Raw genomic sequence first — 109,190 nt, 5'->3', positions numbered from 1 at the left:
CTCTATTTGAGCCTGAGCTCTGATTCAGGGGGGGTCGAGGGGTCCAGCAGAAGCAGCTCTTTTCCAGCTGTCACTCCCCTCGTGCTGAAGAACTATTCCCAGTCCTCTGTTTGACTTTTTGCAAGAATGTTGGTTGCCATTTCCTCATTTACTTCAGGACAGCATTTACCTGGTGAAACTGCTGCAGAATGTTCTCAGCTTCAGGAAGAAAGGCTGAGAGGTCAAGTATTGACCTCGATGGATCAAATTCCATCCTTCATTTTCACCAATGTGACAAGAGTTGTGTTACCGTGGGGGAGGCACTGCTTGGTCCAGAGGGCACATTTACAGGAATAAAATTAGCATAGGGAAGAAAGAGTAATTATGCATAAAAAATATTGCTTGAGCATCCTGGAAACAGATTTTAATAAGGCAATAAAAAACAAACCCCACAAGGTTCACACTGCTGGGAAACATGCTCATAGAATTTATTAAAGAGCACCTCTGTCACACCATTTGGGGCTTTACATGTGCTGTGTACAAATATTTCGCTAAAGGTAATTTTCTCAAGGTGTTACAACCATTTTTGTATCCCCACCAGGACTTTGAGATGACTTTGAACCCAACCCAACCTCTTGATCAGCACTATCAAGCCCAGCCCTGGAAAAACTTGTTTATTTTGCAACAAAATCTGCAGTCAGGGGACTGAATAGTGTTGTATTCACTCTGGGGCTGTGCTGTGCTGTGAAAGGTTAATTAATTGAAGCTGTGTTTAAATCTTAAGCAGTTCCAAAGTCTGATTTACTAACAATGCATTTTCTGTTCTGCAGCAGAACCTAGCTTAGCCGTGCCTTTTCCTCACCCTGTTCCCACTGATAAAGTTGCTCGCGCCATGGCAGAGGTTGGGGCTGTCCTTGCCCATTCTGATCCTTCTATCTCAGCTGGGTAGATGGTTTCCACAAAGGCAGGGGATGCATCCCGGCAGTTCAGAGCATGAAGGCTGTATCAGCTGCACATGGAGTTTCTCCTGCCTCACAGCCAGTGCAGGGGTTTTGATTCCCATTTCCCCAATTCCTAGTCTTGCTTAGGGTGGGTTTCCGTGGGGCTGGACTGGAAGGATGGAATGAACGTATCTGTACTGTCCATGAAACACTTTAACTATGGCCCCCTACAAAAGGTTGCTTGGAAATTTTCCTCCTGTTTCCACATGCTTTCCCACTGCCTTGGAGAGCAGGACAACGTGCAGTGTGTCCAGCTGAGCCCAAGGACAGCACAGCTGTTCCATCCTGTGCTTCCAAGCCTCCCCTTCCCAGGAAACACAGAGAACCCCTGTGAGGAGGCAGGTGGCAGATGGCTGGGAGCACAGAGGCACTGGGAGGAACATGCCAGCATTTCCTCAACAGTCCAGCATCCAAACCATCCCTGACCAGACGGATTCTGCACAGCTCTCAGTCCTTCCATTCATTCCCACAAGAAAAGAGTAAAGCAGTGCCTGGCTGAGTGCCAGCCCCCAAGGAAAGATGCACTGGGTCCTGCTGGCTCCTCAGGGGAGTGGCTGCTTATTCACCTGTGCCAAGAGAGCAGCAGGGCTCTGCAGCAGAGGCAGTGGGTGACATGATGCAGGACCATGAGAAGAACCCTTGCTTCAAGCCCAGTGAGAACATGGAAGCTCAATGCTACCAATCTTCTGTGGTTTCTTAGTGAAATCAGAGTCATGAGGTGATAAAATAAAATAGGTCTTTACCCACTGTTTAGGGTGCTAGTCAGGAATTTATGGGGAATATGTTGAGGCAAATGTGGGGTTACCATGAAGTAAAACTTTCACAAAGTTTTTGCAGCATTTTTCGGGCTCTGATCTTCAGCTGTGTCAGCAGAATGAGATGTATGAGCTGCAAGACCTGGGGTGTTTAACTGTTCATGTGCCATTTCTGAGGCTGTTGCCTCAGAAACAAATACCACTTGGAGGGGACAAACTGGGAAAGCAAACCTGGAGTTCCACATGCCCTTCCCTGTCCCACTGGAGCCGTGGCAGACCCTGCAGTCAGCTTTACAGCAACATTTTCAAAAGTATTCAGAAATTTGGGTGACAGATTTAAAACTACTGAAGCATGGAAGATTTAGTATTTGATTTTTGGTAGCACTTAACAGAGACCCACCCAATGAAATGCACAGGGAAATGAGATTTCAAGTGCTTTGAGCCAAGGAATAAACTGGTCATTGGCCTTAAAATATCACTGTCTCAGTATCTCTAAAACCTTCCACAGGTATGTAAAGACCACAATTTTTCAATATCAGTAAAGGTCTTTTGAGATCTTTAGAAAGGCAAAGAAGAGAAGCATCACATTTTTTACTTAAAATCTATTTAGTCTTAAAATTAATATTCCCTGCTTTTCCTAACAGTTATTCTCTAGACTCCTTGGTGCCTTCACCTCTCTTAGCACTGCACCTGGCATCTGCTCAGCTGTGTTGTGTTTTTGAGCATCAGGAGTGGAAGCTTTTCAGCTTCCCTCTCAGAATCTCGCCTCATCAGCATGCTGCTCTTGGCAGACGGGCTTGTCTTCAGCTCCAAGACATGCATATTGATCAGTCATTTCCTTTTGTTACCTTGCATCCTGCCATTGATTTTAATTGTTCCCCACTGAAGAGGAAGCATTCAGTACACGTACAATTACCAACGACAACATTTTTGCTTTCCACACCTTTTGCCTGGCGTTGCCTGCGCTCAGCTCTCCAGAGCTGTGGATCTCTCTCCCTCTCAGCAAGCAGCAATCTGCACAAATCATGCAGCAGTCAATTTGTGTCTATTAAATAAATTTCTGATTCTCTGTGACAGCTTTCCCTGCTGCATGATTTCACACTTCAGCAGTTTGTTTCTGAGGTACCATGTGGGTTTTTTTCTTTTTCGAAGGGGTGGTGGTGATAATCCATTTTGTTTGCAGATACCTTCCTCATGTCTTCCCAGATCTTTTTTCCTGCTGCTGTCCTTAAGGGACTTGTACAACTTCAAATGACTCCCAGTGAGTCTCCTCTTGTGGCTCCTCATCAGCTCACAGGGCTGTTCCTGGGCTGTTCCCTGGAGTTTCCTGCTGCTGAAGTGGAACAGCTTCTCCAAGACAAAGCTGTAACTTGGTCCTGTACCTCCCACCTCTGTGGTGCAAAATACCAAAGCTGGGAACTGCTGTGATTCATTAATTCCTCTCCTTCTTCTTTCCAAGATGCCTTCTTAGATTATTCCCATCTTTTAAAAACATTCCTGCACTCTCAGAGGGCTTTCAGTACAAATATTTTCTGAAGGCCCTGTGTGGAAGGACCTTGGTGCCCTCCCACTGTCTCTCTGATTCTAGGTTTTCCTTTAGATACACAAAAAGGATCCTATTTTTAGCAGCTAGCAGTCAATGGCACAGGAATTCATGAGCAGGGAGGAAAGGATGTGAACTATCCAAATATATTTTTTTTCAAATGAGGTCTCTTTACATTCCTATTGCCAGAGTAATAAGCCATGAGTCACTGTTACACTGAACTATTAGACCATTATTGTAAACTCATGTCACTAGAATCTGCTAATGTGAATCATAAACCTTGTCTGCCTCTGCTTTGCTGGGTTCCAGAAGATATTGGCCATTTATAAGGATAAGAACAGTATTCCCTCACAAATTTTATTCCCAGATGGCAAGAAATGAATGAAATCTTATTCAATCCTATCTTTCTATTCCTAATGTTTCTCTTCTCATTGCCTTTTAAGAAAACTCCTCTTACTTCACTGTAACATTACAAAAGAAGTTTTATTTGATTTCTTCAAAGTTTGCCAGCTGTAAATTGGGTCCAAGCATTCCCAGCTGAGAGAATATCCATGCTGAACCACCTGGGAGCACCTCCAAAAGCTGCTTTCTGTGCTCAGTCCTGCCATGGCCCTCCCTGCCACGTGCTGTTGCAGCAGAAAAGTCCCATATGTCCCTGGGTACTTCAATCTCCTTCTGAGGGTCTGTCAGGGGTTATGAGCAGACTGAGTTTTTTCTAGAAGAGTTCTGTTGAATAATAAAATGTCAAAATGGTCTTAAATACACACAGTGTATTTGAGTCCTCGGCCACCCTTCATCAGCTAGCTGCAGAAGAGTCAGGCCAGATGTATCCACTTGTCCATCAGGGTCTGGCTGCTTCCAACAGGCTTATTTTGCACTTTCAAGAACCAGGGAAAAAGCTCTGAAACACATTCTCATCCCTGTCCTGGTCAGCTGCTTAGAAAATGCTTTATGATGGAGATTTACCCTCCACAGAAGAGGCTGGTGGGAAAACCTTTCTGTCCTCAGAAGCTGTGACTTTCCCAGGGAGAAAAGAGGTACAGGCATGTGAAGTGTCTTTCATTGGCTTCTGTAAAGACAAAGAGGTATTAAGGCAGCATTATTGTAAACCAGAGCAGAGCAAGGGCTGATTATTAAATGGTGGTTCAGGTATGTGCTAATCAAGATCTTGTTATAATTATTTCTCAAGTCCAGCACTGATTTTTATATTAGATTGGAAGGAGGCAGCAAAGCTTTGTTACAGAGAGGGTTAAATGGCTTTCAATTTGTATAGTAAAAAAATCATAAACTTAGAAGAAACATGTAAGAAGAAAAAAAACTTGTCTTGGAGATAAACTCTTGTTTCCTGGAGCTTAAAATCTGAGGGCTATTTTCAGTGAAGGAAGTTAGAGAGCAGCAGAGTTTCTGTTGAGAGGCAGGCTGCTGGGATGAGAAGTGTGTTTGCAGAGCGAAAGCTGGTTTCAGTAAACACCCTGTGAGAACCAGAATTCACCTGTTAAAACTGGGCCTACAGCTACTTGACTTCAAAGTGACCTCAGAGCTGAATTTAAAATGGCTCTGTGACGGGGTGGAGATACAGGGTAGCACACGGGATCACTTAGGAAAACCTGCTGGTGTGGTTTAGACTGGAATTTAGCTTGTGGTTTGAAAACAACTATTATTAAAAGCTTGCTCCAGTTGGAGGGTTTGAAATCACTGCTCCTTCCTCCCCTGCAGGGTCTTCACATCATTTCTCCAAAGCAAAGCTGCCAGGAGAAACCCCTGGAGATCAAGTGCAGTGCCTGCCTTTGTTTGTTGGAGAGGAAACTGCCTTGTACTTAGTTAAGTAATCAGCTGCAGTTTGATAGAGTAAGGTCCCTTCAATAAACCTGGAAGTGTTTCCATGAAGAGAGAACAGCAGGCAAATTCTGCAGTGGAACAAGGTCAAGCATTCTGCTCGAGGACATGGGCTTGCCCAGCTCTGAAGGCAATAAAACAGGCATTGATGGGCTTCTCAGCCCAGGCCTGTACCAGGCAGCTCCACAGGCACATTAAGTGCCATTGTTTGCACCAGCCCTGGGAGCCACTGCACTTACACACAGAGGTTTATGGCGCCTTAAAGAGCCTTAAACCATAAACACAGCAACAAATGCCACGGCCCCAAACACCTCTGAACTGTGACAGCAAATGTCTCTGCGTGGCTGTGCTGAAAGAGCAACTTTGGCTTCAACTCTAACAAGAAGGAAATTATATATCTGAGAGGCTACATGACCAGAAAGATGAAATCTGCAAGGCCTCAGTACACAAACTGGAGTTTAAATTAGTTTTCTGTAATCCAAGCGTAAAAAGCCAAAAGTTAGTTTATGTTCACAGTTGTGATGATGATCACAGAATCATAAAATAGTTTGGGTTGGAAAAGACCCTCAAAGGTCATCCACTCCAGCCCCTCTGCAATGACCAGGGACAGCTTCAACCAGACCAGGCTGCTCAGAGCCCCATCCAACCTGACCTTTAATATTTTCAGGAATGGTGTATCACCACTTCTCTGGGCAACCCATGCCAGTGCCTCACCACCCTTATAAAATACTTCTTTCTGATATCTCATCTAAACTGGCAGTCCTTCAGTTTAAAGTCATTGCCCCTTGTCCTACTGCAACAGGCCCTGCTAAAAAGTTTGTTCCCTTTTTTCTTACAGCAGAGGTGCTCCAGCACCTTTGTGGTCTCCTCTAGATTCACTCCAACAGCTCCATGTCCTTCCTGTGCTGGGACCCTGGAGCTGGATGCAGCTCTGCAGGTGGGGTCTCACCAGACTGGAGCAGAGGGGCAGAATCACCTCCCTTGCCCTGCTGAGAAAACCCATCAAGGACCACTTCCAGGTACTAAAGGTAGCAATGTCTGCGTGCTGAGCATCAAAAACCAACCTGGGCATTAAACATCATTTTTACAATATTACATGAATGGAAAAACCAAGCTAAGAGCTGGACAGTGCCAGTAAGTTTCACTGAAACAATAAGTAATTGGCCCAGAAAGGCAGGAAACCATGTGCCTGATGAGAAGGGGAGCATTCTGTGTGAGCATGCATTGTGTGCCTGGTGTGCCAAGGCTTTGGCAGAGCAACACCAGCCCCAGGATATCAGTGAAATGCAGGAGCTAGGAGAAAGCCTCCATTCCGCAGCAGAATTGATGGAGGAGGAGGGCCCTGCCTGCCCTGACCCATGGTGTTTTACTGGAAGTCAAAAAATGCAGGAAACCCAGCTCTGGAATTTTTTTTTTTCTCAGGGTTTTTTTTTTTTTCCTCAAGCTGCAGCCTTCCCACCTGAAAGACATCTGAAGTTTTTCCACTTCTCAGTCTCCCCTAAAGCCCGGTCCAGAGCGGAAGTGGATACACCAGGAAGCTGCTTTTCCACTTCATATTTCCACTAAAATTTCTTGTTATTATAAAAGAGCACTTGATTCAGCAGCACCACTTCACAGCTCTTTTATAAATAGAGGCATTGCCTCTGCCCTGAGGAGCTCACAGCCTACACGACACAGGCAAAATTCAGAAAATCAGGAAAAAGAGGATGAGCAGAAGTGTTGAAAGAGGAGAAGGTGCTGCTTGGAGGTCTGAAGCTGGCTAAGGAATAAAAGCATTGTGGAATCCAGCTCCATGTTTTCATCCCTCAGCAGACTCAGTTTGGAACAACCCACTAAATGAATGAGTGCAACAGCAACCCCTGACTTTTGAGAGACTCAAAATGCTGAGTTCATTAAAAAAAAAAAATGCAAAATTTATGAGACCTGGAGTCTATGACTGAATGAGAGATCTGGGTTTAAAAATATGGAAATGCATTTTTTATGGCAGAGCTGGAAAACTAAAATGTAGCACTCATCTCTCTATGCTCACGTGTCCACTAGTGGTCTTGCCAGTGAACATTTTAAATTTTAATTTTGATCAAAGCCTGGGGTTTTTCTTAAAGAACAAGGCATATTGTGGACCTAATCCTACCCCAGTGGTCTAAAGCAGTAAGAGCTTTAGCATTGCCTTCAGGGAGAGGATTTTCAGCCCAGAATAAGAGAATCCAAAAGATGGTTCTGAATTTAAAAGCATGTGGTAAAATTAAGTGTATAAGCCTCTTTTCGTAGTTGGTGCTTGGCTCAGATCCATTTTTAACATGCTGTTAGCTATCAGAAATACGACACTGGCTACCCAGGTGCCTGCTCTGGGGTAAAACCTGTTTTTAATTGCTATATAAACTCCTTTTATAACATGGTTAAAAGATCACAGAGATGGTTCCGAGCAGTAATTAAGGCATATTTAGCAAATATTAAAAATGGCTCAGCAGGGGAATGTTTAACACAGACAAGCAGAAAAACAAACAGCATTTCAGTTGAAGTTTCTGCCTTATGACAGAGCCTGTACAGCAGTGAGCGAGATGGGGCTGTGGGGCTTTTGTAGAACACAGAAGAAGAGTAAAGGAATGAGCTGGTGTCCTGCATTAGAGTGAAAGCACTGTGGTCAGACCATGCCTTCGGCAGTGGCCCTCCACAAAGCCTGGTTCACCAGAGGCATCTCAGGAATTTGTCCTAATAAACTAAAAATACATGTAACTGATGTTCTTTGACCCACAGAAGGGCCTGACTTCAAGCCACAAGAGGAACAGTGACCAGCAAAGGATGAAACCTGATACTCGGATTCCAGGTCGGTTCTCCTGATAGTTACAGTCCTGCATTGCAATAGCGAGATGCTGTTTTATCTATTTTCATTATTGGGGAAAAAAAAAAAATCCACAAACTATAAGCAATTTAAATGTATATATATTAGAGAGCGACATCAGCCTTCGTGAGTGCATGGCACCACTCAACCTGTATTCCTCACTCTTTTAATCAATTTCTTTTTCTCAATGACCACCAGATGTACTCCTGAGTGCATTCTGATAAAAAAGCTCCGGGCGTGGAGACTCAAAGCATAGGATGAGCGTACAAGACATCGTGAGGGTGTTGGACATATCCACGAACGCTGGAACTGCGGCGTGGAGCGGAGAGTTGCCCATCCTCGGGGGCTGCGAGTATACCAGGCCTCCTGATCCCTCACACCCAGACACTATTTTTAAACACGGAATGTGCATCCCTGCAGCGCCCGGGCCGGGCCGGGCCGGGCCCCGCTCCTGCCCGCAGGCTCCGGATCCCCTCACGGCAGGAGCGGGGCCCGACCCCTCAGCACAGGGACCCGGGAAACGCCAGCCCATGATTGACAGCCCTCGACCAATAGGAGCAGCAGATCCGGCAGCGCCCAGCCAATCGTTGCCCTCATTGCTCTTAAACCGGCACCCGCTCCCGCCCAATGCTCGCCGCCGCCATCTTGTGTGTGGCATCCCCCGCCCTTTCCTTACGGGCTCCTCCTCCGTCCTTCGCCTTGGAGTCCCTCCTTACCGGCCCGTTCCTTGAGGCTGGTGGGGATAACCGAGAAAACCGTGGAGTAGTCGCTTTCTGGTGGCGGGCGGGGTGTTGACACGCCACGCTCAAGATGGCGTCGGGTGGCGCCCCGCCGTGGCGGGCGGGGCGCACGCGGGTGACGTTAGCTCTCCGGGCATGGGCAGGTGCAGGAGGTGGCGGTGGCCGGAGTTGGGCCGGCGGTAGCGGCGGGAGAGGAGGAGGAGGCGGCGGAGGAGGAGGGGGCTTGGACTCGGCCGTGCTTCGGGGACAGCCGGGACACCGCGGCGCCTCCTCTCCGCTCCCTCGCCCCTCGGGGACGCTCCCCCTCGCGGCGCGGAGGGCGGCGGGCGCGGCGCGGCCATGGCCGAGGAGCCCAGCGCGCTGCCCTGGTCCATCAACAAGGATGACTACGAACTGCAGGAGGTCATCGGTGAGCGGTCATTGGGGTTCGGGGAGTGCAGGGTGCCCCTCGGATGTGGGGGTGTGAGTCCGCTGAGGGAAGGGGGGTCCGATCCCCTTCAGCTGAGGGGGATCCTGTCACACACCGCGCAAAGGAGTGGGACTGTGTGGCTTCCCCCTCCCTCAGCCGTGTGAGGGTGTGAGAGGGTCCGTTCCCCCGCACTGAGCTGTGTGAAGGTCTGGGGGGGGCCCTCATCTGTGGAGGTGTCTGTGCCCCCACTCTGAGGGATGTGAGGGTCTGGGGTGCCCCTCAGCTGGAGGGGTCCCGTGGCACACACTCGTCACGGACTGGGACTGTGTGACCGCCCCCCCTCCAGCCACGTATGTAGGGAGGATGTCAGAGGCTGTGTCCCCCCGCCTTGCGGGGGGCTCTGAGGGGCGTGAGGGTCTGTGGGATCCCTCTGCTGAGGCTGCTGCCCCTCCTCATCTGTGTGTGGGGCCCAGGGAAGGGGATGTGGGTCTGCCCCATCTCAGAAAAGGATTGTGGTGGTCGCGGGGATGCCCCCATGGCAGGGGGCTCCTCCCTGGCCTCTGCCCGCTCCTCTGGGCAGGGTCTGGATCTCCTCGTGTCGGGATGAGTGGGACAGGATCCGCTTTGGGGGGCTTTACTTCCCACCACGGTGTGGTCTGGGATGTGCTGGGTGTGAGGTGCTCAGCGGGAGTGAACTCCAGAGCTTGCGTGGACTCTCTCCTTCTAGGGCAGCCCGGTTCATTTTGGGGCGATCACACCTCTCAGCAGTTTTCGGAGCCCCGCGCTGCTTTGGTCCCTGCACGGAGGGTTTGGTAGGGCCGCCGAACGAGCCTTTTACCCTGGGATTTTGCTGCTGCCGTGCATTTTCATTCATTGTCCTCAGCTCGAGGCCCCAGTCCTTGCTCTCTCCATTAAATGATTTTTTTTTTTTTCCTTCTTCACTCTCTCTTGGAGTTAAACTGCCCGGTTACCAAAGGCCTCCCGCTGTACTGATTTATTGGCTGTCTCGACCATTTTGTTGGGGTGTGTTTGAGGGATATATTGCTCTAGGGCGAGTGTGTGACACATCAGAGGTGGTGCCACAGGTGACTCTAAGGTCGGTGCCTCCCGTCTCACCCTCCGGAGACTCGGAATGAAGCAGGAGAGTGGCAGGGCAGGCTCCCGGCCAAAGGGTTTTAGGAAGGAGGTTAATTCTTTGAGTAATCATTGTGGAGTGCTTTTATTTGAAGTTTCTGGATGACGTAGCACTGTCATGCCCAGGCTTTCCATCCCTGCCTCGTGGGGAGGCTTGTTTTCTGTAGAGGGTTGGAGAGTTTGTGAAAATGCTGTTTTAAGAGATTAAATTCTTAGCATTGTTTAAAAGTAGGAAGGAACTAAAGCTGTGGAGTGGGGGAAATCCTTTTGGAAATCCCTGTTGCTCTGTGGGATCAGGCTTTGTCCTCACCCTCTGAGCAGAGGCAGCAGCAGTGCTTTAGGAAGCAGACCAACTCCCTGTAAAGGCAGGGAAGATGTAATCCTACAGACCAACCCTTTAAATCTCCTCTGGAAAATGTGCCCTGGGGAGGAGGATGTTCAGCCTCCCTGAGGAGCAGGAGATACAGGTGTGGGAAGGAAGGGGGAGGACATGCCATTAGTTTCCTGGGGAAAGAACTGAATTTCTCAAAGGAAATACTTCCTTTTCTTTTGAGAGCCTGCAAAGGGGTGTTTTGTGGTGGCAAAAAGCAAGGATTTGGACCTGAGTAATTAAGGATAGGAGCAAATGCTTCTTTGTAGCTAGGGAGCGGGGTGGGATGGAACAAAAGGGAATGTAAATACACTTCTGCTCTTGGGAGAACTGGCTGCTGGAGATGCACATCCCACCGCCTCAGAGTAGTGGGAGACACACAGAGATGTGTTGTCTCATGCTAACTGACAGAACTCGGGGAGAAATCTGGAAAAAAGTGTTGAATTTCTTCTGTATCTTCCCTGTCCCTCTGCAAACTGAGTTTCTGGTTGTCGCCTGCTCACTGAAAGGTTGTGTTGGCATTTTGGCATGTGATGGAGCGTGCACTGAGATGTGTATATTGCAAACATATGGTTTCTCTTTTTAACTTTCCTGTCCCCTGCCCCCCCCCCTTTACTCCTTTCAAACACTGGTGTGTCTGCCAGCGGCCTGGATGGAGATGTGACGCAAGTTTCCTAGCACGTATATGATTTGTGGGACAAAATGTCACTGTGTTAACTGAGCTGGACTGCCTTGCCTCCTGCTTCATGTCTCCTGTAAACCTCAAGGGTTTTTTGGTTGTTTTTTTTTTTTTTTTTGAGCTCTCTTTATAACTGAAGAGCTGTAAAGGTTCTTCACTACAGAACAAAGAGACGTTCTGCTGTGGAAAGAGATGAACCTTGTACTGGTGCTTTTAAAGGCTTTAACTTGTTTCCTGATGAAAAAAAATACATTAGTCTTAAAATTTAGAGTAAATTTTGAGATTACCAGCTCAGCTGTTTTTTCACATGGAATAATGGAAATCCATTTGTAGTCCAGTTCTTTAATTTGTACTATTTTTGCCTGAAAATAGCCATATGTGGCTTTTATTGGACATGGATGGTTCCATATCACTCAAGTGCAGGAATAGAAAAAGCAAGTTTCCTACCTGCAACGAGAACCTCTACTGTAAAACTGCTCCCCTGATTCTGGCTAATACTATATATAAATAAAAAAGGATTACTCAGCACTGGGGATGACTCATACCATTTTAAAGGTGTGGATTAATATCTGTGTTGATTATGCTTGGTTAGTGTTAATAACTGCTGAGTAGCCTCCTTAGGCTTAAATAACTTCTGGTATACTGAATCAAGGAACTTTGATCAGAGGAGAATCTGATTTCATTTTAAAAAAGGATAAAATGCAGGTGGGGTAGAGGAAGCAATTTAAAAAGCATTTCAGTGAAATGTACCCCCAGAGTAGCGAGAGTTCTGCAGGTGAATAAGGCCTTTGGAGATGCTGCAATTTTTATCTAAAAAGCAGAATATAGTCTGTGCCGTGGTTGTGAAGGTGGTTGGTCTTCTGAGCGTGGATTGCATATAAATTACTGCAGTCTTCTTTTTGAAGCCTGAAAAAAATTCGACCTCATGCTGCTTGTGCTGATCAGATACTCACACATTCAGGTTCCCCTGGATCTCACAATTCCTCTTGGAAATGCTGGTAGCAGGAGTGAAGTTGGTTGGAACTGGGTCATTCTCGTTTTGCTACTTTTTTGGAAAGATTAGAGCTGTGCTGACTGTGGCTGTTTGATTTAGGAGCATCCCCTCTGCTGCAAACAGCCCATGCCAGAAACAGGAGATAAATTAGTGGTGGGAGTGCTCCCAGGCTCTGTTCCTGTGCCCTCTCTCCCCTGACAGATTCCTTTGCAGCGATGAGAACAGTGCAGGCTGCATGAACAGATGTGGAGGGAGTTTCTTATCCCATCAGAAATCAAGGCTAAATTGAAAATTGAAGTCACCATTTTAGGAATGATTAGTTTTTTTAATGACTGCGGTTCAAGTAGCTTTGGAGTTGGGTTTTGCATGTGATCATGTTGATCTTTTGGGGCTGAAAATTAGATTTCTATCTGTGTTTATCCCAGCCCTGTGTGAGGGAACTTTTTTTTGTGGGTAGAGAGGAACTTCTTAGAATTAAGGTGTCTGCTCTCCCAAATGTTATCAAGATGTCCATGCTCATCTGTCTGGTGCCTTGTGTAGGAGTCTTGAGCTGAGAAATCACGGCTGTTGAAAAAGAGCAGCGTGGAAGTGCTGGCCAGGAGCAATCAGGGTCTTTGGATGTAAAAATGAGACTGGAATGGGAGGCTCTTTTCCAATGATAACTTTAGGGGTTGGGTTTTTTTTGAAGTGTGGTGTTCATTGCTAGCTGTGGTGCCTGTGTGCTGGCTGCAGCCAGTTTCACACGCCTGATATTTAAAACCCATTCAAGAAAAATGTTACACTGTACAAAATAGAACTGCCTGAGCTCTAAATGGAGTGTTTAGGATTCAGTCTTGGTGCCATATGTTTTGTTTTAGCATTTCCTCATGGATTCCCACTCCTCCCCCCAGCTTTGCTGAGCAAAATTGATTCCTATACTGTATTCCCAGTACTCAGGCTGGTTAATTCATTTGAAGACTTTCTTTGTGCGCTCATTTTTTCCATGTGAAGTTGGTGGAAAAGCCTTAGTTGTTTTATATAATGTTAAAAGTTACATTAAATTAACTTTGGGCAATTATAGATAAGTTAAAAAATGAGTGGTCATTCATAGTACTTGGTCTGCTTGGGACCTGAAGTGGGAGATGCTCAGTGCCAGTTTCTCTGCTGCTTGGGCATAGTCAAATATATCTTTTGTGATCCTGAGTGCAACAGAATAGCCAAGCTACTCCTGCATCCAGGATACTTGACACATCTCATCTTTTTAAGACCTTTGATACCATTGCCCTGCTAGAATTAGAGCTGAACTAGTCACTTTTCGCCTCTGGGTAAGTGAAAGCAAAAGGTGTTTGGTTGTGCACATGCCTTTTTTTAGTGCCTCTGTTGTCTGTGTTCTGATAGGAAGGAGGATAAAATGCACAAGGCAGCAAAATGAGGGCTTACAAAGCCAAGCAGTGATGAAGGAGGCTGGCTGGGAAGAATATGTGGTTGTTAGCCTTGCCTGCTGGTTGGAGGGGAGAGCAGAGACAGATCCTGCTGCTTTCAGCTATTCCAGGGTATTAAGGAAGAAAACATGCAGGGTGTTTCATGTGGAAGAGTTCACACTTTCCTGAGCTTGGTTTCTATGTAGCAGTTGCTTCCAGTACTGTTAGGCACCTGGGCTGATTAATGTTTAACACTTCCATTTCTCAAGAATCCATTCAAATAGTTCCAGTTTAATGCAGATACTTTGGCTGGTGCTGGGGAGTGTGGCTTTGCTGTGCTCCTGAGTACACCTGGGGGTGTACATGCTGCCTGACAAATGCATGCCTAGGAGGCTTCTTGCTTCTGCAGCTGATGAAATCTTGAAGAGAATCAACTCTTCCCCAGAACATTTGTCTATTAAACTTGGCAGCATCTCTTTTCTTTCTGAGTGTTAGCAGCCTGCCCACTAAGCCAGAGTCTAGAGATGTAATCTTTTAATAAAAGATGGAGCTCTTTAAAATGATGGCAATAACACTTATTGCTAATTGTATTAGTGCGTTGCAACAAACTGTGTCTTCGTCAAATTTTCTTGGAAGATTTCCCCAAAAATGGACAATATCCATCATAAATCTCTGCAGCAATAAATTTAGCTGTGGACATGCTAATGGAGTGCTTGTAAATTTGGTGTTATTAAACTTTCTTAATAGGGAGAGACAGACTTGAGGGCTTTGTGGTGTAGAAGAATAGCTGTTGGAGCAGTGGAATTTGGCATTGCAAAATCTTTGAAATATCAGGATGCTGGGGCTTTCCAGACAAGTTCAGCCTATTATCCTGCCTTCCCTTTAGAATCAAACAACTGAGATGCAGATATGGAGGACTTGGCTCTCCAAGTTGCTGCAGTTTCCTGTGACTTCACCTAAGGGAGTTCAGCCTTGACGTTTCTAAAAAACACGTGGAGCTCTGTCTCTCTTCCTGGCAGCCACATGGGAAAGTCTTGGAGACAGGGTTAGGTCCCTGGCTGACAGGCAGTCCAGGCTCTTAATCAGAAGGTCACAGCCCCTGGTGTGTTAGAGGAGATGGGGTACCTCTGGTAGGAAAGCAATGCATATACTAATGAAGGGAGCCAGACTAAGAACAAAATCCAACTTGTCTGGCTTGAGTAAGACAAGATCACTTTAGCAAATGGTGTAACTGCAGCTGAGTGGCAGCAGGGATACAGGTACCTGACTGGGTCCGTGGTACTGAGTGAGAATTTCTCATGTCCCTTGTGTACATGAACATAAATGAAGGGACTGACCTTAGTGTGGGGTTCTGTCAGCCCTAAGTTTGATCCCTTGTCTGAGCATGTTGTTTGCCTTGAAACACTGCTCATGAGTGGGGTTTTCATGGTAATCATCACAGCCTGCATATTTCTGAGTTTTAACTATATTAGGTGGTCCTGTCACACTGTAAAAGCAGGTAGAGATTTGTGGTGATACAAATGCACAAATTAAAAATCCAGTACTTCTTTTCACAACTGCTCAACAGCTGCACCAACCAGCGAAGTTTTTTTTCCAAGTCCTTTCCCCACTCCCTGAGGTTCTTAAAGATTATCATTTCCTGGTGTGCACCACTGCACACAGAGTTCTTGTTTAATGTGAATTTTCTTGTAATTAAGAGAAATTCCATCCTGGAAAAAATATTTGGTTATGTATCAACCTCCATCAAACTGGAGTCTAATGTGCCTTGCCAGGATTTCTGAGACTTTGGTTCTACACACTGGTAAGTCTGCAGGGGATGATTCTTTTCCGCTCTTAAAGGCTTCAAGATCCCATCTGTGAATGAAGTGCAGAATAAATTCAGAGCACTGATTCACTTTCTCACCAAATTACCATATTAGGCAAATCTTCCTTTCACCTCCCATCCCTTACAGTTTTATACAGCTTGTGCTGCATGCTTGTGAAGTGACACCTTCAAAGTCTGATAACTCAGTCAAATTAAAATGCATTTGTGAGGGAATACAAAAAAGTTTTTCTGAATGAGGTTTTAATTTTTTGCCAGATTTCAATTTTCTGCTCCAACTGCCTTGTCTTGAGAATTTGGGGTGAGGGAGAGAAAAAAAAAATTAGTGTTTTCTTTCATTTCACTGTTCCATGCTAGACTGACTTTATAGCATTCTCCCAGTGGATATTTCCTTTGGGCGGGAAATGAGCCTATGTAAATTCTTTCTGGAAAGAAAAGGTACAAGCAGCTGTTAAGGAATAGTGTGAATTGAAATACTTCAGTGATCATCTCTTACTGTAGTAAACTCTCCTTGGGTTTTGCCAGAGTTTTACTGTTTTATAGTCATGAATGGTAATTTAAGGACAAACTTTACTCTTATTGCTAGCACCTTGCTATTAATAAAGCTGTGTGGGAGGATGCTGTTCCCATTTCATCCATCCACAGAGTTGAATTAAGTTAAAACTGCAGAGTAAAAATTTGACCTTGAATACCCACCTCACTTCTGGTGAGATGTGACTGAGCACGTGGCTTGTCCAGTGGCATCCTCTGCTGGCTTGTTGTGTGGAAGAATTGAAGTTGGCTTTTGCCTTAGAGCAGAGCTAATTGACAAATTTTACAGTTCATTACAGGGGAGGGTGTTGTCGGGTAGGAAAATGTCGAAAAAAAACTATTTGTGAGTGTGGAATTGTGTTGAGGTACTTGTGGCAGGGTGTGAGATTATTGCATCTTGGGGCAGTTCAACATATGTTTTGTAAAACTGATGGTTTACTAAATATTGAATGAAAGCTCTATAGTTACTGTTGGACAGGTTGTGCATTTTCAATTTTGATTCTCTCTGAGCTAGGCTCTTGTTCATTTTCAGTCTTCAGGGGATTTTAAGTCTATTTCCTTAAGTTCTGGGGTTCATTCCAGCTTTTCTGAAAAGGAAGCCTTGAAAACAGTGCAGAGGCTATTGGAAAATGATGGTATTTGAAAAGTGAGAGAGCACAATTATGGCTGTGGGATGAGAGCACTTAGAGAATATTTTTCTTAGCAAAATTATTGGCTTGGCTGTGCTCTGAGCTGATACCTGTTGAGGTAAATGGGGCACTGAAACTGCAGCTGGGAATTTCAGGCTGTCTCCAGCTTCAGGCAGGCAACACAGTATTAGGTTATCTCGATGTCTTGAAAATTTGTCAATTAAAGACCATGCTTCTTGTTGTGGAGTAAACACCTTTCCTCCAAAATCCACGGAGATGGATTTAGTGATGTCAATTTTAATGATGTCAAAAAACAGAAAGCTGCTGTCACTTTGCTGAGACACAGCTAGTGAGGACTCCCAGGGTGGTGGAGTTCAGTCCCCTGCTCTGGCTGATGCCAAACTGTATAATCCCTATACTGAATTAATGAATGCTTGTGCTGGAAATGGCACATGGGGGAATTACTGACACACGTTCTATTAAACACTCAAACCTCCCTGTGACCCTGTCACTGCTGGATGAAACAGCTGCTTAATGGATTCCCCACAACAGAGGGAAGTCACAATGCCTTGTCTTTGATTGCACGTGGCTGAGGTTTGGTGGTTTTCTTACTCTACTTGCTTTATGTTCAGGCTGTGTCTGCAAGGACAGTTCCCTCTGAAGGTTCAGGAAAGCTGAACCTTGAAGTTTGTGCTGTCTCCAAACCTTAAAGGTGTTGATGCAAATGTCTCCAGTTTGTGATCCTTCAAGATCTACCAATAGAAATAGAGTTCTTTGGAAACTTAATGTGTTATGTCTTTACTTCCTAGGCCACTTCTTTGTGACCCTTTCTGTTTCTCACCATGTGAAGTAGTCATAAATTTGTAGAGTAATGGGATCATTCAGATTGGAGAAAACTTTTCTGATCATCAAGTCCCGTCAATTACCCTGCACCACTGTGGTCACAACTAAACCCTGCCCCCAAGTGCTACATCCAGTGTTTCTTGAACACTTCCAGGCATGGTGATTCCACCACTTTCCTGGGCAGCCTGTTCCAATGCCTGACTGCCCTTTCAGTGAAGGTGGTTTTCCTAATACCCGGTATAAACCTCCTGTAGTGCAACTTCAGGCCATTTCGTCTCGTCCTGTCACTTGTTACCTGGGAGAAGAGATTGACTCCCACCTTGCAACAGCCTCCTTTCAGGGAGTTTTAGAGGACAAGAAGGTCCCCCCAGGAGCAGCAAGCAAGTTGAAAGGTGAAGCCATAAGTTCCATCTTTCACCAAAATAAAAATAGTCATTGAGGATGCCAATTGCTGTCTAATCAATAGCTTGATATTAACAGCTAATAAATACCTTGGTATTGGCTTGCAGCAAACTATACTTCACTGGAAAAAGCATCTTGAGCATGAACACGTTTCCTGTTGAACAACTCACCAATGCAAATCATATTTGAACAGCTGAGAGGCCTGATGAACTAGCAACCTCAGCTCAGTTATTTGTCCAGATCCTAAGGCTCAGGATGGTTCTCGTTACTCTTGGTTAAAGAATGTAATTTTTAACTAGTGGGCTAATCTTTTGTGCTGAATGGACTAATAGATGGAGAAAATCTTTACTAGATCAAGATATTTGCTGAAAAGAAAGGATAATAGCCTTTGAGAGAGGATATATCTGATACTTAAAAGCTTATTTACCTAAAATAACCACGGTACTATCAAACATCTGCACTGTAAGCAGACAGATTGTTCTGTTAAGTGGAAACTCGGCCAAATAAAATATCCTCTACAGCTGACAATTACATTTGAGACAGAGTTCAGAGATAAAAATTGGGAGGGAAGAAAGGAGAACACTGGCTTGGCTACTGTACCAGTGCTGTGTTTTGAGCCTTGGTAATACCTGATGACAGCCAGCATGATATTTACATTGCTGCATATACCATAAAGGCAACTGACAGTGATTAAAAGGGAAGGATGAACTTTCTCCACTGAAGTTGCTGTGTTTGGAAATGAGATGTTTGAGCCTGCTTTCCGTCGTGTAGAATTAGCACTGCATAGCTGCAGTGCCCTTTAAATTAGCCAGAGATGTTGGCACAAAATCAAATAAATATAATTGGTTTCAAACTAAAAATCTAATTTAGGCATGCTAATAGCATCTTAAGTAAATGTGGCAGGTCACGCAGGACTTGTGTAACTGGCCCTTGGAGCTTACTGTAGTTACTGCCGTGGGGAAAATGGTCTGTGAGGTGTTTCCCAAATCACCTGGGTACCTTGGACAGCTGGAGGGTGTTTTATTAAAGGCATGATGGGGATGTCTGCTAGTCTGGACTTATTTGGGATATCGTGAGGGCTGTGGGTGGTGAGGCATACAGCCAAGAGCAGCACCCTCTGCCACCCTCTCTTCCGTGCTTTGGTGTTTGTGGTGGAAATTTTGGAGGAATGTCAGATGGGCTGATGCTCCTCCCTGGCAATCCTTCTCTCTGCTGATACCTTCTGTGGCCGGTGGCTTTCCCCCTGGTCTTTGTTTTCCTTGCTTGTCTTGCTCTGGTGTGGAGTCTGATGCTGGGGAGCTGCAGCTCTCTTATAGGGAGGCAGTGGAAAGCTCGCCTTGGCTGTGTGTGTGTGGGCTGGTGACTGCAGATGAACTCAAACAGCAAAGTGACCTGGTGACAACTTTGTCACATATCTTGCTGACATGCTTTGCATGGCCAATGCTATTCCTCTCCCTGTGTTCCAGTCCTGGCCTGTTTTATATTGACAGGCTGACCATTTTCTCTCCAAGCCTATCCTGCTTAGTCTGTGAGGATTCTCAGCCTCAGTGTTTGCCAAAGGTGGAAAGCAGACAACATTTTTCTGTGTTCAGGGCCTAAGAGATACCGAAAGATTTTTGAGAGAACAATGCAGTGTGGGGTGGAGTGAAGATTTCCATAAGACTCCCCTTCCTTTCTGCAGAAACCTCGGCATTGAGTCATTTAGATTACAGTAGCTAACCTCTTTCCAGCTTAGAAATCAATGTCATTTATTTATTTATAGTTTAGAATTCAGTGGGGCCATGGGGAGATGTACCTAGCTTGGGGTATTGCCCATCAGTTGCTGATGGCTCTGAAAATAATACTGGACTTCTTACAAGTGATTGAATTTGGGTTTATATTCCTTCTGAGACGTGAATTAAAGACTTGGGCAATAAATCTGCAGCATCAAGCATTTCTGTGTTGATGAACCACTGGAGGGGAAGCATGTTTTAACAAGTGCTGGCAACACTGTATGATCTTTGCTGGCTTATCATCCTTCTCCACCGCTCTCCACATGGAGCACCAGGAATCTTGAGAAATGCATTGTCTTACATGGGCAGAAACCTCTGAGCTCTGGACATGGTGTGTGGTTTTCATTGGTATTCTCAACGGCGAGAGCTCTTGTCAAGATGGTGACTAACTCACTGTCAGCAAGTTTATGTGCTGTTCAAATGTTTTGGCTCTATTTCCAATTGGACAGCAGACTTTCAGAATATGCTTCTTCTTATTCTCTGAAATTCTTTGAGCATCCTTGATAAATGCTGGAATCTCAGTTTTCTTTTGGACACTGCAGGTGCTGACATAAATTGAGCAAAGACTCTCAGGCTTTGAGAAAGACACATAATGGTGTCTTAATAACAGAAATCCCTTTTATTGTGAGTACTATTTGAAATCTTTGGCCTCACAACTTGCACAGAATCTCAAGCTATTTGAGCTCTGGATGTCCTGGAATTAATGATCAGAGAGCATTGCAGAGCAATACACCTGCAATTTAAATGAAACAGACAGGAATTTGCGAGTGAAAACTGCTTTTTCCTATTCCTCCTTCAATTCTTCAGTGAAACTGTCGTCATCAGATGTGCTGGTGTGAAATGGAAGTCACTTGTATTTAAGTCTTAATTCTCTGCCTGGACTTGTTACCTCCCCATCCTTGCCCTTTCTCAGGGTGTTGTCCAGCACATGCCCTGTGTCTTACCGTACCTGCAGCCACCTTTGGCTTGAACCCAGCTGAGTGTTCCCAGCACTGGGCTGTGCTCAAGGTGAGCCTGAACCACAAATGAACCTGTTGCATGCAATGATGTGAGTTAGGCTGAAGGGCAGGGTGACATTTTGACATTGACCACATGGAAATGCAAAGTTTTAAAATTATTTATTTAAATCAGGGTTGAGCTGTTGTTCCTAAAGGCTTTTAATCAGAAATATGAGGGTAGCCACTGCCTTGTAAATGTGAGAGTTCAGCTCTTAAGCTGCCTGCCGGATTGTAGCATGCACGTAGTGCAGGTCTTCATATGTAGCGTGTACTTATGCTGTGATATGTGGTCTGTGGGGATGGCTGGTTTTCCTCCATCCCCCATATAGCCTTTAAATTTGGCTCCCTTACAACTTTCCAGTTAAATCTGCTTTCACTTTCTGCCTTTGCTTATGCTTCTCTGATTTATTTCTTCCCTGCACTGTATTAGCAAGTGTTTCTCTCCCTCTTCTCTACACACTATCTTTCCATCTCTGCTGTTGATTAAACACTGCATGACTCAAGTTGAGAGAAGGTGCACCAAGTTAAACCTGGCCTCTTACTACCCCTGCCAGGGTTTTAACTAGGTTCTTGTGCTGTGGATGTGTCATCCTTCAGCTTGTAAAGAAATGTGAAGCCCTGGTTCTTCTCTCAATAGGCAATACTATTCACAGTAAATTTGTATTGGGAATGAATTGTGGAAGGTGTCTGAGAGTGAGGGTGGCTGTGTTGGTGCAGCTCTGGGAGCTTTTTATGGGTAGGTGCATGTCTGCGCTCCTATGTTGCTGTGGGAGGGGAGCTGTGCTCACTCCTGTTCTTTTGTAACTTTTTTGTGTCTCGGCCATGGATTATTGCCCTGCTGCTGCTTCAGTTTACCACAGGCCTCCCAACCAGGCATAGAGCAAACCCACCTGAATTCTCCCTTACTGATTTTGCTGCTGTGCCCACTGTCTCTAGCAGCAGTACTCAGAGCCAGCTTGCTGTTTGAGCTCACTCTGAGCAGTGTTAGAAGCACCCAAGTGATCCTCCTGCTGATTAGGGGCTTTAACTCCACTTCTAGAATTGTTAACTCTCTTCCTGCAGTCCCATGCTGAGTAGATAATACTTTGCTGTGAAAGCATTTTCCTCTCCACAGGTAAGCAGACTTTTTGCCCCCTCTGTGGCAATACTAGGAGTATGTCCAAGTCCTGTTATGAATTCCCTTTGGTTTTGTTAATGCTATTTGTAACTGTGATTGTAGATGGTATCTCCCATTTTGTAGTAAGAATGTGGCATGTAGTGGGGAGATGGCTTGAAAAACATATTCAAGGACCATTAACATTGCATTACTTCACTCTTCCTGAATCGTGGGGCTTGTGCCAGCAAGACTTTGACATCCAATGGACTCTTGTTACCAAGTCCTGCTTGGGGAAAGGAGTATTCCCACCCCCTGCTGAGTTGGCTGGAAATTTGAGAGTAGGCTTTTTTAATTTTTTTTTTTTTTTTGCTAGCTTGTTTCTAGAAGCAGTTCATTCTTTGCAAGAGGACTCCTCTCACCAGAAGCCTCAAATGAGGGGCGTAAAATAGAGGCATCACTTTGCCTTCATAGGAAATGGACCAAACAATGCAAGATCAGTCTGAATTTGCAATCCAGTATTTAATGTCTGATTTAATTAGATGTGTATTTGCCCTGTGCTCTGTAAGAATGCATAAGAAGTTCTATTCCCAGTCTTGTAGCTTCTTGTTTTATTGCTGTATTGTCCTTGGAATGAGTAATCAGAGCAGGGCTCCCACAGCTCTTTGGCATGAGGCTGTCAAAGAGTTGAAGCATCCAGAGATGGAGTGAGCCTGCAGAGGCACGAATACCGAGCCTGGGTTGTAAAGCATTAAAGGTTTCCTGGGCTTTGGGGTACCTGGAACCTGAAAGTCACTTCTTGCTCCAGAGCAGCATTGCAGGGAAGTGTTTTGTGTGCATTGTTCATAAGAGGAAAACCCGGGGGCACAATTATAAACAGAGCCTGCGTCACGAGCGGCTTTCTGGCACCGCACTCCAAATAGTGGAGGATGGATTCCAGATCTCGCTTAAAAATAGAGAGGTCGTGTGTGTGCAGGGGAGGGTGGAAGCTCTGGGCAGGGTTGTGTGGAGGTGTTCGGCTGAGCATTGCCCCATGCTGAAGGAGACTTGGGAATGTGACTTATGGGGCAGGTGGAGAGCAGGATTTCCCCAGCTTTAGAAGAGTTGTTGCTGTCCTCAGCTGTCTAGTGGGAAGCTCTAGAAGAGATGAAGCTGAATGGTACAGAGGTGCATGGTGAAAGGCCAAGGTTGGGGGAAAAACTGGGAGATCTGATTAGTTAGCAAGGAAAAAAAGTTTACCTTGTGGGTGGTCAAACACAGAAACAGCCAAAAAGATTGTAGAAATATCTCTTGTTAAAGAAAATCCAAACTAGACTGAATTAAATGCTGAGGGATCTGATCTAAGCAGGATTTGATCCTGCTTTCTGCAGGAGGATGGACTAGAGGTTCCTTCAAACCTAAATGGTTTGTAATCTTCATTTGACCCTGGGAAATTTCCTCTACAGATGGGATTCGGTACTGCGGTAGGGTAAGGACTGATGCTACAAGACTCTTATGGAACAGGTCCCCTGTTGATTGTAACTGCTTTGTGAGCAACTGAGTTGCAATGAAGGGAAACTTTCATATCTCAGAGGGTGCCTGAAGTAAATTTAAAGCCGGGGCAACACTGTTTTGTGAGTCCTCCTACCATGTAACTACTTCAAGTGCTATTGCACGTGGTAGGAGAATAGTATCCTGGAGCCAGGATTTGATGCTTGTCTTGTGACTATTTGGCATGACTGTTCATTGCTTAAGCAGATATCTCTGCCAAGAGGATCTCTGGCTTCAATTGCATTTGCCTGGGAAGAGGCATCAGTGCAATTCATCCCAGTCTTACTGGGAGAGCTGCAATGCCCTTATGTGGCTGCGGAGATTCAGTTAAATTGGAGACAAATTGTGTGGGGACATGCTGTGTCCTCTGGTCAGTCCCCTGTGTTCCCACTCCTCCAATTAGCCTTGAAATAATTGGTTTCCATTAACTTCAGCTGAGATCTCAGCAGGTTCGTCTTTATTTTCAAAAATGGAAGCTTCATGTAAATTGTGGAACTGTAGAAGAGATGGTATCCAGCTCCTTTGAAAGCTGGTGCTGGACTTTCATGGGGAATTTGTCTCAACTTAAGGAGTTCAGGCTGGAGCTGTGGATGCTGAAGGTACAGGGACTATGGATCCAGGGATCCAGAGGAGAGAACCCGGAAAATCAGGCTTCAGTAACTGAGTGCTTGGGGACTTTTTTATTTGGGTTATTTTAATCCTTTCAGAGGTTGCTTTTATTTCAGAAAGAGCCATTTAATCGGAGGAACATGAAAGAAGCAGGAGTTAGAAAGGGGATGTTTTCCTCTTAAGGAGGTGTTTTCTAAAGTAGGTCGTGACCCTCTTATGCAGGAATTTTGCAGCTGCTATCCTAAGGGTTGGAACTATATCTGAGAGCCTTACAGAGGCAAAAGCAGGGGGGTATTAAGCAGATCTTAATACCTATTTGGGGTCTCCTTCCTCCCCATCATCCTTCAACAAAATGATCTCCTGCTTTTCAGGAATAAAGCAGTAAGCATTTGGCTGTGCCTGGTTTTCATTGTTTTGCTAAGCCGTTATGTTGGGAGAGATTAACCAGGGAGCAAATTTTCTCCGAAAGAGAGAGAGGCAGAGGGAAGAGCCTCAGCACTGACCTTGATCAGTGTCTGAGGTGGGGAGTGAGTGGGAACCCAGCACAGGAACATTAATTAACCCCGTGCTGCCCATGTCATCGGGACTGCAGCTGGCTCTGATTGAAGCAGATCTATGACTGCTGGGGCAGTTGGTTTGTCCAAGTTGTGCTACCCTGGCACAAACTGCCCTTGGGGTTTTTTCTGTCCATAGCAGCCCAGGAAATCTCTTCTCTTCCTGCCATTGCCCACATATTTGTTATCTGCTCCTAAACTTTACGTAACTTCCTCAACAAGCTTTTTCTTTTTCTCTCTGTTGGCGTCATCTCTCCCTATGCTTGTTTTCACTTAGCAATGTGTTCAGCATCCTTGCTGCAGCTTCTCTCCTTTCTCTTGCCACCCTGGCATTTAATAAGCAAACTGTCTGGCTGCAAAGCCTGAAGTGCCCATGTTGCCATGTTTTCTGAACTCTCTAAAGAAGCATGGAAACCTGTCTTTGTTTGGTCCCAGAAGCTGCTGCTGCCACCAAAGAGCAGCTTGCTTGTGGCACATCGTGCTGCAGCTTGGCTTAATCCTCGCTTGATACGCTTTTGAGATTTCATTGTTTCTCTATAATTAGTGCTACAGAGGAGCTGAAAGAAATGACAAATTAGCGGGAGAGGGGGGAGTGGGGAGAGCAGGTGGTGATCGAACTAAAGAGAGCTGCCAGAAAAGTAGGAGCAGCAGGGAATTAAATGGGAGGAGTCTCGAGTTCAGATGATTCCCTGCCATGTGCCCAGAAGGATTTAGTTTGGGATTTCATTACTGTTCAAATAATGCCATACACTCATAACAGATCGGGTCCCTGTAGGCTGGAGCATTGTCCAGCACTTAGTGAAAAGCAGTTTTTGCCCTGAAGTCCTAGTGAGCATTGATCCCCCAGACTCGAGGACTGGAAAGGAGCTGTAGCTTGAGTGGTCCTGCTTTTAATTAGGGTGCATCTATTGTTTCTGGTAGTAACATCCTAAAAGAATAAAACACAAAGCTATTCTGTGTGTGGTGACTTCTTCAAAGCCCTGCACTTCATCTTGTGAAGGACTTGGTTCACAGTAATGATGTTGCATCTGGATTGTAAGAAGCACCTCTGCCAGTTGTGCTTACACAAACTGAGTTTAACTGGCACAGAAATCCTGGGATGTCATGCTGTGGGGCGAAGCAGGAATATGCTGACACTATTGAGTGTCTGAGATATCCAGAAAGAGTCTTTGAACACAGATACCTGTGCTTATGAGGACAGGTAGCTTTAGAGGTATAAATACACACTGAGAATCCAACTGGGGAGTGAAAAGGGTTGTGTGGCAAGACAGTCCTCTGAGGTGCACAGTCATATATTCTTCCAGCATCTAGCTTGTGTTTTCAGCCTCTATTACTATGCACTAAGACGTCCAAAGAAAGAAATCATAATACTGGCACTTTGAATGTGTCAGCAGCAACATTTCTGCTGGGATCTAACTCTTTCCAAAGAACTGATACAGTGTTTGTTTTTTTGTTCTGACTTCCAAAAGGCTATTGCTGTAGGGAGACCAGCAATGCTAGGAAGTGCAAACTTACTTCTGCCTTATGTCACCACTTCTGTGTGTGTTGCTCTCTTTGTCTTGAGTCCTTGTGTTTTTACTTTCTGCCCCCACTGAAGAAGCAGCAGAAACAAACCAAGAGAAGCAGCTACTGGGTGGAGAGGAGTAGGTCAGGGCCACCCAGGATTCTCAGTGAGTGGGAATTAATTTATGCTGGGACTGTTGCTTTCATGCTGGATTCCTGCACCTGCTGGGCAGAGTGACTACAGGGAGTGCATATGGAGGTTTGTTTTTGGGGTGTTTGTCCTGTGCTTAATTTTGTGTATTTCAGCCCTGCTCCTGGCCGTCTAACCAAACTCTGCTGTCAAAACCTCCCCTCCTTGCTCTTTCTGAGCACTTTCTGTTAAATATCTGTATAGACCTCTCCATCATCTGTTATTTGCTCTAGAACCTGCTTACAGCACTCAAACTTTGTTTTCAAAGCCCTTTGTAAATATTCATGCTGTTATTGCTGTCCTTTTCCTAATAACTTTGTTTTGCCTTGTGCTGGGAATAGTCTCTGAAAAACAATATGCGTGCAAGTAATAAATGGCCTCACTCTTGAACTTCTTAAAAACCTATTTGCTTTGGAAAATAATAAAGCTTTAGCAACATTAGCATTCTGTGTTCTGCACCCTTCTGCCATTAAAATGTAAACTCCTGAGTACAGGGAGTCCTGGCAAGCTGATGCTGATGTCCAGGGTGCACTGGCCATGCCATATAAAGTGAAGTCAAAGTCCTGTAGCTCGCACTGTAGCAGGTGCTGGTTGAAGATTAGAGGAGCAGAGTCCCACAGTTCAGGGCTTTTCAATTTATTGCAACTTGGAATGGAGCAGTTTTCCTCTGTCTTTCAGGGCTGAGTTTCGAGCTCTTTCCCTCACCTGGAACTTGGTGTGAGAAGACTCTTGATGGTGATTTGTAGGGATCTTTAGTAGCCTTTGTTTGAAAATGAAAGTTTTTGCTCCCAGTTTATGTGAATGTACTAGAAAAAAAAAATCACAAAGCTTGCAAAAATGTGCTTTACCTGAGTTCCAGAATCTGGAAGTAGTTTTTATAGTGTTAACAATAGGAGAATCTGCTAAAATAGGTGTGTTACACCAAAATGCAGAATAGTTGTTTTCATTTCTCTTTGCTTTTATTAGCATTTTTTAGGTATTTGCAATTGGAACATTTGAGCTATTTTCCACATATCCTACCCCCATTTTATTACTGTGGATTTTCACTCCTTTCTAGGGAAGTGTGTAAATGTGGGGAACCATGATGGAGGTAGAAAGTAAAGCAACAAGATGTCCTATTGATGAGAGGTGGATGTTGCAACAGCTTCTGGAAGCCAACAAAAAGGAACTTAACATCAAATAGATTTTAAGTCTTACTAATGCAAACTCCCTTGCAGGTCAAAGGTTATGAGGGTGCTGGGTACTTTAAATCCAGAACTCCCTACTTGTAGCAGTTTGAAGGACTGTATGTTAAAATGTGGTATTTTTTCCCTATTGGAATTTAAATGTTCTGGGGCTGTGGTTTTCAACCCAGAAAGTGAGGCAGTATGAGAGCTGGAGCTGAACCTGCTTGAATGAAACCCACCTTGTGTCTTTGCATAAAATGAGGAGAGATGAGAACAGCAGTTAGTGCATAAAAATATTTGAAAAATCTCATTAGTGTTGGTAGCAAAGAGTGGCTTGTTTTGACACTTTGGGTGAACACATCAGGTTAAAAGTCTGTGTGACCTCAGTGACATGTCTTTTAAAAGTACACGAGTAGAATCACTCTTTTGTAAGGAAGCTGGAGTCTGGGGAGGGTTTTTGGTCTGCAGAGCTGTAATGATCCCTGGAAGGGATCATAAAGATCCACTTGTTTTCCTTCAGTTTGCCCAGCACTTGGATGTGGTGGCTGAGCCAACCCAGGGAGCTGCACAGTGGGGAGTGCCTGGAGCGCTTTCACTGGGTGTTTACCTGGCTCTGCTGTCTTTGCTATCTGGAGCTCAGCATTTTGTTGTCTGGCCTCCCTCTTTTCCTGCTGAAGTCCATCATGTGTTGGTAACTCTCTCTTTTCCCCCCAGGGAGTGGAGCCACTGCGGTGGTCCAGGCAGCCTTCTGCACTCCGAAGAAGGAGAAGGTGGCGATTAAACGGATCAATCTTGAGAAGTGTCAGACGAGCATGGATGAACTCCTGGTATGCAATAGAATTGTCTGGGGATTTGTATTTCAGTTATTTCTGAGATGTCTCTTTGCCAAGTGCCTTAAAACCTTTCTTGAAGTGGGGTGAAGGTGAGGGAACTCGACTGACTTCATTAGAGGCAGCTCAGTTGGTTGTGGGACGTGGTACTTAAAATGTTAAAAAGATCAACTGCTGCAAAACTTCAGACTGTTTGTTTAGAGCTCAGCACTTTGTATAATCCCTTTGTTTTGAACTGAGTTAATGTGCAAGTGTGAATCTCTGCTGTACCCACAAGAGCTCTGAAGTTTGAGGGGGATCCAGAGTACATGCTTTCAGAACATTTAAAATTGAAGGAAATGGCTTTGCTTTCTTTTCCTTTCCTGCAGTTCTTTACATTTTTTCCCATTCACCTGTAAAGAGAAAAACGGAATGAATTAGCTGTTGTTCCTAATCTCTTTCTGGTACTGATGCCAGCTAAAGGGATCACTGACATATTGCAGGCTGCCATATGGAAACCCCCATAATTCTGAGTTCAGGACAGGAGACAGAGTCCTTTGGAACTGCAGTGCTGTAATTTTCTGCTGCTCCGTGCCTCTTTTCTCAAGGTTGTCTCAATGAAAAACTGAATTTTGCAGTAGCTGTGGTAAATGAAATTTCCCTTTTCTCATCTGGCTCCTGTGTTGATGGGTTTGGTTTTCTTCTCTTTGTATGTGAGCTGGTGTCTCTGTAGTGCAGTGATTGTCTCATTCACCTCACATCTGGAAGGTCCCTGAATTTAAGCAAGGCAGACACAGACATTCCTGTGAATGTTGAGGTGTCTCCAATACAATGAGAAAGCTCTCTGGGGCAAAATTTTCCACAGTAAATACTGGCATTATGGAGATGAGGCCTGGTACCATCTTTTCTTCTGAAGCAGCTCTCTAGGATTTTTATAATCCTGCCTTGTCTTTCTGTCCCCCCATAACAGCTGCTGTAGTTTACCTCGGGCACTTGTTTTGGTGCTTGCAATTAAAAGGTAGAACAGAATTTGGGAGACCTGCTACCTCTGCACTTGTACAATCTTTAGTAAATCGCCTGAACCCCAGTTCCAGTTTCCATCTAGTATCTAATGGTATTTTTGTTGTTATGGGTATGTGCAAATCTGCCCTGGTTAAGAGGAAAGGCCCCATTCAGGCTGCCAGTGCTCCTGAGGAGGGTTGTGTGTGGGACTCAAGATGGCCTGTGTTCAAATCCTCTTATGGCTCATGCTAGTGTAGGAGTCAAGATCTCTTCTCACAGTTGGTCTTTTTGTCCTTGTACCAACCCTTGGTATCCTTTTCAAGCCTTTTGTGTGTCTTGCCCATACTACCCTGCCTCAGTGGTATTCCTGACTGCATTGTCAGGATGTAGTAATTGAGACTGAGATTCTTTGAGCAATTGCCAATTCTGACTAAAAACATTAGGTTCAGAAAGAGACACTGCAGAGACTTGATGTGTAATTTTAGGTAAGTACTTCTAATTGCACATTTTAAGTCTCTGGCTGACCCATTCCTCACAATGATTTTTCCTGTTATGGGTGGGTCTGCAATGTATTGCTGTTGTAAGCTCTCCAGAGCTTCCAGTTTTGTGACTGGATCTGGTATGGGTCCTTCTCTGGATTAAGTATGCAGCTGTAAGTGTTCTTGAATTTAAAAGTCATGGAGGGGTGGAGGGGCATGAAGATGGTTCTGAGCTGTAGCAGTTTCCAGGAGCAGGGGTTGCTGAGGTAGTTGTGTTGTGTGAAAAAGTGTTTTCCCTGGGTTTGTTCTGAATTTGTCAGTCTATTGGATCACCAGTGTTGTTTCTCAGTGCAAGACCCAAAAGAATGGAACTTCCTGATTTCTCATCTCTGTGTGCTTCACTTCTTTTTATCTTGTTTCCCTATCTGCTTCTACACTAAAATAAATATTCTCAAGTTTTGCAGTCTTGTAGTCTCCCTTCATGGTAGTTTTCTAAATTAGTTTAATTAACTTTTCTGAGCAACGACTTTGTATTGCAGGATTGTGCCTTCCTCACCAAAAAAACCCCAAAGTTAACTGTAGGTGGTTGCAGGTTACAGTTGTTTTAAGAAGCAAATACAAAGACAAATATGATGAGTTCACACTGGGATATGTTATGTCCCAACCTTGCTTTCTCCTCTCCCCTAATGCAGTTAAAATCACAAACTGGGGCTTTCATGGGGCTTCTGTTGCTCTGAAGGTATTTGGGCACAGCAGTCAGCTTATGGTGAACTCTGCTTTCCTGCCTGGGGTCAGGTGAGTCCTCTTGGGTTACAGCACTGCCCACTCATTGGGCAGTGTGATAGCAAAGGTAAAATTGTACTTAAATTATTTTAGAATTATTTTTCTGCAGTGCCTCACACTCTTAGAATTCTCGGTTGAAGCAAGCTTCCTTATTCCCAGAAGCTGCATAGCCAAGAGGGTAGAACAGTCTCACATTGCTTGGGAGCAGGTAGGGAGATCAGCAAACCATACTGCCATCCTCAAAAAGATGATTTGGTTCTTGTACACCTCCTTCAATGTCTGTGCTGCTTAGTGGTTTGCACTTGTAGTTCTTGGGATGGAGGAGAAGAGAAAGGTTAATTTGGAGTGGGAAATGCAGAGTAAGTGGCTCTGTCACCAGCTGGATGGATGAGTGGCCTTGAGCTTCCTTTAAGCCTAGCAGGTGTCCCGAGGCCAGGAAATCTGGGATCACATCCTTGCTTTGGAGATGCTGTGCTTAGAGTAAGTGCTATGACTTGGCTCATTAAAGGTATTGATCTTGAACCTTTTATCTCAATATGCATTTGAGCTGTGTGGGTGGTCAGGAATAAACTGCACACTTTGCATATACTGTATGACATTCCAGGTTAATGCACTAAATTTATTTATTGCTGCTATGGGGTATGGAAAATGCAGGAAGGGCCAGCTTTGTTGAATCATGAGCAGGCCAAGTCAAGGGCATTCAGCTCTTCAGCTGAAGTGCTAATTGCTGTAAGAATGTAGACAGCAGGAGTAATGCTGTGCAGAGATGTGCCTCCTCCTAACCCAGCTACTGAATTAGGTGATGTTTGTCAGAAATTTATTTCCATGCTTCATTTTCATCTTTTTTCCTGTACATTTTTGAGTGCTCACAGATCTTTCCTAGCCTGCCTGTGGGATTCAGCTGACAGAGAAGTACAGTGTAGCTTATAGGGATTCTTGCTCAGGGGTGTGACTGGGAGTGGAGCGCAGGGAGAGGTGGTCAAATACAGTGTTGTCTAAAAATGGTCTTGGACTTTTTGATTTATTGCTGAAGTTCCACTTTTTATTTGTCTTGCAACCCAGAGTAGTTAACAACCACACTGGTGTGGGTTTGCAAACAATCTGCTTGTTCATGTGTTGTATTTCACAGCTGCACACCATTCAGAGCTGTGTTTTGCGCTCTTTTCCATTGTGGGATGCTGGTTGCTCTGTTGCTGCGGCCAGTCCTTGAAACAGTGGTGTGACATCTGCCTCAAAATAACCATGCTTCCAACCTTTTTTCTTGTATAAGTGTTTTCTTGTTTTAAAGAATTACTCATTTAAAAGGCCTTAAATCCCCCCTCTGTCCTACAAATTCTACTTCATTTTCATGTAATTAAAGCTGAGTTTTCTTTTATCCAGATGGAGACTTTTTTCTCCATGAGTAGCAGATGACGTGGGTTGTCAGCTTAGCAGTTACCAGGAATGTTGAACAGCAGAGAGGGAAACATAAGCTATGGGATATTTCACATTGTGCTTTCCCAGCTAGGAAGAAATGCTGCCTGTTTGTTCCCTAAGATGATTCAACAGGAGACAGGCTCAGGAAAGAGCATGGGAGATGTGGTGTTGCTGTTCCTAGAAAGATTCCAAAATCTTCTTGCTCCAGAGACTGATTGCCCTGGGCCTGACAGGTTGTACACAAGAGGTGAAGGTACTGCTCTTTCAGTGCTATTGCCAGAGGGCAGTTAAGGAGGCTCAAGGAACAAATTGAACTGCAGTTAAACAGAAATGTCCTTTAGAATTTCATGGAAATAACCCAGGGAACTTGCTGCTAAGAGCATGGAGATCAAACATTGTGTGAGATTAAATAAATCAACCTATAGTTGAGAAGGTTAAATTAGATAGGATTTAAAAAAGGGATTATGAACTTTCCTGGTTTAAATCATAAGCCAACTGTTAACTGCCCAGGCTTAGTCAGAAGTCTACCCTCTGGGCAGATAATTGTGTAACTGCTTTTTATAGGGTTTTTACACCTTCTTTTGAAGACTTGGGCAGGATATTGAACTGCCTTTGATCTGATGGAGCACTTCCTACAAGTGGTTTAACCAGACTATAAGGTTGTTAGGGACAAAGCAGCAGATTGCTGTGGAAGTAGTACAGATGTTTTATCCATGCCTGTCATCTGAAGGGAATTGCCATTATAATTCCATTTCCAGGCCTGAGACCTTCACGCTTGCTCCAGGGAAAAGAAGTCCCCAAGTGTCAGTGCCAGGGAATCTGATAAATGACATGTGGTTTCTGCATGGTTATTTGATCTGCTGAGTTACACGTTCCTTGCATGTTGGGATTGCAGCTTAAGACTTAAACCTGTGCTGGTTACAGCTTGGTTGTATTGTTTATCAACGCAGCAACAACAGCAGTCTTAATTACTGGACTGGTTTAGGTTTTTGTTTTGTTTTGGTTTTTTTTTTGTGCAAAGTTCACTATGAATATCAGAATTAATGGTAGGTGAAATCCTGAACATCCAATGTCTTCTTTTTCTTGGACTGAATGAGCAGGAGATGGTGCATGTAAAGAATTTCAGAGAGTTTGCAGCTGTCTGTGGGCACTAATCACATTGAAAGCGTTGTTGAGCTGTAAGCACTGGGTTTTGATCTGAGCAACTGTAAGGATCAGTGATAGGTTAGCTGGGGATGAGGGTAAAACTGGCTTGCTTGTGTCTGTGAGAGGAGGCAGTCACTCACCCATTTGCTTTTTGGATGAAACCAATAAAAAATGGCCATGTAGGAATTGCTGCACCACAACGGTTCAGAAAGACCTGCTTCTTCAGTACATTTTCACCAGTGATGAAGACTCTGAGAGAGGGAATGACCACTGAATGAGGCTGAAGAGTAGCCATTAAAATGGACAACTGCTGAATGACTTGCCATGGCACTGTTTTGTTCCCAGCACTGAAGATTACTTAATGGATGAACTGTGTTTATCCCTTTCAGAATTGTTTCTTTTCCACTGTTGTTCTAGGGCTAATCTAACTCCTCTTTACTCATGCCAGTTGAGCTCCTGTAGCCACTTAAGGCAAGGAATTGAACTGGATAATCCAAGAGGTGGGAGTTGAATCAGAATCTCTGATTTTGTGCTTTTCCCCCACCTTCTTAAAAATGTCTCTCGAGTTAATTTTGATAGAAGAACATGTTTGGGTTATTTTTAGCTATGTTGCCACCTCAAAAGGCAAATAAATTATTATTATTGTCAATTTTACAACCTTTTAGCTAAACTGTTAAAATTTTACTTGGAGCAGAATGTGAATGGTTATGGCTGCCTATAGGACTGGAGCTCTAAATCCTGCTTTAAAAGGATGAAGAGCAGCTTTAATGCCTTATCTCCCAGATGAAATCTCATGGTATAAGATCTTTGCCAGCCATTGATGAAGCGTTGGTGTTTTCAAGGGTTGATCACATCTGACCTGCTTTGATTTCTGCTCCAGCCATGCTTTCCCTCCCCATTTCTCCTATGGCTGTGATTTCCTTCAAAGAGGGTAGCCACTCTGGCAGCTCTCTGGATCCTCTGAAGTTGCAGGTAGCCAGATGAAAGCACTCTGCTGCTGTGCTATCTCTCTGGAGTTCATGTCAACTTGTAGGAAGTAAAACTAAATAAAGCATAATTTTTATCCTGGTATTTGAGAGCAAGTGCCTCTGAAGCAAGCCTCAGGGGCAGATAAACACAGAGTAAAAGGTGGTGATGTGAAAAGAAAATACCATTAAGAAACTTGAGCTGGTAGCTTAAACATAGCCTTACCTGCTCCTATTAATTCAAACTTCAATTGTGTGTCACTGGGCAAATAAACCCTCATCCAAAATGGCTGATCTCCAGAAGTATGTCTGACTTACAGGAGACTAATAGGTTGGTTATGATTCTAGATTATACTTCACTGCACTTTAATGACTGTTTTGTAAGCCTTGAAATGTTTCTTTTATTGCCTGTAGAAGTACTGAAAACATTTGTCAGAACCCTTAATGGAAGCCATGGAGGCATTTAGAGCTAATCCCAGTCTATTTGCTTTTGGTATTTGACAATACAGATATTTTTAATATCTCACCCAGGGTGAGCATGTAACCATTTCCAAACCATTGCCTGTGTCTAGACTTGTTTTTGTCGGGAATTCATTCTCCATAGCTGAGCAGAAAGCAGAGGAATTTATGGGAATTGGCAGGAAGGCTGTCTCTCATCACTGAAGCCATGGAGTGTGAGGGGTGTTGGGTGGAAGAGCTGCTTATCACCCACTGCATCTGTGGATGGCTTGGGGGTCTGTATCAAGTGACCCGTGGCTGTTGGCAGAGAGGGAATAGAACAGCCCAAATAAATTATTACAGAGGTGTGGAAATCACTGAGATTTTTATTAGCAGTCTTCCATTATAGTTTTAATGCTGGGCAAAATATAGGAAGCACAGTTGTAACTCTGTTATCTGGGGATAGCAATCTTATTAGGGAGGTGGGAAGAGGAAACCTTTACCTGCTGTGACTTTGTTGTGTTTGAAAAGCAAACTCTCCCAAAAGCTTTGGGAATAGTAGTAAAGCTAAGCTTACTACACACAAAATGGCTGTTTTGCTGCATTTTATCCCTTCCTACTCTAGGTATGCTTACCTGCCCAGTGATCCTTGAGTGGGGTGTCTGCTTTAGCTACAGCCCTTCAGCCCCTGCATTTGTACTGCTGCAGCAGGCTCTGGATGTATGATAGAATTGGCTTGGTTTCAGTTATGCCAGGAAGCATTTTTACCACAAAGCCCCTGTGATTTGCCACTATCACTTTAAACAGTTGTATGGGTTGAGCTCTCAGGATGTTGGTACCTTCTTTGGGGGAGAGCAGGAACCAAGCTTTGATGTAGCTAGTGTGAGATTAGCCTAGAAAACTGCTGAAAATGAAACAGGGGTTTGGGGGGGGGAGGGAAAGTCTGCCTGACTGCTGCTCCCTCTGATTGGTAATAATGTAAAAACACTGAAAATCGTGGGCTGTGATGCAATTAATTATTCAGAGCTGTGCTACACTGTGAGAGAAATGGATTAATCTGCCTATATTATACATCCACTGCCTGACAGAGGTGTTTAGTTGCACAGATCAAGTTTGTGATTATTTATTTTCTCTCTTTATGCTTTGGTGCACATGACAGACTTCAGCTATTTTTTTTAGCTGTGTTTCCCAGCCCAGAGAGCAGATTGTGGTAGTGAATGAGAGAGGAAGTTCTTAGAAAATAATGATAAAATGTTAACTGTCACCAAATGCCTGAAAATTTCTGTAGTATGGGGCTGCTTAAGTGGCAAAAATCTGATCTAGGTCTAGGATCTTCAGTAAACTTGGTTCAGACTTTGTCTCATTGCCTCCTGTACTTCAGTAGCATACACAAATATATATATTAAATATGCAATGTTTGTATACATTTCTCATATTACTCTCTTAATCTCCCAGGGAACTGCTTCAAAATATTTTGAGCAGTCTAGCTGAGAAAATATAAAGCCATCTCCTCTAGATACTTTCTGAGAGTGGTGGATTTGGGGCAGGTCTGGCTGATGCGATGGATTACCAGTCCTTGCTTGCTCCTTTCCACCTTGGTTTCCTCTGGTGCCAGTTGATCTTGTGTAGTACATTTTAATTGTCAGAGAGAGAACTACAGAGAACCACAGAAAACTCCAATGTTGCTGATTTATTTCCTTTTTGAAAAATGACTTGACACAAGTGAAAGTTTGCAAGGAAGGGAGCTGGAGCTGTCAGACTAAGCAAAATATATTGTTTTAGGCTGTATTTATTTTCACAGAGTGTTTTTTAGTCAGGGTATGCTACATGGAGATGAATAGCTTATTCCTCTTCAAATATCCTTTCCTGTTTAGAAGGATTCTTCTTTAATCTGCTTGTTAAGTTTCCTGGAAAGTTGGTGCCTCTCCTGGGGAAGCAGAAAGAGGAACCAATTGCTTTGGATTCCTCAAAGGCACCTACTCCCTGAAAAGCAGTGCTAAGTGGATAAATCAACATGAGCCTGTTCCTTTGGAGCTGTGATTGCCAGCTCAGGCCTTGCCAAGGGGAAGCAGTGGCTTTACTCTGAACTCAGTCACAAGCAAAGCTTTGTACAGGAGCAAGCAAGGAGGAAAATGTGCTGCATTTGTGGGGTGTCCTGGGCATGAGTGAATTCTTCTCAGAGCTCTTTCTTGTACTTCAGTCCCAGGGAACTCTTGTACTTAGAGGGAGGGAAGGATCAGGGGTGAAAGGTCTTGTTCTCTTCCTCCTGTGTGTCCTGTGGAGGGGTGCTGTAGTTGAGAGCAGAAGTTCAGGGAATGCGAGGATGAGTGTCTGGGGTGGGTACAATTTGTCAGGTTGGGGGACTTGGCTGAAGCACAAAGGCTCAGCTGGGTGCAGTGCAGGGTGCCAGGCTTGGCTCAGGGGATGGCTTTTGTCTATGCACAGCCAAGAAACTGTGAGTCTTTCTGTCCAAAGTGGTGATTTGTGCTTGCATAATGAAATCAGTCAATGTTTTCTGTGGTGTTGTTCCCTCCATAACCTGGAAAATCTCAGCTCTGAACCCATAACCAAAACTAAGACTAAGCACAGTCAAGACTCAAAACAATTTAATATCTGAACATATTTCATATTGTCCTGGACTGGTAGTAGCCACTGACTTTCTAATCTTAAAGTGATCTCTCTCTTCTTCCACTGTGACAAAGGATACAGCTGTCCTTTGTGCCTTCAACCTAATTGAGCTAAGCCATCTGCTTTCCTGCTGGGAACAAACTTTAGGAATTAGAGGCCTTTTTTCCCCAGAGGCCAATATTTCCCTTTTTCATCCAAATGATAGTCTTCAACAGATTAAGCATCTGTTGCATAGTGTTTACTGAAAGGAGAAGTCAGCGTGAACTTCCTAGGTCACAAACCAGAGTGAATTTTTGGGAATATTCTGTTGTAACTGCGTGCAGGTATTTTGATTGCCACCACTTTGATATCCTTGCCATGGGTTTTTTGGTTAACTTTTTCTTCCTCTAGACAGGCAGGAAGAACACCCTAAAATACCTTTTGGCTCTAGTATGATGCAGCCTGAGTGTTTAGAGTATTTCTGGATTTTCTAAATTTACCTTCTAGGTATCCTTTTTGTTTGCACTCTTGCTATGTCTTGAGGAAGATAACTTCTGTGCTCAAGGAGTAATTATCACTGTGTCCAACTGCTAATATTTTATTTTTCTCTACAGAAAGAAATTCAAGCCATGAGTCAGTGCCATCACCCCAACATTGTATCTTACTACACATCGTTTGTGGTGAAAGATGAGCTTTGGCTGGTGATGAAGTTGCTTAGTGGAGGTGAGTGGTCCAATTTCTTTACCCTAAAGGCAGCATAAAAACCTGTCCTCCCTCCTTCCTCTCTCCCTTCTTTACCTCTTAAGGTTCCCACCCATGAATTAAGAATTGTAGAGTTGTTTAGATTGGGAAACATCTCTAGGATCAGAAAGTCCAAGGATTGCCCCATCACTGCCAAGTGCATGACTAAAACCTTGTCCCCAAGTGTCACATCCACATGACTTTTAAACACCTGTGGGGGTGATGACTCCACCACCTCCCAGACAGCCTGTTCCAATGCTGAACAACCCTTTCCATGAAGAAATGTTTCCTAATATCCAATCCAGTCGAGGCAGCTTCCTTTTGTCCTCCTGCTTGTTCCCTGGGAGCAGAGCTTGACCTCCACCTAGCTGCCCCCTCCTGTCTGGGAGTTGTGCAAAGCCCAAAAGTCCCCCCAGAGCCTCCTTTTCTACAGACTGAGCCTCTTTCCCAGCTCCCTCCTGGGGCTCCAGACCCTTCCCCAGCACCGTTCCCTTCTCTGGACTCACTCCAGCACCTCAAAGTCTTTCTTGTCACAAGGGGCCCAAAAGTGACTCCAGAATTTGAGGTGTGGCCTCAGCAGTGCTGAGTACCAGGCACAGTCCCTGCCCTGGCCCTGCTGCCACACCATTGCTGACCCAGGCCAGGTGCCATTGGCCTTCTTGCCCATCTGGCCACACTCTGGCTCATGTTCAGCCACTGTCAACCAGCACCCCCAGCCCCTTCCCACCAGGCATCTTTCCAGCCATTCTGTATCAAAAATATTTGATGGCAACCTATTCAGCTCAGAAATAGCTTCTCATGTTATGTCCATCAGTAGTAATACCTAAGTGGCTTTTGGAAATCACTGCCTGCTTAACACAGAGCCAGGGAAACTTCCCTTTTCTGGATTGATTCTCTCAGACACTGGAGAAACAACTTTTTTTGAGAGAGTGAGTTTGAAAATTTTGTATCAGTAATGTTTTATTTGAAGTCATAATATTTTCCAGGATCCCTGTTTAATTTATAGCTGAGACAAGAAGTGGGCTCAAGTTCTGGATGTTAACACAAAGTGCTGTTGCTAAATCCTGGGCCTGTCTTTAGGAAGACTTCATTTTCCTGGCACTGCAGCAAACAGGAATTGAAAACTGAAAAAAAAAAAAAAAAAAAAAAATCCTATTTTCTTGCTTTTGAAAAAAACTCAACCTGGCTTCTCTGTTCTTGGCTTAATTTTGTGCACTGTAAAATGCCAGGAGATGATGTGGAAAAATCTGGCTAAACCTGTTTGCATTTTACACAAGAGCTCAGCAATGACCATAAAACATGTCTCTTTGAAGGTGTTCTTTAGAGAATTTTAGCAGTTCTTTTGGAAGAAATTAAATTCCATGCCAGCCTTAAGTCTGTCTTTAATGGTTTTTAATGTCTCATGTGCTCACGTGTCATTAAGCAATACCCTCTGTTTTCTTAGAGGGACATGTAACAGGTCATTAAAGATGTGATGACTGTGTGTGGAAAAGAATCTCCTGCCAGCTTAGAGCAAGCAGTGTTGCTGTGTGTACAGAAAGTGTATCTATGGGAAAGTTTCCACAACATGAGGAAATGGCATTTCAGGGGTGCTGGAGAGGCAGCAGCAATGGGTTTGGCCTTTTCCAGGAGTACACAACCTCTTGAAGAAAATGCACAGCTGCCTCCATCACTTCACAGCAGTTTTCTGTCACAATGAGGCTCATCCTTGAACCTCCAAATATTGTCTCTGTTTGTTCTCAATTTTGTGTGGAGGTGGGGTTTTTTTGGTGGTTTGTTTTTGTGTAAAGCTGGGGAAAAGTCAGACTATCATTATCAAGGCAACCCAGATGTAACGACTACACTGGAAAATTTCTGGAAAAATAATTATTGTTTCAGAACCAGCCTCTTGCTGGTGAGAATGATGACCTGCTTCTCATTTAATATTCCCTTTGAATGGGCTTTTATGTTCTTCAGCCTGATAATTGACCCTTGTGCAGCTCTGGCATTTAGTGGGGGACTTGCAGTAAAGAAGTGCTAGGAAATTTCCCTGCTTCTTATTGCGTTGCATATGTTGAAGAGTAAAGTCATTCAGTAGAAGACAGACCAGTGAGAGTGTAATTCTTCCCTCTCTCCAACATTTCTGTGTTAAATTTTCTCACTCAAAAGGAATCACTTGAAGGCTGGAGGAATTGCTAAAGTAAATAGATAGACTTTGAGAATGACCTTTCACTTTCTAAGCAGGAGGATACCTTGTGAGGTATTTTTGAGCTGTTTTCTCCTATATACTTTTTACTTCGTACTTTTTTAAATCTGTGCTTCAGGAATCTCATACTAGATCTCATAGGCAGACTCTACAGCACAGTCTTAAGGATGGGGGAAGAAACTTGTGATTGGAGCTTTCTGACTGAAGAGCTTTTTCATTTGCTTTTAATGAGCCTATTTTCAGTTGGTCTTAGGCTGAGTGATTTATGTAACAAGAGACACTTCTAAAACTGCCTCTCATTCCTTCGAGCTTAGTTCTTATCAGTAATAAAGTGGCTCGTTTTGCAGTCATCTGTCATCCAGTGGGAAAAATAATGATCTGGGTTTCTCAACAGGAAAAAACTTTGGGCTGGTTTTTAAACCAAAAAACAAAAGCAAAGAAAAAGCCCCCCAAAACTAAACCAAAGACAAACAAGCAAACAAAAAACTGCACCAAAACAGACCCAAAACAGAGTACAGCCTAACACTTTCATTTTGTTTAGCTGTTTAAAAAGATTTGTCTAATAAGTACATAAGAAATACATTCTGATGTCCATTCTGTATTTTGATCATGGCTTTTGTTCATGATAATTTATTCTGGGTAAAGTTTGGAATTTTATTGCCTCTTTTCTGTCAGTGTATGCTGGTGTGTGATTTCAGGCTGAAACTAGTTTTAATTTCAGCCTCCAAACACTGACCTTATTAATTTGACAAACAGCCCACAAGACAGCCAATCTGTAATGCAAGCCTTTTTTGTTGTTGCTGTAAGTGCAATTTATTTTATTTTCTGGCTGCAGTCTTTTTTTAAAATCCCAACCTGGTCATACATGCAAGTGTTTTAGAAATGTGTCTAAGGGAAAATACTCTTAATCCACAAATTGCAGTTGTCTAACAGTGCCTTAGTCCTCTGACATCCAGAGGGTGCATTCAAAGGTCCTTAATTACCTGATTGACATTGTCACTGAAACAGAACTATTTGTCTCCCCAAGTACTCTGTTGATGGGAGATTTCTATATTTGAAAGTTGTCAGCAGCCAGGAGGTAGCACTGGGGAGCTGATGTGCATCAGAGCCCAGCCAGGCTGGTGGGAGCCACTGCTCAGAGCCCTCTGAGCTGGCAGCACCCAGCCCAAAGCAGGTGTGGAGTTGCTGATGGCAGAAATGTGGCTATGATGAGATGCAGCTGGTAGAGACAAGGGGTGCTGGTGTGTCCAGTTACTGACAGCCTCTTTCAGGTCTGGTGATGTGTGTCTGTCAGGTTTGTGAAGTGCCTGCTGTTTCTGTTCCCTTTTCTCTAATGCTGGAAGTTCTGTAGGGTTCTAAGCTTAGCAGCATGAACTCGACACCCCAGCCTTTGAGTCCAGTGTTACTCCAAACTAAAATCCAATGGCTATTTCTAGACAGCTGCTGACCTGCTCTTTGCCTCCCTGGCATTCTCCTGTCATGAATTTTACTCGTGCCTTTTTAAAGCCTGCTGAAGCCCAGTCCTGCTCTCAAACTCCTCCTGTGGCTTTTAAGTAGGAAGAGGAGCAGCTGTGCTTTTGTTCTTGTGCTTTTACTGATTGTGACCTGCTTGCTCTTCTAAATTCTCCCTGCTTTTAACAAGAGCTCTCATTTCACAGGTGACCATGGCTGTAGATAACTCTATAAAACAGTTGCTTCTATGAAACAGCTGGCCCTGGTGACTTGCTACATCACACAACAGTTTTTTCTGTCCTAGCCTGCAGCAGATAAGACCTTCAAAATATTTTTAAACTGTGCAAATCCTTTAAATACTGAAACATTTCCAGATAGGACTTGTGGATATTCTGCCCTCTTGAAGGCTCCTGATGAAATCTGCTAAGGAGATTGCTGTATTGAAATAGTTAAACCTTTTATTTTCTGAAAGTTTTTAAGATTAGCTAATCAACTTCTTACTTCAGCCTTTGATCTGAAGTTCAGAATGCCAGACCAAAAGAGGTAGGCAAATCTTAGTTCTCTACCAAGGAGTTAGGACGTCTTGTTCTGCTTCTGCTGTGTTAATCTCTTATCTGGCTCCTCCTAATTCCAATAGAGAGTTATGATCAAAGCATAAACCACACATCCTTAGAAATCTGTGTTTATGGTGAATTATTTTCTGAGGAGAGAGATATGCTATTTTTAATTCATCTGGAGGGGTTTTGATTTTATTTGTAGAAACACAACTTCATTTCAAACAATTAAGGATGGGATAAGTCAGAAGCAGGGGATGGCAGGGATTGTTCGTGATTGCAGAATGCAATGTGTGTAGGTACATTGCCACTCCTAACTGTAATAAGAAAAGCATGAAAAATTAGTTTGTCTTCAGATTTTCTCCTATAAATGTCTTGATCACAACAGCAATAGGCTGTTTTGCTCCCTTTATTGTATTATCTTGTTTTCTGCCTTAATCTTTCCATATTTCTTCTGCATCCATGCACATGCCCTGGGGGGAAAGAGGCAAGAAGTGGATGTTTCCTTAGCTTTCCTCTGAGGAGGTTTAACCAAGGTTAATGTCTTTTCCTTTGTTTTGTATAACTTCTTTCCTTTACTTTGCTACTCTCTAGCTGTATCTGTATTCCTCAGTTCCAGAAGTACTGAATCCAAACAGTTCTTCCTTCTTATGCATTTTCTTCATCTGTTTGCCAGAGACTGACGAGGTGCAGATTTAATTCTTGGCTTTAATGACAACCAGGCTCACTGAAACCACTGGCTAATGCTGAGATATCTTGAAAGAAGCAGCAGTGAACCTGCCCCTTCTCAAAGATTCAGCCTGTTCATCAGCAGGGTTTGTCAGGTTTGGGGCAGATTTTGGTTCTGAAAAAGTTGTGTGGTAATTCCCCCGCACTGTTTCCAAGCCTATTTGTGTCAGGCCTCTAAATGGCCAATCAATGCAGTTTAGTGTTACCTTTTCCCATTCTGCTTCCTCAGAAAACTGGGGAGTTTTCTTTGCATTTAACTTAAAGTGTATCTTGGTTCTGTCACTTAAGTTATAATATACCATGCAAGATATGGTTCCCATAGCAACCAGCTCTGCTGTACATTTTTTTGTTCCTTTGGGGGCATGTAAAATTCCAGCTGGAATATTCCTGCATTTATCTATAATCTTGTTTCAAACAAGCTTTCCTTTCTGCTCAGGTTTTCATGCCCTTCTCTGCTTCAGCCCCAGTATGCTGAAGGACTAAGCAATGTCGCTGATGACCGTGGATGTTTCTTCCTCTGCTGAGGAGAAACGTCAGAAACAGGCTTCCTAAATGCCATTCCACAGGCTTGCTGGTGTAGGTGAGGTCAAGGAATCATGCTCTGGATTTGGAACAGGAAGCCTCAGTGTTTGTGGTGGTTTGCTGTTGAAAGTGAATCAGTGGAACAATTAGGACTTCTTGCCCCGAGGGTGTGATTACACAGAAGTTTTCTTCAGCAGCAAAGCTGGTTTAAGGAGTTCCGGGCTCTTTGGTCTCCACCCTGCCTGGAAAACTGGATTTCCAGTTACTGCAGTGATCCCATTTTATAGTACAGCTTTGTAAGTGATGCAGGGGCACAACAGTGAGGTGATGAACCCTGGAACTTTAATCTCATTTTGTCACCATAAGTAGCCTGGTATCTTTGTTAATTCACACAATTCATGGTGTTGAAAGAGTCAGTTTTACTGGATATGCGTGGGGTGCAAGTCAGGACTGCTTTTGCTAGGATCCAAGACTGTCCTTTGCAAGTGGTCTGCCTGGTGTCAGTATCCAAAACCTGAATATCTTTCTCTTACAAGTAGTTACAGGTTGGGCTCTCTCAGCTGAGAGTAAGTCTGTATACAGGTTCCTTCTGACTTGTGCTGTCCTTAGGAGCTACTGCATTAGCAGCTTTTGGAGCAAACTGGGAAGCTTGTGAGTTGGAGCAGAAAACCACTTCCCTCTCAACTGCTGTGCAGTTTGCATTGAGAGCTTGCTCTTTACTGAGGAGGTGCATTTCCATGGCCATTGGTGTCAGAGTGCACTGAGACACTTGGATGATGAATGACAAGTCATGCTAAATGCTTTATCAGATTGCACAGTATCTCTGTAGGCTTCCTGTTGATCTGCTGCACAGTGTATATTTGATGGGCAGGAATTTGTTTTAGCTGCATTTTTTCCATATCAATCACTAAATGTTGTCTCCTTTCCTTTGTCTTCTGTTGGGCTTTGAGATCAGTTGCTCATCACCAGCTTTCTTTAAACATCCTTGTTAATGACAGCATTATTTATATTTATAGTTAGACTCCAGTTCTGACCCTTTTCTCTGTGTCTTGTTTTGTCTTTTCTTGGTATGTGGCCCTTCTGGGCTTGGAAGAGCTTTCCAGTCAGCCTCAGCCAAACTTAATTTCTTTTTTATATCTTTCTCTGGCTTAGGATTCAACTTCCTGTACTTTGGGTCCGTACTTGCTACTTGAGAATTTTTAATGAGAAAAATAATGAGGGAATTGTTGTAATCAAACCTAATGCCATGTATAATACACACCAGAGTGCTTCATAGAATTATCTAAAACAGAGGTTTTATTTTAGGGAGAAGTCAAAGATACTTTTTTTTCTTTTCTGGAGACATTGTAGTGGATTTGTTTTCTCCTTGAAAATCTTATGACTATTAAGGCAGAGCAAGATACCTCATTTCCAGTGTGAACCTCATCCTCTGGCCACTAGGTTCTGTCTTAAAGTGAGATTGAGGAGTTTGCACATGGAGCACAAATCCATAGTGAAACTGCATTTAAGCAGAGATCCAGCTGTGTTTGGATGTGCTCTCTTGTTCCCAGTTACTCCTGAACTGGTTTGAGGCTGGCTCCCAAGCTGGCAGTCTGAGCAGTCATGCTGGTGGTGTTTCCCAGCAGTGTGGTCAGTTTGTTAAACACATCCTCTGGTGTGGTTTGGGCCCTGGTTCCAGTTCAGCTGGATTAGTTTCCAGTTAATTTTAGCAGTTATTGTATTGCAGGATTGGGCACAGGCCACTGTGCAAAACAGTCATTTCCCCCTTTAGATTCTGATTCCCTCATCTCTTGGTCCGGTATAATGGAGTTGGTGTGGGAATTTGTATCCTGAGGCAGTGGTGGTCTTACCATAGTGAGTGTGTCACACACTGAGACCTCTGGCATCAACTTTGCATGGAACTGATCAGCCTCATGCTGCACTCCAATCCCGGCCTTCTAGCAGGAGGTGTTTTCCTTGACAGTGAAATTCTCATGACTTCTCCTTTCAAAGCAACTCCTGCCTTGGCTGTGGGTTTCTCTTTGGGGATTTGGTTATTCTCTTGTTCCATGCCAGGCTTCCTGAGCCAGAATGCTGGAACAGTGCATGGAGCAGTGCTGGGAAATGCAGCTTGGCTTTCTTCTGTGTATTCCCTGGTGCTGTGCTTAATGAAGTTGTAGTTGAGTTGTGAGTCAGAACCAACTCCCAAACGTATTGATTTGTGAGTTGGAAAAATCAGTTTCATGGTGCTCTGGTGCCAGTGGCCAAACCCTGAGCAGACAAAGGGGGATGGCCCTAAGAACACTTTTTCCAGCTGAAGGGTGGTTCTTCGGTTGCTTCTCTGCTGTTTCCTGCAGTGGGCCTTTTGCTGATCCCTTTTTGCTATTCTTCTTTCTGCAGAGGACTGGCAAATTCCCCCACTTCTATGAACATCTCAATGTGAAAGTGGTTTTAAAATAAATGTGCTTAAAAAGTGTCAGGCAGGACTGGGAGCAGATATAGCCTGGGTGTGAATCAGCCTTTTCACAACCAGGGCTGGCTCTGTGCATGCCCTCTTGTCTGTCTACCCTCCACCCCCCTTTCAGGCTTAAATACAACCTCTGACTGGGCTAAATAGAGGATTTTTTGACCAAATGAATTTGAGCACCATATGATCTGCCTCCTCATGTTCCCTGAGCCCTTTGCAGGAGAAGGGAAATGTTTGTGAACCAAGTCTGCTAACGGAGTCGTGGGTGGAAAAAGGACAAAACGAGTACGTGAAGAACCACATATTTTCACTGGACTTCTAAAACAAGTGACAGTTTGTTCTCTAGATTAAGGCACATTTCAGAGGAAAAACCTGAGCAGTGGATGTGGAGAGGTTTCTTTGGTGGGATATTTTTGAAGTCACAGAAATTCTTGTCCAGAATAAGAAGCCTCAAAGTTTGTAAGCATGTACCCTAAATGTGAAAACATGATAGGGTGAAGGCCAGGTGAGTCCTTATGACACACAACAGAAGACGCTTTTCTCAGAACATAAAGGTGAGATTTCAATGGAGGGGTCCATCTCCAATATCTGAAATCTTAGCTCTCTTCAGTAAAGATATTCTTGCTTGGATGCAGGAAGTCCAACATACGTCAAAACGTCAAAACAACCTGAGTTTTGTCTGGGTGGAACCTTTGAGTAAGACCTGTGTCAAAATTCACTAAACAAGAGTGTGTTTCTCTGCTTGGGTGGGGTAAAGGAAGGCTGAACACTGAGTATTCTTGCATGAAATGTTGGGGCAATGTTATGTAACTTCATTTCTGGGGGTTTTTTTGTTTTGTTTTTTTTTTTTCATTTTCCTCTGGAGTTTTCTTCTATTTTTGTTAGTGTCTTCTGTGTTAAGATTGTATCATCTGCAAATATCTTGAAACTAAGGAAAGATTTTTTGGTAAGAGGAAGCTGAAGGTGCTGTTCAGGGCAACCAATTTATCTCACAATTTATTTCCACTGGCTTTACTAGATGTCTTGGTGACTAGGTGAAGCTGGTGCCAGTGGGCCAGAGAAGATGGAAAGTGAGAAACAGTAGCTCTGCAGCAAGCTTTTAGATGAGCTCAGCATATACTGCTTTGCATCAACCAAGGGACACTGTGCACCCGTGTAATTGTTTCCTGTGCAGTTTGAACTGTGCAAAATGAGCCTTTCCACGTGGTGTTTGTATTCAAACCTTGCAGCTTCTGCTTTCATAGGAGAGTCCAAAAAGAAAATACTCTTTTGAGTGAAAACTGATCTGCATGATTCTTTTGGCCTCGAAATTCAATTGGGATAGTTAATAAAATAAATGTTGAAGAGGAAGGGGTTTTTGTCTACCTGAACCTGAAGGGTGAGAAGAAAATCAAACTAAAACCCTGTTTTGTATTTTTCACTTGCTTCAGGAATTTACAAGGTGAAACTTCTAATTCTCCCATGGGCCAAATTTATGAGAGTTTCTGTTCTTCAGATCCAAAAATAAGTTTCTCTTACATTTTTGATTGTGAGTTAAGAAGAATTAACTTCTCTAAACTTTTCTAAAACTGAGCCCAGCTTTTCTAAACCAGCTGAGTTAGTACTGGGATGTTCTTTCCCTGTAAGTTTCCTGTTCAAAGCTGCAATTTGTGCTCTCCAGTTGTGCCTGCTTTTCTCATTCTTTAAGAACTTCCCAGTACTGCTGACATTGTTTTGTGCCCATAGCTGTAAAAACCCTACTAGTCCCTATCCAGCCGTTAAACCATAGAAACACAAGTTTGAAGGGGCTAAATGGCACAGGCTTTGGAAAAGAGGCTTAGCCATCCCATGCTGGAGCAATAAAAAGTTCTGAGAAGTATTTTCAGTCCAGATGCAAATACAAAGAGGGCAGTAGGCAGTGTCTATGAAAAGCAGGGCCTTGCACAAGGGGCCTGGTGCGAGTCACTGGTTCCGTTTATTCCTGGGTGCAGTTTGAAGAAGTGGTTTGCTCTCTAAAGCCTGGCTTGTCATGGAAGATGATGTAATTCACACCATGCTGAGGAGAGAGACTAAACATGCTTCTAGGGAAAGATCTAAGCTATTCCAGTATTGTACACAGTGAAGAAGGGACTTATTATCAGAACTCAGCCTCATTTCTTCTCTGGTTAATGATTTCCATTTTCTTTTTTTTTCCTGTTAGGGTTGTACCAGCCCTTAACAGATGAGATTTTTCCTGATATTCCTCTGCACAGAATTTGTAGGAGCTGAAAAAGAGTGCCTAGTTTTATCAAGCTCGTTGCCTTCAGCTTGAGTCCTGGCAGCCCCTTGCTTTTTCCATTTCCCCCTTCAGCTTCTCCAGTACTCAGCACTAAGCCAGCTGTAGCATCAGTATCTACTTGAAACCTTCCAAGTGTCATGTGTGTGTACATTTTAACATTTTGGCTTGTTCAAATAACTTCTCAGCTGCTTGTGTTCATGGGGGTTTTACAGTCCCCCTTGAGGCTCTCCCCCCAGGGGTGCATTGTTGCCTCTTCTTTCCTGCAGCAAAAGCTTCATCTTCTGACTCTGATCCTGACTATCATCAGTGAATTTCTTGTATATTAAATGATGATAAATTACACTTAACTGTGAATCAGTTCTTCTAGCTTAAACTAACGTGTTTAACTCTTCTCTAGGCTCTGTTTTGGATATTATCAAACACATTGTGGCCAAAGGAGAACACAAGACTGGTGTCCTGGATGAAGCTTGTATAGCCACAATCCTTAAGGAGGTGCTGGAGGGACTGGACTACCTGCATAAAAACGGGCAAATCCACAGGTATTTTATGTTTTTCTCACTTTGCCATAAAATGTTATTGAAACAGAGTAGCTGAGCACAGAGTCTCATCCCATAACTTGCTGAGGGCATAAAGAGAGGAAAGTAAAGGTGGGAGCTTTATGAAAATGCAGAATTCAAATGTTTGTATTCTATATGCTATGTCTGTATTCAATGACTAGGCCAAATTTGGGTAAATTTTGGGGTGTTGAAAGTTCTAATACAGGGAATCTCTTTATAAATGTCAACATTCAGCTGCAAAGTGTAGTTGATGGAAAGCTGGAAAACTTCTACTGGTTTTGTTTCTTGCAGAGCTACAAATTACCAAGAGCACTGTGTAGGCAGAGTTGAGCAATTTAACAAAAAGTCTTCCAGCTCTGATTTTTTTTTTTTTTGAGGTTAACTGTAAGATCAACATAATGAAATTTGAATTTGAGTAATTTTATTTTAAAAAAAAGGAAATAAAAATAATGGAAAAACTTCTTCTGTAGGCAAAACCCAGTTAACTAATGGCCTGTGATTTGACAGATCACTGAAATTCATGGGTTTGTATGCTGGTGTTTGTCTGGGATGTGTTTTTAAATCACATTTTCCTCTCTCCTGGTGTCAAGGTGTGGTGTAGTTCAGCAGAAGATGCTAAGCTGGTCTGTTCTGCATTAAAAAGACTGAGATTTGCAATCCTAAATATGTGCTGAAAATAGAATATACTGCTTGTGGGTAATATACACAATCCCAGCCACAGACTGCTACTGGAACAGCCTCTTCTTTCTTGGGAATTTTGTGAGCTTGGCTCTCCTCTGGTACAATGCCATTATAAGCATTGCTGCTGCTGTGCTGGAGTAAGTTTCTGTCCTCTTATAGCTGCACAAGAAGAGGTAATTTTTTTTGCCAAAATGTTATTTAAATTAGAAAATACAAGAAGTATTCATAGTTTCAATCAAACTGACTGACTTTTGTAGGTTATTTTGGATTAAAAGGAAAGAAACAGTTGGAAGTTATTCAGGTGGAATTCTTCTCCCTGAAAGAAGTCTCAAATTTCAGTTTCCAGTCTCAACTAAAATTCTGATTTAACAAGAATCATTATCTTCATTGGAGACAGTTTTGATTTCATAGCTGGTTGCTTGTTGCTTAACTTTGTTTTTTGAGATAAGACTTGAGGCAGCTCTGTGAATTTAGAGTAAAGTAATAAACCAACTTACTTGCCAATTATATGGCAATAGGTTTTCACTTTGCCATAAGTAATTGACAGACCTGTGTTCATCTGTGACCTGCAGGAGGTTTGCTTGGCTGATTTAGTTATCTTCTGGTCTAGTGAAATTGAAATATATATGTTAAAGCAGCAGAAACCTGTTAAATCTCAGTTTCTTGGAAGATGCTGCATAATGTTTCATGTATTGAAGAGAGGTGGTTCTCCATTTGGCTGGAATGGAAAAGCAAAACTAGTAAATGTGGTAAAGATTAGAGATGATAAATTTATGTGTGTGGTGTGGGGTTTTTTTTTACTGCACTCAGCAAAAATATTGTGTTCACAAAATTCAAACTGCTGGTCTGAAGAAAATATGATTCATATTCAATCATTTGGAAGTGAACTGGATCAGACCTGCTGTGACCATTCTCATCCTGCTCATCGAAGCATTTTTCCCAAACTTCAGCAAAGAAATCAGAGCTGTGTCATTGCTGCAGCTTAAGGTTGTGGTTATGCATCAGCCCCTTTGCATGTGTTTCATCCCTATATTTTGGGGCTGCTCCAAAAATTGTGTACTATTTTATCATAGAAAGGAATTTGGATTATCTCATTGTGCTGGGCACAGTGGTCTGGGAAATTTGGAGAAGTGGGACACAGAAGGAAAGTTGTGTGGTTTCCTACCTGTGATGCAAAGCTGTTTGGGGCTGTTGGCAGAAGACAAGCTGACATGCTTTTGAGGGATGAAACATGTTTCCTTAATGGAGTTCATCATGCTGTGTTCCATTTTATCCAGATGTGTGTGTGCTGCTGAGGAAAACACAGTTTAAAGTTGTAGTGCAGCTGGGACCTTTCCTCAGCTGTAGGAATATCTGTATGGATTTCCCATTTTGCTTAATGCTAGGGGTCATAATACTGGTCATGCCTGATGGGAAAGGCAGGTGGAAATCTTGCAGCCATGCCTGAGATGCTCTCAGAGGAAGTGTTTAAAATAACTGAACTTGGGTCCCCTGGGTCAGCTTAAAGTATCTGGTTTTAAAGGAAAGCACATCAAGTGGTGGCTGAACTGCAGATACTGTATCTGCAGTGTGGGGCAGCTGTACTTGGGGTGAACTTTAGGCCAGAGCAGGATCAGCTGTGAAGGGTCAAAATTGAAGGGCTTTAGTTAAGACCTGGAACAGCCAGCCCAAAGCAAGCAGCCATCCAGCAGAAAAAAAGTTCAGCTGGTTACATGAAATCTCCAAACTCTGCTTATATTATGCCTTGGAGAAAACAACTTGATAAAATTAGAGACACAGTATGAGAGAATGACTGTATTAGCACATCTGAAGTTGGACAGGCAGGCCAGTGGCACAGCCCAAACGATGAATATTGGGTCCCAAATGTAATTTTGTGGGCACTGTAGACCAGAAGTGGGGCTGTAAATCACCAGTGAGATCAGAGAACATATTTCTGTCAGTGGAGCTGCTCAATACTTCTAAATTATGCATAATCTTAAATGGGTAAATGAAGTTAACACGTGAAAAACTGACTTAATGAAATTTTGCTGCTGCTGAATCTTGCTTTGCCTATGCCCGCCTTGAACTTAATGCCACTTCCAATTAAGGTTTGGGGAGCTGTCTTGGTGTGGAAGTGCAAATCCCTGCTTTGGAAAGGAGAGGAGTTTGTCAGTATTCTCTAGAGGAGATTAGAAAGCCAAATATCTATTGAAGGCTTAAATTATATTTTTTTCTTGTTTACTTTCCTAATTAACAGCCAGAGCGAGTCTGAAACTTGAATAGACACCATTGTTCAGAAATAAATGCTGAAGTCTCCCACATTGCCCAAAGTGATGGTTTTTTTTGCTTTCATCTTGCAAGGGCTGATGGGAAGTGTCTGAGGCCTTATGGCAAAGACAAAGAAGAACACAAAATCAGTTTTATTTTCATGAACACTCTAGACCACAGTAACAATTGATTACAAATGGTCCCCACCTTCCTCCAAAATCATCAGTGCCAGCCTTATCTGGGAGTTGGCAGCTCCCTGCCTTCACTGCCCTGTCCCTGTCCCCCTCTCCCGTGCCAGCTGCTACTGTCCCTGTTGTGTTTCCTGCGTAGCAGGGTGATCCCAAGGAGGATTTGAAATCCCAGTGATCCGGCTCATGTTCAGTGAGTTGAGTGCCTGGGCAGCAGCCAGAGCGCTGGGGACAGAGGGCCGCACTCGGAAGCCCTGGGTGAAGCTGTCCTGCAGGAATCTGCTCGGGCACATTGCTTTATGGAAGTCAAACAAGACTGACAGTGCTGTCAGGGGTCGTTGCCAGGCTAATCTGGGCTGGGTGACACTCAGGGTATGTTGTACCTCTTCCCCATTTAGACTCTGATTCCTCTGTGTATTTGGGGATTAGCAGGAGTTTGATGAATGACTTAGAAATAAAACTAAAGCAAAGGCAACCTTTTTATTGCTTAAAAAGATTTATTGGGGGGAACTTCAAGGCTTTCTTTTTCAGGTGGTGCTGTGTATGGCAGGCTGACAAATGAATCATGCTGATTAACTGTTACAAGGTCTCTCTGTCTTTCTCCCTATTTTTATCTCTGAGCTTATCTTCTGTTCATGATTAGCTGTTGTGTAAGTGAATATTTTAGTTAGTCCAGATGAAATAATACACTGCTTAAATATAACCAGATTCTCCTATTGCAGCACAATAAATGTGATACTGTACTGCTTTTTTGTAAAAATAAAAAAAAAGCCTGGGAAGTGGTTTAGAGTTGCATGCACTTGAACTATTGGCATGGCATAATCCAGCTATTAGTTTGCTTGCTGCTCTACTTCTTACAGGGTGAGAGGAGAAGCAACAGGTTTTATATGCTGAATTAGATCAGCCTGTGCTGCCACACAAAATGTTTGGGGTGTTTTTGGTGTCTTTTCAAAATCAGAATGTGAACAGCAGGGTGCTGAGACAGCTGTTTGAATGTGGCTTTGAAGATACCCTGGAAACAATATTCGTGCTGTGCTTTTATGACAGATAGGTTCTTTTTTTATTTTTTTTTTTGGATCTTAGGATGGTTTTGACAGGGAATCAAAGTTTAGTTCTTTGCCTCTTTACACAACTAAGAGTAAATAACTTCTGAAAAATGGGCATCTATCTATCTGCACATACACATCACCAATACTTGCATGTGGGATTTTTGCAGGAGCTCACCTCCAGTTGCAAATTTTTGATTTAACATGAAGGAGCTGATGGATGTATTTTGGCAGAACTTGGCTGTCCTACAGGATTCAAGTTTAATTTTCATGTAGCTGATTAATGCATTGATAGCTGTGCTGGCAGGTACTGTGGTTAAACTGGATTCCAGTATGCCTTTGAAATAGTGTACTTTCATGTTTCTGTAGGAATACTGCGGGAGAACTACAAGCCCTCCCCTCTGCAGTGCTGTGATCTTGCTTTGGGGAGTGTGTTTTGGAAGTGAACTTTGATAGGGGAGGATTGAGGAATGGATAACAGGATGCAGAGCCTTTCCACTTCTACTTGGCAGTTTGATTTTCAGTCAGGACATCAGTAATTTGAAAGCTGGCTATTGTTTAGCTGTGGGAAGTGCAATTTTTTATTCAGAGAGGTGTACTTTGGTCTCTCCTCTCTTATAGTATGGGATGGGTAGAAATAACCTTTAGAGCTGGTAGTTAATAGAAATTCTAGAGCTTTAATTTGTAAATAACTCAGAAGCCAGAAGAACAGAAGTGTTATCTTGTGTGTCTTGGTAGGAAGGAGAAGAAGAGGCTGCTCTAGATTGGACTGGGGGATTTGTTCCCCAAATAAACACCTTGCTGTGCAGTGTCAAGGGCCCAAGGACCACTGAACCCTGTCTCTGTACAGTCAGACTGGGTGTATTGTGGTGGTTTGGCAAACCAGCATGCTTTCCTGGTGGCTGTTTCTTCCACTGCATCATCCAGAAATTCATTGTTTAAAGAAAAGAAACTTCCCTGTGGTTGCGGAGAGATAATACAAACCAGATGTAATCCCAAATCTACAGACAGCCAGAAACAATAACTCCTGTGGAGACAGTTCTCCTCAAAGTGAATAAAGACAGTCTTTGCTCTGAAGTCTAAAAACCTGGGATTTCAACCTCTGGTGGTAAAATATCATTGCTGCAGAAATCATGGGGGTGCTGGGGGCCCTGCAGCAGCAGCTCCAGATGATGCCCCAACTCTTGGGAACTCCCTGCAATGCAGGGGTGCAGGTGGGCTCCAGGGTGATGCATGGAGGTGTGGCTGCTGCAGTCAGGTGTTTGTCCGCCCTGTCATTTCCCTCACACCCAGGAGCTGCCTCTGAATTTTGTCACTGGGTGTCCTGTAGTTACTCAAAGTAACTTTGGGTTAGTCCAAAGGAAAACCCAACTGTTTGGTAGAACAACTCTGGCCTTTTATAAAAGGGAGAGGAATTTTTAGGTTTTTCTCTCTGCTTTGCTACATGGAGATGAGAAGCGGGAAAAATACAATTAAGTGTGGAAAAATAGAGGTTGGGTGATCTCCTAAAGGTTCTACAGCAGTGACAGGTTTTGTTCAGTGATCCATGACTGAGTTGTACACTTAAGTAATGGTGGTTTCTAGCAATTCTCAAATTGTCAGGAGTATTTGATTTTGATGTGTTTCCAGGGGGGATAATCATTCACTGTCTGCAGCATTAAATGTATCAAGTGAAAATGTAATGGACTCTTAGCTTTTACTCTGAAGAAACCCAGTGCCACGTGTACAACGCTGTTTGTGACGTCTTTCTCATGTCACTGCCTTTATCTGGTGTAGATTGCTGAGACTAGGTCACCCAATATAGGCTCTTGCAGCATCTATCCAGCAGCAAAGTAATTGTTTAAATTGTCTTGTTCATCTGTTCTGCTGTGATAATACATGACGTGAATAGAACTCACTTCAAAAAGATGGCTTTGGAAATTGTTCCCTGCTTTGGTGCACCAGAATTTCTGGCCTTCATAGATCCTAAAAGCTGCATATGTAGAGGTGCTTCAAATATTTATTCAGACCACTGCATTCTTTTCATTCATGTCTTATGCTAAAGCAGGAGAAAAGGGCCACTTGGTAAATTTGTGTGGTAACATATTAAACACACTAGAAAATTTTGCAAGGCTGCATCAGAATTTTTTTTAAATATTTACTAGATTGAATTGTATCTTGCCTTGTGGAGTTCTAATAAAACTTTGATATTAAAAAGTAAAGTGAATACTTTCAAAAACAAAGTCAGGAAAAATCCACTCACATTTAGGACAACAAACAAAGAACTGCCTCAGAGAAATTTATCCCTTCCTGGCAGCCTGGAAAGCATCACCAAGTGAGATTGGGAGTGCAGTGAGGACTTGTTTCTATTGTACAGATACCTGATTTTATAACTGCTTTCTCCATTTAATAGGGATAACTGGATGAAACAGAGGTCTTTCTTCCTATGCTGGTCATGTTTAAAACTGTCACCTTACAGATTTTGGAGAAGGAAGTCTTTTTGACAGGCTTCTTGTGAGCCCTGGCTGTCTTGCCTTCCTCCTATTGTGTCATGTTGCAGACATGGCTGAGCAGGAGCTGTGGGTGGCTTTGTAGATAGGGACAGCTCTTGACTGCATGGGGAATGCCTTGGATCTTGTGTGTATAGAGACAGACTCACTGCTTCTCCAGAACAGGATCCTGATTGCCTTTGAGAAATGGAGACCTTTTTCAGCTCCCCTGTGTCAATTTTTTTGTGGCCTAATTTGATCCAAATTGGTTGTGTATTTGCCAGAATGCCTTTCATCTTTCCATCATGGCAGGGAGCTGTGTGAATCACTGACATTCCTGTTCCTTCTGCTACCTGATGCAGCTTGTACTCAAACTGGGGTGATGTACACCTGGTAATTTTTTGGAAATTCCTATTTCTGAACACATTAGGAATGTATTCTGATATGCAAGAGATACTGCAGCATGGTGGTGTCACTGGTGCTGCCACGTGAGGCAAACCCATCTCCTTCCACATGAAAGAATTTGACATGAAATGCTGAAATATGACCACGTTACAACTCGACAATTTCCCTCTGTTACCAATGACTAAGGCAGAGTGTCCCAAAAATATCTGGGCCTCCAGGGGTAGGAAGAGACCTTGTGACTTGACTCCAGAGCTCATTCTGTGTGTTGCTTTTCATGTAGCAGGTGTTAAAGGATCTTTGTGCCTTGTCCCCACTGCAGTCCTTAGGAAGTAGGATCAGGAAATGGACAGGCTGAATAAATGCATTTGTGGAAGCAATCCTGTTACATTTTTAGCTGCTGTTCAACGTATGAAAGCTTGATTTAAAAGCCTGCTGGGCAGAGTCCTTTTCTTATACAAGAGAAAAAACCTGAAGTTCTGACAGAGTAGGGGAAACTTTAAAAGTGGTGCATGAAGGTGGAGATGGAGCTTCTCTCTTGCACTAACTGCTGAAGGTTGTTAGAAGCGTGGGCTGTTTGGCAAATCCTCCTTGCCATGAGCTGATGTCACAGCAGTGATGTGCTTTGGGGCAAATGTGTGAAGCAAAGGCCTCATTTGCAGGGGGAAGAAGTGGTGCTGTGAGTATTGGTGTGGTTAGATCATCTTCATGTTGGGAGGCAGGCCTAGGTCGAGTGCTTGTAGCACTGTTTTCTGGCTGAAGGAGTCGATGTGTCTGAAAACTGTTTTTTAAGGGTTTGGATTTTGCTGGGGCAACTTGCCCCACATTGATGTGCACTTGAGTACTGCTGCTGGGCTGGAGGCTTGGCCATGGATGCGAGGTGGAGTCCAAGGCAGGCAGGATCTGTTCTTGAACCACACCTCCCTTTGATCCTCTGGTAGGCTTGAACCACGTGGGAAGAGAAGGAATTAATGAGAGCACCACACCATCAGAGACAAAGCTGGCACAGGAATGAGAAGTGTGAGCTGGACATAATTTGCTGAGATAAAGGAAAATTGCAGGCGCTGCGATAACGGTGGCTGGGTGACAGACAGGGACACAGTGAGGGATGTGACACACTGCTGCCTGTCTCACTTCATAATAGAGGCTTGCACCGAGTTAGCTCAAGGTCTGCAACTCTCTCTGTACTGCCTCAGCATCTTCCCAGACCCTGGAGCTATTCAGAAAACCAAGATGACAGTGAATTTCAGTCAGATCTCCTGCAGCTTTCTCTAGTGAGTGGTCCCTTGTCTGAGCTGCCAGAGCAACTTGACCTAAAAGAAATAAAATTTGAGTCATGGTTTCTTGGGCCCCAAACCCTCTACTTAAAGCAGCAGTCCACTTCTGCAGCACTGGAGGGCAGAAAATTGAGAGGGGTTGTACCTAGTAAGTGCATTGAGGAGCCTCTGAAAGATATTTTGTGTTTTTACAATTAAGTGCAATGAGAGATGAATTTCTCACACAGCCCTTACTGGGGTTTCTGTTTGCCTGTGCCAGGCAACAGTATGGAGTTATCTCTCCCAGGAGGTCTTCAGTGCACTCAGAGTGATCCTACCCTACCCTTATAGGAAGAAAACAAGTACTTGCTGTACTCTTAAAGCTCTCTGTGATGGGAGCTGACAGTCCATTCCAGTGGGCTTTGTCTTCACATGGCTCTGTTTGCAAAGCCACAGTCTGTCAGTCACTTCTGCCTTTCAAAGCTTTGCTTCAGACTGCTTTAAAAAAAAAAAGGAAAAAAGGTTTTGAAGTTCCTGGTTACATTAAAATATTCATCTAACTTTCTCCAGCCATTAAAATTATAATTCAAAAGCCTTTAATTATTCTCACTTATGTAGCCCCCATGAAGGTGTAGCTTCAAAAATGTTTTGAGTTTCGGAGTTAATTATGAGTTGCCTTGTGTTGCTGGCTCAGCTCCTGTGTGGAGGCCGTGGTCTTTTACCACAGCCCAGCAGCTGACAGAGCAGCTCAGAGAAGAGGGAAGCAGCAGTTGCTGTGCTTGCCTGATCCTGGGCAATAAAGCATGTCACTGGGCTGGTCCCCTGGTGGAATTTATGGCAGCCTGGCTGCTGCTGCTGGGCCCGGCTGCCAGTGGCCACGAGGACCTGCTGAGAGGGCTGTGGATGAGCAGGGATGAAGCAAGCTGTGGACTTGGCCCTCTCTTCCCCTCCTCTAGTGCTGGGCTCAGCAGGGAGTATGGAAGCTGCTCTGCCAGCTCTCTGCCATTGGAAATCCTTCAAGCTCTGGGAGATGTTTCAGAGTCTGGCTCTGCAGTTCAGTACAGCGCTGTAACAGGCAGTAATTGCACCTCACCCAAGAGTTTGGGACTTTAGGTTCAGCGCTGTGGCATGAAAATGTTAGTGCACACAGCTTTTCTGAGCAGGATCAGGGACATGCTCATGTATAGCACTTCCAATACAATTCCCTTGAATGCCTTCTTCTATGCTGTATTAAATGTGCTGACATTTGAGGGGGTAAAAATACTGATCTGCTGCAAGCCTAGTTTACATTTTGCAGCTCTAAATGGTAAAGCTCTTGCCTGTCACCAGCTTTTTATATCTTGGCTTGTAATGCAAAGGGAAGAGGTGACACAGGTAACAGCATGTTATGGAAGGGAGAGGAATCTTTGATGGTGGAGGGGCAATAACACTCATTTGGTGTAAAATGTCACAGATTGCCTCATATTTAACTGTATGTAGAGATATTGTCCTGGAAGTATTTTGCAAATTACTCAGAACAATGTCAACTCCAGTAATTGGTTGCATTCAACATAAATATTTTGAGTTACTCATTACCATTAAAAGAAAATAGTAATTGTTGCATCTTGCACCTTCTCTTTTTTTAAATGAAACTTGGCAGGACCAACCACTCCTTCCTCGTGCCAAATTATGCACTATAGAGTTCAGTCCATGAAAATTTATTGTTGCAGTTGATGTAAATTGCATCTAATGGGCAAATGACTCACGGCTGTGCTTACAGCCAGCTTTGTGTTCTAAAGGCACATGCCAGCAGGTTGGAAGCAGAGGCAGAGTAAACAGGGCTTATCTGTTTCCCCTCTCCTGTGACAGTTTTCTTCTCACTGCTGGGCTGCAGAGCTCCTGGGGTGACACTCTTTGCTCAGGTCCCTTCTATTGTGGTTGCAGTGGCTGTAACAACCCCTATGGGGTTAGGCCAAGGATTGAGAAGTACAGATGAATGTGGATCTGATCATTTAGCAGGATTTTAAGGACTCTATCATGGGAACAAGCCACCAGGATACAGTTCATGTAGTTTTCCTGTGCCCCACTGAAAAATTAATTGAGGGGAGTGTGGGAACACTTAAAAGTGGGGAGCATCATTTCACTGATTTCATTGTCTTCCTGTGCTTCCAAATCTCCTGTAGCTGGAGCTTGGCTGTAATTTTATTGTTGGGACGAGATTTGTTCATACAGCACCTCATGCCTGGGGCCCAGCCCCATCCTGGAGGTATCTATGTGATGTAACTCTTGTCTGGTCAAACTGGGAAGCTAAACCAGTTTGGAATGCAGATGAAGAAGGGTTTCTGCCCTGCTGTGAAACCTTTCCAGGCTGATGTGGAGAATCCAGCTCTGCACTGGAGCGAGTCCAAGCCTCTCTTCCCACTCTGGTTGTGAAGTACAAGGTAAATAAAAACACAGCCCTTATTTTGTGGAAAGGCTCTTGAAGGCTTTAGAAGAAAGGAAGATGACAGCTGTGGAGCAGGAGTGTCCAGAAGTATTGTAGCATTTGTTAAGCTATTGACAAGAAAGTTTACTCTAACCTTCTGTAACTTCATTTAAAATGTGATATAATTATTGTTTATGCTAAAGCTGCTTCCTGTTTCCACTGTAGCAATTATGCCAGAGGCACACAATTTATTCCCAGTGTATCAGCCCAGGATATGGTCATTACCACATTAATGGGAAGTGCCTTCAAATTGTTACACTTGGCAATAACTATATCCTGGAGTAACAAACTTCTCGCCATTCAGCTCACAAGTTTATAAGCATCTCCTGATGAAAATAAACAGGAAAGCACTGATCATCTTTCCCCTGCCCCATTGCTTCAAATGCACTTAATTTTAAATATGATTTTAGAGGAGAACCTGCTTCAAAGATGCTGCTACTGCACCAGTGTGTGCTAAAAGGAAGGGGTGAGTGCTCACCCAGTGTTAAGGCTGCTCTGTGTTCACCTGGTGCTGTTACACTGGGGTAGGGATGGGCAAGCTAGAAATTGCTTCTATGAAACAGTGACTCCTCAATGGAAACAGTGACTCCCCAGACATCTTACTGCCCCATCAGTTTTGTTGCTCTGGGGTGGAGTGTGCCAGGCTGGGGTGAGTGATGGCCGTTGCAGAGAGCTGGTCACTGTGAGGAAGTGCCACATGGAGTGGTGATGTAATCTGTAGTTTGACTTGGATATTTGGCAGTGGCTGTTTTGGCCTCCTAGATTTCATATTGTGGCCATGACTTGTTTTAATTTCTTGAACCAGCTTTAAGCATCATGCTTACTGACTTTTGTTTCCAATGAGAAAATATGTAAATTTTAATTAATCCAAGCTGAAGTTAAAAAGAAAGCAAGCCTCTTGATTTGACGGGGTTAAGGGCCTGGAGTCTTTGGGCTCATTTTTCCTATGAGATTCAATCTGAGGGCTTGTTTTGCTACTTCTTGCACTCCAAGCCTGTCCAGCTTATCTGCTGTGGTGGGATGCTTTGGTGATAGGGAATGTCTGCTGGTTTCTGGCTGCTGATGCCACACCAGGGAAACCTGCCTGATGTGTTTTGGATTGTCAAGTGTGTGATAGTTGAGACATCATCCTTAGTTTTCCTTAAAATCTTCCCTGGCACTTCCTTAATGCTGAGTATGGTCTGTTGTGGGGGCTTGGTGAGCCACATGTGCAGCTCTGCCAGAGGGGAAGTTGAGGGGAAGTTTGGAAAGGCTGCACAGTTTGCTGGGGAAATGCTCCAGCATCCTGGGCTGCCTTGGAGTACAGATGGAAGAGGAAATTACTCTTACTCCAGTAAGAGAATTAATAACTTCAACAGGCAACCTCATGCATCCTATTCCTTTCCCCATGACCTGGAACTGGCAGGGCCTCGTGCATCCTGGCTGTCACAGGAGAATCAGCTGTGGGTAAACATTTCCAGTAGGATTGAAGAGTTTCCTGAACACCCTGTGTTCTCTCTGAATTAGTGCTGCTGTGCAGGGGGATTCCTGGAGGTGGCTGTGCCTGTGCCAAGCACATTTCACACCCTGTGAGCCAGCTCCTCACCTAGGACACAGCAGGCTTTGGTGCTGTGCTCTCGTGGCTCTGTGTGCTCCTGGGACTGGATCCCAAAGGCATCTTCTACCTAAATATTGGCAGGGAGCTTTTCCATTCCTCCTTTTTATGGACTGTGAGCAGTTTGTGGGAGTGCAGGGCTCAGTCAGGTTTGTATCTCTTGTGGCAATTATCTCAACAACACCAATTATATTGGATTTGGCCAATGGATGCTAAGGGGGGTAGTGTAGCCACCTGCTTAATTCTGCATTTAATCCCTTCAGGTCCTTCATGTATTTAAGAGCATCCACTGATACTGTGTTGTCTGCAATGGCTACCAGGTGCTGGCTGCAGGAAGAAAACAAAAATCATGCTTCTGGAAGGGAAAGTCAGCTTCTTGAGGCTATCAGATCTATATGAAACTCTGAAGTTGTGACACATCTTCATTATTAAAGCAAATAAGATTTTTTTCTGTACTTGTTCTCACACCTGTGCTTCAAACTGGAGTTAGGCTTCAAAATAGGCATTGCTAGCAAGAGGTGTACGTTTGGCATGACTTGAAATACCAGTTTGAAGGCTAAAGGTGCTGTCAGTTGCAGTTTGCTGTTCATCTTTAGTGGGACTGTCTTATGGACAGTTTTTTTTTTTTTCTGCTGTGTGCTGGGGAAAGGTCTTGCCATGCCACTGTCCTAGACTGGATATTGGGAAGAGTCTGACAAATGCTAGTGCTGGAGAGGATGTGTTTAAAATTATCCTGGCCTGTGACTGGCAGTGGCCCAGCCTCCTCTTCAGAATAGCAAAGCCAGGAAGGAGGAGATTTCCAGGGCCTGACTGGGGCTCTTTGGCCAGGCCATCGCACCAGTTCTGTTCTCATGATGCACTAGGGAGAAGAGAAAAAAATAGCTTTGGACTTCTTTCTGTATGTGAAAGGATTTGGAATATTTGCCAAAGGCAGTGGAGGGAAAGTCTGCTTGTTTTGGGGTTGTTTTCCTCTTTTTGCTCCCGTTCCACGTGGGTTCCTGGGCAGTGCAAGCTTAGCAGCCTGTGCTGATGAACAGGGATGTCAACTATGAAGTGCTTCTCTTGCCTTGGCATGTGGAGCAGCCTGTGAAAATAAAGTGGAAAACTTCAAAGTGTTTGCAGAGAAAGCAGTGTTCCCCTCAAGAATGGAGAAGTGTTGCTGTTAACCTGAAAGCCAGAGCTTTTGGCTAGAAAGAGGAAAGTACAGAACATTCATAGCACATGCTGGATGTTCTTGTGTGTTCATTAAATGAAAAAATAAAAAAAGATACCAGGGAGACTTTTTTTTCACTGACCAGGCTCATTAAGCCAGAAGCAAACAACATTTTTCTGCTCTCTGGATTTTCACCAGTGTATGGGGCTAAACTGATTTCCTGAGGAAGCACAAGAACTTCTGCAGGGCTGGAGAGCAGTGAGATGTGGGGCTGGGTGAGAACCAGATCAGCTCACCAGAATCTCTTGAAGTCTCTCCCTCTAAAGGGATACATGAGTATCTGACCAGTGCTAGGTTCACTTTTCAACTTTTTAGCTAACTCTAAGAACCTAGGACAAACCACTTTCCTTGTACTTTTAAGGGTACCTTCTGCAAAGTTTTGTCTTCTCTGTGTGTACTACTTAAAATATAAATCATATGAATGCTACTTAGTGCCTGCCTGCCTCCTGAAGTTACAATGAAATCCTTATTTCTGCAAATCCTTATTTCTGCATTATTTGAGGCAAGAAATTCTAATATAAGAAACAAAGTATAAGAAATAATAACCTTTTAATGTATTTTTGTTGGTTGAAGTAAAGATTTAATGACTTCCACTTATTGTTGCTTTATCTTTCTGCAGGGATGTGAAAGCAGGAAATATTCTTCTTGGAGAAGACGGCTCAGTGCAAATTGCAGGTAACTTCCCTGGTAGCTTTGAGTAAACTTTAGGCATAACTGCATATCCAAGGAAATAGTTTACTGATCAAGGAGAAACCTGCATAAAAATGTTAGCTTCAAAAAGCCACACAGTTCATAAAACAAACAAAAAAACCTAACAATAAACAAACTACTAACCAAATCAAAAAGCCAACCCAGAGTTTATTATGTCTTGTTATCTTAAAATACTATTACTTGGAATAATGACAATCAGCAGATATAAATCATTTGATTGTGAAGTCCTCAGAATCAATAGATCAGATAAAGTTCTTGGCATAAGCTAGTCAGATTTTTACATCAGCAAGTTTGTAGGCTTGGAGGTGAAGTGCACAGACTTCACTGATTTATCATTGATGTGTGAGGTGGTTTTCCCCAGGTCTCTGGTGAAGGGTGGACAGATCCATCAGAAGGAAATGGGCATATCTGATGGTAAAAGTCATTTAAGGAAAGATCAGCTGGTCAAACTGCTCCTGTGGATGCTCCCTGCTCTGCTTCAGTTGGCAGAGAGGGTGTTTAAGTGGCTGCCCTGGCCCAGCCCAAACTGGGGTGAGCTGGAAGTCTTGGGAGCAGTCATGCAAAGCAAAACTGTTCAGACAGTTGCTTTAGCTCATACAGATGTGCCTGGAGAGGTCTGCTGCAGGCACTGCTGGCATGAGCTGCAGCAACAGAGCTGTGCTGGAAACAGTCCTGGGTGGGCATAGTCTATGTGGAAGAGGGTGATATGTGGACTGTTTTGCCCCCTGATCTTCTCCTGATATTTTATTTCATGCATGTTCCTACAGACTTCACTCTTCTTTTCAGAAATCAAGAATTATGCCCCATCCCTGAAAACATTCAAAATTGAATGGGGCTCTGAGCAACCTGTTGTGATTGAAGGTGTCCCTGCCCATGGCAGGGGGTTGGACAAGATGACCATTAAAGGTCCCTTCCAACCCAAACTATTCTGTGTTTTTGATTATTATTATTATTACAGACTATTAAGTAAGCCAAGATTTTTGGAGAGTACATTTAGAACCTGTGATATTTGTTTTTCTTTCTCTTCCCAGCGTGCTGTTTTCCTATCCTGAGTACAATTTTTCTCAAATTCTCCTTTCCTCAGTGCTATGTTCTTCCCATGGATCATGTAGTGCCTTTCCAGTCCTAGTGCCACCTCTAGCTGGGGAGCAGAGCTCTGTCCTCTCCTGCCAGCTTGGAAAATATCCCTGTACATGTGTAACATTTTCAATCCCATATTTAATTGGGAAGAGCCATATCTGTGTCTGACAAGGTCTCTTCTTTAGTGCCCTGTCCTGCTGGTGGAGTCACAGCAGTGGTCAGGCCAGTGTGGTGGGAGTTTAGGAACAAGGCAGTGCCAGTTGTGAGAGGGAGAAGTGCCTGTAGCATTGTTTATTCTTTTGAAATATCTATGCTTGGCTTTGCATCTTGGAATGAAAGGTGTAGATTTTCCACCAGGAAGCAGAGCATGTTGCAATGCAGTTTTTCCTAGGTAGCTCTCCTCTCTGCAGAGGACAATAAGCCCTTTTACAGGATATAACACCGATTTCTGTTTAAAATCCTGAAGTGTCTTCGTTTTCTTTTTTAAGTCTCCTGGTGCCCTTAATGCCTGCTGTTACATTTCTAATGAGGTGTAAATAATTCAGTTATGTGGCAGCTGATGGAAGGTAGGGAGTGGCTTCCAAAACGCTCAAAGGATCAGACTTTATGCAGTGAAATCCTACATTTTTTCCATGATAGGACCAAGATATAACATGTTGGATTTGTAATTACACAAGCTTTTGATGCTGTTTTGGGAGAGGCTGCAAAAAGCTGTAACTGAATGTTTCTGCCAGCCTAGAGAGAGCTGCTTGTGTTTCTCTTCCACAAGGCTGTCAGGGCTTGCCTTTTTTGTATTAAGGCTCACTAGCAATAGGTATCTGTGTATTTTTTCTGCTGAGCAATTTTCAGTTGATAAATAGATTTCAGGTTGACTGGTCTTAGCTCTGTGCATTTCAGAGGATTTGTTTTGTCTCTGATTGTACATGTTCTGTAGACTGAGCTACTTGTGGTTTCTATGTGCAACACCTAAATGATGAAATTCATCTCTCTGCATATCCTGTGAAAGCAGCACTTGGAGATGTGCAAAGTTCTCTCTTTACAAATTCTTTCTTTGAACGTGCAGAAGGACCAACCCTGCCACCTTTCATCAGCCACAGCAGGGCCACTAAACCAAGGTCAGAGGGTTCACTGCAGTGGCAGGAAGCACTTCAGTTTCTGTGGAGGCAGCTGATGACTTGAAAGAAATGAAAATAAATGAATGAATAATAGAGAAGAGCCTGACCTGGTCATAACATGAGATTTTGTTTCTGTGGGAATTTCTGACACTTAAGCTTCCTTGCCTCCTGACCCAGGATGAAGTAGCAGAATTTCTGGGGAATTTTTGAAGATGAAAAAATGCTGGAAGCAAACCAATCCCAATAAAACGAGATTTGTTTCAGCAAGATCAAAGCACTTGCCTTTGACAATAATATTAATGCATATTATGAATAATTCTGTTGATTGTTGAGTTCTTCAATTATGGGTTGGATGACATCACTTCATTCCCATGAAACAAACGCTCTTAAGTTTCTCTGGAAAGTTACACCACGAGATAAAAAACAAAAGATTGATCAGCTGTGGAATGTAGCCTGAGGGTTGGAGTGAATAGGGCACCTTCCTGCAAGGAGCTGGTTTGGTATACACGAAAAATTTAAATCATGTAGCAAGGAAGAAAGACTTCCATTCTTTTATAATGACTCCTTCCCTTCTGCCACTCCTCTATCCAAACTGCCTGTGAACAGTTGTTAAGAAGGTCTTATTCAATCTTTGGCCTTAGTGACCTTGTGTTCCTGTGCATTTCCTCCTGCTTGACACAGTTCCTGTTCCTTGTCCCTGATGAAATGTAATTCTCAAATGTAAATGAGGAATGTACATCTCAATCTGGAAATCCTTTGAGGGGAAAAAGCAAAGTTGCATTTGAGATTGAGTGGTGGAAACCTCACTGCAGGACTGTCCCTCCACAACATGTCAGTAAATTTAACTGCTTGAAACTTTTCACTGTGTGGAATTCATGGCAGTAATTTTGCTGCAGTATTACACAGTTTTAACCAGTGAAAATGAAAGCCTATTTTGTGGATTTTGGGCTGTGCAATTCTGTTAAGGCTGAACAGAAAAAGCAACTTGATGAAGGTGTGTCAGACATTTCTCAGGTTCTGTTTGTAACCCTGAATTGGTGTTTGTGCATGTGGGGAAAGCCACTGTGGGAGCACTGTGAGTTGAGGTTGCTGCAGGTAAAGAGATGGAGAGATCTGTGAGCTTGGGGGCATCTGCTGGAAGTGGAAATTCTAAAAATTCCTCTAATGGCTTGCACAAATTCCCAGCTTGAAACTCCTCCCCAAGTCTTATTTTTACTCATGACTCTATTTTTAACTGTGTCGCTCCTTTGGCTTTCAAAAAGTGCATCCACTGACCCAAGGAGAAAATTGCCTTTAACAGATCCGGCTGACCAGCGAGACCTGAAGTGAGGCAGTTTGCTTCTATCTTAACATTTCTCTTTTTTTCCCCAAGGACACTTGGACTTGTGGCTTGGCACCAAGTTTTTGGAGCCTGTTACAATTCACAGTGTCACTTTCTCAGTTTGAAGTGTTCTCCTTCACACTGGATTAATCTGCCTTCTGGAGAGAGCAGGACTCTATCCCAGATACCATTGTTCTGGGCTCTGCTGACAGTGGTTGCAATGTAAATGGAGATAGCCACGTTCTTTTGTGTTCCAGCCTCTCCATGGCAATTACTTCATTTCTTTTAATCAGAGCATAAAACCTCTTTGCTCTGGCATTTATCAGCTCCCTGGAGTCTAAAAGTGCACGGATAAAAACACTCTGTCAACATAAAACTGCATTGGCATCAGTATTGATGCATAAACCAGGAGATGGCTTCTCACAGTAAGCAAGGCTTTGCATTTGTCAGTTTATTTAATTATGCAGGAGCTATAAATTACTGTGAAATGAAGTGAACATCTTGATAGACTGGGAAGGGATGGGAGAGGTTGAGGAGAAACTCTCCCAGGATGCATGAGACTTGCTCAGTATGAGCCACGCTACAGCCATGGCATGATGTGGGCATCCTACTGAGACTGAATTCAGACTATATCTTTATTTCCCCCTGATTTTATCCACTGGGATATTAAATAATGCTGCCACCCACCCCTTTGAGATTGAATGTGACGATACAAGTGTCTGCTGAAGGCTGAGAGGCACACATCCCTCCGTGTGTGGAATTTTTTGGTTCTGGAGACAATAACATGATCTCTTCAGGATTTAAAACCAGAGAATTCTCAGTGCGCACTCCCGAGAGGTGCCTGCAGTGTCAGCCGTGGCCTGGGCAGGCCGTGTTGCCAAGCAGTTGAAGTAGATTGAGATTTCACTAAGTTGTTCAGGACTTGCTAATTGATCCTGGGCAAATTGCCTAACCCCTCTCTCTTTATCTATTTATAAAACAGGGATAGTTAAGGCCAGGCAAAACTTGTGTAACTGAATTTGTGTAACTTTCCACAAATCCATGCCAGCTTGTCACCGGTTCGCTGTGTTCCTGACTGCTCTTAATTCATGGCACTAAAATAGCGCTCTACATAAACATAGAGCTATGATGCAGGCAGTGTCATTCCCCACTTTCCCTTAGGAAACTCTAACTTTGGGAGATTAAATTGCCTGAACAAGGGGCAAGGCACAAATCTAACTTGGGAGGGGAGTGTTGATTGCAGGGTTCGCTCGAGGAGCCTGTGTTAGATCATGAACACCTTGGAGCCTCTTCTGCCTTTCAAAAAAGGTCCAAAAGTATTTTTCTCTATGATTGGAGGAAACTTCTAGGGCCTCTTCTGCTGTAGAGAGTTGTGAAATAACTTCTTTGTGTCACTGATACTATCTGTGTTTCCTGAAGAGATGTTGCGCTGTTTGATTGTTGAAACCACTTGTGAACGTCTCCGAGGGCAGTGGGTGGCGTCACCCAGCCTGGGATTTGTCATCCTGAAGTTACTTTGTGAAGTAGGAGGACAAGTGTGCATTTGCAGACCCAATACCACTGTGCATCAATCTAGACTTTAAAAGGAAAGAAGCCTTTGATTCTCATTCTCCACTAATCTTCCTTTTATCTGGTGTCCTACCACCTGCTGCGTTCTCAGCACAAAATTGCTATTTATCACTGCCTTCCTCTTCTTGCTGCCAGGTTCATTCATCTTCAGTGCTCTAAAAGCTTTAAGGTTTGCAGGAAAGCACTAAGTAAAGCTGCAGATATTTTCTGATGGTGAGCAACTGAACAAGAAGGAAGGTGACCAGTGAAAATAACATCTAGTGCTATCTTCTGAAATGCTTTTTGTTTAAAGACAGCTCAAAGTGATTTTGAAGTCATGATTGAATTATTCTGTTTTTCTGCCCCTATTGAAGTTGAAAACTGTTTTAGGGTCTGATTCAAGCACACCAAACTCTGTAGGAGCCCCTCTGATATCAGCAGATTTTAGTCCTGGCTCTTAGTGCACATTCTTCATTTCTTTCCCTTCTATGTACCTTGTAGGTAGCAACATGTAGTAGCAGGTACTTGGGCTTTTTAGGATTAAAGTAATGTTACAATATGAGAGGCCCAAGGAGAGATTAATTTTAGCAGCTGACTTCTAGATTTGGATGAAACAATCTAGAATATGGTAGAAATATATCTTCCTGAGAGTGGTGCCTGTTGTGATGTGGTCCTGCCACAGCATTCTTATGTTGCTGAGTTTGTACTGGGTCTGCCTTTTCAACTTCTACATTTCCTGACTGGCCAGAGTAGTTTTTAAGTTTGACAATTTGGATGCCATAGTACCAGGAATTGTTGCCTCATGGTATGCTTTTTCAAACACTACTCTGCAACTTCAATGCCACTGTAGAGCGTCCTGTAGGATATGTGGTTTGCAACTCGTTTCTGCTGGAAGAGACAAAATTGGCCCTATTTTGTGCAGAGCCTGCATCAGCAGGATTGAATTCCCATCCTGGATTGGTTTTGCTGTGATATGCAAGTCTGGAAATATACATCTTTATGGGTAATTTTTTTTTTTTTTTTTGCAATTTTTGGTTTAAATGACTGAAACAGCTCCAACAGATGAATCTTTTCTACATTGCTTCAGAAAAATGGAAAAAAAATAAAAATCCCATCACTTCCATCCAGACACCCTGGAGGCTGTTATTTGCTGTCAGATTGCTGGAAGTCTGCAGCTTTTGGGCTCCTTTGGGATATCTGACAGTCGGTGGATCCCCAGCAGTGGCGGTTACTGGTATTGCAAGCCAGCTCCAAGCGTTTCCAATTCCTCCCCGTCTCTGGTGATTCAGTCCTTGCCAGTTATCACCGTAGTGAGCCAATGTAAACCACCAGCTGCCAAGGAAGAGTACAAATGTGTACACATTTTAGAGCTATCCTGAATTTCATGGATTTCCCCATTTTCTGGAGTTCAGTTCATTTGCAATAACCTAGTTCTGTTTTAACCTTTTTGGGGGCAGAGAGACTGAGGCACAGATGGTCCCAACTGCTCAGAAGAAGGAATTTAACCTGAACTTGTGGCTGGAGTTGTGTTTTATTGCTTTCCAGATATTTCCTGAGCGCAGGCACATTCTTATCTGAATAGCTGGGGCTTGGATAAAGTTAGTAAGATGACATTTGAGAAGATGGTCCCAAAGTCATTCCTTACAGGGGAGTAGCACAGGCTGTTTGAGCCTGTTTTAGCCCACTGGAAATGAGGGAAATTAATTGGGAAAACATTAAATAAATCAACCATGTAATGAAATAAAGTTTAATTCCATTTAAGCTTTCTTCAGATGGCAGATGTAAGGGCCTGATTTCCATCTGGAATTTATAAACCCGGGTTTGATGTGAGATGTGGTGAATACTGTGTGAAGGACTTGTGTTTTTACTGCTGGAATGCTTTAGCTTTGAATGGCATTTCCTTTCCCCTCAAAATGACTGCATGGAAACTTGAGGTAAGATAATATGTGCAAGTTCAAATACAGCACATCACAATAAAATGCTGATGGCACTTGGACAAGTTTCTGTTAGTATTATCTTATTTAAAAGAACTTCTGATTGCTCTTGTGTTTAGAACAATAGATCTTGGGAGACTTCCTGTAATGAGCAGTGAAAGGCAACTTTACTCTGAATCTTTTAGGGAGCTCCTGCAGTTTCTGAGAAAAGCAAAAATGGTAAATACTCACATGGAAGATCTCAAAGCAAAAATCACTTTTGCAAAAAGTTGGTTTCCAGAACATTCAGATTGCAGTACTGATGGGGACAGTGATCCATCTAAGAGTGCTAAAACTCCAAGCATAGCAGGAAGCCAAAATGCCTTTGGGAACAGGAAAAAAAACAGGTCAGCACATCTGGAAGAGCTGAATCCTAATGATAGGCTTTTGTTAGTGCTTATTTTAGCCCTGTGATTTCTATGCAACTTTATTTAATGCCACCTTGCAGTTACCCATGTCTAGTACTTCAGTGGGCACTAGGTTCCTCTCCTGGAAGTCTCTACTGAAGTGAGCTGGAAGCTTTCAGCATCTTCTGAGTGATAACTTCAGAGGTGTTTCTCAAATATTGAAATTCTAATGAGAAGTGACTCACTGCACTGCTGGTGTGATGCAGATGGAACTTGGGACAGTCCTCATATGGATACCATGACTTACACATTGTAAAGAGGGATTTTATGTTGCAGTTAATTCTCCAATTTAACATTCTTAAGCCATGGAGTAACTCTGGCTCCTCTGGCCACAGAGGCAAAGGTTTTTACATTTTGCATTGTCAACAGAGTTTCAAGACTTTTCAAAGCAGTTGTGATCAATAACGTTCTGGTTTTATGTTAAATAGCCCTGGAATTTCAGAGATTTGTCCTCCAAGTTTGTCATCATCTCAAAAATGGCTTTTGAGATTTTGATTGCTTGTACTGTGTTTAAAAATAAAAGTGTGTTTGGATAAAGTTGTGGGGAATTGAGTTATATATTGAGTTATAGGCCGATTGCAGTCCTGTAATTCAGCACTACATAAATAGTGTGGTTTGGAACAGTTCTGTGTTAACAGTTTCTCTGTCACTTGATTTTTATTTTTATTTTTTCTTCAAACAAAGTGTCATCCTCTCTTGAATGACTTAGTTGCCAGATCTCTGGTAATGCTCTCCTCTGAACAAACATATTTTATTCTATCCCTGTATGCTGCTGCTGGTAACAGATTCTGTTTTCCATGCCATTCTTAATTGCATAAAATATGAGGTTACAGCATAGTTTTCACATAAAAGAATGTTTTTTTCCAAGAAATGCAATTACCAGTGGACACAAAGGGCATCCATGAGCATCCTGGTTTGTGAAAGGTGTTTCAGGTGGAGTTATGCTGTGCAGGGTGTGAATCAGTGTCTGTGAGGCTTCCCTGGGATGCTCAGGCTGGTTTGTGGCACGTTCAGTATCATCAGGAACCAGTCTGAGGTCCTGTTAAAGCACTGAGCATTTCAGCCATGGAGGATTATAAAATAAAACACGCTCTTGTAATAAAAAATCCAGAATAAAGGGCTGATAGCTCAGTTAGAACAGTTAAATGCTTTCAAGGGACTTTTTCTGCACCCAGCTTGATTGCTGTGGATGTTACAGGATGCTGCTTGAGGGTCAGTGCAGTTATGTGTGTGTGCAAATATAAATACAGCTCTGGCTGGCAGGGCAGGTTTGTACAGCAGCAGGGCTGCTGGGGGAGTGTGGGCAGGCTCTAATGTGACCAGTGGGCTGTAATGGAAAGTGGAATTTTCCTCTGTGCCAGCCAGGGCTGAAAGCTCTGCTGTCCCCAGGAACTGAATGGTGAACTGCTGAATGGCAGTTCATGTACCAGCACTCGGAGGGAGCTAACTGTTGATCATTGCTCCTTTATTAGGAAGCCCCTCATGCATGACTGCATGGTCTGGTACTTAATAGGTGGCTGGGAATATGAGGGGAAAGAAGGGACAGCCCTTCAGTTTGCTCAGGATGTGTTCTTAATAAATTCTGCTTTTGTTTTCTTTTCAGACTTTGGTGTTAGTGCGTTCCTGGCCACTGGTGGTGACATTACTAGGAATAAAGTCAGGAAAACCTTTGTGGGCACACCTTGCTGGATGGCACCAGAAGTTATGGAACAGGTGAATTGTGTTTCCCAGTGTCCTCTGAGCTGATCTGCACCTGGAATTCCCTGTTATCAGCAATGACTCTGTTTATTTCTAACTAAGATGATAATTTGACATCCTGAAGGGTTTTCTTAAATACAGGATTTTCTTTGACTTGCCTATTGCATCCAGACTCTTGCTGGGGAATGTTAAGTGTTCAGTAGATTTTTGCCCCACTGCTTCTCTTCAGGCTCCTGCTGAAGGTGAGGATGAGACAGCTCAGTTGTTGCATAAAGAAGATAAACCTGCCCCTCCCTTTTGCATGAATGTGAGGTAGAATATAAATAGTTTCACACGTGGTAAATATGCAATACACAGCTCAGTAATGTGCTTTTCTGCAAAAATAAGATTTGGAGTTGTTAGTTGTGATGCATCAGAGTGGGGAGTTAATTCAGTATAATAACATGCATTTGACTTTATTCAGGTTTTTAACTTATTTTTAAATGCTGAGGAAGGCTGCATCTCCCCCTTCATCCTCTGCTCTTTTGGCTCCCTAAAAGATGTCATACTTCTTCCCCTTGCATGGAGAAATGCCACTTTTTGTCTTCCACTCTTCTTGACTAAACTACAGAAGCTTTGTCTGTGTGACTTCTGGTAAAGGACACCTGGAAACTTTATTTAATGTAAAATTGCTGCCCATTTCTGAGCAAGACTCACAGAGAAAATTACACCACAGCCTTCCCAAGGCATTTGCAGTAGCTGTCGATGGCATTGATGTTCACTGCCATAAACATTCTGGAAATTATCCCTCATGCCCTTAAAATCAGTTTTACAGAGGCCTGGGTTTTCTGACAGGTGTGCTAAGCAGAAATATAACTGGCTATAAACGGGTTTCCATTTTTCTTTCCAAATTTTTTAAACAAAAATATTTAAGGATTTGTTTTATTAAAGTAAATCCACCTTGATGCATTTCTCCTTGCTGTTGTTTCCCATAAAATATTTTGAAGCTTGAGAGGATCTTGAATAAGACCCCCATGTATATCTGTGTCTAAAATCAAATGCAGCTAAACACAAGTGCATTAAAGTGCATTTTTTCCAATATCTAAAACTCCCTGAGGAATGGAGATAATTTGGAGTAGCTTGAATATATTATTGATGAAAAGCTTGTTCAATGTTTGGCCTTTTCAGTGGCTCCTCATGGAGGGACTGAGGGGCCAGTGCATTCCAGCACTGCTGCAGCCTCCTCAGAGTGCAGGTCTAACAGGGCAGGATAAAGCCACACTTCCCAAGTCAGGATTGTCTTTGCAAACTTGATTCTGAACTGCTTCACTGTCATATTCTTCTGGATTTTTTTTTAAAATTCTGAGTTAAAATAAATAAAAATAGGGTATTTGGTGTTTTTGAAGGTAGATCAGAGCTGTCCCTTGCTTTTCTGTCTGTGTGTCATGCCCAGGCCTCAGCAGCCTGGCCAGGACCTAATGGTGCTGCTCCAGGCTATTTGCAGCTGCAGTCCTCAGGACAAAAGGGGAAAATGCCTTAAAGAGGGAGCTAAAAATGGGAAATGAAGGTTTCAGTGACAAAGAGAGGGTGGTTCCCCACAAATGTGTTTCCAAAGGCGGAGGTAAGTTTTGTACAGAGTGCAGTGCCTGCCCCAAGGCTGTGCACATGTAACCAGTTGCAAATATCAAATTAAAGCAGTATTTTAATGGGATGCTGATGATGCTGATGTGAAATCCTTCCACGTCCATTAGATGATCTTGCTGCCTTCCAGCAGGTGTCACTCTGAGCCACTGGATCCAGCCGGGAAGAGGGACAGAGGGCTTGCTCCAAGTTAGCCTTTCACATGTAGATATTATCGACCCAATTCCATCTGGTTTACTTCAGTACCATTAAATTCCTTATTTGATTGCTCAACGTTGTCTTTTAATGTATAGTCATACGATGGATTTATGGCAAAAAAAAGAAATTGATGAGCAAGATAAATGTTGTTGATATAAACTAACTGCAGGGTGGTGACTAATGTATTGGACAGATGTCAAGATGAACTACTGCAGACAGTTTTGAGCTTTTTAGCTTTCACTTGCAAGCAGGATTATGTGAAATAATGAAAAACAACGTCGCACTAAACTGTTAAAATCCTGTCAGGAAATTGAGAGATGCACAGTGCATTGGTGTGCTGCAAGAGTAACTGAAAGATGGAGCTAAAAAATGCCCAAAAGTTATTCTCCAAACCTAAAACTAGTGTGAGAAGACAAAAAAACCACTCTTACAGTGTATTTCTTCTTGTCCTGTGCCCTTGTAAATGTTACTAGATATCTGCTTCTTTATTTAAGTGACTTGAAATCTGTTCAAAGTCATGGCATCCATAAACTGAGGCACTTCAAGAAACATTTCAGACTTTTAGGGCTCATGAAAATTGTGCTTACAGAGTGGAAGAAATCAGTGCAAGATATAAATTCCTGTCTCTATAACAAGTTTCAGTCCAACTCTAGTATTACATGACCAATAGTACAGGAGGGGTTTTTGTTAGTTTGCCAAGATTCAAGATCATCTTTAAGGTAGCTTGGGGAATGCTTTTTGGCTGCATCACAAGGAGTGTCTTTCTGAAGCTTGTTAGGTTAGCTGAGCACAGTACCCCTGTTAGCTCTGCTCTGATTCAATTTTCATTTTTCCATAGTGTAGTGAGAAGAAACACAAACCATCCTGAGCAACCAAAATGCTTTGATTTTCAGAGCTGCTCTTGAAGTTAGTACATAATGTCTCTCCCCTGCAGCGGAGAAAGCAAGTGCCAAAATATTACCTAATGATAATGAGGAAGTAACTGCTTTGGCATATGAAATATTTTTTCCTGTGCAGGAGGGGAAGTAAATGCTATAAATTTTCCTGAACAAGCCTGTGTTTAATGTCAAGTGCAGAAGCTACTGTTAATTAGTGGAGGGAAACATTAGTCTGCAGGCAGGAATAAGGGGCTTTTACTGGGCTGGTGTGTCATGAAGTTCCAGGACGGAGCATATTTGCAGTCAGGTTGATTAAAAGTGTAGTGAGGCGGGTGTCCCAAGGGGTAGCAGTCCATCTATTAACTATGAGAGTTTTATTGCACTGTGTAATGATTCTCTGTGTCTGTGTGTAGAAGTCAGAGCCTGGGTTAGCCCAGTGCTCCTTTATGTTCTGCGGTGGAATTTATGGCAGAGCAGTCCTGGTTGTACAGTGCACAGCCATGATTTTCACCAAACTGGGACTTCTAAAACACCTCCCTGTAGGTATGAGGACCTGGGGAGAGAGAAGGGAGGAAGTGTTGTTTCCATCTCTGTAGTGCTGGTCTTTCCAAATCCTTGGGGAAATGGTGTGTGAAAGGACAGCAAGAGGCACATGATAACATTCTCTAATATTTTTCAGGTCAGAGGATATGATTTCAAGGCAGACATCTGGAGCTTTGGGATCACTGCTATTGAACTGGCAACAGGAGCAGCTCCTTACCATAAATACCCGCCGATGAAGGTGAGCAAATCTCCAGATAGTTGTGGAAGATAAGGGATCAGTGTGTTCTGTGGATGTTTTCAAGAATTTGGCTAGCATGTTGCACAGAAGAGTTTGTCCTCTCAACTTAGCACATTGCATAGAAGACTTTGTCATTCCAACCTGCACTTGTGGATCATGATGTTCTGGGATGTATTGAGTCACCTTTTAAAAATACACCCCCTTCATCAGCATTATCTGAAACTGCAGTTTTTATTTAGATCCTGAGTCTCACCATTCTTAAGGAAAGTGCTGTGTGTTTTAAACCTCTGAAGTCAGCAGATGTTTTTAGGGTTCTAAATAATGACTCAGAATGCCTTATGGACATCCAATGACACTTGGATAGCCATTCTTTCTCTTGCTCTGGTAATCCTTCTTAATGCCTGTCAGACATTCCCTTGATACCTCTCCTGTTACCAGTTATCCAAAAGGATGTTTAATTTTGTTCAACACTGACAATCCTGTCAATCACTGATCCAGTTCAAAGTACCACATCAGTATGAAACTGTGGTACTGTCAACAATAGTATTCTATCAAGGTTGAAATGAAAGAAATGTTCTTATTTAAACCCTGACACACCAAATTTTTTTTTTAAATATCTTGAACCTTAGATCACCTTAGAAGTTTGGCTAACTCTCCATTTCGTGACTCTTGAACCAGAAGCTGCTTCTAGCATGCTGCTCTTTCTGGGGAGGGTGAATCTCAAAGTTAAGAGTTGACACCCATCCGTTGAGGTCTGAAGCATCCTGTCCTTCTACTGAGCTTTGGGATCTTTTTCCTTATGTCCTTTGTGATATCTGATGAGGCTTTGTTTTGATCACAAAACTTTAAGCCCCTTTGGCCCATCCTCTTGAAGGCCACTTGGTTCTCCTTGTGGGATGTGTGGTCCTTTGGATCAAACACAAGCATGTTGGAGACGTGTTCTACCCCCAAGGCTCATGGTTAGAGCAGTGACCTGGGATATGAGGCCTGTAGGTGTCAGGTCTCTCCATTGTTGGCACTGGGAGAGTGATGTTTTACACAGACAGATAGTGATAGGACAAAGGGGAGTGGCTGTAAACTGAAAGAGGAGAGATTTAGATGTGAGTAAGGAATTCTTTACTGTGAGGGTGATTAGGCACTGGAACGAGTTACCCAGAGAAGCTGTGGATGCACCATCCCTAGAGGTGTTCAAGGCTAGGCTGGGTGGGAATTGAAGCAGCCTGGGCTAGTGGAAGGTGTCCCTGTGCATGGCAGGGGGATTGGAATGAAATGAACTTTAAGGTCCCTTCCAACCCAAACCATTCAATGGCACTGTGGGCAAACTCCCATTTTTTCAGTCTTTCCTGCTGAAGTGCTGTGGGAGTTGGGTGTCACTTCTTCAGGGCCTGGGTATATCCCCTCCCACACCACAATCACAATAGCATTTGGAAATCCAGCTACTCCTAACTCAGAAGAGGCATATCCATGCCAAATGGATAGACTTTGCACAGGTTTAACTCTTGCAGAACAGAATTACTTTTAAGAATTGTCATCTCCGTGCAGGGACTGTTGAGAGGCTGAGTAGTTCAGAAGTGTCATTAAATTTCTTACAATATCAGTGGCTGTGGCAGAGCAAAGAGCAGTTCAGGGGAAGGTGCTGCTGGTTTAGGTGCTGCTGGTTTCATTGCTATTTCCTTCTGGGCTCTGATTATTGGCAGCATTTTACAGCAGCTCCTGCAAATTTTACTTCAATTTATTGTGGTTTGAATGCACAGGATGAAGCTTTGAATACCAACATCACCTATTTAGTATCAACAGCACCAACTTAGTGCTGTCATATGCTAGATAGAATTGAGTCCCCAGTTCTGTGAGGTTTGTGTTCCAGTGATGCAGCCTGCAAGAAGACTTCTCTATTTTATTTATTGAATAAATTTTATTCTCTCTATTTTATTGCACTGCAGATTAATTTTCTTATGCAGCAAAATTACTCATGCATTAAGTGACCCTTCAAGGAGTGGGGAAGAAAGCAGGGAATTCTGTCATGGGCTGTGTAATTTCAGCTAGATTGATGGGCTTTTGCTGCCCTAAGCAATGTAGCTGTTGAAAGCTATTTAAATGTGCTGTGTGCTGTTTCCTCTTCTAAAAATAGACATTCATCTGTATGTAGGTGACAAGTGGAAATGGAAATGAGTAATTTTCTTCCTTTCCTTCAGAATATTTAAGTGATGTGAGGGAAAGAACCAGTTTGTCTTGATAGCTGCTTGTGTGAGGGATGTCTTCACCTGCTGTCACATGGGTACATGGAAGTGAACTCATGTATCTTTTTATGTTGCCCTTCTGTCTTTAATTTGATTTCTAGCTGAGAAATACCTCAGGGAGGTACATTGAATCAGAAGCTTTGCCCAACTGCTCATCTTGAATGAGGAAAACTGGTAGAAGTTCTGCTCTGCTTGCACTTTTAATCCCACAAAACAGACCTGAAAACACATTCCAGACTTGTGTTTGGCCCACAGACTGCAGTGTGGACCAAGAGATGGGATGAAAAGCAGTAACTTAAATTGTGGGTCTTTGTTTTTAACACATCCTTGTTGATTCAGATGCTTAATGAAAATGCTTGTCTAAAATACATTTTCCCCAAGATCTGTTTCTGACAAAACCCAAGAAAGATCTCATTGCCAATAGCAATAATTATTTCAGGTTTTAATGCTGACACTACAAAATGATCCTCCATCCTTGGAAACTGGTGTGCAAGATAAGGAAATGCTGAAGAAATATGGGAAATCATTTAGGAAGATGATTTCATCGTGCCTACAAAAAGACCCTGAAAAAAGGTAAGAATGGATCACACAAAAATAAATTAAAATAAACATGCAAACAAAAAAAAAAAACCCTAAATCACAAACATCATTATGTTCCCTATTTTTTGAAGTTGGTATACTCTCTGCCCCTCCAGCCTTTCAGTCACAAGGAACACAGTGATCTTGCTGTGTGGCAACAAATTCTCTGTCCTTATTTTTATGGATAAATGTCTGGCACTGTGCCTGGCCAGGGCACACATTTTCCATTTAGGTTAATGAGAGTGCATCCCAGTCCACTGCCTGGGTAGGGCCATTCTCCCTTGGCCACCTCCAGCAGGTGACTTCAGTTCATGTTTTGTTCCCAGTCAAAACTGCTTTGTGTTTACAAATCAGAAATTACAGGTTGGGCAATGTGTGTTTACTTGCAAAACTACATAAATAAACTTTTTAAAATTTAGCAGTGCAGAAAAGGCTTTCAGTGTAGTTTTGACTTGTTTAATTATATGTAATATTTGGTTTGGATGGGAAATCAGGAAAAACACTGAAAAATTTTACCAACATGTTTTCATCAATACAGATTGCTTAAGTGACCTGATGACACTTTCAGCCTTCCTTGAACAGTATCTTGACTACTCAGTGACGTAGGAAATATTACCAAGGGAATGGTGTGTCTGCTGTGCCATTTTTTTAATAACTCTTAGGTTGTTTTTTTTTTTCCTCCTCAGTTAGCAGATTTAATTTTGGAAAGGAAAAAGTGCTTTCATAAAATAATAATAATGAAGACATTTTTCAGTTCCCTCTTGTGTCAGATCCAGGAACACAGGCTTCTCACGCACAGTGCAATGAGTCTCTCTCTTCTAACAAGCATTACACTTGAAATGCATAATGAATCCAGTGGAGTGCTTGATAAAAGTTGATAGCTGGGTTTTTTTCCCCCAGCATGACATTTTTTCACCTTTCTAAAGCTTATCCTATCCTTGAAGGTTAGGATGTGTGCTGATCAGGTTATACATAGTCACTGAATTGTGGCACATCCCTTCTCTCCTCAAGCGCTTCTGACAGCCACTGGCATTGTCCTGACTGTGGGAGCAGGAGGTTGGCATATTGCATGGGAGGAGGATTCAGTGCAATTGCTTTTTCATTATTTTAGGGGCTCCCTTGCTCTGAGGTGGATGCCTTTTGTTGGAGTACTCTGTGATGAAAGAAACCCTGTGATGAATGGCCTTTGCAAGTCACTGATTAAACTCTGTTACTATTTAAGCACTGTTTGCAGTGTGGAAAATGCTGTAAGCTGCCACTTGCTCATGTAGGCTTGAGTCTAGCAAATTCCTCCTAAACTGACAAAGGGCTGTCTCTCCAGTATTTATTCTGAAGCCTGACTTAAAGGGGAAAATAGTTTATACTTGTTCATGTTCTTTTAGACCAAGATTGTTCATCCTGCCTGTGTTTAATAGAACTAATCACACACATTTAATCAGGTATCTCTGAAATAACTGTTACTTGCACAGGGTGAGTACTGCACTTCAGTGATGATTCTGTGATTTCCATTTTGAGCAATTTTTTTCTGTGATTCTGTTGTTATCTAAGAGTCTCAAGTTCAGCATCAAAATGAGAGCAAATTCTCCCCACCAGTCCCAAGCTACTAATTGCTTTTGAACAGAATAGGCCTTGTTCAGAATACACTGAGTAATTTAAAAGATTGCTGGTGTAAAATTTACTTGGAATACATTGATTTTAGGGGAATTATACAGGAGAAGCTGATGTCCTCACGAGATGCCAGCAAGCTGCAGCAGCCTGGAAGACCGTTGGGTTGAAAGGGAGCATTTATAATTGTCTTTTCTACATCTGTTTTTATTGACAGACCAACAGCAGCAGAACTCCTAAGACACAAATTTTTCACAAAAGCAAAGGTAAGAAAACACTTCCTAAACTGATTTGTGCAGAGGCTGTGGAAAGGACTTTTCAGAAGCATGATAGGTGTGGGTGACAGCTTTACTGGCAGGAGTGTGGGCTCTTTCACTTGGAGCCAGCAGAGCTGAGCAAGTCAAATGGGTCATTGTGAAGGAGCAGAATAAAATCCCCCTTCTGTATCTCCTGTGTATGCTGTTGTTAACAGAAATTATCTAGGAATTCTTGAGCATTTAAATGTCTTTCAGTGCCTTTTGGGTTTGTTCTTCCTTTGTCATGGTGCCATTCTGGCTGCCTGTCCAACCATAAAGGTCTCTGCTGCAGTGAGTGCAGCTTAGATTTTAGTAAACTCTCCAATCAGTCTGTGTGCGAGGGGCTGAATGAGGCCCACTGTGCAAGAGCTACCTAAAGATATTTCACCCTGTGTTGCCTTATGGAAAGTGAAGATCCTGTGATACAAACCAGTGGGAAACTCCCATTTCTAGCCTTGGAGTGAAGTGCCAGCAAGCATTATGTAATTACTGCCTGGAGATTAGTGCATCTGCAACGTGCAAGGTCTTACTGCGGGAGACAGACAGCAGTAGCACAGGGCAGGATTTGCATTTCCATGAGCATGGGGAATGTTTTCTGTTTGCTTATTTTTTTGTGATCAAAGTGCACAGGATTTATAGCAGAATACAGATTAAACTGTCAGAAAGAGACTGCATACTTGGCATAGCACAGCAGCATCACCAATTAATCAGAGTAGTTTTCAACTCTCGGATTAAGATGCTTAAATGGAATTGGCCACACCAGGTATCTGTACAGGAGCTGGATGCCCTATTAAAGCTGACAGGAATCTTTACAGGTGCAACCCAGGGGGAGTTGCACTTCCCCTTCATGAGGAGAAGCACAGGGGCAAGTGCTGATCTCTTTGGTGACCAGTGACAGGACCCAAGGGAATGGCCTGAAGCTGTGTCAGTGGATGTTCAGTTTGGATATTAGGGAAAGGTTCTTCCCCCAGAGGGTGGTGGGGCACTGAACAGGCTCCCCAGGAAATGGTCACAACCTCAAGGCTGCCAGAGCTCCAGGAGCATTTGGACAACACTCTCAGGTGGGATTGTTGGGGTGTCTGTGCAGGGCCAGGAGTTGGACTCTATCCTTGTTGGTCCCTTGTGACTCAGGGTATTGTGTGATTTGATAATTTATGAACCAGGATAGTCTGGAGGGTGATCCAGTTGATGAAATGCAGAAGTTTGCTTTAGGGCAGGTTTAATTGATGTCTGGGCTCTTGACAATATTAACTGGGGTTTCACTGTCTGTAGTGGGAGTTTAGGCAGCTGATTAGTCTGCATCTGTATGCTGGATGCACACTTGGTGTCCAAAGTGACAGGATGGTTTACACATTGCTGACCTTTCTCCATTTGGTTCTGCAAGTTCTGGTTCATGTTACACTTCATTGTGTGTTAAATCTCCTTTGTGCTTCCATTAAGCTGCTGGAGACATATTAGCATGGGTGGTGATGGAAAATTAACATTATTGAAAATGAGGCACTGCTTAACCACCCAGCACCTGGAGTGCAAACCTGTGCCAGTTCACACTTGGGGTTAAATTACTGTCACACATCAGCCACTGCCAAACTGACAGCTGGAGCTTGAGGGCTGAAGAGTGCAGCTTCTATACATCTATATTGAGTCATATATTTAAATACCATCTAGGTTATGTAAAAGAATGGTTTGATAATGCTGGGAGCCACTTATCAGGAATGACAGCGTGTCTTGAGACTCTCCATCCTGCCTGCAAGTGACCATCCTGGGGGAGTTCTGGGAGCTCTGCGTGGGCAGGGACAGCAGAGCTTTCCAATTGCACTGGTGTGCTGTGGAATACCCAGCCAAATGCCAGGATGCTGGCCTGGACTGCCCTGCTTCCCCTGCTGCCACAAGTTTGGCCCCACAGTTCAGCAGTGAGAAAATGTTATTCTCAGGAGCCCACATTGGCCAGTCTGGAGCAGCTTGCTGAAGAGGAAATTTGATACAATAAAGCATCATAGCAGCTCCCCAGTATTCAGTCTGTTGTGATCACTGCATTTACTTCCTCTCTAAACATAAATGCTGTACATTTTTTCAACCACTTTAAATCTTGCTGTCCCAGTTTCTATATGCTCTAGCACAGAGGGATTCCTACATCCCAACCTGTCTGAGGTTTGCCTTTTGACAGTTGGGCAGGCATAAATTTAGGACTAAGATAAAGCAAAGAGGTTGAATCCAGGTGGTGTAGTAGCTGCAAGTGGAAGAATGCCAAATGCCTCAGCAGGGTACCAGATACTGCAGTATAATATGTATATTCCAAATAAATCAGAATAATCCAGCTCCTCAGTTGTTAATTCTATGTCCCTTTGCATAAGGGGAGTGCCACTGTTAACTGAAAAGGTATTTAGGATGAAACATCACATACTGCAGCCCAAAATAGGGGAGTGGTTAATATCCCTGGGGGAGTAGGGATGAAACATGTAAACCACTTTCTGCTAGCAACAACTTAACAGTTACTTTATCAGAGACAGTGAAGGCATCAAAGGACATTTTCAGCAATGCAAATGTTTGGTATTTTTTTCTTTGCAGAATAAAGAGTTTTTACAAGAGAAGATGTTGCAGAGAGCACCAACAATCACTGAAAGATCCAAAAAGGTACTGAAAACCTCCTGGGCTTTTGCTGTTACAGTTGTACTATTTTTTGTACTTGTATTCACATTTTTAATAATAACTACTGCAGTACAGCTTTTTCTAGGTAGAGCTATTAGTTTCAATAAAATAATCAGACACCATGGTAGGTGATGGAACCTGAAGATGTTCTGGTGCTGTTTCTTCTAAAACAAATTGTTTGCTTGAGCTGTAAATTCTGTGTTCTTGTGCTGGGCAGGTCCGGAGAGTCCCAGGCTCCAGTGGGCGTCTTCATAAGACTGAAGATGGTGGCTGGGAATGGAGTGATGATGAGCTTGATGAGGAAAGTGAGGAAGGCAGAGCAGCAATTTCACAGCTCAGGGTGGGTCCTCAAACTCCACTGTCTCTGTTTTTTGTCCAGTTGTGGTAGATATCAAAATATTTGGGGAGCACATGGCCTTAAGCATGATACACTGCAAGCTGTAATCCCTTCCCTCGAGCTGGGAGCTGAAGCAAAGAAAGCAGACTGAAGGTTGAAGAAATTGTATTGATCTTTTCTGTCATTGTGGTGGGGCACAGCTGGTCTCATTCAGGAATGTTCAGCATAATTGGAAATGTTAATTCAGACAGCCTACTCCCAGCTCAGCATACTAATACACTGCAGCTAGCATATTCCCTTTAAGGGTGCTGACTGCTTGAGATGCTTTCTTCTGGAAGAGTCAGGAGAGGTTTTATCCTACTGCCCTCTCCAGGATGGAGCTGAAATCAATAGGGCCTGTTCTTATGGCTGATTCCTGAACCATGCAGGGCCTGGTTCTGCCCCCCCACCCCCCGTTACACTGAAATGCATTAATCCTGGTAGAAAACCTCACAGCATCCCTGAAGTCACAGGAGGGATTAATCTTGTGCTTGAAAATCCTCAAGAAAACGCCACTTTCCCTTCTGCCAACACATGTAAAAGCCCACCAACAACTCAGGGGAATAATGCATCATGATCAGCTGAAAGATTGCACTGAATTGTCAGGTTGTCTTCCCCCAGCAGTCACCTGTATGGGTTTTGACTGTAATGGTTTGCCTGGTCTCTTTTCACTACAGCAGGTGGCTGGAAGTGGACTGTGTTTTAATCATCCTGTAATTGAATTAGTGAGACAGTGAAGGATGTTTAGAGGAAGCTTTTCAGTATGAAAGGGAAAAAAGCAGTATTGGTTTAAAGCATTTATCCCTTTACAACTTCTCTCATTTCTGTTTCATTAGTCTGGCATCTGTTGCTGTTGTGAATAGACACTTTAATATTCAATGCAAAATTTTGCATCTTTTCAGCATCTTCTGAAATGCTTGGGTTTTTAAAAGCCATTTGATACAGTAAATGCATTTTTTTTTTGACAGCAACTCTTGTGACTTCTTAAAGAGCTTATTGTGTCCAGCTTCATATTATACGTGGTCAAGGAAAATCTCTTGGTACCAGGTAGCTACTACTGAAATTCTTTGATGAATAAGCTATAAGATACAAGCTGAATTCTTCTAAATTCCTTTTGTAGGCTAGAACACCATCAAATTTTAGGAGGCAATATTATAAAAGACCCTAATTCTGTTCCAGAGATTTTTTAGAATTTGTTGTATCTTGTCTCAAAGCTCGGGCTGCCATGACTTAACACTGTTTACTGTGTTTTGAACAGTACTTACTTGTTTCATTCCTCCTAGGCAGGAAAAAGCAGATTTACACACATGTTTACAAGCTCCTTTGCAAGACAGTTTTTTCTTGATACTTTGATATATTTTCCTTGTACTGCTGCCTGTCCTGATCACTCTCATTTGGTCAATGCTTGGCCCTTACTTGTAGGTCTCCCATTCAGCAAACCTTTAGGAAGGATGTTGGAATAGTAGGTCTTGATTCAGTTACCTCCCTGTAGATGTATATTATCATTTTGGAGGCACCCCATGTGCAACACAGCACTCTGGGACACCTGCATGTTCCAGGATGTCAGGAAGGGCACTGTAGAACCTCAGACCTCTCTACATGTCTGCCTGAGTATTGAATTTGATTCCTTTTCAAGCAGTCGTAAGACTTGTATCCAAACTGCCAATTTTTTGAATGAATACAGTGGTGTTATTGAGGATTAGTGTTTATCCTGTGTTTTTGGTTGTATTTCAAACACTTGGTATAAATTCTACCTGTCTGTAAATCCCTCTGCAATTTTAACCAAGTTGTTGGGTAGAATAACTTGTGTTAACTAGGTAGCACCTTTTTTTCCTGCCCTTTGCAGTGGGGGTGGAGTAGAGGATTTTTAAAGGTCCTTTCTTATCCAAACCAATTTGTGATTCTGTCTGTACCTGCATTTTACTGCAATAAAAGTAAAAGGAGCCCCTGCAGATTGACTTAATGTGCCAAAATACTGAAGTATTAACCTACATAAAATTATCTACTTAAATGGAAAGTGTTGGTATTTTTTACTTGTTTCCACTTCACAGAAAAAATAGGGTGAATTTAATATGTGCAAACATATGTTTTACAAGTATCTTCCTAGGACTGCACCTGAAAGCAGGCAAATATTTATTATATCCAAAGCCAAAAATATCTCCTCAATTCACTGAATATGGTGACTTGCTGGGTCACCATTACTTTTTGGATATAAAGACCTTCTGAACTTCCTCTCTGCATTTAAAACTTTGAATTAAAATTGAAGCAGTTGTGCTCTGTGGGCTTTTAAATTGTGCACTTTCTGTTACATGATAAATCTGTGCAGTGGTGATTTGTGTGGTCACATTTCACTGCTCACATCATCTTTGATTACACAAGCAAAAATTAGTTAGAACTAATCTCCAAAGTTATCCTATTTGTGCCTTAGGTAAATGTTTTTTAATGTCTGTCCTGTGTTCTTTCTGTCCATGTGTGTAATAAAATCATAGAATTGTTAAGGTTGGAAAAGACCTCCAGGATTGTTGAGTCCCATTGATAACCCAGAGCCACTGTGCTCACCACTAACCCTGTTCCCAAGGGCCAGCTCTTCATATTTTCTGAGCACCTCCAAAGGTGGTGACTCTACCACTTCCCTGGGCACCCTTTCAGTAAAGAAATCTTTCCTGATATCCAATCTAAACCTCCCCTGGTGCAACTTGAAGCCATTTCTTCTCTTCACTTGTTACCTGGAAAAAGAGCCTGGCTGCACCCTCCTGTCAGGGAGTTGTGGAGAGTGAGAAGGTCTCCCCTGAGCCTCCTTTCCTCCAGGCTGAGCCCCCCTCACCTCTCTCAGCTGCTCCTGGGGCTCCAGAGCCATTCCCATCTCTGTTGCCCTTCTCTGCACTTGCTCCAGCCCCTCAATGTCCTTCTGGTAGTGAGGGGCCCAAAACTGAGCACAGCACTCAGGGTGCCTCAGCAGTGCTGAGTACAGGGGACAATCTCTGCCCTGGTCCTGCTGGCCACACTATTCCTGATACAGGCCAGGTGCCACTGCCCTTCTTGGCCACCTGGGCACTTGCTGGCTCATACTCAACTGGCTCTCACCACTTCTGTTGGTCATTTATCTGGGTCAGTTGTCAGCTGAGGGGCAGGGCCAGTGTTTCCATACTCATCTGTACCGTGCTTAGCACACTGATCTTTCCTTTTATGTAATTCCTGAAGGCATCCAGGATATGAGCTTTATTCCTGGAAGAACACTGCAGCAGCTGTGGCCTGCAGATGTGGAGCAGGGCTGTTTCTCTGGGAGCAATGCCATGTTTTTCATCCCACCTGGTAACTTAAGTGAAGGCTGAGCACACTGAGATGGATTTCAGGCTTTACCTTTCTGGCTGTGGGACTTTTTCCCTGACACTGCCTGCACACAGTCATGCTGAGGGAGCTGTTCCTTCTCCCCCTGTCCAGAGGCCTTTCTGAAACTTGCTGTTCTGAGAGTAAGACTTCTTAACTTTTTCTTGCAAGAAGCCTTTGAGTCATATGTTACAAATTGCTCTGATCTGCACTCATTAAGGTAGTGGCCTCTGTTATTGGAGAAACTCTCTCAGAGAAGGGGCCTGATGAGCCTTAATGTTCTGCTCTCCAGCTTGTACTGTCCAAACAGCAACCTGTTAGACCATTATGTGGAGAAGGAACAGGTTATTTTATTCCCAGCATGGGCCAAACCATCCCACCTATCTCCACTAATTGGACTTGTTAGAAGTCAAAGTTGCAGGCTCTCTTAATTGCAGGGTTTCCAGGAATATTTGGCAATTCCCCCCTGCTCATGTGAAACAGCTGGTGCAGTGCTATCTTTGTTTTACTGATAAGTAAAAGTTGGTCACATTGCTTTGCCTGCACTTTCCCCATTGTTCCCTGGTCTCTTCATTTCACTGCTGAGTGTACACCCACCTGCCAGTTCTCTGCTTTCTCTCACAAAGAGCACAGCAGAATGCAGGGTCCAAGGGCAGGGGGAGCAGGCTAGGGATTTCCTTCTAAAAGCAGCACAAGCAAGGCTGATTCCTCCCTCCCACCCTACAAAGGTTCTGTATGTTTTAAGCAAGTTGGTTGGGAAACTACCACCCTAAGTAAGTAAAGGGAACTTGTTTTCTAGCAAAATTCTTCCAGGCAGACCTGTGTTTACCTTCTTCTCCCAGACTAGCTTAAAATGGATTTTCCCATCTTGATGCTTAAATGATTTGGTCCAATTTGAGTGATCTTCGAGTCCTGGATTTTGCTAATGAGTAACAGTGATAGCAACTTAGGGTATTGTGTGCCACTGTGGAAATACAGGGCCTGAAATGTGGCTGTGTTTCTGGGTGGTACAATGTGACAACAAATTGTGTGGTGTCCCTTTTATCATGCATCTTAATACACATGTGTAACTTCAAACAATTAGGTAGGTTTCTCATGTTCAGTATGGTTCTGACAAGTCCTCCTAGTCAGTAAGCCTCACTGTGGTCCAGGCAATGACATCTTTTTCTCTGTTTTTCAGTCTCCCAGAGTGAAAGAACCTGTACAGAATTCCGAGGTAAGTTATAATTGCAAATGGCTTCTTGAAAAGATGACTCCTAGTTATTGCTGTTGTTTCAAGGAACATGCTTTATTAGCCTTTGAAAGCAATATTGTGTGAAGTAGAAGCCAGTATCTAGCTGAGCTGTTTGAAGAGCTCCCTATAAAAGGAATCCTTGGCTGTATAGTGCCAAGAGCTCTTTTGAGGTAAGTTTGTTGTATGTCTTGTCAGCTTGCTGTGGCAAAAGTCTGTTTGTTTCAAGGTAATTAATTGGTCACAATAATAATCTGAGCAAAACAACTGTCTTCTCATTTCCTCCTTAAAAAAACCTCCAAACTGCACAAACCCAACAGAACACAACTTTAGGATGTCTGGTTTGCATTGTCTAGTTCTCTGGTTTGGAACCTGTGCTCAGAACTGTGAAAGAATTCTGTAGTAGTATTTGATAGCAAACACAGCTTCAGTTGCAATTTATCATCTTTCTTCAGTTCTGAGCTGTTTCTTACATTAGGAATATTTGTATGTGTCATCTTTCAGTGATAGGGACAGCTTATCTGCCAGAGACTGTGCTATCTCTATCTTTTCCCTACCTGTGTTGAAAGATAAACAGAGCTGTCTCCTAGAAATTAGTCTTGGGTTGGGCTGTCCTATTCTTCCTTTTTTTGTTTCCAAGAAGTGTTTATAAAGGGAGATTTTGAGAAAGACTACAGTTCTGGCACTGTAATTTGACATAAATTCTAAAATTTAAAAAAAAGCTGAAAACCAGAATGCCTTTGAGATGAATTTTCCCATTGGAAGTCTCCTGTCCAGGTTTCCAGCATTGAAGGTGATTTATATTTCCAACAACCTGCCAGAGTAAGCTGGAGGGCACACTGAAGTGCCATCAAGCTGACAGTTCTTTGGCTCCCATGCCAAAATTGGTTACTCTGTACTGAATAACAAGAGGTAAAAAAAGAGATTAAATTTCCATTTAGCTCTTTTTCCCCACCCTCCAGTTAATTTCATATGGATTTTTTTTTTTGTTTGCTTGGTTGGGTTTGTTTTTTGCAAGAGACTAAAGTCAAGTCCAATCCTAAATCTTCTCTAGTGTGATTTGAAGAACTCTAAATTCACTTTCCATTGCACCCAAATTACTCTGACATTTGCTTGGTGAAAGGCTCAGTTGTCAATAGTTACCTCACTGCTTTGCTGGGGTTTGTTCTCTGAAAGGAACTACAAGTCAAAGCAGGGCTCTTCTGCTCTGAGGGCATGGCTACTTGAAAATACAAGTAGGACTGATTCCAGGAAAGAGGAAGGCTGAAGGATAGGGTGCTCTCATCCCAGCTGGATATATCTGTGTACATGCAGCCTTGCCACAGAGTGAAATTTATGTCCAAGATCCACAGCCATGCTGGTATCTTGGTTTACTGGTGAGTAGAACTTGCAAATGTCAGGACAGAATGGGTCCTTGGACATAAGGACACATTGAAGCCCTGAGCACCAAGTTGGGATCAGCATTAATGTCCTGGAAGCCTGGAAATGCCCTTGGCACTGAACTTCTCTAAGTGATTTATGTGGCAGACAAGCACTTCTGGGAAAGCTGGTGCTTGAATCAGAGCTCTTGAGTTCCTTTTCTCCCTAAAACTCCTTTTTGCTTGCAGCTGTTTCCATCAGCTGAGCCTCCAGGTCCTTCACTCAATGCTCCAGCACAGGCACCTACTGAACTACCTCAGGCTGCAGGACAAGCACCTGCACAACCTCCAACTGCTGTACCTCCACCCAGCCAGGCTCCTCCAGCAGCCCCAGCAGCAGCCCCAGCAGCAGCAGCAGCAGCAGCCCCAGCAGCAGCCCAGGTAAGAGCAGACACCCCTCCTGCAGCTTTCAGGTTTGCCCTTAGCTGTTCAATTCCAGATTTGCCAGAACATTCTGAAACAGTGGAAGTTTGACATATTATTGGCAACATTAAAATAGCTTTGATACTTTAATCAACCTCCTTCACATCTCTTTAAAAAGGACAGTATTTAATCCTTGAATTTTATGCAGCAGTTGAAACATCAGCAGCAGTGAGGGCTGGAGCAGTGTTGGTGTCAGTGACAATGCACTCACAGAATATCTGACACTAGTGCCCAATATCTTATTTATTGGTAGCCTGTCCTGAGCTGAACTTCATGAACTTGTGTCAGTGTGTTCACTAGAGCTCTTTGTGTCAATATGCACTTTTTTTTATAGCTCTACATATGTTCTTCCTCACAACTCTCTGTGTCAGTGTGTTGTTCTTTATGGCTCTCCTCTGGTCCTTGTTGCTCAGTGGTTACTGTTTTGCAGAGCTCTGGGCTTCTCCATGAACCCTTGTTTGTTTTTACTGACCTGGTGGTTTTCAGCTTCAACAGAAACCAGGTTGTGATCAGAAGCCTTGAGCTGCATTGCTGGCCAAAAGCACCTTGGAGTAAAATGCTAGTTTTAAACAAAGTGTTATTTTCCTTTTCTCTTGTGAAAAAACAAGTGGTTTAGATGAAAAACATTTGGTCAAGACTTCTATGCTTAAATTATGAGCCTGGTGTTGTGTCTGTCTTGTTCCTGCAGGTATAAAACCCTTGCCTCAGCATGGGCAGTACAGGTGACTGACCCCTCTCTGTTTTATTTGGGTTTTTTTGGTGGAGATTGAATAATACTTAGCTCTGTACTGGAAATATCACAAGTGCTGTAACAAGTGCAGGGCAGCTCCTGGATCCTCCCTGCTGGAAATCTGCTGCTTACCAATATGAAATTATTTGATTACATGTTCCAGTAGTTACTCAGAAGTAATTTAGAATTGAAAATAGGCAGCTATAAAATTGCTGCTACACACTCTTAAAGCCTTTGATTTCACAGAAAAAAAAGGTAACTGAGAGTACATGCAAATCTGCCAATTCAATTTTTTCCTGCTGACTGTTGTATCAGGTTTTTAAATCAGATGTTTGGGGCAGGGGTTAAAACACAGGAGGTCTTGAAGCTGTCTTGAATATCCAAAAACCTTAAGTTTTAATGCAAAGCAAGTAACTTATTTACATTTAGCACTTCTGAAGTCTGCTGGCATTTCTCAAAGTTGTGCAGCTTTTACTCTTTTCAAGGCAATTGCAGAGACCCTCCTGTTTAAGTGTGGAGTTTTTGTGGTTCATTGATCTGTTATCTTTCTCACTGTAGTGCCATGATTTCAGTGATGAGTCAAACTTTTACTTGTATCTACAGTTGATCAAGGTTATCTCTAGTTTTAAAACCAGAGCAAGGTATTGTTAACCTGCCTTAAAATGATGTAATTCTATTGCAGGCCCCACCTACAGCCCCTGCTGCAGCTCCGGTACAGGAAGATGTGAGAGTCCCCATCAACCTTGTATTAAGGTTAAGGTAAGGACACAAAACTGACCTGTTCTGTTAACATGAGCCTTTGTAGAGAGGCCCACTGGCACTCTTCTGTGCCTTTTAATTAATGGGTGGTGGTGAAGTGTTTGTCAGCTTGGATTTCATCTGCTCCTCTGGAACTGTGACCTGGAAAAGCAGTTTATCACATCCACTTTGGTTGGGCAAAATCCGTATAGAAAGAGGTTTTGATATTTGTATAAACATTGCTAAACTCTCATGGAGTGGGAAAGAGGAACTATCTGGGTTCCCTAAAAGGATTCAGGCATCCAGGGCTTCTGGCCTTGTGCTGGTCCATCCTAATGTTCATGCACAACTTCACACTTGAGCCAGTTCTGAGAGTGAAGAGCTTTTTCCCAGTTCAGGGAGTGGATTCTGGTCTGTGTCACTGGAAACAGGCAGAGAAAAGAATCTTTTTATGCTCATTATGCACACTGCTGTTTCTCATTAAAAGAACCTGCCTCTCATCTCTGGAGGCATCCTGGTTGTTGGTGGGCATTGAAGGGGGGATTCTGAGCATAACTTCCACAATGTGTGTGCACCTGCAGCCAGTGAGCACTTCCCTCCTCTGAAACATGCTCCAAGGATATCTCTGCTGAGGGATCTGAGTTGTTCAGACAGTGGAACAGCATGGCTTGTAGCAGAGAGGTGGCACTCACCTATCCTGGACTGGCCCAGGCTCTGTCAGGCTGGGAGGCAGACTGCTGCTCCAACATGCACATCCAAATGATGAGTTTCTGCCTTTGAGGGGATAGAATGCAATGAATTCACAGACTGATTATTCAATGACAGCACTCTCTTTTGGCCACCTATCATGCCATGAAATGGTCTCTCTTATATAAAATTCTCTTCTTTCCATAGGAATTCAAATAAAGAGCTCCATGATATTCGGTTTGAATTCACCCCAGGGAAAGGTGAGCTGGTGGGAAATTCCAGTGTGTGAAGGGCAAGTTTTGTGTTTGGTGTTGTGCTGTTGTGTGAGTGTCTGTCCCCAGTGCTTTCCTAAGGGCTTGTTGTGGTTGGGCTTGGAGCACTGCTGTAAAACTCATGGATATGGCTAAAGTGCAGCCCTTCAGTGAATTCCAGTGAATTCACATCACCTGGTGTTCACCCTGTCTTTTGTGAAGAGCACTTGTGTGGTTTGCTCCTTTAGGTTCTGTGTGGTGCCTTCACCAGCTGGACAATTTCTGCTCTGTGGTGATGGCTTTTGGGTTTTTCCCCAACAGATACTGCAGATGGTGTGTCTCAGGAGCTCATTTCAGCAGGTCTTGTTGATGGCAGAGATCTGGTAATAGGTAATTACAAATTAATTTTTCTGCTCTATTTCGTTCATTTTTTGTATGTTAAAAATGACCTGATTAGTGAGTGATAGGAACATTTCCTCTGGCCTTGTCTATACCCCAGTGACCCTGCACAACTGGGGTAGGCAACCCCCAGTTCACAGGAAGATGATTTAGTTGGTAACATTGTGAAGCAAATGTTCCTTGTAATGCAGAATGAAGTCTAATTGATGCATTAGGCAAATCATTTTCATCTGACAGAGATGCATCACCACACTGCTGCACAAGCCTGTCCTGCTCACAGGTCCTGTGCAAGAGAGCTCTGGTACTGGAATCAGCCAGGCTTTTTGGGTTTGATTAGGGCTAGGGAAGGAAGTGTGAGTTTACCATGCCCTGGGGCAGCAGCACAAGTTGTAGGGGGGGAACAGCTGCCTCAAACAGCAGTTTGCTAAATAAATTAATCCTCCTGTGCAGCAGGTGAGACTTTTAAGCTGTCAGCACTGCCTGTGTATTCCAACTGCAGCAAGCAAAGCTGTTCCTTGTACACAGGAACAGCTGCTAGTGCAAAATTATCTGAATTTCCAGATGCAGTTGGGCATTTATTACTATTGATCCCATCACATCCTGGGAAAAATAACTACCTCTGAAAGAGTAGTGTGGTAACAATAACAGCATTTTCACAGTTCAAAGCTTTAGGTTTAAGTAGACTGAGTCTAATCGAGACCTAAATCTTTCCTTATCAGTGTAAAAATTCAAAGTTTGTTAAGTAATAGAAAGAGGACTAATGAGTTTGGGATGTTTTTCTCCAGCCTGCCCTAATATTTGCCCATTTTCTTTGTGTCTGTGTGATTTCAGTTGCAGCTAATTTGCAGAAAATTGTGGAAGAGCCCCAGGCAAACAGATCCATCACTTTCAGACTGGTATTTATTCCTGTTCCCTAATTGATCCAGTTGTCCCTTGCAAGGAGAAGGCATTGCATGTAGATGTTTACTGCAGGCATCTGATGTATGCACTCTAAATCCTCCCTTCTTTCCCAAAGCTTCTTACTGGTTGTATAACTTTAGGTACTGCAGGCTCCCTGCTTGTATCCTCTGAGCAGCACCTGGGATAAATAAGCATGAGATGACGTGTTAATTAATATATGTAAATGTTGCAGAGGGGTATTTTTGGGGCTTGGAATGTGCACCTGCAGAAATATTTCAAGGCAGGTGGATGGGCTAAGAATTACCACAGACTCCTTTCTTGGTGGAAGAGAATGAGGGAGGGTCCAGATACATTGTTCCTGAGGGGAAAATGAAGAAGAAAAAAGGAAAATAAGCGTGGTGGGCCAAAGAAGAGAGCCAAAACTGACTGTAGAGCAGGTGAATCTTTCAGAGGCGGTGAAATTCAGGGAGAGTTACAGTGGCAAAGCAAAGGTGCAACCAGGTTATTGGGAGTGAAGCTGTAAATGCTCTTATATTTTACTCTTCCTGTAGGGATTTTTCACTTGTTTTACTCCCCTTACTGCACATATAATGTCTAGTTGGAGCAAACACTGGCAAAACTTCAGTCCCAGCCCTTCATACTTTAAAAAAAAAGCAAAAATACAAAAGCACTCAATTTTAGCTTTGGGTAGTGCAAGCTGCTGAATACAGTGCAAAGCTGTCCTGTGGCTGCTTCCTCCCCCCACCCTGTCTGATATCCCTGCTTGTGGTTTCTGCTGGAAGGTAGAGCATGTGTGTTGCTATTTGGACCTCTCTTCCCTGTTTCAGGCATCTGGTGTCGACGGCTCAGAAATTCCGGATGATGGCAAACTTATAGGATTTGCACAGCTCAGCATCAGCTAAACATTGGTCCCAGGAGATGTTTCCCAACAGAGAACCCACATGTGCATATTCGTAATGCTTCTGTTAGCCTAAAAAAAACCACTACTGCCAAAGAATTGAACTACAGCCCCCTTCCTAGAAGCTTTAACATTTTCCTTAATAGGATCACAAACCTTCCTGAAATTACCGATGACGTTTACACCTTTTGTAAACAACTCTCATGTTTTTGTATCTGTCATCTCAAACATGCAGACCCAACACGTCATTGCCTGCATGTTCATTTTATTATTGCCTTACTTTAAAGAAAAATACTACTGAGTACGAAGCAGGGGGTTCCACTGCTCTGATGATCTTGCCTAAGTGTTTGCTTACATGTGGTTTCATTTTTTTTCACTTGCTGTTTTTGCACAAGTTTTAATACTGAACGGATTTTTTTTTTTTTTTTTTTTTTTGTTCTTTACCTGCTTCTCCTTCTATCTGAAACACCAATGTACATGTCGTTTGGGTCACCTGGAGTGCTGAGAAATCTGCTTCTCTTTGGCTGTGTGTTTTAAAACTGCTGGTTTGAGTGCTTGCACCTGAGAAAGCAAGCAGAGTCTTAACCCACAGGAGGGAGAGATTCCTTCCCTTGTGTTTGTGTTTTGGAGAAGTTCCTTGACTTTGAGGTGTTAGAAGTCAGCTTCCCTATGTAAACTGCCTTAATTTTTTTCTTTTTTCCTCATCATTTGGTTCTCTCCACATGAGTGCCAGGCATGGCATGAGGGCTGAACCTTTTAAATTACATTCGGCAGTCTTTCCTGCTGCTTTCATTCTGCATCTTAGACGTAGTCTGTTCTTGAAGCAGACCAGGGAGGCATTGCTGCCTGGAAACTGGTCTTTCAGATGATGAACACAATATCCATGGTCACAGGGAGAGGAGATCTATGTCACTCTGCCTTTGGAACACATGCACTTCCAAGTGTCCCTGAAACCCAGTTTGCTCATGCCTGGCTGGCCTCCCAACGTGTTCCCCAGTCCTTTGCAAGCTGGTACCCGTGGAACCATCCCTGTCGTGTTTTACAGCAATAAAGAATCACCAGTAGAGTGGCTGTACTGGGCAAAAGCGGGCGCTGGGTTTGTCCCTCCTGCACTCAACCCCTTGGGTCGTCGGGCTGCGCGTCAGCCCAAGCCTCAACGTTTGATCAGGATGTCACTGCACCCCTGTCACACACGTATTTAGCTTTTCTTTCCATGTGGTGTTGAAGTTGAGTTTCTACATGAATAATATAAATTATGCTCTGAGTTTGATAAGAGACACTTGTAATGCAATATGTGAATAATAAATGGTGTTGACTTTTTTTTCTTACTGTTTCACAGTTGGCCTTTGTAACTGCTCTTGGCTCTGGAGTGTTTTCTACACAGAAGTTGTAAGTCTGTAATTTAACATGCAGATGGAAACGAGCTTTGTTTCCATCAGACACAAGCAATGCAGAAACAGAGCGGAATGACTAGGTTCAATTAGGACTTTTGTTCTGTTTCTTTTTTTTTTTTTTTTTTTAATTTCCAAGTCTTCAGATGAACAATCTGTATTTATATCTTGTTCTCTATGAGCAGCTGTGGAAGCTTCCTGAATTGTGCATGTTCTTTTTTTACTGCCCCTGTTGCTTGTAGCCTCTGGGTGGATATTGGATGTGTCCCCATGGGCTGTTTGCAGCCCCATGGCTGGTGAGTGTGAAGGGGAGGGAGAGGAAGATGAGAATTTGGGAGTGAGATCATTCTGGGGTGCTAAGCCCAGGAAGCAAGTGCCCGATAGCAGGGAGTTGGTGGTGCCTGGGTTGGTAAATGTGTGTTGGCACCATTCCCTGTTGCCTGACACAAAGCACTCCCTGCAGTGTCCCCCACTGAGCTTGTTGGCTTGGGAAGAGCAGGCTGGCACCTTGATTTTCCGGTCACCCTGTGCTCAGTGTGGATGTGTTGGGAGCCTTTAGGATACAGAGACAAGGTAGTTGTGGTACAGTATTATTTTCCCTCTGCCTGCATGCCCTGGGGATCTCCTCATTCATTTGTGTACTGGTGCTGAGGAAGGTTAGGACTCAAACTGCTCAAATGGAACAATGCAGCATCTATTTATTGTTATTCCCCATTTTCCCAAAGCCAGGACTTAGAGAGCTTGAGCTCACGCTAACCCAAGGTTCCGTAGTTCTTTAATGGAGAAAATAAGTGAGGAAGAAGCTGATGGGTTTTGCTCTATGGATCTCCAGATCTTTTGGGTAGGGATCCAAAATATTTACTTGGGCTATTACAGTGCTAGACAACTGTCTTTTCTGATGTTGTTCCAGTAAGTGCCAATGCTGTTCATAATTGTTTTCCAGTGTCATTAAGAATTTGGTTTTTGTGCAAATTTCTGATCTGAACCTGGAAGCAGGTGGTAATTTTAAGTTAGTTCCTACTTTTAAGGACAATGCTCTGTTAATGAAAACGGATCCTCTTCACAACTTTGGTGTATTGTAGATTATAATGAAAGATGTAAAATAGTCAGGCTTTTTTTCCTTTTTTGGACTTTGTATTTTACTGCATGTGTCTAATTTTTAATCAATAAAGAACAAATTGTCCATTGCCAGGTCTTTGATGTGTGGTTTGCTTGTCACTGTGTTAGTTGGTGTGTCTTGAGGAAGGGATTTGTCTGAGTGGTGTCTGCAACCCCTGGGGGTGTTTATTTGGGGTGGTGGGAGGTTTGACAGCCCCCAGAAAGACTCAGTGGGGAAAAGGAGATCAAGTCCAGGCTGAATGGGGCTCTGAGTAATGTGGTCTGGTGGGAGGAGTCCCTGCCCATGGCAGGAGTGGAACTGGATGAGTTTTAAGGAGCCTTCTGACCCAAACCATTCCATGAGTCCATCTCTGCAGGAGCTGTGTGCAGAAATGGAGCCAGGAGGGCACTCAGGATGGTGCCCTGAGAGCTTGTCTATAGCCAAGAGGTTTGCTCCAAGCTCTGCACACCCTGTGCAACTGGGAATGAGCTTCCCCTGTCCAGGAATCCCTCAGGATGACCACAGGCTGGTGTGAAAGTGGGAGGATTTATACCCTGACAAGCAGTGAGAGCGTGCAATGCACTCCCTCCTCTCCTCCACAGTAATTGTTCTTTGTGGGTGCCCCAGTCAGCCCCCCCCCCACAGTGGGGCATCCATGGTCTGTGTTCCAGCATGCTTTACAATGCCCTTCTCATGGATCTGTGGGCAGCAGGAGTATCCAAGTGGCTTTTGGGCTCCTCGTGGCCATCTCAAAGGGGCCCCAGGCAAATGCTTTTCCTACATGAGGGATGGGTTGAGCAGTGCTGGATTTGTGTTCTCTATGATCATTTTAGGCATTTCACCCTCAAGCACCTGTGTCAAATTTCTCCATTCCTTTACCCTTTCCCCAAGTCCTTTCTGCATTTAGCCCCCAGCAGCTGCAGGGTGGCCCAGAACTGGTGGAAAGGGGGGGACATCCTGTGCCTGCCTTGCTTGTGTTGCACAGGGAAACTGCAAAAGATGACGGGAATGGCAGCTCCCATCTCTTGGAATTACAGTGAGCTGGCTGTCCTTCCTCATCTCTGGTTCTGCCCACCATTAACATAATTCCCTTTACTCCTCTGGGCTGTTCCCAACTCTACATTGTGCTGGGCTCATTTTGGCCCCTCTGAACCTGGCTTTCCTGAGTGATTCAGCAATTGCAGCTGTTGTAGTCACTGTGGAGAAGAGTCTGTTCCCTGTCCAAGCCACCTGGCCCTGGCAGAGGAGCTGGCCCAGGTTCCCTGAAGCAGGGGTCCTTCTGCTCCAGCCAGCACTGGATGTTTGTGGGTGGCACAGGGATGATTAATATATTACATGGTGTACTTCTAGTGACTGCCTACAACTGCAGAGCTTATCTGAGGTTTAAACATTAATTCCAGCCCTCTGGGAAGTCTGTCCCAACACTGTCCTGTCCCAGATACAGCCACCAATGTCAGGTGTCGGGGAAATTTTGAAAGCAGTTGGTGATTTTGGGCGATTCCAGAAATGCCTGGTGCTGTTGTCTGTGATCCCCTGCCTCAGTGTGGCTTTCCACCAGTTTTGCCAACTTTTCATGGTTGTGGAAGTGCCTCATCACTGTGACACCAGCTGGATCCGCGCCGTCGGCCCCAACCTGACGGAGGAAGAGCGGCTGAACCTCACCCTGCCCCGGGGCCCCGACGGGGACTTTGAGCAGTGCTCCATGTTCTCCCCGGTGGACTGGGACCTGGATTCCATCCTGGCCTATGGCCTGAACCACACCGAGAAGTGCAGCAGTGGCTGGGTGTACCCCTCAGAGCAGCCACCGTCCCTGCTGACCGAGGTCTGTACCTGCTGCTGGATGTGCTGGGTGTGGAAGGGATGGGGCACTCAAATGGCCACAGCTCCCCCAGAGCTGGTGCCTGACCATGGTGCAGTTGGGATTTACAGCAGGTGTGGGCTGGGGACCTTGGCTCCACCATGCAGGCTCCAGGTGTGGTCCTGGAGAGGGTGCAGGCTGTGACAGAGGTGCCAGTGGGGAGATGAATCACTCCTGGAGGGACCTCCTGCCCCTAGGTTTCCCCATCCCTCTGCAGACAGAGCTTAACCTTTCCAACTTAATGTCATGGAATGCTTTGGCTCAGAAGGGTCCTTTAAAAGTCATCTAGTCCAACCCCCAACATCACAATTGTTAGCTGAGAAAGATGCTAAATTAAGATAAAGGAGAGTAGGTTTAGATTAAATATTAGGAAGAAATTCTTTGCTGTCAGGTTGGTAAAGCCCTAGCACAGGTTGCCCAGAGAAGCTGTGGCTGTCCATCCATGGAAGTGTTCAAGGCCAGGCTGGATGGGGCTCTCATCTATCTGGTCTAGTGTAAGGTGCCCTGCCCATTAGATGATCTTTAATGTCCCTTCCAACCCAAACCATTTTATGGTTCTATGATCATTGCTATGTTACTCTTTCTATTGATGTCCTCCGGATGCTGGCAATTGCAGGACATCTCTTTAGCAGAAACTGCTTGTCCCAGGAATCAGCATTGCATCCTTTCTCCTCTGGGAGCTCAGGTGGTCTGGCAGGAAGCAAGCAGCTACTTCTGTCCCCAGGCCCACCTAAAGCAAAATTTGCTGACCAGGTTCCCCTGCTTGGCTGGGCTGGACAAGGGGGACTCCTGCAGGTCCCAGTGCATGGGAAAGGAACCCTACTGAGTGCCCCAAGGGCTTGTCCCACCTCTGACTTGTGCACCCTGTGCATACTGTGGGAGTTCACATCCTTGGAAGAGGGGATACCAAAGCATCTGTTTCTCCTTTCTCCAGTTTGACCTGGTGTGTGACAGGAAGGACCTCAATGACATTGCCCAGGCCATCTACATGGCAGGGCTGCTCCTGGGATCCATGATCTTTGGGCCTCTGAGTGACAGGTGAGGAGCCACAACCCTCTGCCCAGGGTCTGTGCAAAGCCAGCACAGCACAGACCAGGTGGGGTGAGCCTGCCTGGACTGTGCACCCTGTGCATTTTGTTACCACTTCTCACTGCAGGGACCCTGACCAAAGTCCTTGGGTCCCATGAGGACATGGCCACACAGGGAGGGGAAGGGAAAGAAACACAGCATGTATGTACAGTGCTTTGCTTGTCTCCCCAAAGTCTACTCTGAGCCTTATCAGGGTGATAAAATCATTGTGTAACCTGCTGGGCTCCTTGCCATCTCCATAGGATCTCTCCAGGCACCAACTGTGTCTTCCCTGTTTCTCCCCAGGATCGGCCGCCGCCCGGTCATTCTGATCTCCATCTTCCTCCAGGGCTTGTTTGGCCTGGGAATTGCCTTGGTGCCCCATTTCTATGTGTACATGGCCTTCAGGTGTGTGGTGGGAGCCTCCGTGTCAGGGATCACCATGACATTACTGGCTTTAGGTGAGTAGGATGCCCTTGCTCTGGGGCATCTCAAGATGCAATAGATAAGTCTTCAAAGAAATAAAAATATTCGTGTTTGATTAGAAAAACACTGTGGCAAGGACAGGTCTTGATCTTCACTGTCCTTTGGCATTTTGGCACCTTCTCAGCCCTCAGTCAGAGCTTTGGGGAGCATCTCTCTCCAGCCAGTGCTCAGAGGAGGGCAAGGGGAGTGTCCCAGAACAGAAGCTCAGTCTAATCCTCACCTGCAGAATAATTCTTCTCCAGGGAAGCACCTGTTTGCCTCGGGGGAAGTAAACTGGATGACTCTGAGCCTTCCCTCTTCCTTTCAGCTACAGAATGGATCGGTGTCTCCTCCCGGCCAAAGGCAGTGCTCACCTCTCACTGCTGTTTCGCCATCGGGCAGATGATTTTGGCTGGTTTGAGTTATGGGATTCGCAACTGGAGGCTGCTGCAGATTGCAGGATCTGCTCCTATACTTGCCTTTTTCTTCTGTATCGGGTAAGGAGGAGCAGGAGCAGGGCAGAACTTCTGGAACATACAACCCTGATGAGAGTGTGTGAGTGAGGAGGAGGCAGCAGCTCACAACCAAGCTGGGTCTTTCCCTTCCGAGTGCGGGTGCTGGAGGAGCTGCTGCAGAGCTCAGCACATCTCCCAGGGCACTGCACTGCTGAGAGCAGCAGCTGCTTTGCTTCACATCTCCAAATGTGGCCTCTGGAGCCTAAGTTTAGGGTGTTTAGACCCATTGATGCCATGGGTCATTCACTTTAGAGTTTGGGTTTGATGATCCTTGTGAGTTCTGGGATCTGATTGTGTGGTGCCCAAGGCTTGCTGGATGTGCTCCCAGAGAAAGGGGCTGTGGGGGAGCTCAGCAGGACACAGCAGCATGTGCTGGCCTCCTCTCCTGGCAGGGTGCTCCCAGAGTCAGCTCGCTGGCTGGTGACCAAGGGCAGAATCGAGGAAGCCAAGAAGGTCCTGCAGAAGGCGGCAGCCACCAACAAGCGCAGCCTCCCAGCAGAGCTCCTGCAGCAGGTACTGGGGGTCCTGGCCTCAGACCCTGCCCTGGGCCTTGCAGCAGCCCCTGGAGCTCAGCTCATCCCAGAACCATCTCTGCATTCCCACTGCGGCTGCTCTGCCCATGGGCTCTGGGGGACTCCAGCTCCGGCTGAGTTCCACAGGGACGAGCTCAGGCAAGAGGCCCAGCTTCTGCTGAGGCTCAGCCTGGAGCTCTCTGGGGTCCCCCTGGGGCAGTGGGAAGCACTGAAACGCTTCCCTGGCCTTTCTCCTGTGAGGATTCCAGGAGTGTGACTGATGAGCACAGAGCCTCTCTTTAGTCTCTGGCTTTCCATGCAGAAATGCCTGAAGGGGAGTTCCCTCCTTGCCCTCCCCACAGTTCCTACACTGGGGAGATGTTCATCCCCAGGAACCTCTCAGTCACCACCCCCTGTGCTGGGCACCCAGGGGGCAGAGGCAGGAGCCCAGCCCCACTGGGCTGCCCTCCCTGCCAGAGCACTGGGGTCACAGGCCTGTCCCACTGATGCTTCCCATGGACTGCAGGTGGACAAGGAGCTGGGCATGGGTTTCCTTTTCCTGCTCTGACTCTGACTTTCTGTGTTTTGAAGCTGAAGCCTGAGAAAGAGGTCAAGTCTGGAAGTTTCCTGGATCTCTTTCGGAAGAAGCACCTGCAGAAGGTGACTTTAATCATGTCATGTGCTTGGTAAGACATTCCCTGGTGCATTCTTCCCAAACTTCTAGGTGAAAGAAAAGAGGGGATTAACAATTAGTCATCAAGAAATTCACCTTGTGGCTTTTGAGTGTTATTTGATGTGTGTTTCTGCTTCTGGCTGTTTAAGATGCTTTGTGGGAAAGCTTATAGCTTTTCCAGCTTTGGCAGGCCTGTGGTATTCCTCTGTTTTTTTCTCCTGGGAAATGCTTTGGCTTGGTCAAAATGTTGTCATTGGAGATCAGTGCTGCATTTCCTCATGGCTGACACCTGATCAGTGCCACCCTGCCTGGCTTTCAGGTTTGTGAATAGCTTTGTCTACTACGGGCTGAGTCTGAACGTGACAAATTTTGGCCTGGACATCTACCTGACTCAGCTGGCCTTTGGAGCAGTGGAAATCCCAGCCCGTGTTGGCTGTATCTTCACTCTGCAGAGGTTTGGGAGGAGGAAAACGCAGGCTGTTCTCCTGGTGCTGAGCGGCCTGGTGTGTCTGATCATCACCGGCATCCCTGAAGGTGAATGACCTTGTCCCACATGGAGAGGACATCCTCTGGGACAGGGAGGCACAGAGCCCCAACCCTTCCCTTGCTGTCCCTTTTCCCAGCCAGGGTGGCTCACATCCCTCTAGGCCTGAGCTGACCCTGGGTACCTGGGCCTGGCCGAACCCACAGGGCCCATTCAAAAAAACCAAAATTTTTCTTGTTGCTGGTGATAGTGGAGGGCAGAGCTGAGCCCAGTGGGGCCCCTGTCAACAGAGCTGTGCTCTGGGAAAATGAATCCCTGGGGAGGTGAATTGATGGATGCAGAGCGCACTGGAAGTGGCCGCCAGGCCAGAGCAGCCTGGTCCGTGCTCAGACATTGTTGGAGGCCATGGCTCCCTGCAGGTGACACAGTTGTCCCTGCAATCCCCAGTCGCCCTCCGTGAGTGGTGCTGAGCCTCCCCCATCCCACAGCAGCCGTCTCTCCTCCTCCCCTCAGACCAGCCCGCGGCAACCACCGTCCTGGCCACCATTGGCAAGTTTGCTGCCTCAGCCTCCTTCTCCACCTCCTACGTCTATGCCGCCGAGCTCTTCCCCACGGTCGTCAGGTGAGCTCTCCCCACACTTCGGAGTGACTGGCCGTGGTGGTGGGGCAGGAGCTCACTTGTCCTCACGGCTCATCCCGGCGGTGGCCTGGGGGTGCCGAGCCCAGCCCGCAGCTGCCCCTCTCTCCCGCAGGCAGACGGGCGTGGGGCTGTGCTCCGTGTCGGCGCGGGTGGCCGGGATCCTGGCCCCGCTGGTGCGGCTGCTGGGCCAGCACCACCGGGCCATCCCCATGGCCATCTTCGGGAGCGCCCCCGTGCTCGGGGGGCTGCTCTGCGTGCTGCTGCCCGAGACCCGCGGCACCGACCTGGCCGATGACACAGGGCACGGCCGCCCCCCGGCTCAGGTGGGTCCCTGCTGCCGCCGCCGGGTGGGGAGCCCCTTGGCATTGCATGTGCTGGGGATTTCTTTACAGAAGTGGGAGGGAATGGAGTGGGGCCGTCTCACTGCGGAGGGAGGGGAGGAGACCCTATAATCCTGAGTGGGGAGGTCATCCCTTCATTCCTGTCCACGGGATAGAACAGCCAGTGCTTCCTCCCTCTGCCCTCCTCAGGGAATCACTGGGGCCTTGTAGCCACATCCTCAGACTTTCACCCTCTCATTGCTCCCTGCCCTCATTCCCCATGGGACCAGTTGGAATTGCACCCCAATACTTCTGCTGTCTTGCTGGGAAAAGGGTGTCCACAGGAACAGTCAGGAATGGGATCCACGTTGCTGAAGGCTGCTTGTCTCAGGAACAGCTGCCATCAGCTCTTTGCACACCTTTCCTTGCCTTTACACCCTTTTCCCTTTCATCAGGTCTGCGAAAATGCTACCAGCAGCTCTCAGAATGGGCAGGTGAAAGGAGAAGGTGGTGGTCAAGACAACGAGAGCACGAAGACCACGTACTTCTAGCTGGGTCTGCAGGTGGCTGTGGATAAAGGCAGCCCAGTGCTGTGTGGGCACTGAGGACAGGCAGGGTCTCTCCTCCACCTTTGCTTAGGCCATCACTGCCAATTCTTGGGTTTCTTTGTCTTTTTGCCTTCCTGTATCTCCCTCTGTAGCTTATCCTCAGGCACTGCAGGCTGTCACTGGGGTCCAACAGAGCTCTCACCAGAGAAAAAGAGGTGCTTTTTACTTGAGGGGAAAAAGGAAAGAAATCAAGAATTAGAATGGAGGCACTGCCTCTTCACTTTTCCAGTTATGTCTCCAGGAAGGTGAGACTGTAAACTTTGCCCAGTGAGACACCCACTAGAGCATTGAATAAACTTGCAAGAGAGAACTCGGCTCACTAACAGGAGAGCTGGAGCAGATGCAACACTGAAAATAATCTCACACTTGCAAGGAGTGATTTATCGTGACTGTCTAGCAAGATCATCCCGTTCTCTCATAAAAACACTCCTTTTTATTTTTTTTTTTAATTTGAGATACTCAGCTGAGAAAAAAAAAAAAGTGATGGAAGAAACAGCCTGCAGGGAGCAAGGACATCTAACAGGCAGCAGAATTTTCCCTTCAGTGCTGGTGGCTTTGAATTGATGCCTGTCATGATGCTTTGGGCATGGAAAATGGTGCTGCTGAGCTGCAGTGTGGGACCAAATTGATTTGGCCATTCCAGGAAACTGAGGGATGTTGTGGCAGTTGGTCTCTTAGAAAAAAGTACAAATCTTTCTGGGAAATGTCAAATCTTTTCTACTCTGTTCTAATCTATTCTTTTTTTGCTGGATCCATTTTGTCTTTAAAAGATTTAGGACTGCTTTTTTCTTATACTGTGAAGAAAAAAAAATGTTTTCCCTGTGCTTCCTTTCATATTATCTCATGTCCCTCAGTCCAACTTTCTTTTCCCACTGGATGGGTACAGAAGAAGCCTGGGAGCTGCACATGGTGGTTCTTCCTCTTTGACTCTACAGCTCAAAGGTTTTTTTCTGGTAGTGTCAAGAAATGTTAAACCTCAGTATTTCTTCTCTTCATTGTCATGCCTACATGTTTTCCATGGACCAAAGTACTTCATGGATATTCAGTTTTGGATAACATCAGTGCCATGTGACATTGTCCTGCCAGGAGGGACTGGCTGTGGTGCTGTTTTCTCTCTGGCACTGCTTTTCAGAGGGTTTGCTGTGGTGCTCATCTTCAGTACCCTGAGAACAAAGGAGCTCAGTCCTTTGTCCTTTCCTTGGAAAAGGCTGGAGAGTGCCTCCTTCAGGCTTTTGTGGAAAACAAGGCATTGAGGGTAAAGGCTGAGGGAAGAGTTTGGAGCCAAATGTACAGTTATTGGAGGAACCACTTTGGAAATTGTACTCTGAGACTCTCTGTTTTGACTCATTTAATAAATAAAGGCATCCAACTGCAGCTGATGTCCTTCTGCTTCCAGCTCATTTGTGCCTCCAGTGGGCTGAAGATCCATTTCATGGAATCTTGGAGTGGTTTGGGTGGAAAGGGACCTTAAAGATCCTCTTGTTCCAATCCCTCCCTGCCACATGCAGGGACACCCTCCACTATCCCAGGCTGCTCTGAGCCACATCCAGCTTGGCCTTGGACACTTCCAGGGATGGGGCAATGTCCTGGTTTAAGGCAAATTTGGGAGGAAACTTCCAAAGGGGTCCCTGTGGAAAGCAGATTCAAGTGGCCTCTCCCACAACTGGTTCGGGAAAAGATTTCCTTGGAGAAAAGTGGAAAAAAGCTGTTTTTTTAACAAGTAGTGTATTCACAAGCATATAAAAAAAAGAATAATTTTAAACAACAAAACCTCTTGCTCTTCTGAAGAGATGGCAAATTTAGAAAGTCCTCTTCATGGGGTGTAGCTCAGCTCACTCAGTCTCTTATCAGTCCCTTCTGTGCTGGAAATGCCACATCCTGGGCCCCAGTGGGCCACAGGTGTGAGCTCCCAGTGCTCTTCTGGGTTTTCAGTCCAGAGAAGGGCTCCAAGAAAATGTTCCCTACAGCTGGGGAACATTTCTGCCTCAGCTAGCTAAAAACTAACTAAAAGCAAAGGAGAGCTCTGTCCCACTGTCCGTGCTGCAGACAACACAGTCCAGAGAAGGATGTGGGGGAGCAAGTGCAGTTTCTGAAAACAAAGTGTGCTCTTCTTCTCCCCCCCTTTGCTCTCAGGACAAGTCTAAAGGTGCAGAACTTGATATCCAGCATAAACAGAACAGAAAACTGGGGATACAAACGTCATAAAGCCACCCTAGGACAGGCAGCTACAGCTTCTCCGGGCAACCTGTGCCAGGGCATCACCATTCTCAGGGAAGAATTTCTTTCTAACATCTAATCTGTAGTTTTAAGCCATTCCACCTTGTCCTGTCACTCCGTGCTCTTCTCCCAAGTCCTTCTCCAGCTCTCCTGGAGCCCCTTTAGGCAATGGAATGGGCTCTAAGGTCTCCCTGGAGCCTTCTCCTCTCCAGGTGGAACAATCCAAACTCTCTCAGCGTTTCCTCACAGGAGAGGTTCTTCAATCCCTATAATCATCTTTGTGGCCTCCTTTGGACTCACTCCAACAGCTCTGTATTGTATTTTATCTGCTCTTCTCTGGATCACTGAATCTTGTGAGTTTGAATACTCCTGCACTTGAAGAGCACCTGAATAGCTTGACTCACATTTTGCCCAGATCAGCACAATTGGGAGGATGTCCAATGTTTTTGCAGTGCCTCAATGTCACTCCTAGCCAGCCCACACATGGCCTTGCGCTGTAATGAGTAGAGGTGACAGCACAAAGTGGAGCCAGGAGTGCTGGAACAGCATGTGGGAATGCAAACATAAACCTGTGGGAATGCAAATACACTTTTGCATGCACACCGTGGGGAGTTCTGGGCTCTCATGATTGTGAGGCCATGGGCAAAGGGTAAAATGGGAACTAAGGAAAAACTAAGGCAAACAGGATGATTCCATATTGAAGGGAAGGGAGCCAAAAAGTTAACGAGGTGATGAGGACAAAATGGGGCAGAGAGGTTTTGCTTGGAAGAGCAGGTTTTCTCATTTTAGAGACAAATTTAGGAGAAAACGCTCTGGAATGAGTGTTTCCGCTAAAGAAAAAAGGCTTCAATAGTCCCTTTTCCTGTCAATGAGAAAATGGATACCAGTGGGTGAAAGTAAAAAAAACCCACCAACTGTTTATTGATAAAGTGCCCACGTGGCAAAGGAAAAAAATTGAACAAATGCTAGATATTGAACCATCAGAACCTTACCCCCAACCCCCCCACACATCCCACAGCAGAACAAAAAACCCCAAAATGCCAGGGAAGGAAACAAACAGACCAGCTGTGTGGCAGGAGGAACAAAATGGCACCAGCTTTTTTGTCTCAGGGAAAGAAAAAAAGCTCATGCCACAGCTGGGGCATAATAGATGGGAACCTGTGGAACCTCTGGCATTGGTCTCCTCCTCACAGCAAATGCAGCTGGTGGATTTTAGTGTCTTTTGTTGGTTCAGCTTTTCCTGATGTCTCAGGCCAGGCAGAGCAGCTCCTGCACTCCTGCCTGACTGGCTCCTGGTGATTGTCTGATCTTGGACCAAAACCAAGGTGAGCAATTCAAGAAAAGAACCAAAAAGCCACCAAAGGATTGCTGCTCCAGTCTCTGCTGGCCAGGAAAAGGGAAAAAAAAAACTTTCTTGCTTAAGCTAACAAAAAAAAAACCCAAGCTAGCCAAGCAACAGTCTTGGGGTGATTTTATGATGATGCTTGATTCCCTGTCTGTTTTATGGCCAGAAATGGCATAAAACATTATAGCTTTAAGATGGATCTGGGGGGAGGATCAGGAGCCTGGGAGCCCCGGTGAGGGCTTTGTTCAAAGACTGTCTTGGTTTGAAAAGGCAGGTGTCTGCTGAGGAAGGCAGGAGCCTCCCTTGAAATGGAAAATGTAAACCCCCTCCCTCTGAATTGTTATAATTCTGAAATTAAGGGGCTCTCAGGCAAAGATATGGGAATAGGAATAACAGTTCTTTACTAGGGAAATTAAAATAAAAATGCAGTAACACAGAACACCACAGCCAGAGCCAGAGCAGTGCCTGTCCCCTGTGTGTCAGGGTGGGGGCACAGCCCCATCCCAGGGGGGCTCAGCCCTCCTGCAGTGCCAGCTGTGGTTCTGCTGCAGCAGGATCTTGCACAAGGGGGGAGTTTTCCTCTGCAGCTCCAGGGCTGCTGGAGATGGGCCTGCTCTCCCTCTGGGAATGCAGGGCAGGAGAAAGCTGCTCCTCTGGGAATGCAGGGGGCAAAGGCTGCTGTGCTGTTCCAGGGCAGATTGTATCCAGGTAGGAATGCTTGGCTCCTGCCCTGGGCGCAGCATCTCCCCATGGGATGATGGAATTTGATCAGCCCTGCAGGGACACTCACTGGCCATGGACAGCAGAGATCTGCTGGAGGGAGGATGGGTCCTGGAAGAGACAAAGAAAAAACTGCCCAATTAACAGAAGGTAACTGCCCCACCTGGTCCCAGACATGCTCAGTGCCCCGCCGTGGTCATTGGCAGCTACTTTGTTGCTTAACTAACTTTTTTTTTTTGGCAGCTTAAGCAAGAAGTTTCTTTCTTTCCTTTCCCCGCCCTTTTCCCTGATCCGCAGCATCAATCCTCCATTTTATTTCTTGAACTCTTTCGGCTTGGTTTTGGTCTGAAATCAGGCAATTGTCAAGATGGACCAGGACCTGCAGGGGACCAGCAGGAGCCACTCCAAGGCTGAGACCTCATAAAAAAAAGCTGAACCAAAAAGACAAAGGACACCAAAATCCACCAACTTCATCTGCTGTGAGGAAGAGACCAATGCCAGAGGTTCAGCAGGTTCCCATCTGGCTGCTATGTGAACTCCTTTTTTTTTTTTCCCCTCTCCGAGACAAAAGGGCTGCTGCCATTTCTGCCTTTCCAGCCTGTTTATTTCTTCCCTGGGCATTTTGAGGTTTTTTTGTTTGTTGCAGGGTAAGGTTCTGAAAATAAATATCAAGCACTTATTCAATCCTTTTCTGTACCTTGCAGGCACCTTGCTTTGTTAATAAACAGGGTTTGTTTTTTTTTTTTTCACTTTCACCCACTGGTATCCATTTCTCTCATTGGCAAAAGGCATTACTGAAGCCTCCTAATGTTTCCTCCTTCTCTGGAGGAAACATTAATTCCAAGGTGTTTTCTCCTAAATTTGTCTCTAAACCAAGACAGCATCAAAGTAATGTCCAATCTGCACTGCACACCTGGAGTGAGTCTTTGAACAAAGCCCATGCAGGAGCCCCCAAGGCTCACAGCCATCCCCCAGACCAACCTTAAAGTACAGCAGCCATTTCTGAATATAAAGGAGATGATCAGGAATAGAGTATCATCATAAAATCACCCCCACACATAGAAGCAGGGCCAAACCAGCTCCTGTTGTCAGGGGAGCCCCTCAGGGACCCCTGAGATAATCAGCACATTTTCAGTGTCAGTGGCACAAACAAACTGTGCTGAAATCCTGGCTGTGAGGCAGAGGTGCCAGGATCCTGGACCTTCCCCTTTATCTAGAGGACATCCCCCTCTCCTT

The 109,190-nt window shown here is 44.2% G+C and overlaps 2 protein-coding genes across 2 annotated transcripts; both read left to right on the top strand.

The window, feature by feature from the left end:
- The first annotated feature begins 8,835 nt into the window (after positions 1–8,835).
- On the top strand, positions 8,836–96,617 carry OXSR1 (oxidative stress responsive kinase 1). Its single transcript, XM_084226534.1, has 18 exons — positions 8,836–9,102; positions 28,036–28,148; positions 37,581–37,689; positions 48,250–48,391; positions 62,588–62,643; positions 71,727–71,836; positions 75,197–75,298; positions 77,975–78,108; positions 79,937–79,985; positions 82,581–82,646; positions 82,879–83,001; positions 87,545–87,580; positions 89,203–89,394; positions 90,849–90,925; positions 91,799–91,851; positions 92,164–92,232; positions 93,073–93,137; positions 93,969–96,617. The coding sequence occupies exons 1-18, from the start codon at positions 9,033–9,035 to the stop codon at positions 94,041–94,043; spliced, it is 1,641 nt and encodes a 546-aa protein (XP_084082660.1). The 5' UTR covers positions 8,836–9,032; the 3' UTR covers positions 94,044–96,617.
- Positions 96,618–97,979: 1,362 nt separating this feature from the next.
- On the top strand, positions 97,980–103,615 carry LOC311155887 (solute carrier family 22 member 13-like; the record flags this gene model as incomplete). Its single annotated transcript, XM_084209361.1, has 10 exons — positions 97,980–98,351; positions 99,322–99,425; positions 99,762–99,916; positions 100,249–100,417; positions 100,828–100,948; positions 101,539–101,633; positions 101,940–102,154; positions 102,618–102,726; positions 102,857–103,067; positions 103,520–103,615. 10 exons carry the CDS (start codon positions 97,980–97,982, stop codon positions 103,613–103,615), a joined length of 1,647 nt encoding a protein of 548 aa, XP_084065487.1.
- Between the last annotated feature and the right edge of the window lie 5,575 nt (positions 103,616–109,190).

This window comes from Fringilla coelebs (genome assembly GCF_963513975.1).
Source record: "Fringilla coelebs genome assembly, chromosome: 1".
NCBI classification, from domain to species: Eukaryota; Metazoa; Chordata; class Aves; order Passeriformes; family Fringillidae; genus Fringilla; species Fringilla coelebs.
The sequence above is the reverse complement of the archived record's forward strand: the minus strand, read 5'-3'. Positions and strand labels throughout refer to the sequence as shown.

Bases quoted from the DNA above. Each gene is read 5' to 3' on its own strand.
- OXSR1 (XM_084226534.1), top strand. From the start codon at position 9,033: ATGGCCGAGGAGCCCAGCGCGCTGCCCTGGTCCATCAACAAGGATGAC. The intron at 9,103-28,035 runs GTGAGCGGTCAT...TTTTCCCCCCAG, and splicing joins CGAACTGCAGGAGGTCATCG to GGAGTGGAGCCACTGCGGTG. The intron at 90,926-91,798 runs GTAAGGACACAA...TTCTTTCCATAG, and splicing joins AACCTTGTATTAAGGTTAAG to GAATTCAAATAAAGAGCTCC.